This window comes from Gorilla gorilla, chromosome 22 (genome assembly GCF_029281585.2).
Source record: "Gorilla gorilla gorilla isolate KB3781 chromosome 22, NHGRI_mGorGor1-v2.1_pri, whole genome shotgun sequence".
In the NCBI taxonomy this organism is placed as follows: domain Eukaryota; kingdom Metazoa; phylum Chordata; class Mammalia; order Primates; family Hominidae; genus Gorilla; species Gorilla gorilla.
The window spans coordinates 44,219,789-44,334,938 of record NC_073246.2 but is presented as its reverse complement, the minus strand read 5'-3'; the positions used below and the strand labels follow the sequence as shown (position 1 = coordinate 44,334,938).

General features: G+C 49.6%; 4 protein-coding genes and 1 pseudogene across 6 annotated transcripts; 4 read left to right on the top strand and 1 right to left on the bottom strand.

Moving 5' to 3' along the window:
• Nucleotides 1-1,224: 1,224 nt before the first annotated feature.
• UBASH3A (ubiquitin associated and SH3 domain containing A) lies at nucleotides 1,225-46,529 on the bottom strand. Of its 3 annotated transcripts, XM_004062857.5 has the most exons (15): nucleotides 46,374-46,486; nucleotides 44,122-44,175; nucleotides 41,092-41,278; nucleotides 37,390-37,588; nucleotides 37,089-37,202; nucleotides 34,026-34,195; nucleotides 32,039-32,247; nucleotides 23,836-23,959; nucleotides 18,406-18,505; nucleotides 15,447-15,569; nucleotides 12,822-12,914; nucleotides 6,160-6,304; nucleotides 5,338-5,444; nucleotides 4,316-4,425; nucleotides 1,290-1,903 (listed from the first exon to the last, which is right to left on the bottom strand). In XM_004062857.5, exons 1-15 carry the CDS (start codon nucleotides 46,484-46,486, stop codon nucleotides 1,766-1,768), a joined length of 1,986 nt encoding a protein of 661 aa, XP_004062905.1. In that variant the 3' UTR covers nucleotides 1,290-1,765. The 3 variants fall into 3 exon arrangements, with proteins under 3 accessions (XP_004062904.1, XP_004062905.1, XP_063558845.1); XM_004062856.5 differs by lacking the exon at nucleotides 37,089-37,202 and having other exon boundaries at nucleotides 1,225-1,903; nucleotides 46,374-46,529; XM_063702775.1 differs by lacking the exons at nucleotides 4,316-4,425; nucleotides 5,338-5,444; nucleotides 37,089-37,202 and having other exon boundaries at nucleotides 1,368-1,903; nucleotides 46,374-46,492.
• On the top strand, nucleotides 33,049-33,147 carry LOC129529401 (uncharacterized; annotated as a pseudogene).
• A 7,807-nt stretch (nucleotides 46,530-54,336) lies between the features above and the next one.
• On the top strand, nucleotides 54,337-77,518 carry TMPRSS3 (transmembrane serine protease 3). Its single transcript, XM_019017916.4, has 13 exons — nucleotides 54,337-54,448; nucleotides 54,916-55,060; nucleotides 60,343-60,453; nucleotides 61,335-61,451; nucleotides 61,853-61,976; nucleotides 63,677-63,802; nucleotides 65,205-65,248; nucleotides 66,021-66,186; nucleotides 66,989-67,158; nucleotides 68,990-69,085; nucleotides 72,523-72,665; nucleotides 73,338-73,490; nucleotides 76,426-77,518. Exons 2-13 carry the CDS (start codon nucleotides 54,967-54,969, stop codon nucleotides 76,441-76,443), a joined length of 1,362 nt encoding a protein of 453 aa, XP_018873461.3. The 5' UTR covers nucleotides 54,337-54,448; nucleotides 54,916-54,966; the 3' UTR covers nucleotides 76,444-77,518.
• Nucleotides 77,519-82,724: 5,206 nt separating this feature from the next.
• TFF1 (trefoil factor 1) lies at nucleotides 82,725-86,904 on the top strand. The gene is made up of 3 exons (XM_063702529.1): nucleotides 82,725-82,849; nucleotides 85,789-85,941; nucleotides 86,695-86,904. Exons 1-3 carry the CDS (start codon nucleotides 82,765-82,767, stop codon nucleotides 86,709-86,711), a joined length of 255 nt encoding a protein of 84 aa, XP_063558599.1. The 5' UTR covers nucleotides 82,725-82,764; the 3' UTR covers nucleotides 86,712-86,904.
• An 11,863-nt stretch (nucleotides 86,905-98,767) lies between these two features.
• TFF2 (trefoil factor 2) lies at nucleotides 98,768-103,271 on the top strand. The gene is made up of 4 exons (XM_063702763.1): nucleotides 98,768-98,883; nucleotides 99,730-99,879; nucleotides 101,990-102,136; nucleotides 103,079-103,271. The coding sequence occupies exons 1-4, from the start codon at nucleotides 98,805-98,807 to the stop codon at nucleotides 103,090-103,092; spliced, it is 390 nt and encodes a 129-aa protein (XP_063558833.1). The 5' UTR covers nucleotides 98,768-98,804; the 3' UTR covers nucleotides 103,093-103,271.
• Nucleotides 103,272-115,150: the final 11,879 nt, after the last annotated feature.

Below are 115,150 nucleotides of genomic sequence, written 5' to 3'. Positions count from 1 at the left end.
CTCTGCATTCACACTATAAAAGGCACTCACAGAGCCACCACCACAGCCCCAAACTGCAATCATGAAATAACACCTGCACTGGATCAGGGGGCTAGAAAAGATGAAAGACCGATGGACTGTCACTACACCATGCTGGGATCTCTGCCTGCAGCATGAGGCACCACATGTGTGGGCTGTGGGAGCAGGTGTGACCTGTGGGCTGGGGCATGAGACTCCCCACTGGGGAGACCCCATCCCCTGCTGGACCAGCTTCCTCAGCATCACCATCATGGACAGACTCCACTTTGCTGGTGGCCCTTCTTTTGGGGCCCCATTAAATCAGGGGAGCCTACTTCTCCCACTGGCAAAGTCCTCTTCTCTCCTCTACGTGATCAGAAACAAGAATAGGAGAAGCCAAAAAAGGCCTGCAAGGGGAGTGTCTCAAATCCCTATGTCCGAGGCCCTGTACGGGCAGCTCCGCTGTGCTTGGAAGGATTGGGGTATGTTATGGCAGGCTACAGGATAACCCCCAAAGATGTTCATGTCCTAATCCCCGGGACCTGGGAATATGCAACTTTATGTGGCAAAAGGGACTTTGCATGTGTGGTTAAGGCTCTTGAGATGAGAATTGATCCTGGGTTATTGGGTGGGCCCAGTGTCAACACAAGGGCCCTTGTAGGAGGGAGGCAGGAGAGTCAGAAGCAGAAGGCGATGTGGCTGTGAAGGCAGAGACTGAGAGAGCTTGGAGGCTGCTACACTGCTGTACTTGAGGAGGGAGGATGCAGGTGGCCTCTAAAAGTGAGAAAAGGCAAGGATCCTCCCCTGGAGGCTCCAGAAGAAACATAGCCTGCTGAGAAAATGCCAACCTCCAGAACTGTAGGAGAGTCAGCGTGTGTGTGTGTGCATGTGAGCGTGTGTGTGCCTGTGTGTTTGTGTGTGTGCATTGCATGTGTATGCCTTTGTGTGCATGCGTCCATGTGTTTGTGTGTGCTCATGTGTGCATGTATGCATGCACGTGTTTATATGTGTATGTGTGTGTGCATGCTTGTGTACCTGCGTGCGTGTGCATGTGTGTGCACATGTGTATGTGCACGTGTTTGTGTGTCTGTGTGCATGCTCGTGTGTTCCTGTGTGTTTGTATGCATATGTGCATGTGTGTATGTGCCTGTGTGTGTGTGTGTGTGTGTGTGTAAAGTTTGTGTTCTTTCCATGACCCCCAGGTTTGTGGTCATTGGTTACAGCAACCACAGAGACATAGTAACATGAATGTTGACAGCACGGAGCAGCAACCCAGTTTTGATCTGGTAGATGGTTTTCTGGGATCATTTTATTGACTATTACACCTGTTTTAGCCCATGTGGATATGGCTAAAGAGTGATGGACGTAGAAAAAGAAAAAATGATTGGGAATTTAATGATTAGACCATGGAAAATGAAGTGGTTAGATCCTTCGTGTGTGGTGAGTCTTTAATTCCTGGAAGTTAGAGTCCCGGGCAGTTGTGTCCCCAGCTGCAGACACTCGGTGTACATGCTGCAGGGCGGCATCCTCACCCAGCCACCTGCCCCGTGCTCCCCGCAGCTGGGCTGGTGGACGATGGGTCCACAGATGGGAGTTACAAAGGCGAAAGCCGGAGGGAAATATTCCAGAATATAAAAGTGCGTCTTGTGCTTCTACAAATCACATTGGGTGAGAGACTAAGACGCCTCTGGAAACAGCAGCATCTCCCAGCCTCTGCACATGGTTTCTGCCTCTCCACTCTGAGGTTATGAGAACATCACCGTGGCTCTCAGTTGCCTGAGATCCAGTTCCTCCAGTTAAATGCTGCGTTCGCCCCGTGGGTCAGGGTCTTCACCGGTGGGTTCACCAACTCCCATTTTCCTTCCTCTTTATTTTCTTCACAGAAGCACATGCCCAGGGAAGGGATCTGGAACAGAGTTTTAAATCACTTGTTAATATCTTATAGCAAGTCCATCAATTTCAGACTAGCTCCAAAGCCAACTGTCAGGCACTCCTCTACTTTGGAGGGTCTGCAACTGCCCAGGCTGGCACTGCCACCATCGAATGGCACCAACATCTGCCCAGGCGGTGCCCCGTGGGGGATGTCCCCTAGCCAGGGGACACTGGGTAATTCTGGAGACATTTCTGATTGTCACAACTGAGGATGGAGGTGCTGCCGACACCTAGCAGGTAGAGGACCTACAAGGTGATACATCCTACAATGCGTAGAATGGCCCCCACCACAAAGGTCTGCAGGCTGAGGTGGAGATTGCCGTCCACCACTTAAGGAGTGACTCATATTCTCATATTCAGCATCACAAAAAGACACAGACATTGAGTTTTCAGACCCAAAAGAAAAGCACAAAGTGAACCTTTAGGCCTCCATCCCTTCCTCTGCGAAATGGATGTGCGGGAACAGAGCTTTGTGGTGAAGCCTTTTTTGTTTTTGTGTTTTCTTTTCTTTCTTTCCTTCCTCTTTCTAATGTCTAGAAATTCCTCAGGCAGATGAAATTTACAAAAATGCCAACTGGCAGGGGGGTCTGAGTGAGGCTGGTGTTGACTCTAGGGTGATTCTCTCCTCGTGCTTGTAGAGGCTGTGGGCGGGGGGTGGTGATGGGCTGGCCGGGGAGGGTCCTGAGTGCTCCCTTTCCAGCTGCCCTGATTTGGGGGCCCATCATTTGGTAGAGCCCCCTTTGTATTTTCTGATATGCATGAGCAAGTCCAGCTTATTTTGGGGTAGGGGCAGGGTGAACACCACGTGACCAGCATAAGAAAGTCCAGGAGTTTGGAAGTTCAAGATTGGCATCTATGGAAGGGGGTGAAGGGTCCAAGGAGCGGGTGGAGCTTTGGCCACAAAGGCTCATGGGTTTGAGGAACTGTCAGCAGCTGGTGTGTGCAGTGCTGCCACCCTTGGTTACGTGGACCCCCAGGAGTGCCTGGGGCTGGAGGCTTGGTATGTGTATATGGGACTGTGGGAAGGGGGGCAGGGACAGGAGGGATGCATCAGAGCACATGTGTGGGAGACCCATTTGCAGAAGCAAGAGCAACATTTTGGGAGCAGATGGTGCCGGGGCTGCCTTGGACAGTCCCCAGGAAAATCCATGCAGACCTCTACCAGTGTGGCCTAGGGGGGTTGAGCTGCCCTATTTGGACAACGCTCACCTGGTGGCTCAAGAATCCAGGGCGCTCGGAAATGTCTGGATCATAATTGGGACACACCACCCTGGATACATTTTGCAGGGGAAGCATGTTTCTACTCAGGTGCAGAGGAAAATGGAGCAAGAAAGGGAGATTCGGGTGTCTGATGCCTAATTGCTGAGTGACAATGACCCACGGCAGGCATGCTCTTCATGTGCGTAACCTCTCTTCCGGCTGCTGAGGCAGGCGTAGCTAGAGAGCTAAGCCCTCCTGCAGGCACCTGGCTGGTGTCACTGGGCTGGGCCTGGGAGTTGGGCTCCTCTGAAGCCCCCGACCTCTTGGGGGGACTCAGCAACCCCCACTCCTGCCCACAACTTATGGCAAACAAGCTGTGGCCAGTGTGATCCTGTGGCAGTGCTGTGTGAAGAAACCAGGTCAGGGCCTCAAGCACCTCCAATGACAGGCATTGTCTATGCTGCACGTGCTGCCTGGGCACTGACCAGTGGACTGATGAATTTCATAAAAAGGTCAGGACTGTGGCGAGTCTAGCCTTGAGTAGATCTGCAGGGAAGGGCTGGGACTGGGGTGGGATCTGCACTCCTGAGTTTGCCTGCCTCAATTCACCCATGGACTGGACATCACCCTCTGGCTTTGCTGAGTGATAATCAAGGTTGTCCAAGATGCCACGTGTGCGTTATCCTCTGTTTGTCATTCACAAGGCCCTTGCCAGCGCCTGAGCACTCTGGCAGCTACAACCAGCTCAAGCTTCTTCCATGCTGGGTGACTCCAAGGGCAAGAGGATCAAGGGGCTCCTTTTCATCCATCAGCCGCCCTGCCCCAGGTCCCCAGAAGAGGCCAGAATCGAGTCCCACAGTCGTTTCTTCCCTCCTCGTCTAAACTGCTTACTCCTTCCTGGACCGTCTGTTTTTCTACGAGAGCTGCAAGGGGTCATGGCATGAGCTGACTGGTAAAAAAGTTGGCAAGTGGCCAATGATGATGGGGTTGACTGACCTATCCACCAGCCCCAGCCGGAAGTCACCCTTCCCACAAGAGCAGGTGGGCACAGTCTCCGGGGGCACGTGGATCCTGGTGGCCCTGGGTCAGCCAGACGCTTGTTTTCATTCCGAGAATTGGATGTGATAAACCTGTGTCTTCGGGGTGCTTGATTTTGTGGCCCAAAGAGCCAAGAGTGGGCGCGTACCTTTCTCACGAGTTGGGCAAAATCCCCGCATTCCCGGGGCGGCAGCCCGAGCAGTGGCCGCGTGCAGGAGTCCAGAGTGGAGCCGTGACTCACAATTAGGATGACACCCGCTGTGGAAAACAAGAACACCTCCAGGTCAAAGCAGCCCCAGAGAGCACCTTTTATTAGACTGGGGTCCCCAAAGTGGTGGGGGCAGAGCTATCTCAGAGTGCCCCGAAGCCTGGCGAGACCCCCGGGCTAGAAGTAGTGTGGCTGGTAATGGCTTAGTGATGCCTGCGTCCCACCCTCGCTCGTGGATTCCTCTGCACGCAGCAGCTGCCCCCCAGCCTCAGGGAGGCCTAGGAAGTGAGCTGAGCCACCCCCCGTGCTCGCTGGCTGCCTGGGCCCTGTCAGCCACAGACTGGGATGTAGCGGTGGCTGACGCCCAAGCCAGACCTGATTCACTTTAGAAAGGTCAGCCGGTTGTTTCGTCACACGAGCCTGCTACGACTCCTGCTTTAGATACGAACACCTGGAGACCACAGGCCGAGTGGGTCTCCCTCAGGAGACACGCTTGTCCCTGCCAGCTCAGGGGAAGGTGTGGGAAGTGAGCGCTTCTGTGCATGCTTCATCCAGGACAAAGCAACATGGGAGGGTTAGGAGACCCGCGTGATGGGTCAGGGAAGGGGGCTCCACCTGGAAGTTGGTTGTTCTTTCTCTCTGTCTCTTTTGTTTCCCAGGAAGCTGACTCGAATCCCTTGGACATGGGTGGTTTGTGCTGACCCTGCTGGCCTGGGTCCCATCAGCACTCAGTCCCAGGATGGGGGGTCCCAGGGCCTGGGTGGCAGGGGAGTGTGTGTCTCTGCACCCAGAAACTGCAGCTGCAGCAGCAGTGATGAAAACTTTGTTGCTGGAGAATGGGGGCGGGAGCAGGCAGGGGAAGTAGGGGCATTCATAGGTTCAGAAAATTGGCCAATTTCCATCTCAGAGATAATTCCCCAAGCCCCAGGGGCTGTTCATACTGAGGATGGTGAGGCACTTACTGTCCTGCGGACAGGTGTTGACGATTTGCACCACGCTCGCCGTGCACCTGTCCACGTACTCCTGGTAGCTCTCGGCCGGCATGAGGGCGGACAGGGGAAACGCGGGCCTGGAAGGATGAGAAGGAGAGGCTGCTGCCCTGGCACTTTCGTAGGGATTAGGAAGGCTCAGCTGCAGTTAGCTGGGAAAGGAGAATGTTCTTCCAGGATGGCTCTGCCTCAAGGCAGGCTCATGGTCAACAGGGAGGCTCCAGTTTTGTGCTGAAAACTGGCAAAGCACTGACAGTCAATCTCCAGCACACATTCTTACTCAACACCAGGAGGGCTCTGTGATGGCAGAGTCAGACATGGGTGGAGAATGACAAAGACTCTCTCCTTGACTAAACTCCAGTCCAGCTCCTCTGAACCTTCTTCTCGATGAGGTCTTGACCCTTGGGCTTCTGTGTCTGTTCTTGCAGAGTGAGTTTAGCAAGAACCTCCTACCCTCGACATCTGATCAAGTTCCTTGTCGTCTACCACCCCCCAGGTGATGTCTGATCACCTTGGCCTGCCTTCAGCAAGAGTCCCCATTTAGGCCAGTTTAGCAAGAATGACCCACCTTCTCAGGAATTTTCCATCCACTGACCCCCACCCTGCTCTGTGGCTATAACTCCCCTCTTTTCCTTGTGTTAGGAGTTGAGCCCCACCTCTCTCCCCTGCTGCAAAACCCCACTGCAGTGGTCCCTCTTGAATAAAGTCTTTCTTACCATTTTAACAGTGTAATGAAATTTTTCTTTAACAATAACTGGAAAAGCCCCAGTGGCAGAGAACTTTAGAACAGCATACCTGTAATCAGTGTCAATGTTGAAATTTGCCTCTTTCAGCTCTTCCAGGCTCATGAGGGCTGGGGTGGTTTTGCCAGCTTCCCATTTTGTCCATTCAAAGATTCCAGGTTCCACTTGTATCTTGATTTTTTTCTCCAGTTTGAGTTCTGGATTCAACAGAATACAAGTGTTTATCATCCTCAACATCCACCCTGACTTTGCATAAATAAGTCTTCTTTTAGATCTCAGACCGTCACACACACGTCTAAATCATGCCTTTTAAACAGTGTGATTTTCTTCTTGGCAAATAACGTTCTGTGATTAGGCATAGCTGTGCTATTTCTGAAGTCAAAACTGATGAGCAGTGGGAAGGTATCAGAGGAGTGATGGCCCCCTGTGTGACAGGAAGGGCCAGAGTCTCCCAAGAGCTGGTGAGTGTCCCAGGCAGCAGGCTCATGCTGGGGCTCACCTGAGCACCCAGCACAGCTCCACCGTGAAACCAGCCCACCGGCTGCATCCTTCAACATGGCGGATCCAATGATCAATGGACAAGATGTGACCCATCACGAAGAATGTTGGCCTCATGAGGCACTTTCCTGATAAACACTTACACAGACGGGGCAAGAGGTAAAGAATGAAAGGAGCCATCTTCTGGAATATTCTGACTCCCTGCAACTCACATTTCCCAAGCATTTTATATTTTGATTAAAGGAAGAGCCATAAAGTAAGGCCATCTCTTTTTGAGTGGAAAAAAAGACCTGAATGTTTTCACTGGGAATGGAGAAGATGTCATTGAACTCAAATGCTGGACATAAAATCAGTTCCTCAAATGTGTTTTAGGTCCATGGAAGGAGCTCTTTCATCAGGCATGCTTAGAAAAGAGAGTTAAAGCAAGTTAATCAGGCCCCCAAGTCCTCCCCCATCAACCAGGCCCCCAAGTCCTCCTTCATCAACCAGACCTCCAAGTCCTCCCCCATCAACCAGGCTCCCGAGTCCTCCCCCATCAACCAGGCCCCCGAGTCCTCCCCCATCAACCAGGTCCCCGAGTCCTCCCCCATCAACCAGGCTCCCGAGTCCTCCCCCATCCAACCAGGCCCCTGAGTCCTCCTCCATCAACCAGGCCCCTGAGTCCTCCCCCATCAACCAGGCCCCCAAGTCCTCCTTCATCAACCAGGCCCCCGAGTCCTCCTTCATCAACCAGACCTCCAAGTCCTCCCCCATCAACCAGGCCCCCGAGTCCTCCCCCATCAACCAGGTCCCCGAGTCCTCCCCCATCAACCAGGCTCCCGAGTCCTCCCCCATCCAACCAGGCCCCTGAGTCCTCCTCCATCAACCAGGCCCCTGAGTCCTCCCCCATCAACCAGGCCCCCGAGTCCTCCCCCATCAACCAGGCCCCCGAGTCCTCCTTCATCAACCAGGCCCCCGAGTCCTCCCCCATCAACCAGGCCCCCGAGTCCTCCCCCATCAACCAGGCCCCCGAGTCCTCCCCCATCAACCAGGCTCCCGAGTCCTCCCCCATCAACCAGGCCCCCGAGTCCTCCTCCATCAACCAGGCCCCTGAGTCCTCCTCCATCAACCAGGCTCCCGAGTCCTCCCCCATCAACCAGGCCCCCGAGTCCTCCCCCATCAACCAGGCCCCCGAGTCCTCCTTCATCAACCAGGCCCCTGAGTCCTCCCCCATCAACCAGGTCCCCGAGTCCTCCCCCATCAACCAGGCCCCCGAGTCCTCCCCCATCCAACCAGGCCCCTGAGTCCTCCCCCATCCAACCAGGCCCCCGAGTCCTCTCCCATCAACCAGGTCCCCGAGTCCTCCCCCATCAACCAGGTCCCCGAGTCCTCCCCCATCAACCAGGCCCCCGAGTCCTCCCCCATCAACCAGGTCCCCGAGTCCTCCCCCATCAACCAGGCCCCCGAGTCCTCCTTCATCAACCAGGCCCCCGAGTCCTCCTCCATCAACCAGGTCCCCGAGTCCTCCCCCATCAACCAGGCTCCCGAGTCCTCCCCCATCAACCAGGCCCCCAAGTCCTCCTCCATCAACCAGGTCCCCGAGTCCTCCCCCATCAACCAGGCTCCCGAGTCCTCCCCCATCCAACCAGGCCCCTGAGTCCTCCTCCGTCAACCAGGCCCCTGAGTCCTCCCCCATCAACCAGGCTCCCGAGTCCTCCTTCATCAACCAGGCCCCCAAGTCCTCCATCAACCAGGCCCCCGAGTCCTCCCCCATCAACCAGGCCCCCGAGTCCTCCTTCATCAACCAGGCCCCCAAGTCCTCCATCAACCAGGCCCCCGAGTCCTCCCCCATCAACCGGGCCCCAAGTCCTCCCTGATTAACCAGGCCCCCGAAATCTCCCCCAAGCCTGTGAAGAGCTCATTTCCATTGTGAACAAATAAGATGAAGGAACAGTGTGAGAGCTTCCCAGACAGGTGTGGCCATGGGTCTCTTTCCTTTGAAGACCTCTTGCAGGCCAGTGTTTTGTGGACTTGGCTGTGAAATGGTTCATGTGGACATTCTCTGACATTGAATTTAAACAAAGTTGAGCACCTTAGCACCTCAGACACCATCTGATAAGCAGGTTGATCATGTCTGAGGCCTTGTAAAGAAGACTGGGTGTCCTTGTTTTTCTGAATTAACAGAGGATTTATAAACCCATGCCCTTGAAACAGGCATCATCATCATCACCATCATCATCTGCACTTAAAGGTCACTGAGAGATCACATTAAAGATTTTGACATTATTGCTGTCAAAAGACATTTTTGAAAGCTTTTTATATGCAAGTGACCCAAATAATAGAAGTCAAAAAATCCACCAAAAATGGGAATAAGTGTGTTAATGAGGAACCACGAACAATGACAAAAAAAAGATAAAATTATGAAAAGTGTTTTTAGTCAGTCGTATTCTTTTATTACAAAGGCTGGCCAAGAGATTCCTTTTTTATTCATTGTTGTTATCGTGGTGAGAGAGGTTGGGTAGGGAAAGAAAGACGAAGGTTTTCACTAGAAGGGAAACTTGCAGGCTGAGGCAGTAAAAGCCCCAGTGAGAGGAGACTGTTGTTGCTGGCCTGGCAGGCACAGGCGACCTGGGGACTCTCGCACGGCCTGCTAGTGGGCGGCCAGCCAGTGGCAGAAACCAAAGTAATTCTGAAACTTAGTGGAAGAACAGCAGCATCTTAGGTGGTTTCGAACAAAATGCGCTCATTGAGTGGTGGGGTGCAAAGACCAGGGACAGGGGAGAAGAGGGGAAACTGAGGCACAGGCCTGTCCCCTCTTGTCATATATTTGTGTGCATTTCTTGCTTGGTTCACATCTTATGATTATAGGTGTTTGGTTAATTATAAATACATTGATCCTAAACAACCCGGGATGAAATTGCTATATATCAATTTTGCTTTATTCCATCATAGTTGTTAAGAGCCACCCTCACACTGAAGGGTCCCCAGATACTCGGAGACCCTGCCCCTTCACATTTCTGATCTTGCCACCCTCGTCCCTCCCAAAGCGCAGAGCTGGAGAGGCCACGTCCTGTTTCTCAGGCCTTCCTGAAAACACGAAGGTGGGACCTGCTGCTGTGAGCATGGGAACAGGGAGAGGCGGACATCGCGGGACCCTGTCACCTGGGCTGGGGTCAAGGCTCTCAAAGATCACAGTCCCCTCCTCTGCGGTCTGTGACTCGGCCCCCAAGTGAAACCCCAAGGGGTGTATGTGGTGTGTGTGTTGTGTGTGTGGGTGTGTGTTGTGTGTGTGGTGTGTGGGTGTGTGTGGGTGTAGGTGGCATGTGGTGTGTAGTGTGTGGTGTGGTGTGTGGTATCTGTTGTGTGTGAGTGTGTGTGGGGTGTGGGGTGTGTGTGGCACGTGGTGTGTGTGTGGATGTGTGGTGTGTGTCATGTGTGTGGTGTGTGTATGTGTGTGGTGTGTGGTGTGTGTGGTGTGTGTGTTCAGTGTGTTGTATGTTATGTGTGTGGTGTGTGTGTTGTGTGTTGTGTGTGGGTGTAGGTGGTGTGTGTGTTGTGTGTTGTGTGTGAGGTGTGTGGTGTGTATTGTATGGTGTCTGGTGTGTATTTATGTGGTGTATGTGGTGTGTGTGTTGTGTGTGTGGGTGTGTGTTGTGTGTGTGGTGTGTGGGTGTGTGTGGGTGTAGGTGGTGTGTGGTGTGTAGTGTGTGGTGTGGTGTGTGTTTGTGGTGTGTGTGTGGTGTGTGGTATGTGTTGTGTGTGTTGTGTGTGGGTGTGTGTGCGGTGTGGGGTGTGTGTGGCATGTGGTGTGTGTGTGGATGTGTGGTGTGTGTATGTGTGTGGTGTGTGTGAGGTGTGTGGTGTGTGTGGTGTGTGTTCAGTGTGTTGTATGTTATGTGTGTGGTGTGTGTGTGTGTTGTGTGTGGGTGTAGGTGGTGTGTGTGGTGTGTGGTGTGTGTGGTGTGTGGTATGTATGTGTAGTGTGTGTGAGTGTGTGTGGTGTGTGTGGGTGTGTGTGGTGTGTGGGTGTGCACGGTGTGTGTGTGGGTGTGTGTGGTGTGTGTGGGTGTGTGTGGTGTGTGGGTGTGCACGGTGTGTGTGTGGGTGTGTGTAGTGTGTGTGTGGCGTGTGGTGTGTGTGTGGTGTGTGTGGATGTGTGTGCTGTGTGGTATGTGTATGTGCATGCCAGCGTTGTGAGGAGAGACAAGGATTGTGGAAGCCTTGCTTGCCCTCGGGTGGAGCTGCCTCTGGCCTCTGGCTACACTGCCGTCAGGCCTTGGGGATTTGCAAGTCCTTTGGTGGTTTGGTCAAAGAAGCTGATATTGTTCTTTGATCTTCATCTGGCTCATTGAGAGCCCAGAGGTGCCGTGATGCAATCAACATGGGAACCTCCAAGGCAAAGTGAAGTAAGTCTGCATTTCTGTCTTGTGACCTGAGATGCCGTGCAGAGGGGTGGGGTCCTGTACCACAGTTGGGTGGGAAATGAAAGGATGAAGCTGCAAGACTGAGGCGGGCAGAAAGTGTCTCGAAATTTTTACGTGTGTGGAAGGTGGATCATGGATGCTCCATGCTGATAAAATGGATTTCTGTGCCTCGTGAAACTAGGACTGGACTATGGGATGGAAAGTTCATGAGAGCACAGGACAGGAATGATGAGCCTGAGAGGCTCCAGGGTGAAGCCAGGTCCGCTCCTGGCTGGGGCTTCCTGGGCATCTGGATTTGAAGGTGCTCTGAGGGAGCGTCTCTGACGGGGTAGAGGGGATCTGAGGACATGGGAACCGGCAATGCACATGTGTACATTGAATCCACTGCTGTCCCAACAACTCCTCCTGTGAAGGGCCCGGCCCCTTGTGGCCCCAGCTCTGATGTGGCCCCATGTGCAAGTCCCGGCAAGACCACCATCTGCGGGATGGCTCCTCCATGGCCCCTCCATTCCTGCCCCACTCCTGCAGGACATGGCCTCCTCCCTGCCTTGAGCATCCATTCCTTCCACCTGGGACTTGTCATTCTAGCCACTGTAGCCCCGCCATGGTGCAGTGCCAAACTCTGCTGTCTCCAAGCAGCCCCCCTCGTGGACCTTGAGCCTCACTCAGATCACCTCCTTTCTCCTGCACTCACCTCCCCCGTGCTCGGCCTCCTAGCTGACCCAGCTGAAAGTCCATGGGCACGGTCACCCCCTCACTATGCCCTCAAGTCTTCCCGTCCCCTTTGGCTCCACCGTACTCACAGCTCAACCCTGCCCTTAGCTGCATCCCACTCTCCATCCACCTACTCCCGGTCTAAGCTGGAAGAGACCCCCTAGCCCGGCTGATGCATCTCCATTTAAACTCATACTGATGAAGTGTGGGTGGGCTCTGAGTGCTGCCCAGCGGTCACTCTGCATCTCCCAGCCCATGTCCTGGGCCCTTCTGCCTGACAGCCATTCATACCTTCGGCGCACCCCAAACTTCCCACAGTCCCTGCCCCCACTTTCCGCTGGTGGCCTGACTTCCTAGGTCTCTGAGAAAGTCGAGGCAAGCCCTGTCCCCCACATTTGCCCTCCTGCTGCATCTGCGTCTGGGTGCTCTGCCCTCTCCCTTATCACCATGGAGGCGACATGCCCTCTCGCATGTCACCCATGCTCCTGGCCACGGCCAGTCCCTGCCTGGGGACCGAGATCTTATCCCTCTTCCCAGACAAAGAGGAGCAGGACAGGGTTCAGGCTGAAGGCAGAGCCCAGGCCTCTGGGACAAGCTGCTCTCCTATGGGCAGGAACTTTCTTCTTCCCATAGATGGGAGCTGCAGAAGGGTCTGCCCAGGACTTCCTGACACACATCAGCCCTTGAGGACGCTGGACAGCTCCACTGGCCCAGTGCATTGCCCTGGGAAGGGTCATGCAATTCAGACTTACAAGGAAACGTAGCAGTTCCCAGCTCTCAAGGTTTTCGAATGCCGCTTTCCAGGTGTATTTTAAAAATGCCTAGCTGATGGAGGCCAAAGAGAAATGGTATGAGGACAGGCCCTGGCATTTAGCTACACCAGCCCCTACTGGTCTGACGGTCCTGGTATTCCAGACACACTCACGGACGCAGCATGCCTGCCAGCATCCTTGGAGGGCTGGCTCATACTTGCCTGACGACTTTGGTGTGGGCATTCATTGCCAGTCATCCAATTCCACCTCCACTCCCTTCCCACTCCCCTTGGAGAATAGCCCCAAGGTCAGGGCAGTAGGAGAGGCTCACCGAGGTTCTCACTGACCTTCCAGGATGAGTTTGGCCGTCTGCACACAGCGGAGGGCCGGGGAGGCAAACACAGAGCTGATTCTGATACCACTGTCCAGTAGCGCGTCCCCTGGAAAATAGTGAAAAAGGCAGAAAATGCCCCTTCATAATTCTAGCCTCTGATGGCAGATTAGCCATGTGCTCCCTGTGGTAGGCAGGATCCTCAAAGGGCCCCGGGTTTCCACCCCCTGGTGTGACACACCCTGCACAGCCTCCAAGTATGGGTGGAACCCATGAACAGAATGATCTGTTGCTCCTGGGACCATTACATCCTATGGCAGAAGGGAAGGGATCCAAGGTGGGGCTGACAAGTTGGTGAGCCCATTAAAAGCAGTGATTATCTCCAGCCAGTCATGGAAAAAAGTCAGAGAAGTGTGAAGTGAGAAGGATTCAGCAAAACATTCTCCATTGCTGGCTGCAAAGATGGAGGGGACCACATGGCAAGGAATGTGGGCAGCCTCTACTAGGGCTGGGAGTAGCCCCCAGCTAACAGCCAGCAAGGAATGGACCTCAGTCCTCCCACTGCGAGGATCTGAATTTGGCCAACAGCAGAATGCGCCTGGAAGGAGACTTGAGCTCCCAATGAAAACTCAGCCCAGCAGAGACCTTGACTTCAGGCTTTAAGACCTTCAGCAGAGAAGCAGCCTCGTGGGCCTTGGCTTTGGATCTGCACCACTGTGAGCTCAAAAATGGGCGGGGCTTCACATTTGTGGTCGTTTGAGAAAACTCAAGACCCACTGAAGCTCGTGGAAGGACAAGCCTGTACTCTGCCTTTCCCCCTGTGATATTGGAAGCCCTGCTCTCAGGGAAATATGGGAGTCCCTACAGCACAAAAATTGCACAGCCTGAAAGCTGATGAGCGAGGTTTCAGTGGAGGCTCTTCTAGGTTGAACTGTATCCCCACCCTTGAAAAACATGTTAGAGTCCTCACCCTTGGTGCCTTAGAATGTGACTCATTTGGAAACAGGATTTTTACAGAGTGATAAGTTAAAATAAGGGTGTGCACCTCAATCAATTAAATTAGGGTGGGCTCTAATCCAGTGTGATAGTGCCCTTCTAAAAGAGGAAATCTGTGCTCAGAGACATGCAGAGAAGAGGAAGACAGAAAACGTCACCTGCAAGCCAGGGACAGAGGCCTGGGATCACCATCTCCTCCCGACTCAGTGTCCTGGGAGCTCACACTGGGAGTCTGGAATCAGCTGTCGGGGAGTGCAGTATTCTCACCACTGCACTCAGCAAGTGCTATAACTCTGTGACTCTAACTCTATAACTCTATAATTAACTCTATAACTCTATGACTCTATGACTTTATAACTCTATAACTCTATGACTCTATAATTCTATAACTCTAATTCTATAACTCTATGACTCTATAGCTCTATAACTAACTCTATAACTCTATGACTCTATAGCTCTATAACTCTATAACTAACTCTATAACTCTATAACTCTATGACTCTATAACTCTATAACTCTATGACTCTAACTCTACAATTAACTCTATAAATCTATGACTCTATAACTCTATGACTCTGTAACTCTAACTCTATAATTTTATGACTCTATAACTCTGTAACTCTATGACTCTATAACTCTAACTCTATAACTCTATGACTCTATAACTCTATAACTAACTCTATAATTCTATGACTCTATAACTCTATAACTCTACAACTCTATGACTCTATAACTCTATAACTAACTCTATAACTCTATAAATGTATGACTCTATAACTCTATAACTAACTCTATAATTCTATAACTCTATAACAACTCTATAACTCTAACTCTGTAACTCCATAACTCTAACTCTATAACTCTATAACTCCATAACTCTAACTCTATAACTCTATTACTCTATAACTCCATAACTCTAACTCTATAACTCTATGACTCTATAACTCTATAACTCTATGACTCTATAACTCTATGATTCTAACTCTATAACTAACTCTATAACTCCATGACTCTATAACTCTATAACTAACTCTATAACTCGGACTTCCCACCCTGCCTGGAGCAGGTGGGTAAACATTTCTGAGCACACCTCTGAGTGGGGCCCTGGGCGAGTGGGCCGTGGGGGTCTCTGCAGTTAACCATTGGTGTAACTTGCTTCTCTGGATTCCATTTTCTGAATTTAGGAAATGAAGACTCGATGAACTCAATGGTCTCTTCTGTTTACATAAACTCAGTCACGTAGAAGCAGAACCACCAGACATGAAACAAAAGCCCAAAGTGACAGATTTTGAAATAAAACCAACGAATGAGAGGATGTGGTTTTCCATTTGTAAAGTGAGCTCCTTGGAGCTCCTTGGTTGTTGATTTTTCCTCCCCTCTCTTGTTCTTTCCATGCCTTTCTTTCATTCCTGCCAACTTCCTGAATCATCCATTCCTAGATCAAACCTCTACATTGCCACTTTCTTGCTGTGTGACCTTGGGAAAGTTGCTTAACCTCTCTTTGCCCCAGCCTCCTCTGCAGACTGGAGACAAAGCTAACACTGTATCAAAGGGTGTGTAGCTAGGGCTCAGGCTGGATGCCTGCTAGCCATAATCATTGTTGCTGTTATTGTTACCTTTCCTACTAGACAGCCCTCAAACATACCTGCAATTCTGGACTGGAAAATGCCACACGATGATAATGGGGGATCGTTTTCAAAGTCTTTGATCCCACGACTCCGTCTGGGCAGACTGCAGGGGAAATTCAGGTCTGGCCTGTAGTATTTCCCTGAAGTATAAATAAGCATCAGACGTTCAGTTTCATCAAGTTAGTACAGATTTGTTCCACAAAACTCCCAAGACCAAGACCCACGCTAACAGCAATGTTATTATGGAAATTATTGTCAACTGTGTTGTTTCTGAACATGCTCTGCAACGTGGCTTCAATTTGAGAAGAAAGTGCTGCTCGGCTGTGCACACAACATTTTCTCAAATGCAGAAAACTTAGGTTTCAGCCCCAGGAACTATGCAACCCTCTTTGTCCTCCCAAAATGCCCCATGAAGATTCACTCTTACATTTTCCTGATAAAGAACCTGATAAAGTGTCTCTATGACTAGTTTAGTGTAACTCGGTAAGAATCTGAAGTTGGCATCAATGATCCATCCCCCTAGCTTTAAACGTATCCTTCTTGCTCAGGGGACAGAGTGCTTGAGCTGGAGATGCCTGTATTGTGCATTCTTTAGTCAATTGCTTGAAGCCAGGCTGGAAGTCAGGTGGGCTCACTGGGACTGTCTCCCACCAGAGGCTGCCCGGTGCCAGGGTTCGCGTGGAGTTTGACCTTGAGTTCTAAGATCTGACAGTCTGGTAGCAAATCCTGGCATCACCATCTCCTCACTGTGCAGCCAGAAACAAATGACTTCCTCTCTCTTATCAGTAAAAAACAGGGAAAGAGTAGCGATTGCGAGGTGTCAGTGAGGTAACACCCATAGTCCAGCGTCTGACTCAAGAGGGAGTGGTCAACAAGTCGGGGCACTGGTCTCATGTCACCACGTCAGGATGACTGATTATCCTCACACAGGACACCACGACACACTGCTCCCTCCAGTGCACTCTGGTTTGCCTTCACATTCTCCAAAGGGATCCCAAGCCTCCTGGCTATTAGGAGGTTCCAGCAGCCACACTGACCTTCCTGAGACCTGCTCTGCCATACATAGCAGGCCCTGCCCTTTGCACCCTGGAATATGCCAGGCCCCTTCATCCTGGCCCACAGCCTTGCACAAACCTAGAGTCAGGGGGCAGTGGGGGGCAGCAGGGGTCAGCGGGGGACAATTTTTCATGCCTGTGTTTTAGTTTCCATATAGGAGTTTTCTGAAGACTCCCTGCCTGGGATTTCCATGGGCAGAGACTCTTGTCTGAACCCTGCATTTTAGAGGTGTTTATTCAATGCCAACATTAGCTCTTGGGAAAGGCAGTTTTAAAATCAGAGAGAAAGTCCATCAATTTCATTGTGTTCTCAAAGGCATCTGTGATCCCCCTCTAAAATGTCAAGACACTCCATTTAGGTATTTTGCTGTCATTGACACTTCAGCTGTGATCACTCTGGGGGCAGAGGGCAGAGCTCAGGAGAGGACAAGGATGTGGGGCAAGGTCAGGTCCTGATGGGAGCAGAGTCTGTGTGGAATATGGGGTGAGGTGAGGGGCCCTGTGAGGATGTGGGTGCCTGGGCCAAAAGTGAGCTGAGCTGGGGAGAGGCCAGTAGAGCCCCCCAAATCTCTCTTGTGTCCCCTGAGGTTGGTCACCTTGGGGGAGGACGTGGCTATACCTCCTTGTGATTTATTAAACCCTGCAATATACAAAATTCAGACAAACTAGATGTAATTCTTCACTTTATCAAGGGCCTCTCTATCTTGGGAAAAGATCCACCAGGAGTTTCCTTTCAGATGGGGATTTCCAGTGCCTTTAAAATATTTTCCCTTATAAGTGACTTGATCTTTTGTCCAGATGACCAAATATTTTTTCTTTTTCTATGAAGTTCAATAACTATTTTTGGTGTTGATTGTTTTGTATTGGTTCTCCCCACCATGGACAAGGTGTGTCAGTTCAATCTATAGCTTCAGTAATTCAATAGCTAAAAAAACTGTTTTATTGAAAAAAAGTTTCTTATATGTTTGTTAATGCATCCTGATAGCCACCTATTGTCTTATTGTTGCTTTAAGCTCTTGTATCTTTACTTGATCTTGTTTTATAGAGGTGACCATATTATTAGCTCTGTGAGTTCTTGGAAATACATTTGATCATGATGTTATCTGCTCAGAATCTTTTCTGGTGTGTGATTGTCATCTGCCAATGGTTTTCCCTACTCATTTCCCACTTTCTTGGGTCTGCTGGGCTTCTGGAGGGGGATCCAAAAAGGGTTCGGCTAACCTAGCAACTGTGAATTGATTTTGTTACTATGTTCAATGCCTTAATTTATGTAATGGGTCATGGCTTAGAAATTGTGACACTACAGGCTTCCTATTAGGAGATTAACATTGATGTGGACATTGATCATCAATACAGAGGTTGGCTTGTGGGTATGTGTATTTATAAGCACAATTCTTACTTCCTGGCATTCAGAGGAGAAAAGCTGGGGTGTGCAAGAGGCATGTCCAAGAATACGTCCATCTGTTAAGCAGCATAGCCAAAAATTACATCAGTTAAGATTAGGTTGGAGAGGTTCAGAGATGAGACTGAGAGGTACAGCATGTGCCAGAAGTGGCATGGTCAGAGACCACAGGTCGGGGTGCATGCACTAACAAAATGACATACCTATGCTGCTGGGATGAAAAGACCTGTCCAAGCATTCACACTAGCGGAACTGCTTCCTATGGAGAACCATTCCTCCATGATCCACAGAGAAGTTGATGGAAGATTCTTACAGACAACACAGACACTCAAATGCATACATGGAACACCCCTGGAGGAAGATGTAGCAGGCACGTTTTCCACATATACAGTCTACACATGGTCATTCTACGGAATGGTGCCTCAGGTGATCTGGTGCCATGTAAGGTTATTGAGAAGGAGATCTCATTGGTTAGATCTACAGTGTTTCTGTCCGTAGACCCACCTGAGTGTGACCTACCATCAGGAGTGGAGCACTGCTGCAGCCATGCCTTCCCGAAGATCTGATCCACTCTCTCCCCGTGGCGAACCACCAGCACGCTCTTCCTTGCAACGGTGGCCTGGGGGGTGGGGCAGGAAGCAAGGCACATGCAGTTTAACATCCAACTCACCGGACTTGCACCAACGGCAGCTCTCCCAGTCACCCAGCAACTGCGAGGGAATATTTTCCTTCGTTAGTCAATAGCTCAGCCCATTTTGCCCAAATCATTAGAATGAAAGAGTACATGAAATTGGCAATCTCTTCAATTTCTTCCAGTGTTTTATTTTCTGGGCATTCTAACATCAAGAAAATGAAAAGAGACAGGATTGGCCCTAGCATGACACATCTGTTTTTCTACTTTTCTGTCTTTTCTAAGTCCTTATCATTCCCATAGAGACGTCTTAGGACATTATCCCTATCTATATTATAATATGTATTGTTATAGTATAGATTACCTATCTATATATCTAGTCTCCTCTCTTGCTGGCACACTTCTTCTGAGAAGCCCTCCAGGACTGCCCTGGTGTTGACACATTGAGGGGCCATCCTTTTATGGCTCCCAGGTATGAATTCTGCTTCTGAGCACCAAGGGGAGAAGCCCTCATCCATCCCCTTGCTGTTTTCCCGTAGCTGGTCATTCTCTGTTTGGCTGAATGCTAAAGGAAAACAGTACTTTATAGTTTATTTACTTCTTCTTGGCATGAGACTGGCCTTGGCAGTGGCCAGCAGCTTCGAGCCAGGGACAGCAGCTCTCTGGCACCTTCCTCCCCGGCCTCAGGCAGCCGCAGGATGGCCTTGGAGCCTTGCAGTTACAGGGCTCACGCCCGCCCTGTTTCTGGGGAGCCTGTGCTTTGGGGAAGTAGCCCAAAGCTCATGCTTGGGGCAGTGAGGCTGGCTATCCTTTGGGAGGGGCCTCCTCTGTGTGGGATGGTGTTGTAGGGGGCTCTGTCCTCAGGGGCTAGGCCACCCTTCTCCCCATGCTGTGCAGGGCTGATCAAGAGGAGGGACTGGCCTTGAGAAGAACCCACTGCAAATGAGATGAAGAGAGTGAATGAGAGCTGAGGATGCTCCCCTGGGACCAGAGAGCAGAGTGCTAGGGGCCGAGCCAGCTAGAGGCCACCAGGACAGCTGCGTGGAGCATAAGCCCTGCACCAGGACCCTGGAGGGAGACACCAGGCTCGGCTGCTTCCCTGGAGGGCACTAATGTGCCAGCTGACACCGGCCCTTCACCTACATTCCCAGCCCCAGAGCCAGGCCCAGGCTATCCAGGGGCATCCATTTCAGAGCAAGAGGTGGGGAGCCCTGCAGCAACACAGGCCCAGTGGTGCTGCCCTCTGGCACCCAGGACTCATGCCTCAACCTCCCTGTGACATGGCACTGCAGGAGGGAGCATGTCACATGCTGGGCCATGAAGCTGCAGTCCACAGCATCCCTGCTTTAGGGAGCTGCAGGTCTCCCTGGGCCAAGGGATGAACATGGAAAGATGAGTCATTAACAGAGATGGTGGGGGCAGAGCGAACAGGGCCTGCCACGGGAGGTGGGCTGTGGGGCCTTCTGGGGACCAAATCCTGCCTGGAGCCTAGGCAACCAGGGATGGACGGGGTAGGGAGGACCCCTGGGCAGGAGGCAGCTCAGACAGGCACTATCCTTGCCCTGCTCCCTCTTGGCCACACAGCTGTCTCTGGGCTAAAATGAGAGGGCGGCTCTTGTGTGTGTTTTCCTACTGAGCAGGGAAAGGAAGAGAGGTGAGGAGAGGTGAGCCTTGTCTGCGTAAACCCTCATACACCAGCCCCAGCATCGCTGTGATTCCCTCCAAATCCTAGAGAGGAAAATGCAAATGTCTTTAACATCCAAACACCCTCGGGGAGGAAGGGACTCATTTTCCACCTGGCCAGTGCAGCTGATCATTCCTGTCTGGACTTTCTTCTGTGAACAGTGATCCAGTCTCAAGGGTCTGCACTAACTGGCCACTCGCTCTGGCAAGAGTGGTTCCCAGTGGTGTCCCTGTACCTAGGGAAGTGATTGGAAACTACTGGGAAGGAAGGGACACCAGAAAGTAGGGTGGGGGCCAATTTCACCTGCCTTGCAAGCATTCTTGGGGTCAGCACCAAGGGCAGCTCCTGCCAGATCCTGTGGATCCCTTGTGAAGTCCACGCTGCCCTGGACAATGCAGAATTTCCAGCTGCTGAAATTTATCAGGACCAGACAGTTCTCAGTGGCCCTGACTAAATTTGGTAGGTGCATAAACTATGGGATTGGTGAGCCAGTGAGAACATTTGCAGTCACCATGCAAACACTTTCTTAGGGTCACTGGGCTGAGTCTTCAAAACGGATATACGGTAAGGCCAAGTGAATAGTATTGCTTTCCCTTATTGGAGAACTTCAGTTGTTTGTTTCAGGATAGAAACATGCATCTCCTGGGGAAGAGCTTCAGGGGAAGGTTTGTCTTGCTATCTTGCTCTCTTGCATGTGAAGTGTGGTTATGCAGAGGTTGCCTACACTGACACCAAGAGGCAGCACCCACCACCCCTATCCCAGAATGAATATTAAAACATCCTAGAGAGCTGTAGAGAGCTGATCTGCAAGTAGATTGCAAAGCATGCATGCGCTTGGAAACTCATTCTGCCTAGTAACAAAGTCCCTGAAGTTTTCAACTTGCTGGCTGAAGTTTTGGATTTGGGGTATTTTCTTCCTGGAAGAGCTCAGAGCATTTTAAATGTTCTGTGGAGCTTTGCCACAGGAATATGATGATAAAGCAAAAGAAAGCCCTGTGGGGAGTGGAATGGACTGACCCCTGGGATCTGTGGAGTAAGGCAGGGCTGCACCAATTCTCTAGACAGAAGGTGCTGCATTGGTGTCCTGGGGCTGCCATAACAGGCTGGGTGGTGCAAAGCAAGAGACATTTATTCTCTCACAGCTCTGGAGGCTGGAAGTCCAAAGTCAAGGTGTTGGCAGGGCCATGCTCCCTCTGACGTTCTAGGGGAGAATTTATTCTTTGCTTCCTCCAGCTCCTGGTGGCCCCAGGTGTTCCTTGGCTTGTGGCCACATTGCTCCAGTCTCTGCCTCTGTGGCTGCATGGCCTCCTCTGCTGCTGTATCAGATCCCCTCTGCTTTTCTCTCATCAGCACACTCGTGATGGGGTTTAGGGCCCTCCTGGATGACCCAGGATCATTTCCCCATTTCAAGACCCTCCACTCAATCCCATCTGCAGAAACTCTCTTTCCTAATAAGGTCACATGCACAAGTTCCCGGGCTTAGGGCATCACCTCTGGGGCCATGATTCTACCAGACCTGTGGCCAGTTGTCTTTTCTTACTGTAGGGAAGGGGTGAAATCCCTACAGAGAAGACCGTGTGAGGGGGGCCAGTTCACAGGCAGATGCATGTTCTGTTTTCAGCCATTGAAACCACGGTTTAGACACAGGCTGAGCTACGAGCAGAGAATTCCATTCCAGGCTCTCCCCCTACCCAATACCTGGGTACTTCTCCACAGTACCCAGGTATTGGGTCAAATGTTATTTTAGATGTCACTGTGAAGGTATTTTTTTAAAATGAGATTAACATTTAAGTCACTAGGCTGAGTAAAACAGAATGGTCTCTGTTTTACTCCAGATGATAGGGTTGTTGGACTCAATCTTTTTAAATAGCTGAAAGTCCTTATTAAAAACATTTAAAGCTTTTTAAATCAGCTTTTTAAATCCCCAGGCCACAGCCCTGGGGAGTCTCGGCTCTCCCAAGTCTGGGCCTTTCTCACATGGTGAACGCTGATCGCCATTTCACATGGACCCAGCTTCAGAGACACATTCTTGATTTCTCAAGAAAAGGCCTCCTCACCCAGCCACCAAGGCTGCAAAGACCTGCCAAGGCCACTTAGCTTTGGGCTAATTTGCACCAGCTGCCAGGAGGCGCAAATGGCGACAGGGACGCTGCATGTGGGTTGACTGTTGAGCTTCCACAGCAGAAGTTTACTCTCCCACAGTCCTGGGGGCTGGAGGTCAGAGATGATGGTGTTGCCAGGGCTGGTTCCTTTTGAGACCTCTTTCTGGGGCTTGCCGGTGGTGTCCCCTCCCTGTGTTCTCACAGGGCCATCCCTCTTGTGTGTCTGTTTCCTCATCCCCTCTTCTTATAAGGGCAACAGTCAGATTGGATCAGATTGCATCACCTGTGTTGCCTCATTTAACCTTAAATACCTCTTTAAAGGCCTTGTCTACAAATACAATCACATTCAGTGAGACTGGGGGTTAGGACTTCGAGATAGGAATTTTGGAGGCACACAATTTAATCCGTAACAGAGGGTGAGCGTTGACCTTAGGGTGAGCCACTGACAAGTCCCGGCAGAGCCTTCCTTTGGTTGTTCTGGAGATTTATGGACCAGGCACCAGGCTGGGCCCTGGGGACTAGGGAATAAGCCAGGCTACTGTGACCCCACCCTCTGGGCACAATAGTTTCTCCGTACCAGGGGCCTGGCCGTGGTGGGCACTGGATGGCCCATCTCACGTAATCCTTGCAACAATCTGGTGGGAGGGTGGTTAGGAGTCTGTGTGCTCTCCGACAAGCTTCCTAGCCTCCATGAGCCCCAGTTTTCAGATCTGTAAAATGGGTAGGGGGCAGGAATAGCACCTCCGGTGTCGATCGGGGATAGCAGGGATGAGAGATCCTAAAGTAACGTGTGCGGCACATGGCAGGGCACAGGCGGACGAATTTGGGAAGAACAAGGACAGAGAGGCATTTCCACTACTGTGGCAACCAGACAAAGGCCAGCAGCAGGTACAGCCCCTTCCTGAGGGCTCCTCTGTAAGGAGTGTGAAGCTTCAGATCACAGGACAGGGATCTGGGATGTGATATCACTTGTTTGCCTTCAGGGAGGGGCTGCCTGCTCCTTGGTGTCCCTGCCTGGCAGCCTGCACTCCTGGATGTGCCCCATGAGGGTGGCCGGCTCGGGGTGCCCTGCTGTATACTGGACCCTGGCCTGAGTCTGCTGAACCCCAGGTTATGGAGAGTTTTGCCTCAAAAGATGAGGGGCCAAGGCACCGGGGCAGGTGACGTCTTGGGGGCCTCTTGGCTCATGAATGAGGGAATGGGATGAGAACTCGGGATTCAGGGCAGTGCTGTGTCCCTGCCTCTTCCTTGCCCCGTGTCCTGGTGCCATGACTGAAGCTGCCTTGAGGAGCTCAAGGTGGGGCACTCTGCCATGAAGGGGTGGCTCCCTGTCTGCCCAGAGCAGACAGACCAGGGCAGGACCCCCTGGCACCCTCAGACCTGGGAGGCCCCCTTGCTGACCACGCTCTAGGGCAGGGAGGATGTGTCTGTGGAACAAAAGCTACACCTACGAAGCTGCGTCCACCGTGAAGTTAATACAAAGTGTAGTTTTGCTTAGTTTACTTAAAAGAAAAAAGGGAATGTTCTATTACCTGCAAGGCCTGTAAGCTGCTAAGACTCCTCGCCGTTTGTGGAAGAAATTCCCCGCTGCATCTGCTGCTGGCTTCACCATCCCTTCTGGAGTTCAGGTCTGTGGCTAGACTGAAGGTGTACATCCTGCGGGGGAAGGAAAGCACGGCTTGAACAGAAATGAGACCATGTTGTTGCCATGGAGACCCAGCATCTGGTCATGTATGTACTTGAGAATGTCCGGGACAACCTCAGCAGAAAGGTTCCCATGAGCACAAAATGAAGTAGCGTGTGCAAAGTGCTCAGGACTCAGGAAGTGTGGATGATGTGTTTGTTTTATTACAATGATCACCGTCTATGATGGGTAATTTTACATGTCAACGTGGCTAGGCCACAGTACCCGGGTATTGGGTCAAATGTTATTTTGGATGTCACTGTGAAGGTATTTTTTTAGAATGAGATTAACATTTAAGTCACTAGGCTGAGTAAAGCAGAGACCACCCTTCAGATGATGGGGCTGTTGGACTCCATGGTGCTGGCTCAATCTTTTTAAATAGCTGAAAGTCCTTATTAAAAACATTTAAAGCTTTTTAAATCAGAAAATGGTCCTTGAATGTCTCGACACATCACTGTGAGTGGGTCTCATCCAACCAGTTGAAGGCCTTAAGAGAAAACAAACTGGGGTCCCATGAGGAAGGGGAAATCCTGCCTTCAGACCACCTTTGGACTTGAGCTGTAACCTCAACGCTTCCCAGGGTCTCCCATCTGCCGGCCTGCCCTGCAAATTGTGGACTTGCCAGGCTCACAGTCTTGAACCAATTCCTTCAACTAGATCTCTCTCTCTCTTTCTCTCTCGGTCACTCTCTGTCTCTCTGTCTTTGTCTCTGTCTCTGTCTGTGGGGAACCCTGACTAATACACCATCCCCTTTGATCCACTCTGGGAGGAACTGACACACCGCCACAGTTTACTGTTCTCAGCCATGCACAGGGCATGTTTCTACTTATCCAGCCCATTTGCAAATGTTTGCATTTCTCCCGTAGAGGTCTCAAGTCCCCACATTCTCATAAAACCAGCAGTAGCTCCCACGCCTCCACCGAGACCCATCCAGAGCCAGGAAGGGCATCTTTTCTTCTGCAGCTCAGTACCTGCGTTGCACCTGATCTTCTCACACTATTACCTGCCCTGTCTCCATCTGTAAACTATGGCAGGTCCAGGCCAATTTACTTTGCATCTTCTCAAGCTGTCAGATGCCAATAGATAGGAAATGCACACTTGAGTTGATCCTAAGTAGACCAAGAATATAGATAGTCTCATTGGAACAATCGACAGTTTCCTCTTCAAATTAACATGCTCAGAGCAGTGAGGCACAATTCATAGCCCCACATTAGCACAGGAAATATTGGTTGGTTTCCCCTTCCTGAGGGCAAGGCGAGGGCACCCACAGCCTCCCTGCGGCTCGCTCTGCAGACAGTAGGGCTTTGCTATCAACTGATGACATCTGTGAGGTTTACAGAGAGAAACGGAGTGCATTTTGCTAGTCTTTCAAATGAAATACGATCAAGATTATGCTGTGAACATGGGTGATGGAAGGAGAAAGAAGAGAGCTTAGCATTTTCACATTTCCATTTTTCTCTTTAACTTAAGAGAGCCTCTTGACGGTAGCTTACACCGTGAAACAGACGTGTTTGAATTCTCCCTGGTTCTTAAAAGGACACAGCTGCCATCTGGGGGTTGCATCACTACGTCCCTGTGTTCATTTCCTGGAGTGGCCATAACAAAGTCCCACAGCTGAGTGGCTTCAACGACAGCCACAGATGCCCTCATAGTCCTGGAGGCTGCGAGTCTGAGGTCAAGCCATCGCTGAGGCTGGTTTCTCTTGAGGCCTCTCTCCTTGGCTTGTAGACAGGTACCTTCTCCTCGTGTCCTCACAGGCTGTCCCTCTGTGTGTGTCTGTGTCCTCATTTCTTCTTATAAGGACACCAGACGTATTGGATCAGGGCCCATTCTAATGCCCTCATTTGAACTTAGTCACCTCTTTAAAGACCCTGTCTCCAAATAAGGTCACATTCTGAGGTGTTAGGGGTCAGGACCTCCACATATGAATGTTGGCAGGATGCAATTTAGCCCTTAATTGTACCTTTCTTATGTCTGAGATATTTGCTGTAAACTTGCTCTGAGGTTTTTGAAGTAATCTGCTGTGTCTGTCTTCAGTGTTGGGAAAGTCCTCATCTTGACTGGGGGATGGCACTTATCCTCCTGAGCCCTCACACTCAAGCCCCCCTGTTCTTTGTCCCACAGGGGTGCTCCCTCTGCTCTCCTGGACAGAGGATTGGAAGCTGCTGTGGTTTGTGAATACGGTCCTCCATCACCAGTCTCTCCAGGCCATCTCTGATCTTCAAAGCAATGGACAAACATCACAGTGTGATTTTGCGGTAGATAAGTCCAAAGAATCCCTGCACCGTCTGGCACGGAGGCTGAGGCTGGGGTCATTATAGTGGTGATGGGTGACTGATGTGTTAATTGACAAGTACTATGCATCAGAGCTGCAGACTCGTACCTGGAAAGGTGCCCTCTGTGGCGGGCAGGGGGATTCCTCCTGGTGCGCCTGCAGGTCTGTTTCCAGGCACTGTAACGCCAGTGGTTCTGCTGCCTGGATCGTGCAAGTGTGAGTCCTGACCAGGGCTCGTAGGAAGTAATTATTCAACATCTGCACAGCTATCTGTCAGTCCACGGGTCAGTTGGCCTCTGGACATTGCTGTCTGACCCCATTTTCCACTAATGAATATGTCAGTGATGTGGGGAGACATTCAAGGATCATTTTCCGATTTTGAAAGCTTTAGATGTTTAATAAGGACTTTCAGCAGTTTGAAAAGATTTAGCCAGCACAGTGGAGTCCAACAGCTCCCATCATCTGCCTCACTGGCCCATAAGCACAGATCACAGCTTGTCAGGGTGTCTTGCTGCTCTCCCAGCCACAATGAGGTTGCTTCCAAAGCAGGACCAATCAGACAACCCACAGCACCTAGCCCAGTGCTTATTTCTCTTTCCTTTCATTGCAATTTTCGTTAATGCTGATTAATTCTCAAGAGAAAGTTCCTCTGGAAAGAATAGTCCCAGAAATGTCAGGCATAAAAGCTGGAATGGTTATGTTGATGGCAGGTGTCTAATGTATTAATTGTGAAGTGAAAAGTATCATAGCCGCTGACTCATCTTCTGCAGAGTCTTTGTGGTTCCTCTGTGACCGTGAAACTCTCCCATCCCGGGCGGAGAGCGAAGGACATGCTAAATGATGCGGGGCCACAGGGGAGCCCCAACCCTCCTGAAATTGAGATGGTTAGTTAGGGCATAGCCAGCATCTCCTCTCTATTCCTTAAACTGTTGATTGGATCAGGTGATGAACTGAGCTTGCAAGAAAGCAAGAGCTTCCTTGATTGCACAACGTCACCTGGCCTCCTGGGCCTGAGTCTTCTCACCTCTCAAGCAGGGGAGCTGCCTTCGGTTATCTCTACAATCCCTTGTGGCACCCACATCCTGTGATTTTGATGTGGCCCCTGGACCCACGGACATGTCTATGTCAGCAAATTGTGTTTCTCCTGAACCGCTGGTCTGCACGCATCTGGGATGGCCATGACTGTTGGTTGAATGTGTGTCTGTTTTCTCATTGGATGTGGGAAAGCTTGGAGCTGGGAGCTCACAGTGCACGCCATGGTATGGACAAACCTCAGCCCTGGCTTTGTCTAGCTTTTCCACCTTTACTCTCCCTTTGACCCAGCTTTCTTACATTCTCTTCTTGAAATTTAAAATGGATTAATTTATGTTTTGAGTAAGTAATGCATTTATATGCTTCATACATTTAAACATTATGAAATGGTCGTGTTTGAAAAGACTCCCTCCCATTTCTGTTCCATTCTCCTGGCTCCCACTCCCAACACCCACCGGTAACCATGGTTTGAAGTTTCTAGACACTCTCCCTTCCAGGGAACCTTTAGGCATACACGTGTATAGAAATACATATTGTGCACATGTATTTACAGACAGTTATGTGTTTCTCTCCCCTTCCCCCACAAGTATATCATGCCATACACATCGTTCTGCAACTTATTTTTTTCATTTATCAATAAATCTTGCATATTTTTTCAAATCAATATATAAAATTCTCCCTTTTAATTATTTTAAAGCTGCAAATATTTTATTGTATGGATGTGTCATAATTTAATTTATGGACTTATTTTTAAATTTTAATGATCTCTTCTATAGGCAGTTGAGGTCATAGTTGAAAGCCCAAGCGTGGGATTAGGTATAAGACTGGAATCCGGCTTCCTCTGCTCACTTGCTGTGTGAACATAGGCAAGTGAGTTGATCTCTTTGTGTCTCATCAACTATAAAGTGGAGCAATAAAAGTGCCTATCCAGGGGGTATTGGAGAAGTAAATCAGTTAATAAGGGAAATGCATGGCACAGAGCCAGGCACAGGGGGTGATGTTAGTGTGCAAAGCTATTGGACATCTCTTAAGCTGCCTTAAAATAGATTTAAGTGGATTAGGAGTCAACACATCAATAAATAAAGACATGTGACTACGGCTGCATTTTTCATCCCACATTTGTATTTTGTGGTCCTAAGTTCTTATTCATTAGGGTAAGAAGTTAAATGGCCTCAAGAGAAGATGATATGGAATGTCATGTATGCACAGCTGTGGGGCTTTGGCTGGAATCTGCTCTCCTTGAATGTCAAGTGGCTATTATGTTTAGTGGGGGAGCCCAGGGACATAGATACTGTTCCTGGCTTGTTATACAAATCTCAGTGTATGAATAATTAGCAAAAAGAAATATAATACCTAAAGAAATCAGCCATAAAGTCGCCAAATCTCCTTTTATAAATATTTCAGACAATACTTCCATTATTTTTACTACTATTTCTTGCAAATTCTAATCATTTCACCAAGAGCTTCTATCAGGTACTATTAAACCATCTTTTCTTTTCTTTTTTGGGGGGTTTGGATAAAAATGACCAATATGCAATCATTTATTTCAGCTCTTCAAAATATGTTCTTTCTTAATTTACTTAAAATGCTAGTCTTATCCACACAGAGCCTTATCCATATAGCCTCTGACATTTTTTAAGTAGCTTTTAATGACTACTCAAATAAAATGTCACAATTTTCATAGTTTTGCCATGTGCATGAACCTCATTAGGAAGGGTACAGAAAATAATTCCCTGGATGTATAGATGCTGGAAATAGATGTCCACAGCAAATGTCCAGCACAGATCTGAAAATCTATAGATTGAGTAGATGCTGATACATCTGTGTTCAACTTAATGATTTATTTATTTGTCAGGGTGGTGGGGGGAACCCTAGAGAAGCTGTGGAGCATTTTAGGAGAGAATTAAACAAATGAGTGAAATATAAAATGGTTTTAAGACCTCCTGCCTGGAGACAGAGGGATGGCCACGATGGTGTTTTTCCAGGCTCTCTTCCCCAGCCACACAGCTCTGAAGGTTCCAGGAAGTCCAGAACCACAAAATAGGGTTTTTCTGTGTATTTCTGCCCTTCTCCTCCCACTCTCATCAGTCAGTTGTTCCAACCATCAGTCTTGACACCTGCAAGAGCTCCACCCCAACATGCACACCCATGAGGCTGAGCAGCTTTTCTCTTTTTTCACCATGTGTACTCTGACCTCTGCCTGCTCTCTCCACTCTCCTAACTGGAACCTGGGAGAAGAGAGTGAAAAAGCTCACAAGAGCCACCTTAACACTTTGCAATGGCTTTATGGTGTGGCAACTTGGCCAGACTGAATGACAGTTCCTAGACTTCCTTTTTAGCACATGTCTGATCAGGGTGGGCTACAAGAGGCATTCTCATGAGAGCTGGAGGATGGAAGGGAGGCAGTAGCCATCCTAAGCATCACACACAGCCTTCCTAGCCATCCCATCAAATGCTAGTCTAGGTGCTGCTGGAAGGAGATTTTACAAATGTGACTAGAACGCCTAATCAGTTGAACTTAAATTAATCAAAAGCAAGGTTATTCTGAGCAGGCCTGACTTATGCAGTTGGAAGACATTTTTAAAAAACTTAGGCTTTCCTCACACTCAGAGACTTCAATAGCAGCTGTGTCTGTGACTGCTCTCCCATCACCTGGGTGGTCCTTCCAACTGCCACATGTGGACAACAAGCTTCAGCTTGCCCATGGGTTTTCAGCTTGAGTAGGATCCTCCCTTCTTGCCTGTCTGCCCTTGCTTAGCTAGCCCCAGTAATTCCATAAGGCAATTCATTGTAGTAAATCAATATAGATGTGTGTATACATATATACCTTTCCATATATATATGTGTGTGATACATGTGTATATAATATAAAATACTATGTATGTAGAGTCAGCCCTTTGTATCTGGAGGTTCTGCATTTGTGGATTCAACCAACTGCAGGCCAAAAATATTCAAAAGATTAATCAATTAAAAAATAGCAATACAATTTAAAAAATACAAATAAAAAACAATACCGTATAACAACTATTTGCATAGTATTTATATTGTATTATATATCACAAGTAATCTAGAGATGATTTAAAGGATACAGGGTGATGTGCATAAGTTGCATGTAAATACTACAGCATTTTATATCGGGGACTTGAGAACATGAGGATTTGGGTATCTGTGGGGGTCCTGGAGCCAATCCCTTGCAGATAAAGGGACAACTGTACATATACTTATACGTATTATATATTGTATGAAAGTGACTGGTTCTGCATCTCTGGTTAAACCTTTACTAAATTTGGTATCAGGAATGGGGTGTTGTTCTAACAAACAGAGGATGTTCTTCAACTTCAGATGGGGTTTATGTTCCAACAAACCCATCATAAATTGAAAATGCATTTAATGCACCTAACCTACTGAACATCACAGCTTGGCCTAGCTTACCTTAAACACGCTCAGAACTCTTACAGTAGCCTATGATAGGGCAGAATAATCTAACACAAAGCCGATTTTATAATCAAGTGTTGAGTATCTCATGTAATTCGCTGAATGTTGGACTGAAAGTGTAGCACAGAATGACTGTATGGGCACTTGAAGTACAGTTTCTATTGAACCCATATCACTTTCGTACCATTATGAAATCCTAAGCCAAACCATTGTAAGTTGGAAACCTTCTGAACTTAAAATGTGGAAACCACTTTGGGACTTGGCAGTGAGTAGAGGCTAAGAGACTTTTGAGTAGCACGGCAGAGAAAGCCCAAATCACCATGAACAGACTGCTAGAGGAAATAGGGATGCTAAAGGTGAATCCTCCGGGGAGAACTCAGAAAGGAATGTGACAGGTGTTCCAGGAAATCGGAGCAAGGAGGATCCTTCCCATGTGTGCCAGAGAGTTTCATGAAATTGTCCATGGAGAGCAGGACTTGTAAGCGATGATGTTGGTCACATAGCTAAGGCTATTTCCAAACAAAGTGTTAAGTGTATCACCTGGTTTCTTCATGTCATTTATAGTGAAGCGGGAGAGGAAAGAGATAAATTGAGGGAAGAACATTGAACAAAAAAGAACCAGTATCTGATGATTCTGAAAATCCTTAGCCTCACCAGATGATGCTAAAGGTGCTAAAATTAAGAGATTCTTCAGCTGATGAAGAAGCAACTCACCAGGAGCCCTACAGCTTCAAGGAAATCACTTCCACCAACAACTGTGTATGCTCAGGCGAGGGTGTGAAGCCTCAGCGGGGAGCCCAGCCCTGGCAGGCACATTGATTACAGCCTTGAGACCCTGAGCTGAGGACCCAGTGAAGCTGGACTCTGATTCTCAACCCATAAATACAATAAGATAATAATTGCACTTTGTTTTAGTGGTAATTTATTATACAGTCATAGAAAACTAATAATACACCCTAGGACTTTACATTTCACACACGGAGCAGAAGAATAAATAAACCCAAGCTCAGGACCTCTGAGTATAATTTATTATGTGTGTGATAAAGAAGTAGTATTTTGCAGTAATTTGGGGATTACCATCTCAAATTACTCTAATGCAGAGTAATTCATTCTTTTTTGAATGTTATCATCAGAAAACCAGGGACGAACCAAGATGTTTACTATATACCTGCAGGAATAATTTTGCCAGCATAGAGAATGCAATTTTACCAATAATGGAATGGTCCAGAAGCACACTGTTGGCAGGTGGGCACTCTCACACAGTAACTCAGAGAGAGATGACGGGGCTGCAGCCAGAGGCAGCACTCACCTGTGCTTCACCCACGTGTCAGACTCGCTGGCTCGATCCGTGTAGTTTTCCGGCAGGAAGCCCCGGCAGCCCGTCCGCTGTGAGATCCCAATCACCCAGCCCTCGCTGGCTTCGTCCTGCTGCGTGGGGTCCACAAAGATGTAGTCACCAGGACTTAGCGTCAGCTCATCCACATTCTGGGGTTTGTACTGGAATAGGGCTCTCAGGGTCTAGAAAAGAGGCAAAGGGGTTTCACGTCTCGAGCAAAGATTTACATTGGAAAATGGCAGCAATAGGAGGCCTATCACCTGCCACCTCCTGCTTTCTGCCCCTCCAATGTGTTCTGTGTCTCCAAGACTCCATCCAAAGCTTTGTCTGGCAATATACAGCACAGAATGTAATGAAACGCAGCATAGAATTCTTTGCATAGATTTAGAAATACATTTTGGGGCCAGGCGCGGTGGCTCACGCCGGTAATCCCAGCACTTTGGAAGGCCGAGTTGGGTGGATCACAAGGTCAGGAGTTTGAGACCAGCCTGGCCAATATGGTGAAACCCCGTCTCTACTAAAAATACAAAAATTAGCCGGACATGGTGGCGGGTGACTGTAGTCCCAGCTACTTGGGAAGCTTGAGGCAGGAGAATCACTTGAACCTGGGAGGCGAAGGTTGCAGTGGGCGCAGATCGCTCCACTGCATTCTACCCTGGGTGACAGGGTGAGACTCCCTCTCAAAAAAAAAAAAAAAAAAAGAAAAAGAAAAAAAGAAATACATTTTGGGATCTATCCATCATCTTTCATCTAGGTACTTTTTTGTCTACAAAAGATCTGAAGGCATAAGCAGACTTTCACATCCGCCTTCCTCGGTGTGAGGTTATTGACACCTTCTCATACGATACAGAACATGGTGGATTCATTCACACGTGCTCTCTGGGTCTGAAAGGAGCATCACACACTTCGTTTCTAAACCCATCGATTCATGGGCAGGAAGTCCCAGAATGAGGTTTCACTCAAATCATTCTTTAAAGTGAATTGTGCTCACTTTGGCAGCACATATAACTAAAATTGGAATGCTGCAGAGAAGATTAGTACGGCCCCTACATTTAAAAAATAAAGAAATAAAAAAGAATTAATAAGCAAAACATGTATTCATAGATCTTTACAATAGTCCTTTCCTTTCTGTCTGTCTTTTTTTTTTTTTTTGCCAGTCTCGCTCTGTTGCCCAGGCTGGAGTGCAACGATATGATCTCTGCTCACTGCAACCTCCACCTCCCAGGTTAAAGTGATTCTTCTGCCTCAGCCTCCCGAGTAGCTGGGATTACAGGTTCGTGCCATCACGCCCGGCTAATTTTTTGTATTTTTAGTAGAGACAGCGTTTTGCCCTGTTGCCCAGGCTGGTCTCGAACACCTGACCTCAAGTGATCCACCTGCCTCAGCCTCCCAAAGTGCTGGGATTATAGGTGTGAGCCACCACACCCAGCTTCCTTTTCTAATATTGGAAATGCTTCTATTTTGTTGTCTGTGCATCTCTAACTCACATATAAAAGAATGCTGGTTGTAAATTGCACAAGAAAGAGAATGGCTTTAAAGAAGCAATAGAAATTTTCCTTGCTACTAACATATCTCCCTTGGAGGGCTCCAGGGGGTACGTGCTGTCAGGTGAGTGGCCGTTCACTCATCTGCTTCTTTTTTTGAGACGTCTCGCTCTGTAGCCCACACTGGAGTGCAATGATGCTATCTCCGCTCGCTGCAAGCTCCGCCTCCCGGGTTCACTCCATTCTCCTGCCTCAGCCTCCTGAGTAGCTGGGACTACAGGTGCCTGCCACCACGCCTGGCTAACTTTTTGTATTTTTAGTAGAGATGAGGTTTCACCATGTTAGCCAGGATGGTCTCCATCTCCTGACCTCATGATCCGCTGCCTCTGCCTCCCAAAGTGCTGGGATTACAGGCGTGAGCCACCGAGCCCAGCCCATTCATCTGCTTCTTATGAGCCCCTGCTCAGCTCTCTCACCTGGTAGTGCACAAAGCGCATGTCTCGGGAGTAGAGTGCTGCCGTCCACTGGCAGCTGTGGCCCAGGGGGATGGCTCTGGCCAGCTGCTCCAGCGTCCTCTGGTGGTGGGGGTAGAACTTGTGGGCCAAGGTCAGATGCAGCTGCTTGGTGCAAGGCTTCACGGAGCAGTCTGTGAAATCAGGGAAACACAGAGGGTGCCAGGGCACCGTTACCTAAATGCCTCCTTCCTCCGACCTCCATGCTTCCTCCACAAGGCAAGGGCTCTCAGAACTCAGAGCTCATTTGGCCCGCTGAGAACTCACATCATAAAGGAGATGGCTGGATCCCTGCAGATTTTTCCAGGAAGTAGGAAAGAGGAGGATATGGAGATGTGGGTTCAGGGTCTTGGGGGCCTATTGGTTTGCAGGCTAGCTGCCCGAACGCATGATTCAGATGCACAGAGTAAACGGCTACTCCATTCCCCGGGGTGTGCACGTTACCCAGTGGCCTGGACTTGCAGGCCCGAGCTCCAGTTCAACGGCTTTTTGTTTAATTGTAGAGTTTCAAGAAGAAAACTCTTTAGGCAACAAAACTATAAAACACACAGTGTCTTTAAGGTTCACCTTGTTTTGGTGAAGCAGGAAGTCCTGGGAGTGGCTGAGCCTCAGGTCTTTTTGGGTGTCCTCTGCCCCTGTGGCCCTAGCCCTCCCTGGTCCTGCAAGGGGCTCTCGGGTCAGTCTGAGCAGAGCATCTGGCATCACCGAAGCAGCCAGGATCTGATTTCAATTGAGCTACAAAGTATTTTATGTCCTAGGGAGGCGGTCTGTGTCTTGACGGGAACACCACAAACTTTGGTGTCGGACAGACCTAGTTTTAGGCTGCAATGTGCCCCCTTTTTGCAGGGTGACCTTGACCGAGCCTCTGGGCCTGGCCCAATTTCTGCTTCAGCAGCATTTGCTGGAGGGCGGCAGCGCCTGCTCGCCAAGTCTGCAGTGGGAAATCAGCCTCCTAACCTAAAGTTTCCTGCTAGAGACGCTGTGTCGGTGCACAGAGGTACCCTGCCCCCACTCCACGGCAGGGCACTTACAAACAGGATCTGCTCACCCCCTAAAAAAGGTCAAGGGTGATGCAAGCCTTTCCCTGGAGCCCCAAAGTTGGGGCTCACTGCTGTCTCCCACGTGACAGGTGAGCCTTTAGAGGCAAATGGGACGCTCCCACGGTCTCTAGGAAAGCTGGGGCACTGAGGCTGCGCAGCCCAGAGCAGCGTGAGTGTGTAGGTGGCGGGGAAATTCCTTTTCTGACTTTTGTTTTTAGCAGTCGGGGAGGACTGCCTTGCCATGTGAGTGAGTGTGGCCTGGGAAAGACCCACTGCAGGTTGCTGACGTCAGAGTGAGTCACACCGACTTCTGAACGGGCCCTTGCGTTTCCTTCTCTCTGCAGACCTGTGCCTATGGGTACGTTTCACTGGGGAGGGCCAACGCGGGCAAGGGGGCCTCATGCATTTGCCCCAAGAGGGACCTCGGCCACTTCAGAGCAGTGACTGGTCACTTATCACTGAGAGAGTTCCCTCCACCCTCTCGGTGTCAGGCTGAGAGCATGGGCCATGGAAGGGCAGGACACAGCCTGCTCAGGGTCGGCGCGTGGATGTGAGGTCAACGCTGGCTCCCACAGGAAGTGGGGCTGCCCAGCATGAACCCAGGCAGCACGGAGCAGGACAGAGGTGGGTTCAGGTCCCAGCTCCGCCAGCCTGGTTAGGGGACTAGATTGGTTTCAAACAACAGAAATGTATTGTCTCCCATTTCTGGAGACTAGAGGTTCAAAATCAAGGTGTTGGCAGGGCTGCGCTCTCCCTGAAAGCTCCCGGGAAGAGTCCTTCCTGGCTTCTTCCAGTTTCCGGTGGCCCCAGGCGTCCCTTGGCTTGTGGCTACATCACTCCAGTCTCTGCCTCAGTCGGCACATGGCTTCTCTGTGTCTCTGTGCGGCCTCTACACTTATGGGAACCCACCCTAATCCAGTGTGACCTCCTCCCAACCAATTGCATCTGCACAGGCCCTATTCCCAAGTGAGGTCACATTCCGAAGTTCCTGGTGGACATCCATTTTTAGGGGACACCGCTCTACACACCACAGGACCTTGGGCAAGCCCTTCACCCTTTGCAGCCTCAGTCTTCCTGTTTTTAAGATGCTGCCAATGAGGTTCACTGGGGGAGGGCCTGGGTGTGAAAGAGCCATCATTTGATAAAGGATATTAATCCACAAAGACCGGGGGTGACTTTCTAATTATTCAGCAGATTCGATCTCCAGACTCACAAGCTGCCATCCAAGTGGAAGCCCAGGATTCAGGGATGGATTTACAGGCCAGGATCTGTGCTTCATACATGTCTGAGCACAGACAGACACACTCCCAGAGAGAGAAAGTGGGGAGCCCTCCCACCAAGGCACTGCAGCCTCGTCAGATTTTAGAGTCGGCAAATCTCAGCAATACTGAGTGCCTTCTGTGTCCCGGGAACTATGGCGGGATGGGCCACAGACTCAGGCAACATTGTTCTTGAAGATTGAGAACCCTCATTGTTTTGTAGAGAAAGAAAAAGAGACAGAGAGAGTGGACATGACTTGATTAAGGTCATGCCACTCATCAAGGACACAGAAAAAAATCACATCTTCTGATGTCAAGTCCACAATCCTTTCCACTAAACCCCAGTGGTAGCCTTGGTCTCCAGGCCAGGGCTGGTGTTTGGAGAGAAGGGAATTTTGATGATTCTCAATATGAGTCTAAATAACCTTTCCCCGGAGAGGCCAAGGAGAGAGCACTAAGCTCATACTGAAAATACAGAAATAAGTCACGTAGGACTTGTGTGTCTCCCACTCAAGGCCGGGGTGGGGAGGCCCTGACTCCCGGTGTGCACCAGCCTCCAACCCCATCACAGTCACCCACTCAGGCTTGATGCTTGGCACACCCTTCTGGGGCACTTTCCCAGGCTGTTGGCATATAGCTAAGCATTTTAAAAACCACATAATGCGAACAAGGCTATTCCCGCCTAAAGAGAAGACCAAAGCTGGTCCGGAAGCTTTCTAATGGCTTACATTTTTGAAGGATGTAGTGGCTCACGAAGGAGGCTCTAGTTAAATTGCTCAGCCTCAGGTTAGGGCCATGTCCAGGCACCTGGCTGAAAATCCAGAAGCGGGAAACGGAAGTGCCTGGGTGAGGACAGGTGCAGCCACTGAGCCTGGAAGAAAGCCCACCCAGCCATCCCACCATTGCTGCTGGGCTCTGCTCCCCTGGAACCCACCCACTGCATCCATGTGCCGGGGGCTAGTCCCTGCCACAGAGGGCTCACTCACTGTGAATCCGGCCCTGTGTTTGCAACTGGCCAGGGCTGCCCACCTGCTAAGAGAGATGCTTCTGTGGCGAAGGTCATGGCGAATTCCCGGATGACATCTGCGGGGCTGCCATTGACAAAGAAGCCGAGGTAGCTGATGGAGGAGTGGAGAGCCAGAGGCACGGCCGTGGGGAAGGAGCCCAAGAGCCTGTCTCCAGCTCTCTTCAGCGCCTCGTACAGGCACTCCACCTTCTGGTCTTCACACTAAGGGGACAGAGACAGAGCCTGTGTTTCCACACCTCTCATCAGAAGTCATCTATTAATTTAATTAATAACAATCAGGCAGCAATTAAAGTGAGACTCTTTCCTGTTCAAAGCGCTGTAACATAATTTATCGCGTCCCTTTGTGTTCTGGGGTTATGGATTTGTTATATACCTGGACCTCGGTTTTTTCAAATGTTTCAGGTAAGTTTCTTTGCGGGTTGGAGTCTCCTTTAGGTGCCCAGGTTGGAAATCCCCTGGTCGTTGAACTGCATCCCCTCCCTCCATGGCACGTGCTCATCACCTGCCAGGCCCTTTCCTCAGTCCCATGGCCCACTGCTTTGCATGATATGGCTTCTGGAGGTTTCTAGCAGACTCCAAGCCTGCCCAGGCACTGCTCAGAGCCTGTAGTGAGGGGGACTCAGCTGCACTTCCAGCTGCGGGGCCGCCCTCTCGTCCGCGGCTGAGCACTGAGTCGGGTTCCACAGGGGACTCCTCTAAGGCACTGAGGCTCTGCCTGCCTCCAACCCTCTCCTCCTCTTTTGCCTTCACCAGCAGTCTCTCCCCTGTGCGTCTCCTGCACTGGGAATTCTGCCTTGGGGTCTGCTCCCTGGAGGACCTGAGACTGCACAGCCCCTAGCCTGGCCTCCCTGACGCCCCCTGAATGGCTGCAGGACCCTCTTTCCGATGCAGCTCCCACCCCTGAGGCCGCAGGCTCTCTGTCACCTGGAGAATCCCTCAGACCCACGGAGCCCGACAGGTGCTGGCCCGACAGCCTTGCCCATGGGGCTCCCACCCCCATCCTCCAGCCAGACTCAGCCCCTCCTGACATCTGGGCTTGGTGTTGCCTACCGCCCTGGGGAGGCTGCTTCCTGGGCTTGAAGACCTTCCCAGTGCCATTGGCCACATCGGACCACAGGGGAAACCCAGACACCACATCCTCCTGGCAGGAGTTGGCCTGATCCCTTCTCTTTCCAGCACCGGGCTGCCCTCGGAATTTCCCACAGTGCTTCTTACAAGCCCAAGTATGAGGCCAGATCACAGTGTTTAATGCAGCTTCCATCTTCCCGTGGACAGGCCGGCCTGACATTCCTCCCTGTCTGTTTCCTCTGCAGCCCTCAACAGCACTCAACACAAAACCACCCAGTGAACGCATGTCCACTCCTGAATCCGTCTCACATTGTGTATCTTGGCCTCAGATATGTAATTTTCAAGAATAGTCATGTTATAAGTGTAGCTGTGATCAATATCACACTTCGGAAGATTAGCGTTTTCATTTTACAGCATCAAGGTACACAGTGAGTCTCCGTTACACTCTTCTGCCTGTGAGGGGAACTCCACTAGCCACGGCCAGGCCAGACCTGGTGTGGGGGACTGGGAGGAGCTAACGACAGAGGGAGGTGTGTGAGTGTGTTTGTGTCTGCATATGTCTATATGTGTGTGTGTCTGTGTGTGTGTCTGCATATGCGTATGTCTATGTGTGTCTGTGTGTCTGTGTATGCCTATATGTGTGTCTGTGTGTATGCATGTGTGTATCTGTGTGCATATGTGTGTATGTGGTGCTTATGTGTGTGTCTGTATGTGTGCATGTGTCTATGTATGTGCATGTATGTGCATGTCTGTGTTTGTGCATGTGTGTGTATCTAATGTGTGTCTCTGTGTGTGTCTGTGTGTGTCTATGTGCATGTATCTGTGTATTCCTGTGTGTGTATATCTGTGTGCATGTGTACCTATGTACATGTAGTGTGTATGTGTGTCTATCTGTGTGTCTGTGTATGTCTGTATCCATGTATGCATGTATATATGTGTGTGTCTGTGTGTCTATATCTATGTATGTCTGTATGCAGGTATGTGTGTGTATCTGTGTGTGCTGTGTGTACGTCTCTGTGTCTATCTGTGTGTGTCTGTGTGTATCTGTGTGTCTCTGTGTGTGTCTGTATGCATGTATGTGTGTGTATCTGTGTGTGCCGTGTGTACGTCTCCATGTCTGTGTGTGTCTGTGTGTCTATATCTATGTATGTCTGTATGCATGTATGTGTGTGTATCTGTGTGTGCCATGTTATGTCTCTGTGTCTATCTGTATGTGTTTGTGTGTCTATATCTATGTATGTCTGTATGCAGGTATGTGTGTGTATCTGTGTGTGCCATGTGTACATATCCATGTCTATCTGTGTGCATCTGTGTGTCTATATCTATGTATGTCTGTATGCCTGTATGTGTGTGTATCTGTATGCATGTGTAAGTCTCTGTGTTAATCTGTGTGTGTCTATGTGTGTGAGCTATGTGTGTGTCTCTGTGTCTATCTGTGTGTGTGTGTGTGTGTGTGTGTGTGCTTGCGCCTCAGTGGGCTGGGGAAGGAGCAGGGGGCCAAGACCTGCTCTGATTTCTGAGCTGTGTCACATGGCTTGGGCTGCCTTGCCTTTCCCCGTTGGCTCCAGAGGGTGAGCCAGAAGGGAGTCAGCTTGTCACAAGTACCATTGATGTTGATGTAGAGTGAAAACTCTCTCGATTTTTCTGGCACTTTCCCAGGCTTAGTCCTGTGCTCTGGGGATCCCTGCAAGTCTCAGGCAATCCAGGGTGGTGGTTGGAGGCTTTGGAAGGTGCTGCTTCTCCTGGGACATCTTCCAGAAATCTTTTCGTTTCAGAGGTTTGCATTCCTCCTTTCCATCCAGCACCGAGGGGCCTGGTGTTGGAATGGAGGGTTCCTTGGGCCCTGATGGAATTCCTTGAAATGGGTGGAACAAATCTGTTTGCCAACAGCAGAGTTGGGCCCAGGCTGTGGTAGCGGAAGTGGGTGTGCCCTTCCTTAAGCCCCTCTGGCGGAGCTGAGGAGAGCAGTGGCTGTCTGTCCCTCCCTTCTCCTTCTTTTCTCCTGAGCAGCTCCCACATCCTTCTTGTCTTCCCGGTGCCCCTGTAGAGCTAGCTGCCCACTGGGCCATTGTGTTTTGCTGTGGAGCTACCCACTGGGCCATTTTTTTTCTGAATCAGACGGCTGGTTCCTGAGACAGGGAAAAGTTCTGCATTTGGGGGTAGCCAACAATCACCCGTCCTTGAGTTGACTTACCACACATTTTGGAAGCACAAACTCTGTTTTAGGGGCTGTGCTAGTTTCTGGGGGTGCAAAGATGAGTGAGGCATCTGCCTTCCCTTGAGGGACTCGGTCTGGTGAGGGATGCGGTGTTGCACCAGACACATGGCCCGTATGATACAAAAGTGCCACTAGACACATGAGCAAGAAAATGGGCAGCAACTCCTTTTGCCTGGGGAGCTGGAGAAGACTCAAAAAGGGGAGAGGATAAATGAGTTGGGTTCTGAAGGATGAACAGGAGTTGACCAGATGAAGGCAAAGAGGAAAATAAAGGACAGCTCATGCGAAGGTGCCAGCTAATGATGCAGTTCTGGACTATCCCATTTAAATAAGTCAACTTTGTCCCATCATGGCCTAGTTAGCACAGAAAAATGCCTCCAGCTGCCGTGAGCATTGAAGGCACACTGGGTTGACTCACCGTAAAGAAGTCACAGAGTGTCACGTGTGGGAAGACCTCATGAGCTCTGTTCTTTGCACACTGGCGCTTGCTCTCTCTCCAGAACTCTTGAAGTTTTTCCAGCAGGGGCCCCGTTGGACAGAGGAAAAGGGCATACTCCTGGGGGATGGGGTCGTCTAGGGAAGGGTCATTGCAATGATCATGCAGCCTGCAACAGAGAGCAAGCCGGCATCACCCACTGTCACAACAAAAAGAGTTTTCCCCTTTGAGGACACACAACAGAATGACAATGACAGCAATGCAGAATTATAGGGCACACTGAACACATCATATATGTTCATGACATAGACTAATCTCACAGCCATCCTACTGGTGGGAGGCACTGCTGCACAGCTGTGTGTGGCACAGACCTGGTCAGTGTAAGTCCTGCTCTCAGACCCATCTTAGTCCGATTCCAAAGTCAAAGGTAGAAAAAATGAAAGAAAGTTGACAGCAAGACCTAGAACCTGGTCTTCCAATGATCTGTGGGCCCAGCATCTCCTTGATGGTGTGGGAAAATTTTGTGGAAAAACCTCACATTTGTATTTTACCTCAAACTTCAAATTACATATAAAAACCAAAACCAAAAACCTAGACAAAATTTAGGTAGCTGCTGCGTTTCTTTAGATTCAGACAGTTACTTTATTTTATTTTATTTTATTTTTGAGATGGAGTCTTTCTCTGTCGCCCAGGCTGGAGTGCAGTGGCACAATCTCAGCTCACTGCAACCTCCACCTCTCCGGTTCAAGCAATTTTCCTGCCTCAGCCTCCTGAGTGGCTGGGATTTCAGGCAGACAGTTATTTTAAATTAAAGGAAAAATGACGGATGACCCAACATGGGAGTTCATTGTCACTAACAATAAAAATGGAAATAAAATAGCTCCGAGACGGCATTTTTCTCATCTGTCAAGTTCACAAAGATTTTTTCAATAAAAAGGATAAAAGTTCTGCTCAATGTGTAAAAGGTGCAGCAGGACTTAAGGACAGACCTTTCAACTTTTATGTGAAGCAATTTGCCAATAGGTATCGAGAGTCTTAAAATGCCCACACTCTTTGCATTAATAATTCTACTCCCAGAAATATCTCCCGAGGAAAGAGCACAAAGTACTGTATAGGCAAAACTTTGCACGTGAAACATCTATTTAGGGTTATTTAGAAGAAAGTTAGAAGGTTATTTAGGGTTATTTAGAAGAAAGAAGAAAAACTCCATAACTGATAGCAAATCTATTTACCATGCATTCATTAGAAATCATGGTTTGGAAGAATTTCTAATTACTCAGCAAAGTGCCTGTGATATAATTTTCAATTTAGAAAGTAGTATTCAATCACTAGAGGAAACAGAACTTATGCAAGACCATATTTTCTTCAATAAAAATCACAGAGGAAGTTACTTCTCCTCTCCATTGTGGTTTCCACCCTCCCCCTTTCCAGCATTCACCCAGAGGGTGAAGCTGCTTTGTCTTCTCCCAGAAATTTAAGTAACGGACTTATAGATAGCACTTGTTTTACATAAATCATAAGCTGTTATTCAAATTATTCTACAACTGGCATTTTTCCTCTACCATGTCTTTTCAATTAATCCCTGTTGATACACACGTGTCTAGTGAAGTTTGTCAGCGCGAACTTGTTAAAGGCTGTGTAATAGTTCATGTATACATATACAATGTTGCACTTCTTCATTCCCGCATTGATGAACATCTAAATTATTTTATTTTAAAACCATTTCATAACCCTGTAATCAAGATCTTTGTACATGTCTCTTTAGGCTCCTTGCGTTTCTCCAGGGAATCTGCTTAGACGCACGACAGAGGCTGGTGGGCTGTGCACGTTGCCAAGGTTGGCAGATACCCAGCACTGCCTTTCTCAGTGACACCAGTGACGTGTGAGGCCCCGCTTCCCTCACCCTCATCAACACTTGGAGTTACCTTGTTTGCTCTAATGATATCTTAATTTGCACCACCTCCCTGGTTACTAGTGAGAGGTTGGGGTGCTCTTGACAGTCTAGGGGACCCCATTGCCTCCCTGTTTTTTGGTGGGGTTCCTAGTCTTATTGACTGGGTTGCAGTGGGCAGGTGCTGGCCATGCCCCTCGCAGCAGTGGGCTTGTTTCTGATCCAAAATTGGCAACTGGCTTTAGTGGACTCTGTGAAGGGGTTGCCCATTTTGCCTGTGGCCTACACTTTCTGGAGGAGGAGGGGGCATCCCATTGGGAACACTGCACGTTCAGAGACCCAGGATCAGTATCTGCCCTCCTGCTTTGGGGAGGACACTCCAGCCTCCCGGGACCTGGTTTTTATTGTTTGATTTTCCCCGTGGCTATCTCCGGGCAGAGGATGAAGGACTCCTCACAACACATCCAGGTGGGAGAGGGTTTTAGAGAAACGGTGGCCCTCCTCTCCATCCCCAGAGCAGAGAACAGGCCCGTGGCAGTGGGTGGCTTGCAGAATCACTCACGCAGCTGGCACCTGATGAGGTCACCTCGAATCAGAGCCCTCACCCGACCCACACACCTGGCTTCATGACCACCAGTAAACTCCCTTCCCTTCAGAGGCAGCCCGAGAGCATGGTGGCCGCTAGTTTCTATCAGCAAAGATGTCAATTATGTCTCAAATCTTTCCATCAATAAACACAAACATCCTCCTATCTATCTCAATCTTATCCATCGTAGTAGGCAGTTGAGGAGGACATGATCAAACACAAGTATGCAAAATCCCAGCCTGCTCTTCAATTACTCAAATAGGTTCAATTCAAATTGGATTGAATCAGGTTTGTAAGTGAAGAAAGCCTTGTTCAGAGTTCTCTCTTTCTCTTTCCATGGTTAACCAAAGCCCTGTGCCCCTCCCTCAGTGCACTATGGGTAGGCAGGGAGGTTATTTTGTTTCACTTCCGCAGTGGCCCCATCCCACCCAGAGGCGCCCGGCTCTTCCTGGCGTCAGCCCTGGTGGGAGGGAGTCGTTAGGCACAGGGCATTCAGCCCAAACGCCCCTGGGTCTACAGGAGCAGCTGCACTCACCAGGCCAAGGCCTCCTCCGCCGTCTTCCTCCCCGTGGCTGCCAACGCTTTCAGCCTGCAGAAGAGCAGACACAGACACAGAGTCACATCGCCCATTCTTGGGAAAAGGGTCAGAGAGGCAGGGTGTAGCCTTGCACACCCAGGATCTTTGGGGGGTGCTCTGAAGAGGGCCTGATGCTGAACTTCCAGCTGGAAGTTCCAGCGCCTGTCCCCTGAGTGCTGCCATCGTGGTTCTGGACAATGCTGACCAGCTCACACCTCCCCCTCACTGTCCTTCCCTGGCTACCCGCTTCAGCCCTTGGCACGGGGTCTCAGTGCTGAGGACCTGACCTCCGCCCGCTCCTGCAATCCCTCTCCCTGGCCTGCCCCTCCCCACTGCCTAGAGCAAATGGACCCACCCTGTGGAACGTGCCCCTGGCTCGGACACATGCTTTCCTCACCCCAGCATCAGCAACCCTGATCCCCAGGCTCGCCTCCCACACCTCTGTGCTGGGAAACAGCCCTTTCCAAAGCACCCAGGCAGACACTTGTCACGGCTTACACAGTCCCCTTGCACCCACGGCTCTCCCCTGCTAGACCAAGAGCTCCCTGAACACAGGACTGAGTCTTATTCATCACAGTAACCCGGGACGTAAGTACATTGCATTGAATTGGGCAGAACTGGACCAAATGAAACAGAATGGAATATAGCAAAGGTAATTTATCAGGAATGCAGACTGGAAACAGCGGGCATCCATGAGGAACCCACCACATGATGCCGAATGCTGCTATTTGGGTGGGCACCGATGGGGCTGTGGCCACCTGGAGAGGTTTGAACAAGGCAGCCTTGGTGCAGGGCCCTTACTATGAGGTGCTCTGGTGTGGGGAAATTAACACACATTTCTCTTCCTCCAACATGTGCTTAATGTTTAAACTGGAAGGAATTTTGAGTAGAAGTCCATGCTGTAGGTTTAGTAGTAAAATCCAGCGTGGACTCCTTCAAAGGCATGGAGAGCTGGTTCGGGTCCCACCTCCGCCACTAATGCACTCTGTGGGCCCAGTGTCCTGCCTGCACTGGGTGGCGAGCAGTGGACAAAAGCTGCCTTGTCTGTAATGCCTGGACGGTGCCCGGTGGCCGCCCTGCACGTGCCTGACCCCACTCCCCATTCAAAGGCCCCTGGCTTAGCTTGAACGTAACAGTGACGACAAAGCCCTGATTTGGGGAGAAGAAATGGGTTTATCTAGCTTCAGAGTTACTTCACCCAATTTGGCCAAGCTTTTGTTATAGTGTGGAAGGAAAGTTTAGCTCCTTCCCCAACCCAAAGTTACCTAAAGTGTGTTTCTGATACATTTTTCCACGTGAAAAAATGAATGGGTCAGATATAAGGCACTGGTTTGCCATGAAAGCTGTAACCCAATGTTGGTGTCGTGTCCTCCCTCTCCGAGAGGGGTAACTCTGAAGGCTAAGCTCTTCCACATGCAGGCCTTTCCCTTGGGTAAGCAGGGTCGCGCTCACACTGTGTCTGAAGTTTCCTACCCATTTGTTTCGTTTTCAGACACTCAAGGGATTCTCTCTGAGGACAAGTGACTTCCCCCGGGCAGCGTGGAAGCACAGCCCTGCTGACAGTTGGTCCCAGCGTTAGAGACTCAGCGGGCTTTGAGGCCTTTCACGTTAGAGTTTGAATATCTTGAAATGCCACCTTCAGAGTCACTGAGCTGCACACAAAGAGATTACAACCAGGCCCCAATCTCCTCCGAACCCCCAAAATGGGGCATCCGGAGTAATACATGGCTTCTGATTTTCACAAATTTCAGGGTCCCCCAGTCAGCCAGCAGAGCTGGTCTTTAAAAGGTCAAGAATATCAGGGGTATTCTTGTGCCTCCCTGGGCCACACATAGAATACGCTAACATTAATAATAGCTAATGAGCTAAAAAAAAAATCTCATAATATTTTAAGAAAGTTTAGCAATTTGTGTTGGGCAGCCAACACAAATTGAACAGGGCAGCCTTAGGAGGCTGAGGTGGGATGATGGCTTAAGCCCAAAGCTGTCCTGGGCCTCACGTGGGTTGGACAAGCTTGGTCAAGATCACCTCATTTACGGAAAGCAGAAGAGGGCCCTGTGAAGAGGCAGTGTCTTATCCTGCAAGGTGCACTGCTTTGACATGAAGCCGTACCCTACACCCCTGCAGCTCCATGCCGGGGGCCGCAGCAGGGTCTGGCTCACTGGCTGGGCCTCACTGGCTGGGCCCCGGGGTCTCTGGGCAGTACTCACGCGGTGTGCACCGGGAAGCCCATGGCCAGGAGGGGCTCCAGGAGCGAGGGGCTGCTGCGGCCCTTGAGCTTGTTGGAGACCTTGGCGTAGAGCTGCGTCTCCCCCGCTGCCATCTCTTCCTGCCCGTAGGCCAAGAAGCTCGCCTGCACACAGAAACGAGGAGATAAAGCAAGAGGGGGAGAGGCAAGGCTGAGGCTGTGAAGAAAAACCTCAAGCTCTTTTTGATCTTTCTGACAAAAGTTGATATCCTGTTTGCATGAGATATCAGTTTTCAGAATTCTGTTTGCAGGATGCTGGGTGCAGCGTCCACCAGTCCTAACTGTTTCCACCATGGGGGTTTGAGGCTAAAGGTCCAACCGAGCCCTTGCATGGGATCAGCCTCTATAGGGACTTGGCTAGTATTTGGGAGCAAGAATGCGTGAGAGCATGGGGGAAGGAAGTGGAGGAGAAGTCAGGGAATGAGTTCCCTCCTGGATCCTGCTGGCCCCCTGCCCTGACCCACCCTGGATCCCAGTCTCCTTGTCTGTGAACAAGACATTAAACCCCACTCCATCTATTGTCTCGGATTGCTGGAAAACTTACTGGTTCTTTCAGTCATTCATTGACTTGTTTTTTTATTTTAAAAAATTTAAAAGCTTTATATGTGTACAGAGAAGTTGATGAATCATATGTGTATAGCTCAAGGAATTTCCATAAATGAGCCCACACCCCTAATTCCCCAACGACCCAAAATCAAACAGGGCAACCAGGGGAATTTTGTACCTCCTCCACCCAAGGGGACATTTGGCAATGTCTGGAGACATTTTTGTTTCCAAAATGAGGCGGGGGTGGTGGTGGGTGGGGCGGACATCGTGGTACCGGCACTAGTGGGTAGAGGCCGGGAATGTCACAGTGCCCAGGACAGTCTCCCCAACAAAATTTCACTAGTGCCAAGGTGGAGATAGCCTGCTCTGGAACATTCTCAGAACCTCAGATGCACCTCTGCCCCCAGCTCAGCCTCCTCCAGTTATCTCCTCCCTCCTCCAGAAAGTAAACTGCTGTATCACTTGTATATGAATTGTGCCTGTGGTTGAGCCTCATGTAAATAGAACCATGTAGCATATTCTCTATCATATCTAGTTTCTTTTTCCTCAAATTATGCCTGTAAAATTTATCCACATTATTGCTTGTAGCCACAGTTAGTTCACTGTTATTGCTGTGTAGTATTTGATTAATAAATATACCAGCCAGGCGTGGTGGCTCATGCCTGTAATCCCAGCACTTTGGGACTTTGGGAGGCCAAGGGGGCAGGGATGGATCACCTGAGGTCAGGAGTTCGAGACCAGCCTGGCCAACATGTTGAAACCCTGTCTCTACTAAAAAATACAAAAATTAGTCGGGCATGGTGGTGCATACTGGTAATCCCAGCTACTCAGGAGGGTGAGGCAGGAGAATCATTTGAACCCAGGAGGTGGAGGTTGCAGTGAGCAAAGATTGCATCACTGCACTCCAGCCTGGGACATAGTGAGGCTCCAGCTCAAAAATAAATAAATAAAATAAATATAACATAATTCATTTATCCATTTCTCTGTTGATATGCATTCAGGAAGTTTTCGTTGTTTTGCTATTGTAACTAATGTTGCTGAGGGCGTTCTTGTATGTGTCTTTGAGTGCCTTGTGCATGCATTTCTGTTAGGTGTGCATTTAGGAGTGGGGTTGTTGGATCACAGAGCACGTGAAACTCCATTAGGAACTGCCAAGCAGTTGTACAAAGCTCTATATCCTCATTCACACTTAATATTATCAGTCCCTAATTTTAGCCACTCTGTGGTGGGGGTGGTGTGTAGTTGTATCTCCCTGTGGTTCCCATTTGTATTTCCCTGAGGGATAATGATATTGGGCACCATTTCACAGGCTTATTGCCCATTTGAATATCCTCTCTGGGGATGTTCTTGTTCAGATATTCTGCTTTTTTTTTTTTTTTCACTAGGTTGTTTGCTTTTTCTTATCAATTTGTGGGAACTCTGGTTAGAGTTTTCTGCATCCTGTTCAAGAGATTGTTGTTAATCCAACACTGATGAAGATCATCTATGTTTTGTTCTAGAAGTTTTGCTGCTTTTGCTGTTCATATTTAGCTCTATGATCCATTTGAATTCATTCTGTGTATGGCGTGAGGTAGGGGTAAACTTTCATCTACTTCCACATTGAAAGGGCCATCCTTTGCCCAGTGAATTGCAGTAGGAGGCTTACTGTAAATCAAGTGACTGTATATGGATTAGTTTTTTCTAACTTGTGTGCTCTCTTGTTTGATTTGTCCCTCTTTGTGCCCATTCTACACTGTTTTAATCACTATAGTGCTAAACCCTCTGGTTTTGTCCTTTGCTTTTTCATAAACATTTACAAATCAGGTTGCCATGGTGTGTCATAGTGTGTCATTGGGTAGTGCAAAAAGATTCACACCTACAATCAATTGATTTTCAACAAGGATGCCAATGAAATTCAATGGGGGAAGGATAATGCTTTTGATAAATGGTGCTAGAGGCTCATGCCCATAATCTCAGCAGTTTGGGGGGCCAAAGTGGGAGGATCACTTGGGCCCAGGAGTTTGAGATCAGCCAGGGCAGCAGAGTGAGACTCTGTCTCTTAAAATAAAAAAAAAAAAAAGACATGGTGGCATTAGTTCCAGCTACTCAGGAGGCTGAAGTGGGATGATGGCTTAAGCCCAAGAAATCGAGGCTGCAATGAGCTGTGATTGCATCACTGCATTCCAGCCTGGGTGACAGAATGAGACCCTGTCTGAAAAAAAAAAAAAAAAAAATTAGTGCTAGGAAAACTGCATATTGGTATGAGGAAAAATGAACCTCAACCCTTACCTCACATTATATACAAAAATTAACTCAAAATGTAAATGCTAAAACTATAAAACTCCTTAAGAAAACCTAGAAAAAAAATGTTTGCTATGTTGGAGTTTGCAAAACTTTCTTAGGACATAAAGCGAATAAACCAACAAAAGAAAAAGTTGATGAACTGGACTTCACCAAAGTTGAAAACTTCTGCTCTTTGAAAGACATCATAAAGAGTATAATAAGGTCAACCACAGACTGGGAGAAAGTATCACTATACATATAGCTGACAAAGGACTTGTATCTAGAATATACAGAATATTTTATATATACTTATAACAAATAGTAAGAAAACAAGCATCTATTTTAAGAATGGGCAAAGTATCAAAAAAGATACTTTTAAAAAGAAGATATATACATAGACATGAAAAGATGCTCAACATCATTAGTCACCAGGGAAATGCAAATTAAAACCGCAATGTGATTCCACAGCACACCCACCAGAAGAGCTAAAATGGAAAATACCAGGTTTACACAAGGCTGGGGAGTAACAGGAGCTCTCACACTGTGCTGGTGGGAATGCGTAACTGTCCAACCACTTTGGGGAACATTTGGAGGGTTTCTTATAAAGGTAAATATACATGAAAGTGTGTGTCCACACAAAGATTGGTCTATGAATGTTCATGGCAGCTCTACGCATAATAGTTCCTTCTATTTTTTTTGCCTTTATTGCACTGACTTGGAACCCAAGTCAAATGTTGAACAGATGTGGTACTAGTGCACCTTCTTGTATAACTCTCCATTTCAGAGGACAAGGTCTCAATATTTCACCATTAAATGTGAGCATATTATGATATTTATTTGTGTAGTTTTATTTTCACTTTTTTGAGGCAGAATCTCACTCTGTCACCCAGGCTGGAGTGCAGTGGCATGATCTAGGCTCACTGCAACCTCTGCCTCCTGGGTTCAAGTGATTCTCCTGCCTCAGCCTCCCGAGTAGCTGGGACTACAGGCGTGCACCACCATGCCTGGCTAATTTTTATATATTTAGTAGAGATGGGGTTTCACTATGTTGGCCAGGCTGGAACTCCAGACCTCAGGTGATCCACCTGCCTCAGCCTCCCAAAGTGCTGGGATTACAGGTGTGAGCCACTGTGCCCCGCCTGATTTTTAAATAATATTCTTTTGGGGCCGGGCACGGTGGCTCATGCCTGTAATCCCAGCAATTTGGGAGGCTGAGGTGGGCAGATCATAAGGTCAGGAGATCGAGACCATCCTGGCTAACACAGTGAAACCCTATCTCTACTAAAAATACAAAAAAATTAGCCGGGCATGGTGGTAGCCTGTAGTCCCAGCTACTCGGGAGGCTGAGGCAGGAGAATGGCGTGAACCTGGGAGACAGAGCTTGCAGTGAGCTGAGATCACGCCACTGCACTCCAGCCGGAGTGACAGAGTGAGACAGTCTCAAAATAATAGTAATATATATATATATATAATAATAATAATAATAGTAAATAAATATAATAAAATATAATATAATAATAATATTCTTTTTACTGTACGTATTTAAGGTGTACAATGGGATGTTTTGCTATATTCATACATATATTCATATATTTTCAGTATTCAGTAAGATACTATACCTCTGGCTGTCAGCTGTATCTTCCGTCTCTGGACTTCTTCATCCTACACATCTGCAACTTTGCACCCTTTGATCCACACCTCTCCATTTCCTGCCCCCACACCCTCCCCTGAGAACCCCACTTTATTCTCTATGTATTCAACTTTTTTTTTTTTTTAAGATTCCACATATAAGTGCGATCCTGCAGTATTTGTCTTTCTCCGTCTGGCTTATTTCATTTAGCATAATGTCCACACACTTCACTATCCTTTTTCTTTGAGGAATTCAAAAGATGAAATAATTCCACAATCAAATGATTTATCTTGAATTTGAAAGTCTGCAAATAGAGAAAGCTTGTGACCCAGAGGGAAAAAAGTAGATTTGGGTATGAAACATAGTCTCTACTCAAGTATATTTTTCTCTTCTAAATAATAAACCCTGTTTTGAGCAATTGTGTTATGTTTATAACATATTAAAATGAAAAATGCTTCTATGCATTTCTCTTAAAAAAATCTTATTTGTGTAAGCCAGAAGATGCCCTATCTAGCTTCATCCTGCCTTCCTAACTTGAAAAGTTCTCTTCCAAGCCCATCAGGGAAGAGTCTACCAGTTTCCTCCCTCACTTACTGAAGAGAATGTGCCTGTAACTCAAGCTGTTTGCAAATCGTTACTAAAGCTTCGTGGGGCTCCCAGGAGACATCAGGATAGGATAAGGCGCTCATGCCCTGAAACCAAGTCTGCTCATGGCACTGGCTGCGTAACTGTCACGTGCTGGGCCCCAGATAAGCTTATTTGTTTGGTTCCTCAAAATTTTAGTTTGAGCTCAATGGAATTGATTTGTCGGTAAACTTTCTGAGAGGATATTTTACAGCAAGGAAGACCAGCTACCCTTGTAGGGCCTCTCCCTGCTACCCCGTGGGGAGCTGGCTTGACCTTTGACCTACATCTGACATACGTGGGGAGCTGGCTTGACCTTTGACCTACATCTGACACACGTGTTAACATGCCCTCGTAGTTGGTTATTGCATGTCGATTTGGTGTTATTTGTCCCCCCAGGGTTTATGATCAGCTCTTCTATGCATACAGAGCCCCTGTCACACACACATGGCTGTGCTGGGCACAGGGGGGGCCTTAGGAGTGAAAGTGCATTCCAGACTCTGTCCCCCCAGAGCTGTACTCCAGCGGGGAGCATCTCCTATAACACACAGGTAAAAGCAAAGAAAGAATGACATGTTAAATTTCCTGTCATTGCCTTTGAGGGCAAACATTCGTTGAGGGACCAGAAAGAGTAGTCAGGAAATAGGTGAAGGAGAGATGTGTGAGCTTGAAGGAGACCGTAGATCACAGCCAAAGGCACTGACAGGTGTGTGGGCAGGTACCTACTGGGATGGAGAAAGTAAGACTGTCTTAATCAAGGACTGCCTGGACGCATCTCTCAGGCGTTTGCCGTCAGCACATCCTGCCAATTCTGCCTTCAAAATCAACCTCAGGCAGCCAGTCCTCACCGTCATCACCACTCATGCCGAGTCATGGCCCTTGTGGCCCATGAGGTGCAGCCTCCTTGTGGCTGTCCTTGTGTCCCCCCATCCTTACCCCACTCTATGCCCTGCCTGTCAACCCAAATTTGCCCCATCCAGATCGCCCAAGGCTTTCCACACATCAAAGGCAAACCAGAGCCTTTCCCATGCCCCTGGGCAGTGGGATCTGCCATCGGCTATTCCCTGTTCCCTGCTTTCTAGCCTCACGGCCCCTCTTGGGGTTCCTCAAACACTCCAGCATGGCCCCTTTTCCAGGCTTTGGAGCTGGTGGTCGCCCTCCTTGGAGGAATTTCACAAGAGTCACTTCACTGGTCACCAAGGTCTCTACTAAAACATCATCAAGGTCCCTGCTGAAACATCACTCTCCCTAGAGGCCGTCCTGTATCACTCTGCCCTCATCTCTCTCAGACCCTCCCTGGCCTAATCTCTTCCCAGTGCTTAACATCTGGGGCCCCATGGGAGCACTTTGTTTTTCTTGCTGGCTGCACTGTGTCTAGAGTCTGGCTCGTGGCAGATGCTTGCTAAATATTTGCTGAATAAATGCATGGATTCGAGAGTTGCCATCCACAATGGTAAATTCAGCCCTTCAAAGATGCTCAGCGCTCTGGTCCCCACAGCAGCGGTTAAACCCCTTTAAGCAGTGCTGTGTGCAGAAGCCTCTTGGGATGCAGAGGCCCCCGAGGAAGGAAACATGACGTGTCTTTTGTGGAGCGCAGGCTGTGATGAGCATCTTCAGGCTCCCTATCTTTTGTCTGCAGGAGCAGCTGCAGAATTGAACTTGGGGGCTCAGTTACAGGGAGGGACAGAAACCCCCACCAGAGAGTATGTCTGCCCTCTTGACGGCCACATGCTCAGCACTGGGCAGAGCCTACCCCTTCTTTCAAGTAAAAGGAGCGGCTGTGTTCCGATCACTTTCTGATGCAAAGCTTCTGAAAAGGTTTGCTCACCTTACTGACTAATTAAAGGGAAGCCACATTTTTCCCTCCCTGGTCTCTGCAGCCATACCACCAAGGGCTACTTGATAGGCACACGGCAGCTTGGGTTACACAGATGCCCGCGATAATGCCATTTGCTGTGATGATTGAGTCGACAAGGCTGAGTGACTTGGGGAAAATATTCCCCTATTGGACTAACCTGTTGGCGGCCTGCTTACCATCACACTTGTTTTTATAATGAAAAAGGAAATTATTTCTGCTTTTAATGATGGCAGCTCCAGAAATGGTGAGTAAAATGGGTGTGAGGAGAGAAGATGCTTCTCAACATTTCTCAATGTTGTACAGCCTGCCAACCACAGCCTGTTTGGGAGGGGATGTTCTCACCCAGGTTCCATCTTTCAGAAGCCATTTGCCCACTTATTCTTTTTATATGGATAAACTATGTAATTTGCTACATGCTGATAGTAAACAGAGGTATCAGCAAGAATGAAAGCCAGAAAATGGCCCAACATGAACTTCTTGCTTTTCTAAGTTGCTCTTTCAAGCTCTTCTTGCAATAGAAATGAAATGAACATTTTTGGCACAAAACTCTTGTTTAGATTTTACTATGATCTTGGGAAACATGGTTTGCTTCAAATGGCTTACGAGATCCCTTTGGAATTTCAAATGTTACAACAGGTAGTCACAAAGGGAATGAAAGCGGATGATCTGAGTATCTGTGTTGATGTGCCTGCTGGAGTCCCTGTGGATTTTAGCCCTTGGAGGAAGCAGGTTCCCAGAGCAGCCATGCCTGATATCTGGGAGAGGGAACTAGAATTTAATTGGGAACCTTCTGCTATTTCCCTGCTTCCTCCGCCCTCTCAGAGTTACAGGGAATGACTTAGAAAGGTCTCTGGTCTCCTCGGCATTGTGATAGGTGGAATTCTTTCGTAGGAAACACAGCCCCGGGGTTATTTTGATGCAAGCCGTTGGTCCAAAGCCACTCCCCACTTTGCTATGTGGGGGAAGGACCGGGCACCGGACGGCTTGGGTACTTTCGTTCTTAATTAGGTCATGCCCGTGTGAGCCAGGAAAGGGCTGTGTTTATGGCAAGCCAGTAATACTGTGGCCTACTATCTCTTCCGTGGTGCCATCTACATTTTTGGGACTCGGGAATTATGTGAGTACCGAAACTACTTATGCTTATGGTAGGTGTACCACACGCACAGGGAAAGAATTGCGTTTATGTGGGACAGGTGAAAACAATCGCAAAAAAGCAATGGAAAGGGCTTTGAGAGTAATTTATCTTCTGAACAATAGCAATATGGCAACTTCTAAATGGTGAGAGGGAATCTCTCTAAAGAAATCGATTTGAAGATTGGTTGGACAAACAATGGGAAAGTCATCGTCTTAGCAGAATTAAGTTCATACTTTTTTTTTTTTTTTGCTAATTCTAGAAGCTTTTCTGTTATCTGCTGTAGCTCAGACAAAAATGCATTCTCACCAGATGACTGTTTTTGGTTAATCGATACTGAATGCACTTTGTGTGGACTGTCGAATTTCAAAGATTTACCGTATGACCAAGATGCACCTGATGCTACAAGTATAAATAGGGGAACAAATGCTTTCTGTTCTTCCTCGGCTAAGGAGGTAGAGGTGGAGGCGGAGCCGGATGTCAGAGGTCCTGAAATAGTCACCATGGGGGAAAATGATCCGCCTGCCGCTGAAGCCCCCTTCTCATTCCGATCGCTTTTTGGCCTTGACGATTTGAAAATAAGTCCTGTTGCACCAGGTAAGTGGACCCAGGTGAGGACTCTGTGATTTCTGCCCATACCCTCATGTAGGTGACCAATGTGACGGACTGTCCCTGTGGGGGAAATATCTCCCCAGCCATTCTGACACCCACAGGCTGGACACCTGCACTTCCCTAGATCTGCAGAATCTCGGGGAGAAGGGGCATTGGAGAGGGGATCATTTCGTTAATCCCCTTGCTCTCTCCCTGGAGACCGGTGTTTTCTTCTCTTGTTGGAGGTTTTCAGAGACTGGGGCTCCACAATTGCCCTGTCAATCCTGAAGGAGTTCAGATCCTGGCCAGGAAATCTCTGAGTCCTCCAGGAAGTCCTGAGAAGCAGTGGCCACCAGTCCCTCCGAAAACTCAGGATAAACTGGATGTCGCCAAAGATATTAGAGGCCTAGATTAAAATCCAGCAGCAGATGACGGAGTGGCTCCTAACAACCGAAGGAAAAAAGTTGGTTTTGTAAATAAGTCACAAATGCCTGATAAAACAGTGGACTCTCTAACAACCTATATGGCTAGGATCTTTTTGACCAGAGATAGTCAGGACTGGTCAAAGGGAGCCGTGGGGTTGCCGGTTCTGGAAGTCAGGGCTTGGACGCAGGCAGATTCCTGACACATTGGTGCTAGGGAGGAACCACAGGAGCTCTGCCTGAGGTTCCAGAAAGTGGGAGTGGGGGTCACCCTAATGATTTCTTTTAAACCAACTGGAAAATTGGCTTGGAGGAGGTTTGGAAAGGATGGGAGGTGGGAGAAGAGGTTTCAAGTAACTGAAAAGACACACATTTAAAAATATGGCTCAAAATTAGCTAAGTGTCAATGAAAGAAAAAAAAATCTTGCAATCACCTGACCCCCAAAACTTACCTGGTTTTTATGGCTGCAAAGTCTCTTCCTGCTTTTGCCTGTATGTGTGGTTTCATGCACAGTACAGATATAGGCAGGTGGGTTTTTTTCCATAAAAGGTTTTTATAAATTTTTTCTTATGGAATCACAGTATTCCATCAAGTAGATATGCAGTTTACATAGCCATTTGATCATAGTTTGACCTATAGTTGTTCCTAATATTTTATAATATAAATAATATGAATATTAATAGCACTATAATATTCCTTTCTCTTATTTTTTGATTATTTTGCTATGACTAAGTAGTGGGGAGGAACAAAAACTTTTCCTCATAAATAGAGTAATGTATTGTTCATTAGAAGAACAATTTAGAAAATACAGTTCATTGAAAAGATTTTTAAAAATTACCCACGATGGCGTCATTACTCAGAGATAATCCTATTAGCAATTTATGATTGAATTTCTTGCCTTTTTCTATCTATATATCTATATTTCCTTTGGAAGTAACATGGACTATTTGTATTATTTTGAAGCTTTTAAAAAATTTTAGTAATATCGCCTTCACCTTTCTATGGCATTAAATAATTAAATATTTTCTAGATGTTGACAAACTGTGGCTGATGGGTCAAATCTGGCCCACCCCCTGCTTTTGTAAATAAAGTTTTATTGGAACACAGACATGCTCATTTGTTCACATACTGTCTGTGGCTGCTTTCACACCGTAACAGCAGAGTGGGGTCGTTAGGACAGACCGCATGGCCCATAAAGTTTAAGTGCTGTATTTACTGTCTGGTCCTTTACAGAAAATCTCGCCAACCCCTTTTCTATATCATCTTGTCCTCCTATAGGTATTCCATTATATATGTACCTCATTTGTTATTTCACATGTTCTTTTTTGTGGGTAATTTGGTCCATTTCCTGTGCATCAATATTATAAGTGCCATTCTTCTAAGTGTCCTTGGGGGTCGATATTTGCGTATATCTATGGTGACATTTTAGGATAAATTCCTAGAAGTGGAACTGCTAGGTCAAAACTTTCATCTGTTTTTGAGCTTTCCGGTGTCTTAAGTTTACACAGCTGGGAAGTTTACACAGTTTCTACCCCTGTGACTGTAGGTGGGGGGCCATTTCCTTTCGCTTCATGTGAATCATTGTGAAGTTGGTATGTAGTTATGCCTCATTTGCATTGTTTTCATTTCTCAAGAAGTTGAAAGCTTTTTTTTTTTCTTTTTCTTGAGACGAGGTCTCGCTCTGTCGCCCAGGCTGGAGTGCAATGGCGTGATCTCGGCTCACTGCAACCTCCACCGCCTGGGTTCAAGCAATTCTCTTGCCTCGGCCTCCTGAGTTGCTGGAATTACAGGCACGTGCCCCCACACCCAGCTAATTTTTGTATTTTTAGTAGAGGCGGGTTTCACCGTGTTGGGCAGGCTGGTCAAGAAGTTGAAAGCTTTTTCACACTTGTGTGCCATTTGCATTCCTTCTTTGGAGAAATGCTGTACATTTCATTGTTTATTCCAGGCAATGTCCTCAAGGACCAAGCACAGAGGAGGCGTGGGGCCCCTGCAGTGCCCTCAGGGCAGCCTGGCAGAGAAGCAGGGCAAACGGGAACTGACACAGCCTTTCGATTAAATGTCAATCTTTGATTTGACAATTTGGGGTCATTTTCTAAATCCAACTTAAATACAGAGCAGCTGGAATGTGAAGATGTCGTTCCTGGGGTTCCTGCAGATTTCTAAGCATAAGACGGAGGGTGGGCATCCTCATAGAGGAGAATTGTTAGTGTGCGGGGGATCGAGGTGTGAGGGTGGAGAGAGGATCCTTTCTGCCAGCTCACCACCGCAGATGGGCTGTCCTGGAAGGACTTGGTCTCAGACCCTGAGTTAAAACGGCCTTCATTATCATGATATCATTCACTCATTCATCTAGCACATTTTTATCAAGGACTACTGTGTGTCCCCTGCTGTTCTAGGTATGGATAATGCAGCTTCAACAAACCACTGAGCTTGTCCAGGCCTAAAACACAGAACTTGCCACGGTCTCTCGTCCTCCCTCACTCTGCGTTCCTCACAGCCTCCACATCTGCGAAGTGCAGCTTCTATTTCCCTGCTCTTCCTCCATCTCCTGCTCACCCTCTCCTCTGCACACTCTTTTCTCCTCGCATTCCATGTCTTTTCATCATTTTTGTCTTCAAATTCTCTTCTTTCTTAGGCAGCCTCAGCTGATATTGATCATTTCATAATCACACTCCTTATTGCCAGAGGGTGAAGTTGTGAGTCTCCACGGTCAGGCAGGGAAAGATCTTTTTAGCTCTTCTATGACAGAGCTCTCGGCTCAACATGTCCGAGAAGAGACGCAGGTGCTAGTCTCATCCTGGGCAATTGTGTGACCCTGGGCAGGCTTCTCTCCCCTTTCTGGATTCCAATCTTCCTTATTTTTAACAAAGACAACTTGGGCATTCATGTATTTTTAGGATTGATGAGGTAATTTAGGTGAAATGGCCTGCTCTCCCCAGGAGGGAAGAGTGCTGGTGGGAATTCTCCTGCTGCCCAGAGAGGATTATACTTCTGGCCAGGCATCTGGACACTCCTTACATATTGTTTCCACCAGATTTGCCTGGTTCTAGGGGCAAGAACTGTAAAGGGCCTGAGATGTCACCCTACTTGCAAGCCAAAATTTAGCCTGCCACAGTTTCATGGGTGCTTTGGAAGACATGAGAGTCCTGGGTCAGAGACAAAGGACTCTATTCCTCACAGTGCAGCAAGGGGCACAAATATCCTGTTTGTGCTGGCTGCCTTTGCCTTCTCAGTCCCACAGAGGCATGTGGAGCAGCCTACATGTTTGCTGCACGTGCAGGCAGTTTGCATTGCTGCTGCATATCCCAGAGTTAAGGGAACCCTCATCTTTATAGTGGTCTGCAAGCAGACCTTGCAAACTTTGCTCTGGAGGAAGGCATTATATTTGTTAAACTGGACAGCAAACAAACCTGCCTCTTGCTCTGGAGGGAGACGCTATCTGTATCTTCCAAGGCTGTTTGCTCTACACACATTCTTGAAGAGATGATCTGGAATGAAAGCTGTCAGTGTCTGTGCACAGCAATTGTAGAGAATGGTGTATCAACATCCTGTCCTCGGCTGGACATGGTGGCTCACGCCTGTAATCCCAGTACTTTGGAAGGCCAAGTGGGGAGAATCACTTGAGCCCAGGAGTTTGCCATCAGCCTGGGCAACATAGTGAGATCCCCATCTCTATAACAAAAAATTTAAACAAGCAAACAAAAATCAACATCTTGTCCTTGCATCTCCTCTGGGAGATCTCAGCACTACCTCTGCCTGCAAGCTCCCCGTGTGGGTTTCACCCCCTCCTCTGCAGGGGAACAGCCTTGGAAGTTGGGATGCTACTTCCCCTCCATCTTAGTGTCATAGGGCTGCTGAAACAAAGTCCCCAAAACTGGGTGACTTAAAACAACAGGAATTTATTGTCTCAGTTCTGGAGGCCAGAGGTCTGAATTCCAAGGTGTCATCAAGGCCATACTCCCTCTTAAACCCATAGGGCACCTTGCCCTGCCTCTTCCTAGCTCCTGGTGGTTTGCCAATAATCTTTGGCATTTCTTGGCGTGTAGATGCATTGTTCCCATCTCTGCCTTCATCTTCGTGAGGCTGGCTTCTGCCTGTGTCTCCTCCCATCCTCTTCCCTTCATGCTTGTTTGTCCCTGTGTCCTGATTTCTCCTTTTTGTTTTTGTTTTTTGGAGACGGAGTTTTGCTCTTGTTGCCCAGGCTGGAGTGTAGTGGTGCGATCTCAACCCTGCAAACTCTGCCTCCCAGGTTCAAGCGATTCTCATGCCTCAGCCTCCTGAGTAGTTGGGATTACAGGTGCCTGCCATCATGCCCAGCTAATTTTTGTATTTTTAGTAGAGATGGGGTTTCACCATGTTGGCCAGGCTTGTCTTGAACTCCTGACTTCAGGTGATCCACCCGCTTTGGCTTCCCAAAGTGTTGGGATTACAGGAGTGAGCCACTGCACCCGGCTGTTTTCCCCTTTTTATAAGGACAACAGCCACGTTGGATTAGGGCCCACCCTAATGACCTCATTTTAACTAGATGACTCTGTAAAGACTCTCCAGGCCATCTCCAAATAAGACGCCATTCTGAGGTACTAAGAGTTAAGATCTCAACGTGTCTTTCTGGGGGATACTATTCAACCCATAGCACATCCCCTCATCCCCCATGGAATAACCGGGTCAGAGGTGGAGCAGGTAGGACTGAACTAGAGAATGTGCCCCTTGGTGGGTGGCCCTTTCCCTAATTAAGGCACCTTTCTTTGGGCTGAGACTTCTCTGCAAAGAGGGGAGGGGGAAAAGATAGTTAAATTTGTAAGTTTCATGGCACTCCAAGTCAGGTTCTGTGGCTTTCTGCTCTTCCTTTTTCTGGTTTTCAGATGCAGATGCCGTTGCTGCACAGATCCTGTCACTGCTGCCATTGAAGTTTTTTCCAATCATCGTCATTGGGATCATTGCATTGATATTAGCACTGGCCATTGGTCTGGGCAGTGAGTACAATTCATTATTTAGTAGGATCTCAAATACCTAGCCAAGTAGTTAAACTTTCATGAGCGTGCCCTCTCATCCCAGCATTTTGCTGCTGCCCAGCCTTAATTACTGGAGGCAAACATCCTTTTGGTTTGCTGACTTGAAGTTTTATTTGCCCACATGAATGTAAAGTCAGTCTGGGGTGCAGCAAGGGCTGCTGGCCATGCTCATGGCTTTGTCACCAAGGAACCTGCCCGGTTAGGAGTGGCCAGAGGCAGCTGATGAAATAGAATCCTGCAGGTGGGAAGGAGGCACTGACCGGGGCAGCGGGGAGAAGACAAAGAGACCTATTCATGCAATGCAGGCGCACCAGCTGTTTTTACAATAAGGTGCATGTGGCTTTTGAGAAAGTGGGTCATTTGGATGGAGGGTCTCTAATAGGGAACAATTTTTCTTTCAAATACCTGAATCACAGGTCAGTTCAATTCGCCACCTGCCCCACTGTGTGGTCCACACTTTGTTCACTTTCTGCCCTCGGTAAGAGAAACCAGGAAGGCCGAGCAGTTCTCAGTCAGGACTCCTTGCTCGGCTGGCTCAGCAGGTTGGCCCCCCGCCATGCAGTTTCTCTCTTGACCTTGAGACCTCCAGAGTCTAAATTCACCTTGCACTGTGGTTCCTGGGCCAGGCCACATAGCGAGATAAAGTGGGGCACAGCAGCCCCACCCCTTGGAATTCAAAACAGAAACTGGGCTGCAGGAAACAGGCTGCTGACAGGGACGCAATTTCAATACAGGTTTCATTATTCACGGGCCAGCTCCGCACTGTGTGGCAGGGGGACAGTTGTTAGTGTTGCACTCTGAAAGAGCTGTTGGTTAATTCCTGCCTTCCTCCCTTTTCCCAGTCCACTTCGACTGCTCGGGGAAGTACAGATGTCGCTCATCCTTTAAGTGTATTGAGCTGACAGCTCGATGTGACGGAGTCTCGGATTGCAAAGACGGGGAGGACGAGTACCGCTGTGGTAAGGTCATGGCTCTTCCCCCGGGGAAACAGAAGGAAGCAGCAGAAGCCAACCCTGACCCTTCCCATCTGTAAAATGGGTCCAAGTCATTGCCATTTTTAGGTCATGTCCTCAGCTGGGATTGAACTGGCATTTGCCCAAAGACATGTTGGGCTGGGGATCAGGGAGGGCCTTCCATGGAGCTCTGACTCTCTTGGGGAGACAACATAAGCAATAAGATGAGACCACCGAGAAGTCTCAGGGATCCAGAGTCACTGCTCTGTGATGGGGAGGCTGCTGTGGACAAGAAGTGGGTCAGATTTGGCAGAGGAGGGGTTTGAGCTGGCTGTGGAGAAACCCCTGCCTATGGTCTCAGGGTTCCACCGGCCACTAATGAGCCTTTCTTTCTGCCCATCGGCCAGTCCGGGTGAGTGGTCAGAATGCCGTGCTCCAGGTGTTCACAGCTGCTTCGTGGAAGACCATGTGCTCCGATGACTGGAAGGGTCACTACGCAAATGTTGCCTGTGCCCAGCTGGGTTTCCCAAGGTAAGTTAAAGAGCATTTCCAACCCGTGGGCAAAACACAGAGAGGATAACAATGAAGAAAGACAACTACCATTTAGTTGGGCACTATTGGGTGCTTTAACGCTCTCAGATTCCATCCTCACATCCACCTTAGGATGCCCGATATCATCCTCACTTCACAGGCAAGCAAACCAAGGCCAGACAGGCTAAGTGACTTGCTCAAGGCACATGGGAAGTGGCATGTTTGGGGGTTCTCAGGGCCAGGCCAGGATCGGAGATACGAACATGCAATAAAAAGTTTCAAAGTATAAAACAAAAACAAAACCAAAAACCCCTCCAGCTCCTCAGCTTGCGGCTCCTAGAGTAGCTTCCTGGACACTTTCCTGCTTGGTCCTGGTGGTCACATCAATGTCCATGCACGCTTCCCCAAGAACCCCACAGAACCAATTGTTGAAAGTCAGAAATTTAGTGAAGACACAATCATCCAAAACAGTTGTTTAGCAACATGTAGAACAAAGAACTATAACAGTTGACTATTCACTTTTTAGTGTTTGTGTTGCCTACGTGATTTTTTGCATTGGAGTGACACAGTTTTGGCCTAGGCATGGGCCTCCTTCTCTCCCCTGGCCTCTTCCTTCTGACTTCCTGCGGCTGCTGTACTTCCACGGGTTCCCCTAGCAGCCTCCTTACTCCCCTTTGCTCTCAAGTCTCAGCACTCAAAGCAGGCAGGCTGCATTCTGCTTTGCACTCAAGTAGATGGGGTCGTTAAAGCCACACTGCCCTGAGTCCTCCACAGAGTCTCAGTTTTCAAATTCCATGAATCATATTCTCGGCTGTCTTTCCCCAAAGCCGGTGGAAGCCAAAATGCCCTCCAGCCTCCAGCCCTGATTACATTTTCCTCAAAACTCAAAGTTGACTGAACTTTGTATTCCACATACACATCCCCATAACATTTACAGTAAGCTGAAGAAATCCTGTTGATAAGCTGGTGTGTTCACCATGAAAACAAGCCTACTGTACTGTGTTTTGTTCATTTCACAAGGGAAGGAGAACACGGCTCTTTATTCACCATCTTCCATCTTGTGACTCTCCAACCATGTGATTCTTTTTTAAAAACTTGCATCACTTTCACCACTGTTCTCCAGAAGACCTGTGTCCTGGCACTGTAAACATGAGCTGGGCTCTGGTGTTCGTGGAATCGCTTTCTTGTATGTGTTCATCTCTTTCCAGTGGGGCCCTGTGCTGGTCCTGGGCAGGTGAGGGACATCTCTCCTGTTCCTCCAACTCATTGTTCTTGGGGAGCTTGGTGTCCCTGGTTGGGTGCCCCCCGATAATACTGCACCTAGTTTTGTGCTCACCTCCCCTCTGGACTTGCTTCAAGCCAAGCAAAAGCCATTTCATTGGAATGCGCAAAGAGTGACTCAACCAAGGACATCAGGAGGTGGTCACTCACTGTGTGGCTGCAGCCCAGGGTGGGTGGACGGGGCCGTCAGGTGCAGGCCGGAAGCGGGGGTCATCCCAGAACACAGCAGGCCTGGACTGAATGCCTTGCCAGGGTGAGTGAACTTCATTCTCTTGGCAAAAGGAAGCCTTTGATGGGTTTGGGGGGACAAAATGACATCCCCCATGTACAATCCCTGTAATACTGTGACTCACACATCGGTTGAATGCTTCAAAGTGTAAAGTTACCACGTCGGGTCTGTGTTTCCAATGTGCTTGCAGCTATGTAAGTTCAGATAACCTCAGAGTGAGCTTGCTGGAGGGGCAGTTCCGGGAGGAGTTTGTGTCCATCAATCACCTCTTGCCAGATGACAAGGTGACTGCGTTACACCACTCAGTATATGTGAGGTAGGTGGTCAGGCGATGCTGTTGTCTGCACAGGTATTGAGTCACCTGCTGGATTTGTGATGCTATGCTCAACTCCACAAGGACTTAAGAGGCATACATGTGTTATCTCAGATGGAAGGTGGGAGTTGGTCACCTTGATGAGACTGGTGGATGCGCCAGGCTGGGGGTGCGAGAACCTGGTCCCAACTGGGCAAGTATGGCCCAACAAAGAAAGGGAAGGAAATAGAGTAGAAGGGTAACAATGCTGTGCGTGTGACCAATGTACTGTCATGTGACAGGCACTCTGGGTGTGTCTGGGGAATGAAAGCAGGCAAGCAAGAAGGGGGGTGGGGAGGAAAAGAGGAAGGGAGGGAGGGAGGAAGGAAGGAAGGGAGGGAGGAAGAGAGGGAGGGTAAAAGGAAGAAAAACAGAAATTAAGATAGAAATTTATCCTTCTTTGTTTATGAAGTATTTTAGCATTCATTATTTATTTTACATGTTTTCCCCAACAACTCATGGGGAAGGTAAAACCAGGTGTTCTTAAATAACCACCAGGTAACTGAAACTTACAGGGACCACCTGCCTTGCCCCAGGTTATATGGTGTGTAGCAGATACAGCCAAGAGTTCTGAATCCAATTCCATATTCTCTCCCTGACATCTAGGCCCAAACCCTAAGATGTGCATTTTCTGCTCTGGGAACAGTAGGCTTGTTGGTCTGTCCATCGGGGATGAATAAGCACCCCGGGACCCACATGCAGTCTGGAGGGACAGCTCATGTCTTGGGTGCTAAATCTCAGTCTGGTGACACTAGCTTTCTCTTGCATGATGAGCTGGGGCTCAAAAGGTAGAAAACGTTACAAAGATTTTGGGATCCCTTTCCCTTCACTATGAGAAAAGCACACACCCTGGTCTCCACCTGTGTGTGGGGGTGGGGGTAGGAGTGTCAATTTTGGGACAATCACACTTTGTTGCTCTGGGGAAGGAGTCCTCTGCCAGGTGTGTGAACCCAGGCTACAAGGAGTCCTAGAGAGCTTGCCACGCTGTCCCTTGGGCACTCTTGTGTCCCTAGTGGCCAGGAGGTGGAGAACATTGGGCTGAATCGCCATGCAATGACAGCGTGATATGTTGATAGAATATATCTCCTTACACATCCTTTATCACTAGCTATCTAAAGCTTAGAAATACAGAACGGCCTGTTGTATACACAATACTTCACTGTTAGTCGAGTGTTTTACAATGAATTGTGTGACCTCATCCTCATGGTTTTTTTTTCTTTTTTGAACATAGACTAAAATTGTAATCTATATTCAAAGAGGGGGAAATAGAATTTATTTTTCTGTTACCCTAAGATTGAGTTTTTAAGAGTGTTCCTTTCACAGATCTGGGGCATTTTTCACGAAGCCTACTTTTTCTCTGCTTTAGGGAGGGATGTGCCTCTGGCCACGTGGTTACCCTGCAGTGCACAGGTAAGAGTTCCAGAAAGGCAGGGGTCCAGGGGGAGCAAGCACATGCTGAGTCCTATCTCCTTGCCCTCAGAGTCCTCTCTCCCCATGGGGCTCTGTATCCCTTCCTCCTGGGTGCCAGGCGGGAACTCTGTGTACCCCTACCTGCTGGAGGAGGGGAGTAGTGTCATCCTCACCCTGTCGGCCTCACCTGTCAGGTGGGGGAGACAGCCAGAGCAACTCATTAGCAGCGGACAGGACCAAGGCCCATGATGTCCCATCACTCTGAAGAGCCTTGAGTCCCTGACTCAGTTCCCACTTCCTCCTTACACGTGCACAGTGCCCACTCCAGGCCACGGGCAGTGCCCCTCGTTCCTGGCAGAGGGGAGTGTTCACACCACAAGGGTGGGGTCTGGAGCAGTCAGGGAGGTGCATGCACCAGCAGCAGTGAGGAGGGGGCTGCAGAAGGTTCCTGCCTGCTCCTGACATCCCAGGGTGTTGTCATCACTGGGGGAATAGGATGGGGAGTGGCGCTGCCAATGCTGGGCACTGACCAAGCAGGGCAGGTGCTTTTCCCACCGCATCCCCCACAGCACCCACCATCCTCAGGTCTCCCCAAAAGCCTGACCACCTCCCTTGCTGAGCTCCCCCTTGCAGCACTTGTCTTAGAGCTGCTGTGAGCTCTGGGAGTGGGGGCAGTGAGGGTGGGGAGAGAGGAGCAGGTGTATGGTGGTGACAGCTTGTCCCCCAAAGAAGTCTGCAGGGTGGACCCACAAGCCTTTGTTCCCCTCCATAGCCTGTGGTCATAGAAGGGGCTACAGCTCACGCATCGTGGGTGGAAACATGTCCTTGCTCTCGCAGTGGCCCTGGCAGGCCAGCCTTCAGTTCCAGGGCTACCACCTGTGCGGGGGCTCTGTCATCACGCCCCTGTGGATCGTCACCGCTGCACACTGTGTTTACGAGTGAGTGCTGCTGACCATCTTCCCAGACTCCTGTTCACTCCTGGGTCATGTCAGGGTGGGGCTGCTTTGGGTGGTGAGAAGCGGGTCCAGAGGGAAGACAGAGAGACCAACCTCCAAGTAATGTACAGTTGGAGAGGAGTCTCCAGCCTCACTGTGGACCCATCATCATCGGCTGGGGGTAACTCGTGACCTTGAGCTTGTTTTAAGGATTGTAGCTCCTAGCGAAAGGGCAGACAGAAGAGGAAGGAAGCTCCTGTGCTGGAGGAAACCCACAAAAATGAAAGGACCTAGACCTTCCTATAGCTAATTCCAGTGGACCATGTTATGGCAGAGACAGGGTGAGATGGTGGTGTGGGAGGCTAGAGGGAATATGTTGGGGGCCAGGTACTGGGTCTCTTCTTAAAATCTCAGGAGCTTAGAGTGCAAGAAAACTACAGAAAAGACTTCCAAACACAATGGTTCTCCCTGATATTTTTACCCCCTATTTTGTTGCTGTTTGATGAAGAATGGTCCCTGATAGACTCCTTGCAGTGACCAATGTTGAGTTCAGCCCTCAAATGCCAAGACGACTTCAGAGGTGCTGAGAGTGAGGCCTGTCTGGGAAACACATGGGGTGTGGGTCTGTGTTTCTGTAGGGCGTGGCAGTGCAGTTGCATATACAGCATAAACAAGAAGGGTGATGGGACCACATCTTGCCTGATAACCTCTCCCACCATCTTCCTAGGTTTTCAGGATACCTGAGGTCAATGAGTTCAGTGGTTGGACTTTTCCTGTGCTTCACCTCTTGCTCTTCTCATTTCAGCTTGTACCTCCCCAAGTCATGGACCATCCAGGTGGGTCTAGTTTCCCTGTTGGACAATCCAGCCCCATCCCACTTGGTGGAGAAGATTGTCTACCACAGCAAGTACAAGCCAAAGAGGCTGGGCAATGACATCGCCCTCATGAAGCTGGCCGGGCCGCTCGCGTTCAATGGTACATCTGGGTCTCTATGTGGTTCTGCAGCTCTTCCTTTGTTTCAAGAGGATTTGCAATTGCTCATTGAAGCATTCTTATGATGGCTGCTTTATAATCCTTGTCAGATATTAATAATTCCAACTCCTGATTCATGTTGGTGTTGGCATCAGTTGATTATCTTTTCTCATTAAAGTTGTGATGCTCCTAGCTCTTGCTATGACAAGAGATTTTCAATTGTATCCTGGACAATGTGGCTCTCATGTTTGCAGACTTGAGTCCTACCTACATTTTCAATGTTACCCTGTTTAAATGTAGTTTGTAGATCCTGGCCTACAGAATGAATGCACTGATGACTCTGCCAGGTAGATTGGTGGGCTGTAGTTCCAACGATAATTTTAGAGCCTTCATGGGCTGTGTGCTTTGTCTGGTGCCACCTTCTCCGTGTTGGTGCCACCTGGAGGCAGGAAGAGCTTCTTGAGGCCAGACCACCTGGGGCCTCTAGGTGGTGGAAGAGAGTCATCCATCTGTAGGGACAAAGAGCACTTTCCTGTCCAGGAGCCTATTGTGGAGGGGTCACTCAGCCAGTGCCTCCCACCTGCCTGGTTTCTCCAGGTAGAGGGGCCATCTTGGTTGAGAAACAGAACCTCCCAGGCTGGCCAGGTGGTGTGGTGGAGTCCTCTCATTTCTTTACAAGCTGAAAGATGCTGGGCACCCTCAGCTCCCTGGAAGTACAGAAAAGTTCTCTCCCAACCAGCAGCTCCTAAAGACCCTGTTTCTTGAAAAAGTCAAGCCCTGCCCTCTGGACATTACAAAAATGCCAGAAGAGCCACACCTGATAAAACTTTCAAACATCTGGTAGATGCAAACAAAGTACTAGGAGACTACTCCCAATTAAATTAAAGCCCTCTTTCCTTCTTAAGAAAGCAGGGAAAGCATAATAAATAGGTGAATTCCCTCTTATTGAAGCAGAATCCTGACCTGAGACCAGCTGCAGGCTCTACCTGGCAGAGTCATTACTGCATCCATCACATGGACGCGTAATGCCCAGAAACAAATATTTCCAGAGAAGCAGGAAAATGATTATGGTGGTGCCAGTTTGCCAACTATTATTAATGATATTGTTTATAGGAAATGAGGTGCCAGCACTTGTACTTTGCCAAAGTTTCAAGTGAGTTCTTCTATTTCTTCTCTACCTCTCCATTACTGTTCTGCACAGAAAAGCTCAGGGAACCTCAGGGTGTGTTCACACGAAAGCCCGAGGTATGTGCAGGGCACTCTGGCTTTGGGGAGGCCCACAGGACCCAGCCCTACACACAGGCAAACTTGTCACCTCCAGATATCCCAGGAACCATAGCAATATTCATGGAGCCGTGTTCTATAAGCAACACCCGCACTGTGACCTAGCCGGGAGTGGGCACGCGCTGGCCTGAGAGCCTGGTCTGCCCCATCGTGTTTTGGTAAATAGACATTTTACTGGACACAGCCACACCTATGTGGGTACCTATTACCTGGGGCTGTCTTCATGCTCCAATGGCAGCCAGAGACCGCACAGCCCACGAAGCCTACAACATCGACTATTCAGCCCTTTCCACAAGAGGTGTGCTGACCCTGGTCTAGGTTCCCTCACGCTGCCACGGTGGAGGGCCCTTTTACAGTTTTAAGTGCTCTGGGTGTGGTGGATGGGGTAAGGGGCTCCTGCTGTGAGCTGATCATTTTCAAGTAACCAAGGGCTTGACCTTCCTTCCCTTGGGAGATAGTTTGGGCTCCTCAGAGGCAGAAGCACAGATGAGATTGTTTTCTCGGACTCCTGCTTCGATTGAGTTGTGAACTATTGTTTCCTTTCAAGCAGAAATGATCCAGCCTGTGTGCCTGCCCAACTCTGAAGAGAACTTCCCCGATGGAAAAGTGTGCTGGACGTCAGGATGGGGGGCCACAGAGGATGGAGGTCAGTGGGCTGAAGCCAAGATTCGGAGTCCAGGAGCTCAGAACCCAGAGGGCTGCGGAGGGGGCTCCCCCAATGTCCCAGTGTGATGTTCCCATGGGCCGCCCAGATACCCCGGCCAGGGAGTGCATGTCAGCTGCTCGGGACACACAGTCAGCCAAGGAACTGTGGGTCAGGAGTCACGGTTCCATTGTTATGGGGACAACATGACCCTGCAGACCTTCTCAGGAGAGAGTTAGACCTTCTCGAACACAGCAGGTGTTTCCCTTTCCCTGCCCGGACCCCCGGCCTTGTTAACTGAGGACATACAGAGCCCACCTAGACAACCCTCCCAGGCTTCATTCAGAACTCAAAGATTCGTATTTGTGACGACTCTTTTTCTTGTGGGACTTTGGAAGATGTGTTCTTTCATCCTACAAAGAGCAAGTGGAAGCAGCAGCAGATGAGATCACTGTAATAATAAAGGAAGTAGGAATGGCAGTAACCATAGTCCATGCAAATGAAGCCCGGGCCACCCTTTCCTTAGTGTGGGTACAGAGCTGGTCATGAGTCTTAGGTTTTTCCATCAATCACTTTCTTTGTTAGTAGGAAGAGGATTCATTTTCCGTGGCTGCTGTAACAAATTATCACAGTCTGCGTGGCTTAAAATGATGGAAATTGGCCAGGTGTGTTCGCTCACACCTGTAGTCCCAGCACTTTGGGAGGCCGAGTCTATGGGATCCCTTGAGGCCATTAGTTTGAGACCAGCCTGGGCAACATAGAGAGACACCGTCTCTACAAAAAATACAAAAATTAGCCAGGCATGGTGGCATGCACCTGTAATCCCAGCACTTTGGGAGGCCAAGGCAGGAGGATTGTTTGAGCCCAGGAGTTTGAGACCAGCCTGGGCAACATGGCAAGACCCTGTCTCTACAAAAAATTAAAAAAATTAGCCTGGGCCGGGTGCGGTGGTTCATGCCTGTAATCCCAGCACTTTGGGAGGCCAAGGCAAGTGGGCCATTTGAGGTTCAGGAGTTTGAGACCAGCCTGGCCAACGTGGTGAGACCCTGTCTCTACTAAAAATACAAAAATTAGCCAGGCATGGTGGTGCACACCTGTAATCCCAGCTGTTCAGGAGACTGAGGCTGTAGAATCACTTGAACCTAGGAGGCGGAGGTTGCAGTGAGCCGAGATCATGCCACTCCACTCCAGCTTGGGTGACAGAGCAAGACTCCATCTCAAAACAAACAAACAAACAAACAAACAAAGATTAGCATGACATGGTGGTCCCAGCTACTCAGGAGGCTGGGGTGGGATTGCTTGAGCCCAGGAATTCTAAGCTGCAGTGAGCCGTGATCATGCCATCATACTCCATCCTGGGTGACAGAGTGAGACTTTGCATTTAAAAAACCAAAAAAAAAAAAAAAAAGAAAAAAGTGGAGATTTATTTCCACACCCAGTTGAGGTGTCTGTAGGGTGGTTTTCCTGGAGGCTCTGACCCCTTTCCTTTGGGTTCTGGTGGCGGCGGCTGCAGCTGCATTGGCATTCCTGGACTTGTAGCTGGATCTCCAGCCTCAGCCTCCTTCCTCCCATGGCTTTGCCCCCTGTGTCTCTGTATCTCGAACTTGCCTCTCCTGTGTCTTATAAGGACAGCAAGTCGTTGGATTTAGGGTCCACCCTAAACGCTGGGAGATCTTATGTTGAGATTCTTACCTTAATTACATCTGCAAAGACCCTATTCCAAATAAGGTTGGGCTCCATAGTGGCAGGTAGGCATATTTTGGAGGGGCCCACAGTTCAACCTAACACAGGAATTTCAGTGTTTTCCTCTCAACACCGATTACTTGAGCCCACCCCCGGCTGAAGGCACCCAGGAGCTGACCTGGATGCTTTGAGTCTGTGGGGCCTACTTACCCTGCCCCCCACTGGCAGTGCTGCCCACCTGGCTGAGGGCACTCACAGCTCTCTGTAGTTTCCAACCCACCCACATGGCCCAGGCCCAGTTCTGTGCCAGTGTGGCTGGTCCAGGGCCTTTCCAGCTTCATCAGAACCAGCAACCCTGGTGTGTGGTGGGAGCTGGGACACCAATCTATGCTCCCCTTCCTCTCATGGTGGGCTCTCATGCCGGACCACCCAGCCCACCAGAGTCATTCTGATGACACTGGGCTCTGAAGAGGAGGCTGTGCAACAGCTTCATCCTCCCAGGAGATTCTCCATCCCGCTGCCGATTTGCTTCTCGCTGTCAATCTGCTCTGTCCAGTGCAAAAGGTCCGACGAGCCCCTATCCTGATGTAGCTTCAGCTCCAGCCTGTCCTGGAATCTTCTCCCATAATGCATTGAGCTGTTTCGCCACGTTCCGGGCAGGAAGCTGAGTGTCTTGTGATACCATGTGCTCCTCAGAGCAGCCCCTCAGGGTCCTGTCATTGTGTGATTTTGTTGTCTCCATGGAATCTATGGAGTCTTTAAAACACCAAGATGCCTGGGTCACAAACCAGCTGAGTTGGAGGGGTCCATCCCTCGGTGTCGGGGGCGTGCTTGGCCCACTGCACGTGGATTAAGTCTCCTGTGACTGTTGCAACAAATGACCCCAAATTCGTGGCTTAAAATGACAGAAAGGTATCATCTCATAGTTAGGAAGGTCACAGGTCCAAACTCAGTCTCAGGGCACTGGCGTCAAGTGTGGGCTGGGCTGGCTGCTCCCGGAGGCCCTTGGGGAATCTTCTCCTGCCTTTCCCAGCATCTGCACTCTGCCCACACTGCTTGGCTCTGCCCCTCCTTGGTCTTCCGGGGCAGCAATGCCGCATCTTCAAATCTCTCTCTGACTCTCTGACTCTGGTCCCTGCTCTGTTGTCACAGCTTCTCCTCCGGCTCCTCCAAAGACCCCTGTGACTTCGTCGGGTCCACCCTCTTACTCGGGATCATCTCCCCACTCAAGGCCTGTCCCTCAATGCACCTGCAATGTCCCATTTGCCCTGTAAGATGACACAGTCACAGGTTCTGGGGATTGGGGTGAGAATGTCTTTGGGGTCATTTTTCTGCTGACCATCCCAGAGTTCACAAAGATGCTGAGTGAGTGACCCTCCTGGGCCTCAGTTTCCCTCCCATAACCTGAGGTGTTCTGATGGCTGATTGGGCTGGTGCCCTGGGGAGGTGTCTTGGCCACTGTTGCCCCCACTCTTCCTCCTCTTTGGACACCTTAGGAGAGTCGGTGGCCCTGCCTTGAAGCAGAGTGGCCCCTTGCAGCCACTCGTAGGAGGGCAAGCTCTGGGCTTGATGTGCTTCGAGACAGTGGGAGTCTGCTCGTCTCACCCGCAGGGCCCTGTCCTTTTCCGCTGTTGCGTCACACCAGAGAGCATCCCCCTCGTCCCTCGTTCCCTCACGCCCCTGGTCTCAGCACGCGCCTTCTGTGTTTTGAGCCGGGCTTCCTTCTCACACACATCCCCTCACTCACTTTGAAGCAGGTGACGCCTCCCCTGTCCTGAACCACGCGGCCGTCCCTTTGATTTCCAACAAGATCTGCAACCACAGGGACGTGTACGGTGGCATCATCTCCCCCTCCATGCTCTGCGCGGGCTACCTGAAGGGTGGCGTGGACAGCTGCCAGGTACGGGGCCACGGCGGTGGGCGAGGCCGTGGCAGGGTGACCCAGCCCTTGGGACAGGCCGTTGCCAGCGTTTCCCTGTGACGGAACAAAAAGTAAATTTACAGGGCGTGGAGAAGAAATTTGCTCAAGATATCACTCCTTTTCCTGGCTGCCAGGCCTGTGTTTACCCAGTGATCTGGCTCTGCGTGGGTGCTGGGTGGTGGGAGGAGTCTCATGCTGCTCCTCTCCAATTCTGACTTTGTGGGGGACCACAGGGGAGGCAGGTGGTGGGGAGGCAGGTGGCGGGGAACCAGTGAATCTGGCCCTCCGAAAGCTGCAGTGGATGGGACTCCAGTTCTACTAGTTGGATCACAGGTCACCTGAGGGCCCTGGCCAGGTGGACCCTCCCTCTCACCAGCTGCCCTTGAGCTTCAGAGGGTCAGGGTCTGCATTCTGGAAGGGACACACAGCTGGAGGCAGCACCCCAAAGGGGCCGAGGGACATCCTCCCTTGGGGATGCTGTGTCTGGAAGGGCTGGTGGGTTCCCTTCTGTAACCTGGGTCATCCATTGTGACGTCTTGAAGGGGGGTTCCAACTCCACAGCAAGCAGCCTCACATGGCAGACTGTCCACAGAAAGCAATCTCGCATGGTGGTGACTGTCCCCCAATCTTTGCGTCTTTCCTGTCACCCAGGGGGACAGCGGGGGGCCCCTGGTGTGTCAAGAGAGGAGGCTGTGGAAGTTAGTGGGAGCGACCAGCTTTGGCATCGGCTGCGCAGAGGTGAACAAGCCTGGGGTGTACACCCGTGTCACCTCCTTCCTGGACTGGATCCACGAGCAGATGGAGGTGGGTGCGGCGCCCTCCCCAGCTCACGTTGTCCCTGGCTTTTGACCCTAAGGTCCCTTAAATGTAACCCTGGTCTTGCTATAAAAACCAGGGCGTGACCCAGTGGTTGTCAATTCAGCAGCAGTGATTTGGTGGCTCCAGGGTGTCAGACGCTTGTGCTGAAAACAGAGATCACAGCTAGTCCTGGGCAGCTCTGGGTGGGTGCAGCCTGGCAGGCAGAGGAGCTGGGGCCGGGAGGAAGAAGGAGCCTCACGACATGGGAAAGGAGGAGGCAGCGAGGAGGAGCCCCTGCTGGGATGGGGATGGGTCGGGCGTGCCCCGTGTGCCAGGAGCAGGGAGAAAGTGGGAGGGGGCAGGGGGCTGAGACAGTGCGGGAGAGGACCTTGCCTGCCTGCTGAGGGGCTGGAACCTCGCTGGGAGCCAGGGATGAGAGGCAGCAGTCAGGAGAGGCTTGGGGAGCTCTGCATTGGTGGTGTGGGGGTGGGGGGTCCTGGAGGGGGAGGCATGGAAGTGGGAGGGGCCTGCAGGGGGGCACCCAACAGCCAGGCTGGCTTGGCAGGACCCGGGCATGGAGGGGAAAGCTGAGACGGTGGAGGAGGAAGAAGGAGGCTTAGGGCTTCGCTGGGACCCTGGCAGCTGCGCGCTGGCAGGTGAACGCGGCGCCTTTCTCATGTGGGCGCTGGGGAAACATTTGCTGGCTTGATCTCAGATGAAGTCTCTCACCCCACTCCTTGGGATGGTTTCAAACACAGGAGGTCCTCACTTAATACGGTTGATGGGATCTTAGAAACTGCAGCTTTAGGAGAAACAGTGCTCACAGGCCCTCCAGCAACGTCCTTGCTTGCAGTGTAATTTTGTTATAAAGTCGATGAGAAAAAAAATTGGTTTCATTATATATCATTTTGCTTAAAGTCGTAGTTTCCAAGAAGTAACAATGACGTCAAAGTAAGTACTTTTTTTTCCTAATTCAAGTGAAATTTATATAACATACAATTCACCATTTTAAAGTGAACAACCCTGTAGCATCAGCACATTCCCAGGGCTGTGCAGACACCACCTTTGTCAGTTCCCAGCATTCTCATCTCCCAAAAGACACGCGGCACCCTAGAAGTACGCAGTTACTCCCCACTCCACTTTTCTCCCCAGCCTCTGGCACCCACCAGTCAGCTTTCTGTCTCCAAGGCTCAAAGACCTTTTTAAAAAGCTCATTTAATTTGAAACATTTGACCAAGAAAGGACATCAAATGCTGAATGTGCCTCAGGCGTTAATTCCCGTTTTGCTCTCATTGATTTTGTGCTTTAAATGAGAAACTAAAGAATGGTGCCCACGGGCACAGGGTGAGGCCTGGGACTGAGACCTGGGCTAGCTTCACCTCCAGCACTGCCGCCCTGCAGCCCTGAGCACACCCTTGGGGCGTGGTGAGGGCGGTGCTCGGGCTTGGTGGAAAGTGCTTGCTCCTGCTCACCTTGCTGGGAGATGCAGCCTGGCCCCATACTAGGCACCGAGTGGCCTGCAGTGCTCTTCAGTATAAAGCTCAGCCCAGCCCGCCCGCACTGTAGAAAGGACCAGGATGGACAACTGAATGGGAGACCTCCTCACTGTTCAGGGTGCTGTGGGAGCCTGGAGCACAGAAGGGTCGCGTGGGCACAGAGGGCAAAGGGCAGGAAAGGAGAAGCCGGTCCTCCACACGGGTCTGCAATACATGGAGGCCTTCACGGGACACAGATCCCCAGGGGCTGAGCACTGAGCTGGTGACCCTAAAAGTCCCCCCTTAAGACACTGAAGGCACAAGGCAGAGAAGCCCACGGCCATGTCTTCCAGCTGTCGTGGGTGAGCTGGAGACAAACGTTCAAAATCAGTCTGGGGAGCCCGCTCACAACGGTTCCACCACGGGGCCGCCTCAGCCCCTCCCATGTCAGCACCGTCCTGGGCCACAGAGCCTGTGACCCTCCCTGTACTACAGCAGAGGGGACCTGCATGAGGCCCCCCAGCTAACAAGGGCAGAGTGTGCCTCACATCAGATCCCCGACGTGGCCCCAGTGTGACTGCACAGCAGAATCAACAGATCTCAAACTTAGGGGTGCAGAAGCCTCTCTCAGGCTGTTTGTTAAATGTGAAGATTGCAGGGCGTTTATCTGGAGTCTGATTGGGAGGTCTGGGGTGAAGACCCTGGTGAACGTGTTGCATGGGGGCTTCAGGGCACACTGAGAAACCCTGGGAGGGTCTTGGAGGCAGTTTCCCCTGTTGTGGTGAAGCTGCAATGGAGGAGCTCGTCTGTGACACTGGCTCCGGCAACGCCTGGAGCCCCTGCTCCCTGCACAACACCTTAGTCATCCGCTGCCTCCAACCCACCAGTGCATGCGAGAGATGCGCAGCCTCAGACACGCCCTTTCCCAAGTCCCTCTTCAGACGTCCTAGGGGAGACCCAGAAGAGACTTCCTTTCCTGGGAGGCTTTCCAGCCGGCCCGCTGTGTGTTTCAGTTGTCCATTGTGAGGAATGTCAACGTGAGGGCCTTCCGAAGACTCACTGTCTCGCGGGGAAGTGTCCCGTGTGCTAGTTGGTGGCATGCCGTGGCCTCATCTTCATTTTCATCCAGCACTTTTCTCTATCTAGTTGGGGGTTTAAAACAAAATTCTTCTGACTCAAACCAGAACTCAGGAACACAGTGCCCAGACCTGGAAGGTTCCTATGGAAGTGACGGAACTGTCACAGGGCGGAGATGGGACCTGCGGATGCATTGCTGGTTGGAGCTTTTCATGCCTGCCTGGGATCCGCTCAGAGCTGGCAGCCCCAGGGGGAGGCCAACCTTGTCTTCATTGTGGAGAACAGCCCCACAATTCCCACAGGGCAAAATGCAGGTGCCCACTCCGTCATCATGTTGGACGGACGGCTGGAAGTGCTAAAAACAATAACACCTTTGTTTTCATTTATAGAGAGACCTGAAAACCTGAAGAGGAAGGGGACAAGTAGCCACCTGAGTTCCTGAGGTGATGAAGACAGCCCGATCCTCCCCTGGACTCCCGTGTAGGAACCTGCACACGAGCAGACACCCTTGGAGCTCTGCGTTCCGGCACCAGCAGCAGGCCTGAAAGAGGCACCCTTCCGTCTGATTCCAGCACAACCTTCAAGCAGCTTTTTGTTTTTTGTTTTTTTGAGATGGAGTCTCGCTCTGTTGCCCAGGCTGGAGTGCAGTGGCGAAATCCCTGCTCACTGCAGCCTCCGCCTCCCTGGTTCAAGCGATTCTCCTGCCTCAGCTTCCCCAGTAGCTGGGACCACAGGCGCCCGCCACCACGCCCGACTAATTTTTGTATTTTTAGTAGAGACAGGGTTTCACTCTGTTGGCCAGGCTGCTCTCAAACTCCTGACCTCAAATGATGTGCCTGCTTCAGCCTCCCACAGTGCTGGGATTACAGGCATGGGCCACCACGCCTAGCCTCACGCTCCTTTCTGATCTTCACTAAGAACAAAAGAAGCAGCAACTTGCAAGGGCGGCCTTTCCCACCGGTCCATCTGGTTTTCTCTCCAGGGGTCTTGTAAAATTCCTGACAAGATAAACAGTTATGTAACCTCACGTGCAAAGCCACCAACAGCCACTCAGAAAAGACGCACCAGCCCAGAAGTGCAGAACTGCAGTCACTGCACGTTTTTATCTCTAGGGACCAGAACCAAACCCACCCTTTCTACTTCCAAGACTTATTTTCACATGTGGGGAGGTTAATCGAGGAATGACTCGTTTAAGGCCTATTTTCATGATTTCTTTGTAGCATTTGGTGCTTGACGTACTATTGTCCTTTGATTCCAAATAATATGTTTTCGTCCCTCATTGTCTGGCGTGTCTGCGTGGACTGCTCATGTGAATCAAAATCATCCACTGAATTCCAGGGGCTCCGTTACTGTCATCTCTCCTGTGTGCATTGCGGACTTGGCATTCTTCTGTCGGAACAGGTTGCTCAGCAGATCAGCATCAGCTCGTGTCATACACAGAACTCAAAAGTAGAGCAAGGCCAGGCAAAGTAGTGGGTGTGAGCGGTGGCTGGAGTGAGAGGTGGCCGGAGGGTGTGAGCGGTGGCTGGAGTGAGAGGTGGCCGGAGGGTGTGAGCGGTGGCCGGAGGGAGTGAGCGGTGGCCGGAGGGAGTGAGCGGTGGCCAGAGGGAGTGAGTGGTGGCCAGAGGGAGTGAGTGGTGGCCGGAGGGAGTGAGTGGTGGCCGGAGGGAGTGAGCGGTGGCCAGAGGGAGTGAGTGGTGGCCGGAGGGAGTGAGCCCTGTACAGAGGGAGTTAGCAGTGGCCGGAGGGTCTGAGTGGTGGCCATAGTGTGTGAGCGGTGGCCGGAGGGTGTGAGCGGTGGCCGGAGGGTGTTAGCGGTGGCCGGAGGGTGTGAGCGGTGGCCGGAGGGTGTTAGCGGTGGCCGGAGGGTGTGAGCGGTGGCCGGAGGGTGTGAGCGGTGGCCGGAGGGAGTGAGCGGTGGCCGGAGGGAGTGAGTGGTGGCCGGAGGGAGTGAGCCCTGTACAGAGGGAGTTAGCAGTGGCCGGAGGGTCTGAGTGGTGGCCATAGTGTGTGAGTGGTGTCCGGAGGGAGTGAGTGGTGGCCAAAGGGTGTTAGCGGTGGCCGGAGGGAGTGAGTAGTGGCTGAAGGGTGTGGGCTGTGGCCAGAGGAAGTGAGCAGTGATCAGATATGGGACCTGGATGGAGGGTTTGAGCGGTGGCTGGAGGGTGTGGGCAGTGGCCAGAGGGTGTGGGTGGTGACTGGAGGGAATGAGCAGTGGCCACAGGATGTGAGACCTGAACGGAGGGTTGGAGTGGTGGCTGTAGTGTGTGAGCAGTGGCTGGAGGGTGTGAGTGGTCGTTGGAGGGAGTGATCCCTGACTGGAGGGACTGAGCAGTAACCGGAGGGTGTGATTGGTGGCCAGAAGGAGTTGGCGGTGGCTGGAGGGTGTGAGCGGCGTCTGGAGGGAGTGGATGGTGTCTGGAGGGTGTGCCACCAAGGACGCCTTTCTGATCGTCCTGCGTCCATGCTCAGTCCTGGATCTCCTCTTTCCTTTCTGGGTGTGTGTGGCTCTGGAAGAAGCTGGCTAACCTGACAAGGTTACCGCCCTACTGTCACCATGGAAGCATAGCACCTCAGCCACTTTCCCTGGAGGAGCCTGGCCTCACACTCCACTCATTCCCCTCTCCTTCTGGGTTAATTTGAGGAATGTGGTCCCGCTCCACGCTGTGGGTCTGTGCCTCAAGTTCCCTGGCCAGGAAAGTACCTGCCTCCTCCAATACCTGAGGACCCCAACCCCAGGGCCTCATGCTGGGTGTCCTTGTAAAGGGTCCCTGGGGTGGCAGTTGCTTTTTTGACCAGAGGCCTGGCAGGAAACGGGCTTTGCCACAGCAGATCTGGGCAATGCGAGGAGAGTGAAGACAGTGTAAAAGTCTCCTTGCGGCTGGTAAACCCCCCAGGCTGGGGCAGGGGGGTGAGGGGTCTGCTCTGGGGCCTGGGGAAGATGGTGTGTGGAGAGGACGCCCACCTGGGCTGTGGCTGAGAGGGGGACGTGGCCTGTCCCAGGTGATCCCAGGAGGGATCCTGGAGGAGAGCCCCGGATCCACTTCCTCCCAAACTCCTCCCTCCCTCCAGGGCCACCTACAGAACCCCCTCCTGCCAAGGCACAGGTCAGGGGAAGCGGGCAGGTAGGCAGCGTCAGGAGGAGACTGACTCCCCAACTGCGCGTCCCCCTTGTGGGGAATCTGGGCGGCTGCGGGGCCCCGCACTGAAAATGAGTGGCTCTCGCCAGACCGCAGGGAGGTCGGCTGGGCGCAGGAAACAAGCAATGCCTGCACAGCCACAGACGCCCCCATGGCCATAGATGCCTGCCGGAGAGGGTCTGAGGTGCGGAGTCTTCAGATGTCCTGTGGCCCAGCCACTGCGTCTTTCAGATAAGAAAACTAAGACCCAGAGCTGTGAAAATGCTGGCACAGGGTCCCCCACTGATGATGGACTGGCGCTCGCCTCTGCATTCTCTCCCTCGCCACACTGGAATTGTCTTCAACAGGTTTTTATGGATAAGGTTATGTATGGTGTGGTCTTGGGTTCCCCCGACTCTCACAGGGATAAAGCTCTTGTCCCGAGAAACGGAGAGTCCCGGGGGCAGCTCCAGCCGCTCCAGCCCTAATGTGGGAGGCCAAACTCCGGCACTTGGTAGTTATCTCACAGCTCTCCCAAGGAGATAGGAGCTGGGCTTTCCAAGAAAGCAAGTGCTAACACGTACAGAATGCTAGAACAACATCCGTGAATCTACGCTGCCCCTCATTAATGGATGCTAACCTTTTTACCTTATTTGCCTCAGATTTTCTTCAACAAAAGAAAACATTACAGAGACATCGAAGGCCCCTTTGTGCCCTACCCCGCCGCCTTTTCCTGCTTCCTCCTTCCTAGACAGACCCATCATGCTGAAGTCAGTGTCTCCTTCCTGTCTACACTGTCATCATTTTGTTCATCTGGATGCAGTTCCAACAGTATATCACATTGTTTCACATAGTTTGGAAATCTACATTATAAATGATATCCTACTTTACAAACCATTTTAACGGATTTTTTCACTTCGCTTTGTTTTCAATATTTCTCATTATTTATTCATTTTCATCTTCTGAAAGATACTCACATACATACATATATAATATATGTAAAGTATAATACATGTATGCAATTAGTTCTCTATATTCATGGGTTCTACATCCATGGATTCCAGTAACGTCAGATCAAAACTGTTTTAAAATCCAGCTGGGCACAGTGGCTCACACTTGTAATCCCAGCACTTTGGGAGGCTGAGGCGGGCGCATCACCTGAGGTCAGGAGTTCGAGACCAGCCTGGCCAACATGGTGAAGCCCTGTCTCTACTAAAAACACAAAAATTAGCTAGGCGTGGTGGCACATGCCTGTAATCCCAGCTACTCAGGAGGCTGAGGCAGGAGAATCACTTAAACCTGGGAGGTGGAGGTTGCAGTGAGCTGAGATCATGCCACTGCACTCCAGCCTGGGCAACAGAGCAAGACTCCGTCTCAAAAAAAAAAGTATTCTAAAATCTTATTTACAACATCTTAAAGATCAAAACTTGGGTGTGCCACAAGTCAAGTACCATGTAGAATCTGCAGAATGAAATGAGGTGTAGGTATTGCATCAGGTGTTATAACTAACCTAGGAGATGGTTAAAGTGTATGAGAGGATGCACATGGTTTCTGCACACTATGCCATTTTATACCAGGGACTTGAGCATTTGTGGATTTTGACATCCCTGGGGGGTCCTGAAACCAGTCCCCCAGGGGTACTAAGGGATGACTGCATTGTATTTTAAGTTCATTTTCCCTTTCCCTGGTTAATGAATATTTATTTCGCTTTTCTTTCCCTCCTTTCCTTCCTTCCTTCTTTCCCTGTTTCCAGCTGTTACAAACAATGCTAAAAAGAATATCTTTGCCTGTGTTTTCTTCTGCCCAAGTATGAACATGTTTCTGGGATTAAGAGACCAGGCCTGGAAACAGAAGAATTTGCTGAGCTGTAAAATCTGTATGGCTTAAACCTCACCAAACACTGCCCACCTTTTCTCCAAATGATTGTGCAATTTACATCCCATTTCCAAGAGCCCCCATTTTGATCCGCGAAATTAGAGCAGGGAAAATCACCGTCACTATGAGCACCACCCTGGGCCTGGTGCCCCCGTCCTGTTTTCAATAAACTTAAGCTGACCACAGAGGACACCAGGCCTTGGCCCCTCCCTGGGTCCTGCAGTCAGGCCCCTCCTGGAGACCCTGGCCCAGGAGTGGAGACCCCGGCGCAGGAGTGGCAGCCCTGGAGGAGGGGCTGGGTCCTGGGATGGAGCGAAGAGGAACATGGCCGCCCCCATTCTGGCCCAGGCTCCCCTCCCAGAGGGGCTGCAGAAATGTACTGACTAGGTCACCCAAGAAAAGAAAGTACCTTTGTTAGGCTAGCATGCATTTTCCTCAGGGCCTAATTTCTCACTGAAGAAGAAAAGATTTCTCCTGTTGTCCATTTCTTCATGCAGCTCTTCAACAGCTGTTTCTCGAATGCCAATCAAAGCCACTGTTCTAGGGTCTGGGGCCACCTCGAGGCACTAGGAGACAAGGACCCCTGCTCCCGTGCGCCCTCCCGTCTGCTGCAGGGAGGAGTGCAATGAATAAATAACCAGCATAATGTGTCAGTCACTTGTTTTATCCACCAGGAGGTAATAAGAGCTATGAAAGAGAAAGCTCCGAGCAGGGGAGGGGAGTGAGGCATGGTGCAGGAGAGCGGGAGGCTGTCCTCGAAAATACAGGAGTCCAGGTGACTAACTGGGAAGGCGTGGGAGGGGGAGGGAGGGAGCCCCATAGACCAGGGGAGTGAACCACGTTCACTTTGTTAGTTTTTGATGGCAGCTCGTATATACTATTTTTTTCTCCCCCCTGCCCCCAGCGCCTCCCAGAAGGAGACTTAATCTGTCGCTCAGGCTGGAGTGCAGTAGGGTGATCTCGACTCACTGCAACCTCCGCCTCCCACGTTCAAGTGATTCTCCTGACTTAACCTCCAGAGTAGCTAGGATTACAGGCACCCGCCACCATGTCTGGCTAATTTTTGTATTTTTTTTTGTAGAGATGGGGTTTCGCCATGTTGGCCAGGCTAGTCTCAAACTCCTGACTTTAAGTGATCCGCCTGCTTTGGCCTCCCAAAGTGTTGGGATTACAGGCGTGAGCCACTGCGCCAGGCCTGCAATTTCATTATTAAAACAATTCCACTGTAAAAGAATTAGCTTCGGCCTAGACGGAATGGGCTTCGTGAGCTCCTTCCCTTCCCCCTGCAAGGTCACGGTGGCCACCCCGTGAGCCACTGTTGTCACGGCCAAGCCTTTTTCTGGCCATCTCTCACTATGAATCACTTCTGCAGTGAGTACAGTATTTACCCTGGCGGGAGGGCCTCTCAGATATGAGTAGGACCTGGATTAAGGTCAGGTTGGAGGAGACTCCCATGGGAAAGAGGGACTTTCTGAATCTCAGATCCCTCAGCCAAGATGACCTCACCACATGTCGTCTCTGTCTATCAGCAAATCCTTCCATGTAGCTTGACCATGTCTAGGAAACACCTTTGATAAAAATCAGTGGAGATTATTGTCTCAGAGGATCCCCGGGCCTCCTTAGGCAAATGTTATCTAACGCTCTTTAAGCAAACAGAGCCTGCCCTATAAAATCCGGGGCTCGGGCGGCCTCTCATCCCTGACTCGGGGTCACCTTTGGAGCAGAGAGGAGCCAATGGCCGCCATGGAGAACAAGGTGATCTGCGCCCTGGTCCTGGTGTCCATGCTGGCCCTCGGCACCCTGGCTGAGGCCCAGACAGGTAAGGCGTGCTTCTTCCTGCTCTGTGGGGCCACAGCCAGCTCAGGCAGCCTCTGCCAGGAGCCACTGTTTTACATACATATTTTTGAGCACCTGTTTTGTGCCAGGTGCTGTTCTAGGCCCTTAAAAGTATATCCAATTTACAGGATTGGCAAAAGCAGGTGGAGAGTAACGCAGGGTGGCAGGGCCCCCGGAGACCTTCGAGAAGTGCGACAAGGAGGGGGCTGCCTTCAGTCGGGGCTGTTTTCCTGTGTTAGGAAGACTATACAATCCTCCCAAGTGTCTTGTTTCAAAGAGGAAGTGTTGGCGTGGGGTCTCAGAATAGTGCTTTTGAGTGTTCATGCCAACATCTCCCCCAGGGGCAGACCCTCCCAAAGCCCATCCAGATAGGCCCAAATGCCCGTCCCAGTGGTGGCCAACTGGGAGACCCTCTCCTACAGGTTCCTGGGCTCCCCTGGGATCCACGCTCTGGGAGTCAAAGCCACCTCTCTCATGAGTGCTTGGCTGGCAACCCATATTCCCTGGTGTTGTCAAGTGGATCGGTTGCCCTGGGTCCTTCTAGGGAGTGGAGGAGGAGGCCATTCTTGCTTCCTTGGGAAGTGTTTGCATCTCAACTCCTTTACCTGCAGAATGGATCAACGGTCTGCCCTAGGGCTGTCAGGAAATGCTGTGTGGCAGCATCTGCGACTTGCACTTTGCCAGCTGCGGGGAGCTGAATAACTTATTTGCCGTTGTTAGGTACAGTTTCAAGGTGGGGGCAGGAGAAAGGGCTTTCCACGTTTCCAAAGCAAGGGTTTCCAGAGAGGCCTGAAGAGGGAGCGCCCAGTGGTGCTGTCCGTGCCCCCACTGCCCTCCAGCCACCTCGTGATTGCTGCTGTGGGGTACCGGGCCTGAGGGGTGGGCTTGGGCAGCATAGAAGAGCAGCCAGCATTGGGCTGCAGTGGGAAGACCCACAAGCCCATGGCAGGGAGCGGGGGAGCTTTGGAACCCGAGAGAGGAAGTGGCCTCGGTGTACAGAACGAACTGGGTGGGTCCCCGTGCTGGCCACCCCCAGGCCCATCTGCCTGCGCCCTTGCCCCCACCCCAGCCCCCAGCTCTGCCCCCTGTGCTGTGGGATCACAGAGGCCATGGCAAACTCCCCTCCCCACCCAACACATCCTCTGGCTCAAGGCTCAGAGCGTCTTTGCGGGTCACTCAGGTCCATGATCCTGTTACAACTGAAATCTAGAAAATTGTGATTACAGTTTAGTGCATTCGTGTGTGGAAACCATTTCCATTTATTTCCATCATGCGACAAAGCGGGTGGGCAAGAGAGTCTGCTGGAGGCAGAGCGCCGGGGCTGGAAATCTTCCTCCCTGCGGAGGAAACCCCCCCGACCCCCAGGATGATGATCCTCCCTCACCACGGGGCCTCTCTTGACCCCCACAGTGCCCTGGGGGTGGGCGATGATCACCTTCACTTCGCGATGGATCCAGACCCCAGGAGGGCAAGGTTCCCATGGAAGCTGCTGGGCAGCGGGAGGTGAACACGGATCCTTCCCAGCAAGCCAGGAACGCTTTCTCCAAAGACAGCTCGAGGCAGTCCCTGATAGCAAAGCAGACAAGAGAACAGCCCCTCTCGGCCTCCCCTGGGGCGCCCTCACCTGAGCCAGTGTGGCCAGACTGAGTTCCTCCCCTCCTATGCCCCAAGACAGGGACAGGGACCGGAGGGTGCTCTGGGCTCCTCTTTCACCCCCTGCTGCAGGCTGTCAACCAGATCCTAATAGGTTGCTTTCTGAGACCTTGGATTCCGCAGAGCTCAGAGCCTGAAGCTCTGGTGTTAGAACCTCTTGCATAAGATCCTGCGGCAGCCCCCAGCCAGCCCCATCTGTCCACGTGTCTTCCTCCTCTAGATCCCTTTCCTCACTGCCCTGCTTCAAGCTGTTTCACAGCTTCTACCCTCTGTCGGCTCCTCCTAGACCACACCATCTGGTCCTCTCACCTCACCTGCAATGGGTTTCCACCTCCTGAACACAACTGGGTCTCTGGAATGGCCTTTGCCCATGCGGCTCCATCTTCACCTGGTGAACCTCCTCCTGCGGGGAGCCCCCCTGCTTTGTTCAGCCTGCTTGTCATTGGCCTCTCCGGGGAGTGCCCTACCCCCATGGTTACCCTGGGCACCCTGGGACGATGGCCTTGCGTTGTCTCGCACATGTTCTTGCCTTTCTCTTCCATCAGATCCTTAGACTCTTTTTTTTTTTTTGAGACGGAGTCTTGCTCTGTCACTCAGGCTGGAGTGCAATGGTGTGATCTTGGCTCACTACAACCTCTGCCTCCTGGGTTCAAGTGATTCTCCTGCCTCAGCCTCCCAAGTAGCTGGGATTACAGACGTGTGCCACGATGCCCGCCTAATTTTTTGTATTTTTAGTAAAGATGGGGCTTCACCATGTTGGTCAGGCTGGTCTTGAACTCCTGACCTCAAGTGATTCACCTCCTTTGGCCTCCCAAAGTGCTGGGATTACAGGCGTGAGCCTGGGCCCAGATATTTAGACTCTTATTCATGACTTCTCTGGTTTTAATTGCTGGGTCTCTCTCACCTGGCACAGCGCCTGGCTTTTGCCATGCTAGCTCCCGCTTCTCATGCACACAAATGGTGCTCAGTAAATATTTATGTATTGAGTAAAATTTAATAATCATTTGTTGAAATTAAAAAGTGAATAAATAAGTTACCTAGAAAGACGCAAAGTCCACAAACCCGGGGCACCTTGCATTTTCCCTGAGCGTAATGTTTGCACATCAGGATGTGAGGACCACATCTCCCTCTCATGTCCTGAGGGTTTTATATCCGCCTCACTGGACGGTTGCTGATGTCATTGGAGAAGGAAGCTGGATGGGTGTGTGCATGATAACATCAAGGAATTCAGCCCACAACTTACTTTGCTTCTTACCTGTGCACTTTCAGAGACGTGTACAGTGGCCCCCCGTGAAAGACAGAATTGTGGTTTTCCTGGTGTCACGCCCTCCCAGTGTGCAAATAAGGGCTGCTGTTTCGACAACACCGTTCGTGGGGTCCCCTGGTGCTTCTATCCTAATACCATCGACGTCCCTCCAGAAGGTATGGCCTTTTTATACCATGGGTTCTGAAGATTTAGAATTAGTTAGAAAAGTCATTTAAGACTACAGAGGCTCTGATCAGCATCACCAGCTATGCCTTTACTCAGAGTCACGGCCGCCAGTGGTGGTGCAATGGGGTAGCCTGAGTCAGGCTGCATTCAGGTCCAGGAATAGAAAGGCAGGGCTAAGGGACTTGGGAAGAAACCCGATTTCCCCTCGGCTTCTCTTCACATCTCTAACCAAAAGCCTGTGAAGAGCCACTGTTGGTAACGCTTTCTAGCTTGCCTAGGATAGAGGGGGAAGGCATGACAAAATCTGAAGACAGTTCATGTATTCTTTTTTTTTTTTTTTGAAATGGAGTCTCGCCCTGTTGCCCCTGAGCTGGAGTGCAATGGCGCGATCTTGGCTCACTGCAATCTCTGCCTCCTGAGTTCAACCTCAGCTTCCTAGTACTGAGATTACAGGCGTGTGCCACTACGCCCAGCTAATTTTTTTTGTATTTTTAGTAGAGACGGGGTTTCACCATGTTGGCCAGGCTGGTCTTGAACTCTTGACCTCAGGTGATCTGCCCGCCTCAGCCTCCCAGAGAGCTGGGATTACAGGCGTGAGCCACCGTGCCCGGCTGACAGTTCATGTTTTCTAAAGAATGTGCCTATTGATACTTTAAAGTAAAAACTCTGTAATTGTTTAAATGTGAAAGAAAATATTTATCCTCACTAAAGCATCTCTTCCTCCCTACCCCTCACCCCTGTAGAGGAGTGTGAATTTTAGACACTTCTGCAGGGATCTGCCTGCATCCTGACGCGGTGCCGTCCCCAGCACGGTGATTAGTCCCAGAGCTCGGCTGCCACCTCCACCGGACACCTCAGACACGCTTCTGCAGCTGTGCCTCGGCTCACAACACAGATTGACTGCTCTTTGACTACTCAAAATTGGCCTAAAAATTAAAAGAGATCGATATTAATCTGTGCTGTTCATTCTTTTAAAGAATATGAATGATTTTCCTTTCTTTGAAAGTGAAGCGCAGCGTTTCGCCCTGTGCTCTCGCAGAAGTTCTGCATCTTCTGGGCTTCCTGAGCTGGGATTCAAGTGGGCAGCTGAGTGCAGAAAGCAGGGATGGTGGGGTGTACAGTAGGACAGTGGGGTGTGCAGTAGGACAGTGGGGTGTACAGTAGGATAGTGGGGTGTGCAGTAGGATGATGGGGTGTACAGTAGGACGGTGGGGTGTACAGTAGGGGGGTGGGATGTGCAGTAGGATGGTGGGGTGTGCAGCAGGACGGTGGGGTGTGCAGCAGGATGGTGGGGTGTGCAGTAGGATGATGGGGTGTGCAGTAGGACGGTGGGGTGTGCAGCAGGATGGTGGGGTGTGCAGCAGGACGCAAGTCCAAGCCGCACTCTTGTCCAGGCATGAAAATGGACACCGACTCCCCTGGCATTTCTTAACTACTCACCGCGGATGCCCCAGCGACCAAGTGATACAAGTTACCTTTCCGTTTATTTGCTTTCCCAAATAGAAATTGGCATAGGAGATGAAACCTGTAGCAGAATGTCTGAAAGCATGTGTAATAAAAATTGCAGAGGGTGGCATGGACTGACCCCTCCAGGAAAACCCCTCCCCAACCTCAGATCTGAACGAACTAGAAAATAGAACAGCAGGGGAGGCATACAGAAGCCAAAATGTCACTTTATTCCCACTGGCCCCTCTGTAGCTTGGCAAGGATTGGGAGAGGGTGTCCCCCCAACCTAGTCGTCCTTGCTCTGGGGACCTCAGCTCAGCAAGCCCCAAGCCAACTGCACCCTGGGTTCCTCCTCCTCCCACCTGTCCCTCCATCTGGTGCTCTTGTGCTGGGCACACGTTGCACAGTTATACTGGAGATGGGGTCCCCCGGGAGCTCTGGAAAGCTCCTGCTCTCTGCAGCCAGACGGTTCCAGGGAGGAAGAGGGAGGTGCAGAACTGAGCGGGGCCAGCTCTTTCCACATTAACCAGTCTGGCAAATCGTTCCCAAACCCTTGGCTACCACGTTAAGCAGGTAAAGAGGCCTGAGAGGCCGGGAGACACCCACCAAGAAGAACCATCAGGAACGGGAAGCCCCCTGCCCCCTGCACACAGCAGCACACACATGAGCCGTAATAATACATATGTCACGTATGTGTCAGGGGGGCCACAGACACCTCCTCTTACGTCTCAGATGTGCAAGGAAGTTTTAGCTTTTCTTCTCCATCTATGGTATGTCTGATCTTACACCCTCTGTCTGCTAATTACAGGTAAAAACGAGCTAACTTTATTTAGTCCAATTCCTCTTAAAATTCAGTTTCTCATAACAATTTGCACAGCTTCTGTCGGTCACAGTCTTTGGGAACGTATTGCTCAGTCTCTTACCTCGCTCTACCCCATCTTGCCCTCTCTACCCCTGGGTGGGGTGAAGGAGCCCCTGGGGTCTGCCCATGCCCTTTGGATTCCTGCTGGCCCACTGTGGAGCAGAAGCTGGGGGTTCTCAGAGCCCAGCTGGTGTGTGGCCTGTCCGTTCTTCCCACGGTTCTCCAGTGTCAGAAAGGTGGGCTTTCCACACGACATCTCGTAGCTGACTGTTTCCTGGCTGTCCACCATCCATTCTTTCTTACCTAACTTGCACTGTACGAAGGAAGGCGGAAAAAGAATTCACTTTCCCAGCCCCTCTTTTAGCCAGAAGTGACTGTGCAATTCTATGTGGCCCATGAGACCTAGGGGGCATCTCCTTGAAGGTGGGGCAGGCTTCTCCCTTGATGAATGAAGAGCGCCCTCTGGCTTCCTAGGCCAGCCCTTGCAGCCTGCCTTTGGGTGTTGTGGAAGGTGGGTGTGATGTGGTGTTGCAGGCAGCCATTATGTAATAATGAGGTAAGCCCAAGAGCTAGAGCCTTAATAACCCTGAGCTACTGATTTGAGCCCCCCACCCACCTTGAGACATCATGTTAAATAAACCTAAGTGTGCTTATGGGTTAAATCACTGCTGGTTTGGTTTCCTGTTGCATTTCAGTATATTACCAAGGCCCATATCTTCCATCTACCATAGAACAGTGAGCCTATGGCCCAGCCACGATGGCCAGGAACAACCACTCTCACCAAGGACTGCAGGCAGAGCCAGTTAACAAGGTGGGTCACTGCCTTCCTGTGGTTTCCCTGGGCCTCCACTCAGTGGAGCCTGGGCAACAGGGCAAAACTCTGTTTCTACTAAAAATACAAAAACTCGCTAAGTGTATGGTACATGCCTGTAGTCCCAGTTACTAGGGAGGCTGAAGTGGAAGGATTTCTTGAGCCCAGGAGGTGGAGTCTGCAGTGAGTCGAGACTGTGCTACTGCACTCCAGCCTGGGCGACACAGTGAGACACTGTCTTAAAAAAAAAAATAAATAAAAAGCGCCCTTCCACTTCAGATCTGCTCAATGGAGTTACATGTCAGTTTACACTTTTCTTGTAAGCTGCTCCTTGGCTTGCAAGCAGCACCCTTGTGCTGCCTCTTCCCATGCTTGTCTGTCTGTGTGTCTGGGGTCTGTGTGTCCAAATGTCCTCTTCTCATAAGGACACCAGTCAGGTTGGATTAGGGCCCATCCTAACAACCCCATTTTAACTTGATAAAATAAAAACTTGGCCAGACGTGGTGGCTCATGCCTGTAATCCCAGCACTTTGGGAGGCTGAAGCGGGCAGATCACCTGAGGTCAGGAGTTCGAGACCAGCCTGACCAACATGGAGAAACCCCATCTACTAAAAATACAAAATTTCCCGCATGTGGTGGCACAGTCCCATAATCCCAGCTACTCGGAGACTGAGGCAGGAGAATTGCTTGAACCCGGGAGGCAGAGGTTGTCGTGAGCTGAGATTGTGCCACTGCACTCCAGCCTGGGCAACAAGAGTGAAACTCCCTCTCAAAAAAAAAAAAAAGAAAAGAAAAGAAAAGAAAAACTTCAGCTGAATTACATTTAAAGAAGTTTAATTGAGCAAAGAACCATTCACGAATCGGGCAGCCTGCTGAGTCAGAGTAGGCTTAGACTCCAGCACAGTCACGGGGTGGAAGCAGATTTATGGACACAGACAGGAAAGTGAGGCACAGAAAATGGATATGAGGCACAGAAACAGCGGGACTGGTTACAGCTCTGCCTTTGCCTCACTTGAACTCAGTTCGGACAGTTGGCTGCATTTGATTGGTCAGAACTCGGTGACTGGCACCTCAGTTCGGACAGTTGGCTGCATTTGATTGGTCAGAACTTGGTGATTGGCACAAGTGTAGGCTACGGTCGGTTTACGCCTCCACCTGTTATAGTTCACGATGTACAGAGAAACCTTTAGTCCAAATTTAAAATATGTAAGGGGGAAGCTTTAGGCTAAACTTGATTTCACAATTTTAATCACCTCTTTAAAGGCGCCTTCTCCAGATGTGATCCCATTCTGAGGCGCTGGGGTTTCCGGCTTCAACATAGAAGAACAGAGTTGGGCCGTAACAGTGGTATCTGTTACCTGCAACCAAGGAGCCCTGGCCCATGCAGATTATTACAGAGTGCTGTCACCACTGTGTGAGACAAGGCAATTCTGCTGTGGGAAGCAAGAAAACAAAGTGGATTTTGGGCAACTGGAGGTATGTCAGGTGCATATGGGGGCACACATTCATAAGGAGTATTCAAGGTGGACGGTGAAGGCGTGGTCCTCTGTGAGATATGCTGTGTGATGAGAAGGATGGAACCAACAAGAACGTCATTAGGGAGAGAAAAGGATGAGAAGGCCGCGTCACAGGGAACCAATGGTGTGCTCTAGGCTGACAACTCCTTTAGCCCTGAACCAGCAGCTCACGGTGACCACCCACCCTGCGCTTGGCCCCGGAAATGCGCAGTAAACATGGGCTGCTCTGTGGATCCTGCGGGGCTGCAGCTGAGCTCAGAAGCCCTCCCCCAGAATCTCTTAGACAAAGCAAGAGCATGTGTTAGCCCCAGGCTCCCTCCACCTCCTGGTCCCCAGCTGAGATCTCCATTACTATGACCCTGGTGGAGAAGGTGGAGAGACGGAGAGGATGTGTGAGTTCCTCGTGGCCAGAATTCAGGCGTGTGGTCCTTCTACCCTCCCACACCTCTATGAGGTGTTCACCTTCTCTTTCCCTTCATTTTTCACTACGTGCTGTCAATCGATTTAATAAACAGCAGGTTTCACACCTTAATTTGGTCTATGCACACCTCTGTTCTGCCACTGGCTATGTACTCGGAGGCCACAGTTGCTTCTAGATAATTTCCTACACAACAGGGTTCTGTTCAGGGCATTTATTGAACTAAAGGTCAGACCAGGAACTAATTCTCGAAGGCAAGCTGTGGCTTAAGTTCATATTTGTAGGGTCACTGGGAAAGATATTGTTAACTTAAGAAAACTCCCTCACCTTTCTTTGCAAGTAGAGGGAGGGGTGGTTTGTTGCAATATTTAATTTTTATGAGTCTGATAGGAAACATCAGCTCGTAAGAAAGAGACACACACCTGGTAAATCCCAGTCCTTGTAACTTACCAGAAGGAAGGGATGGCCATTAGGAAGAAGGGGCTCCCTGACTTAAAGGTCCAAGTAGACAGAAGACACCAGTTGGTAACACAAGAATAAATAGTATTATTTTTAAAGGATTTCTGACTTGTTCTTTTCAGCTCTTAACAGTGCCCTGAGCTGGACATTTTTGAGGTAGCAAACAGACTAAATTAGACCAAACCATACATGCCCACACATGCACGTGCTACAAGGGGACTCAGTGAAGCTAAAGGCAAGTATTGGAAGGATTTTCTACATTTCATCTGATCTAGTCTATCAGTGTCGAGAAGTGGGAAGGGCTGAGCTTATTTTATCCTACGTGCAAGCCAGCAGGTGAGTCTGCCAGTTTCCTGTTTGCTGGCAGAAGACAGGAGATTCCTGGTTCAAAGATAAATGACTTTATTACTCATGCTACAGCAAGCAGCATGAAGAAAGGTTACTTGTGTTGGTTCTCTTTGCCTCCAAGACCCCCAAGGGACTGGGACCGGGAATGGGCTCAGATGGGTGCCTGCACACACAGTGGGTTGCCTTATAGGAGAGAAGCCCTGGACTTAGGGATCCACGTGTTTTATAAGGACAGTGAGCTTGCCTGCTCTTTGCTTCAGAGGGAGACACTTTATCCACTTTCCAAGATTGTTTGTGACCCAAACATCCTTGGGGAGATAGTCTGGAAGAAAGAACTGTTTTAACTGCCTCCTATGCATTTCGTTGGTGAGGGGGGGATTTCACCCTAGGATGATGGACCCAAACATCCTTGGAGAGATAGTCTGGAAGAAAGAACTGTTTTAACTGCCTCCTATGCATTTCGTTGGTGAGGGGGGGATTTCACCCTAGGATGATGGACCCAAACATCCTTGGAGAGATAGTCTGGAAGAAAGAACTATTTTAACTGCCTCCTATGCATTTCGTTGGTGAGGGGGGGATTTCACCCTAGGATGATGGACCCAAACATCCTTGGGGAGATAGTCTGGAAGAAAGAACTGTTTTAACTGCCTCCTATGCATTTCGTTGGTGAGGGGGGGATTTCACCCTAGGATGATGGGATGACTGAACATGCCACCCCCAACACAACATAGGTGAGAACAATAGCAGTTTGTGAGTCCCATATCCTTATAGCTCAGGGGCTGAGGACACTGTGCCATGTGGAGCCACACAGAGGTGGCATTCAGGAGCAGAGTGAATAAGCAAAGGCTGCGGAAAGCAGGCTTTGTAGTATCAAGAGGGCGTAGTGGCTAGTGGTTCTCCCAGGAGGATGCAATTGGCTTGTTTAAATAATTCTGTGGGCTGGCAGAAAACTGAAATCTGCTACTCACGGATAAGCAAGCACGGTGCCTGATCCCTTGATAGGGAGGGTTGTTTGGCTAGGGGACCTTATCCATGAGTAGAGATGGGAGGGGAACTTTCGGTAAGGCTGCTTGAGGCCCTCTCTGTTTCACCAGATGTCAAGGCAGTACTTAATATTGTGCCTTAAGTTTAGGTCTTATGCCATATGGATAGTTAGTTTCTTATTCACAGGATGTGCAGAAATGTGAGAAATTTATGGAGAACTGTCTCCCAACAACCAGTATACTAAATATCTTATTTTCAGGACAAGATTATAGAGGGAGGAAAAAGGATTAAGGCTCATTTCTGTAACATTTTCTTAAGAAAAATAGAATACAAATATTTCCCTCCATTGTTATTTTTAAATTTTATTTTTAGACAGCTTAAGACTACAATATAGGGGTATGTGCAACCTCTCCTGAGTTCAAGCGATTCTTCTGCTTCAGCCTCCTAAGTAGTGGGGATTGCAAGCATGAGCTACCATGCCTGACTAATTATTGTATTTTTAGTAGAGATGGAATTTCACCATGTTGGCCAGGCTGTTCCTGACCTCAGGTGATCTGCCCACCTAGGCCTCCCTAAGTGCTGGGATTGTAGCGTGAGCCACTGCACCCAGCCTGAATTTTTTTAAACGGCTAGATAGTAAATATTGTAGGTTTTGGAGGCCTTACAGTCTTTGTCACAATGAATCAACTCTGCAATTGTTTTGAAAGCATATTTTCAGAGTGTTGAACTTTTCCCTAGCACTTACACATGTTATCCCATTGTCTTCTGGTGTGCATTATCAGATAAAAAGAAATACTTGATCAAGAATGAGTGTTGAGTAAATAATACTGTGTTATCAGTCATTATTGTTATTATGTTCCCCTCCATGCTGTATGTCTTTGTCTTAGCCTATTTTCTGTTGCTAAGTTGAAACTGGTCATTTATAAGAAACGAACTTCATCTCTTACAGTTCTGGAGACTGGGATGTCCAAGGTTGAGGGGTTGTATCTCTTGAGCACCTGCTTGCTGGTGGGGACTCTCAGATGTGTCCCAAGGCAGCCCAGGGTATTCCATGGTGAGGGCGCTGAGTGTGTTAATGTCCTAGCACAGGTCTCTCTTCTTATAAAGCCACCAGGTCCCCTTCCACAATAACCCATGAATCCATCATCCCATGAATCCATTAATTCATGAGTGGATTAATTCATTCATGAGAGCAGAGCTCTCACGATCCAATCACCTGTTAAAGGCCCCACCTCTCAATACGGCCACGTTGGGGATTACGTTTCGACATCAGTTTGGAGGGACGTTCAAATTATAGAAGTCTTTTCCTCCAGCTGCTTTAAGAATTTTTTAAATCACCGGATTTTCAACAGACAAATCATGCTGTGCCTTGATGTGATATTTTTGGTATTTATCTTCCTTGAAGTTCTTTGAGCCTCTAAGATTTGTAGGTTTATACTTTTCACCAACTTCAGAAAAATCTAATGAATATTTACTCAATACTCATTCTTGATCAAGTATTTCTTTAAAAGATTTTTTTCTCTCCTCTCCTACTGGTACATCAATTACATGTATGTTAGATTGCTTGACATTGTCTCACCGGTCATTGGAATCTTGTTTATTTGTTTAGCCCTTTTTCACTTTATGCTCTAGTTCGCATAGTTTATCTTGCACTGGCTTCACTTCAAGTAAACTGACCATTCCTCTGCAGCATCTAATAGTATCTAATAGAAAACCCATACAGTGTATTTTTCATTTCAGATGTTGTATTTTTTATTTCTAAAATTTGTACCTGGTTAATTTTTAGTTTCCATTTATCTACTGAGATTCCTTTTTGTTCCTTTATTATATTATGTTTTTCTTTCAATCTTTGAACATTTTATGCCATGTCTAAGTCTGTTTTTGTTCACTGATTTTTCTAATGATTATGGGCCATATTTCCTAGTTCTCTCCACACATCTAGTAACTTCTGATTTTCTGTTAGACGTTAGGGATGTTATGTTGTGTATTTAGGTTTTACTGTCTTCATTAGTAAAGTGTTGAATGCTTTGCTCTCTCAGGTAGTGTTATCGGTTGAATTATTTCCCCCAAATTCATATATGAAGCCTTAAATTCCATTACTTAAGAATGTGACTTCATTTGGACAGTGTCTTAAAAGGGGTAATCAGGTTAAAATGAGGCTCTTAGGGTGGGCCCTGGTTCAATTTGACTGGTGTCCTTATAAGAAAAGAGTCACCAGGGATGTGCGTGCACAGAGGAAAGACCATGTGAGATATGGGGGAAAAAAAAGCCATCTGCAAGCAGAAAGAGGCCTCAGTAGAAACCAGATGTGCTGACACCCTATCTTGGACTTCTGGGCACCAGAATTGTGAGAAAGTACACTTCTGTTGGTTAAGTTACACAATGTGTAGTATTTTGTTACAGCAACCTGAGTGAACTAATACAAGCAGTTAATTTACTTGCAGGTTAACTTGATTCCTGCAAGACTTGTTTTAAAGTTTTGTTCGAATGGATTTTGAGTAGCTTTCCTCTAGAAAGATCAGCCTTCTTTTTACGGCATGGCCTTTATTGAATGCTTGAAGCGGTCAACACCTCTGGCTGCTCTGAGCTCAAATGCTTTCCAGCCCCACGAACCCTACACTAGTTGTTCAGTTCAGCCTCCCCAGTGATTGTTCTGTCCCCAGGGGCTATTTAGCCTGGCCTTGTGGGCATGAACAGCATAGTATTTGACGAAAAGCTCAAAGGACACACTTTTATATTTCTGGAGCTTCCTTCTCTTACCTTGATAACCCGCCTGCCTCAGAAGCTTCCAATTCTGGCCTCTGTCTCCTCAGCCCGATGGGACTTCAGTGCTATTTGGGTTCCCCTCCCTGTGCTGTAGTCTGAAGAGCATCTCCAGGAAACCAAGGCAGCCATGGGACTCCCCCTATTGTTTCCCTTCTCTCAGGGATTGCTGTCTGGCACTGCCTGCTGCTCAGCATCTGCAGACAGTTACTCATGTAGTTTTAGAGTTACTCACGGTGGGAGGCTAGCCTGGTACCAGTGACTCCATAGTCAAAAGCAGAAGTCCACATGGGTGATAGCTGAGGTGGTTCCTATTTGTTGACTTTCTATGTGAACTGATGGAAAGTATCATCCCCAAAGTGTGCAAAATGGAGGTGAGCAGGGGTGGAGAAGCATAGACAGAAAGAAGGAGGGTGCCAGCCCTGAGTGCCTGGATGGCGCTGAGATCATGCGTTGAGAGTGGCAACAATTCAAGGTAGGTGTCGGCCACGCTGGGCAGGTGGCATAGGCACAGAGACAGTGCGAAACAGCAGTGAGGAAGACGGTGGGTGAAGTGAGCACCGTGGAAATCAGGCTGGAGAAGCAGGAAGGAAGGATAGACAGGAGGTGGCTCAAAGGGGAATAGGGGATTGGAGGGCTTTAGGATTCAGACAAAGGGAGAATGTTAGGAGCTTAGGACATCCTGGGCAGAAAGGACATTTGCATACCCTCTTTCAGAGGTGGAGCTCAAGTTCTGAGTGGTCGTGGGAGGGTGGCAGAAGTGGCAGAAGTGGAGTGGAGATGGAAGTTCCTAGAGATGAGGAAAAATAAAATCTGAGCGACTGTGAATTTGGATGAAACATCCACCACCATGTTGAAGACGCCTGGGATGTGGCCAAGTCTTAGCATGACAAGGAACACAGTGAACTCAGTGCTGAAATTCTTAACGAAAGGGACAGGCTGCACAAAGGTCGGCAGATGACAGCAGGGCAGGGACTCCGGACATGGCGCCCTTCCCAGCCTGCATCTCCAAGGAGGATGGTTTTTGCATGAGGGTGAAGACTTGGGGCTCAAAGTCAATGTCCAGCCCCCCAGTCTGAGCCCACGTGATGGGGATGTGGCCACCAAGTACAGCTGTGGAGGTTTGAACAGCTCCACTTTCAACCAGCGATGCCACTCTATTGCAGACGTCCCACCTCGTGTAATGGTTTCCCAACTCTGTGGGCACTCAGTGTCCCTGCGTGCGGGCCTGAGCAGGATTCCAGGGAAGCATGCCTATGACAACACAGGCTTCCGCCAGGGCCAGGAGAGTGTGAGAGGCCGAGAAGTGGTCTCTTTTGCATGGGTCAGGTGGTCGCAGCAGGAATCCTGAAGGGGCTGCAGTGAGCGGTGGGAAGTCGAGTTGATGGAGAGGAAGCAGAGAGGAGAGGTGGGTGGGAATATGAGAGAAAACAATGACTTAGGCACTTATATCATGATGGTGACTAAAGTGACAGGGATGTAGAACAAGGAAACTGACCTTGCCAGAGTTTTCATGGATCGAGTCCCTGTGGTTGCCCAGTGGTGAACAGTCAACAGCAAGCCTGGAGGTACTAGATCCAGACCCAGAGGAGCCCTGGAGGATGGAGCCTGGAGGATGGGGGCCTGGAGAATGAGGGTCTGGAGGACGAGGGTCTGGAGGAACAGGGGCCTAGAGGATGAGGGCCTGGAGGACGAGGGCCTGGAGGACAGGGGCCTGAAAGATGGGGGCCTGGAGGATGAGGGTCTGGAGGACGAGGGTCTGGAGGAACAGGGGCCTGGAGGATGAGGGCCTGGAGGACAGGAGCCTGGAGGACACGGGCCTGAAAGATGGGGGCCTGGAGGATGGGGGCCTGGAGGATGGGGGCCTGGAGGACGGGGGCCTGGAGGATGATGGCCTGAAGGATGAAACCTGGAGGATGGAGCCTGGAGGACAAGAGCCTGGAGGACAGGGGCCTGAAAGATGGGGGCCTGGAGGATGGGGCCTGGAGGATGGGGGCCTGGAGGATGGGGGCCTGGAGGATGGGGGCCTGGAGGACGGGGGCCTGGAGGATGATGGCCTGAAGGGTGAAACCTGGAGGATGGAGCCTGGAGGATGCAGCCTGGAGGATGAAGCCTGGAGGATGGAGCCTGGAGGATGAGGGCCTAGAGGATGGGGGCCTGGAGGACAGGGGCCTAGAGGATGGAGCCCTGGAGAATGGGGCCTGGAGGACAGAGCCTGGGGGACGAGGGCCTGGAGGATGGAGCCTGGAGGATGGGGGCCTGGAGTATGGGGCCTGCTCTCCAGACCCTGAGGACAGCCCTGTGGTGGACCAAGGATTTTGGGTTTCCTGCATCTCTGGGCCCCTGACTGCTCAACCATCAGAAACAGACTGGCAACCCCCTGTCATTTCCCTGGCGTGGGGAACTTCGGGTCTCCTCTGTCCTTCCCACCACACTTTCCCCTCTTTCTTTCCGGGTGTCTACTCTCTGGCTTCTGTCTTCTCTGTCCGGTCCGCAGACTCCTTCTCCAGCACATCCTACCCCAGGGAGGCCATGGGCTGGGTCCCAGGTGCCATCTTTCAGAAGATGTAGAGCATTCCCATGGAACAAAAATAACCCATTTCCGGGGTTGGCTGAAAATGAACTTATTAAAACCTGCCTGCCACAGGCTGCTCCGCTGACCCTGTCAGCCTCATCTCCATGGTGAGCAGCCCCTCCTGCTGAAGATGGGACAAAGAGCATCGTGCTGTGGTTGGGGAGGCTCTAACCACAGCCCTGGGAGCAGTCTCTTACCTCCTCTGAGATGCTTCCCTTCCTCAGGGAGGGGACTTTTCCATGCTATCTGCTGGCCTGCACATTTTCCCCAGTAAACTTGGCCCTAATATTTTCTGTGGTCCCTGCCCACTCTATCAATAGAAATGCACAGCTTATCCCTTCCTGGGTGTGACCCTGTGTATGCCCAGCCCCAGACCTGCACGTGGCCGGTTTTCCACGCTGGCAGCCTGGCATGACCCAACTCCCTGGCCAGGGCAGGAAGAGGTCTCACCGAGCAGGGAGAGAGTCACCCTGGCCCGGAAGCCTCGCCTGCACAGGGCACAGCTGCCTCTTGCCTCCTCTTCGCCTCCACGGTGGAAGGGCTGGGGCCACGGGGCAGAGAAGAAAGGTTATCTCTGTTTGTTGGACAAACAGAGAGGAGATTATAAAACATACCCGGCAGTGGGCAGCATGCATTCTGCAAGCCACCCTGGGGTGCAGCTGAGCTAGACATGGGACGGCGAGACGCCCAGCTCCTGGCAGCGCTCCTCGTCCTGGGGCTATGTGCCCTGGCGGGGAGTGAGAAACCCTGTAAGTGAAGGAGAGGGTCTTTTTATATGCTTTCTTTATTTCTCTTAAAGAAAAAAAAAAGCACAACCGTAAATTAACTTGAGAGGGGGAATAGCTATAAAGGCATCTGGCAATGTGTGTTGTTCACATGAGATTTGCCACTGCTCAGGAGGGTGGCTGCAAGAAGGGCCTCCCTCCTAGGGAAAGGCTGAGTGACCGCAGGTGTCAGCGGGCCCCGTGTCGGGCCAGGAGGGCATTCCCACCAAGGGTCCTTGGAGTCCCAGAGCACTCACCTCTCACCTGGATCTTGGCCTTGGGTCCATCTGTTCACCCTCCTCTAGAAGGGTTTTGTTTTTGTTTTTTTCTGAGACAAGATCTGGCTTTGCCACCCAGGCAGGAGTGCAGTGGTGTGATCTCGGCTCACTGCAACCTCTGCCTCCCGGGCTCAAGTGATCCTCCCACCTCAGCCTCCTGAGTAGCTGAAACCACAGTTGTGGACCATCATGCCCGGCCAATTTTTTTTTTGTATTGTTTGTAGAGATGGGGTTTCGACATGTTGCCCAGGATGGTCTTGAACTCCTGAGCTCAAGCAATCTGCCCGCCTCGGCTTCCTAAAGTGCTGGGATTATAGGTATGAGCCATCATGCCTGGCTTTTTTTTTTTTTTCCTTTTAAACTAATATAACAATTTCAGCAAAGCCCTATCAGCTTCTCAGGAGGAAACTGCATTGCTTAAATATGGGCAAGATAAGACTTTGTGTTTCTCTATGTGGCAACAAGACAGTAGAGGCAACCCCTAGAACCTCTGAGAGAAGGAGCAGTGTGGTCTGGGGTACCAGGGTGGGGCCGACTGAGGGTCTTTCCACAGCCCCCTGCCAGTGCTCCAGGCTGAGCCCCCATAACAGGACGAACTGCGGCTTCCCTGGAATCACCAGTGACCAGTGTTTTGACAATGGATGCTGTTTCAACTCCAGTGTCACTGGGGTCCCCTGGTGTTTCCACCCCCTCCCAAAGCAAGGTAATCTTCCAGGGAATCTTCCTGGGCCAGCAGCTGGCAACCCAGGACCCAGCTTCACAGGCGGAGCCCAGAGCAGGGGCTGGAGGAGGCCCAGTTGCTAGTCTAGGGTTAGCCTGGGTGGGTTAGTCTTGAGCTAGCCCCGGTTGGTTAGTCTGGGGCTAGCCCCGGTTGGTTAGTCTGGGGCTAGCCCAGGTTGGTTAGTCTAGAGCTAGCCCAGGTTGGTTAGTCTGGGGCTAGCCCAGGTTGGTTAGTCTAGGGCTAGTGTAGGCTAGTTAGTCTAAGGCTAGCCCAGGTTGGTTAGTTTGGAGCTAGCGCAGGTTGATTAGTCTGGGGCTAGTAGCCCAGGTTGGTTAGCCTGGAGCTAGCCCAGGTTGGTTAGTCTAGGGCTAGCGTAGGCTGGTTAGTCTGGGGCTAGCCCAGGTTGGTTAGTCTGGAGCTAGCCCAGGTTGGTTAGTCTGGGGCTAGTAGCCCAGGTTGGTTAGTCTGGGGCTAGCCCAGGTTGGTTAGTCTAGGGCTAGTGCAGGCTAATTAGTCTAGGACTAGCCCAGGTTAGTTAGTTTGGAGCTAGCACAGGTTGATTAGTCTGGGGCTAGTAGCCCAGGTTGGTTAGTCTGGAGCTAGCCCAGGTTGGTTAGTCTAGGGCTAGCGTAGGCTGGTTAGTCTAGGGCTAGCCCAGGTTGGTTAATCTGGAGCTAGCCCAGGTTGGTTAGTCTGGAGCTAGCCCAGGTTGGTTAGTCTGGAGCTAGCCCAGGTTGGTTAGTCTGAGGCTAGTAGCCCAGGTTGTTTAGTCTGGAGCTAGCCCAGGTTCATTAGTCTGGGACTAGCCTGGACTGCTAGTCTAGAGGTAGCCTAGAGGACTGCTAGTCTAGAGGTAGTCTAGGGCTAGCCCAGGTTGGTTAGTCTGGGGCTAGCCCAGGTTGGTTAGTCTTAGACTAGCCTGGACTGCTAGTCTAGAGGTAGCCCAGGTTGTTTAGTCTGGTACTAGCCTGGACTGTTAGTCTAGAGGTAGCCCAGGTTGGTTACGTTGGTTAGTCTGGGACTAGTCTGGACTGTTAGTCTAGAGGTAGCCCAGGTTGGTTAGTCTGGGACTAGCCTGGACTGTTAGTCTAGAGGTAGCCCAGATTGGTTAGTCTGGGACTAGTCTGGACTGTTAGTCTAGAGGTAGCCCAGGTTGGTTAGCCTGGGGCCAGCCTGGACTGTTAGTCTAGAGGTAACCCAGGTCAGCCAACAGTGAGATGAAAATTTCCCACCTACCCTGTTTCTACACTGTTAGTTCTTTCAACAGACTTGTGTGTGTGGAGCCATCGGTTTTACTTTAGTTGAGAAAAAAAAATATATATATATAGTAGGTCTCCTCTAGTTTTTGAAGTGTGACTTCTGAAGAAGCTTCCATGGGGAAATGAAGGTATTTAATAGGACAGTAGTAACATAAGGGCTGACAGACCTCAAATGTTAGGGAAGGAAGTGAAGCCTTCTAGGGTTCTTTGGGAGTGAGTTTTATGTTAGTGCACGGGATCAGGACCCAAGTCGTAACGCCGACGAGTGCTCAAAGGAAGGTTGTGTGTGTGTCGTGCACCTGTGTGCGTGGAACCAGGCACGTCCTCTGGAGAAGGGGGATTCATCCCCAGGATTGTTGCTGGGAGGCTTGCTGGGCCCCGCAGGGAAACCAGGCAGATGGTGGATTGTTCATGAGCGCCCACTGAATGGCAGTGTCTTTGGGAATCAATACCATGTCCAAACGCTTTCCATCTTACCAAGGTGCCCACAAACCTTTTCTCATCTTGGCCCGGGGGACCACCCCATTTACTGAGAACACTGAGTCCCGAGAGGCAAAATGATTTTCCCAAGGCGGGGGACTCCAGAGCTTCTGACTGTGACCACCCCACATGGGCCCCACCTTCGCGGAGGACAGGCCAGCCAAGCGTCGCTGGGGCCGACACTTCCACAGTCCCCGGGGGAGGCGGTCCCGGGGGATGCTGCCCCAGGCAGCAAGCACCTCATGATCCACCGAGGCTGCAAATCAGCGCTGCTCTCAGAGGAGGAAGGGGTGGAGCTTTCCAGCGCACAGCAGGCCTGACTGGGTCTCGGCGCTGTGCCTGTCCCATGGCAGAGTCGGATCAGTGCGTCATGGAGGTCTCAGACCGAAGAAACTGTGGCTACCCGGGCATCAGCCCCGAGGAATGTGCCTCTCGGAAGTGCTGCTTCTCCAACTTCATCTTTGAAGTGCCCTGGTGCTTCTTCCCGAAGTCTGTGGAAGGTAACGTCGCTGTGGGACTCGCTGTCTGGTTCCCGGACACCATGATTCCTCCTCCGTCCGTAGAGGTGGGGTGCAGGGAGGGGAGCTGCCTCGCAGCCTCAATGCCATCGAGGCCAGGGCCCCTGCCTCCTATAGGATTCTGAAGGCAATTCCAGAATGTTCTTGGCAAAGACAGCGTCTTTTCAATAAGTTTATAGCCTCCAGCATTGCCACTGCGTCATCTGTGATGGTTCTAGAAACAGCAGCTCATCCCTGTTGCCTCCCCAGGTGTTGCAACGTTCAGAGGCGTTGCCTATTTTATTGCAAACCGATCTGCATTTGGAGGCTACTGAGTGTCTTGCACTGTGCTGGGTACCAGAGAGGGCCCAACTCAAGCAGACCTGGCCCCTTCTCCCGTGGCTTCCCCGTTCTCCCCCACATGACCCCGAATGACAAACGTCATCCACAACGTCCTGCTCCGGGCAGTCCCGGGAGGGTCCCGCCGGCAGAGGTGAACGGGTCCACTTCTCCCACCCGCTTAGTGATATTGTGTTCCTGACTCGGAGTGTGGCGAGGTAAAAAAAGACCAAGCAGATCCAGGAAAATGGGGAAAGAGCTACTGGTCCTTGAAGGATGCCTTTTCTTTTCCTTTTGTTAGGATATCGAAGCACTCCAAAGAGCGAAATATTTCATGTTCAGGATTTTCCGAGTGATTTTTTTATGTGACCTAAAGGTCCACCTAGAAAATGTTCACTTGTCTGGGGAGAATGCGCCCCACAGAGGAAACTCTGGCCTGGGGTGGGAGGATTTGGTCCATCTACACCCACCCCCTCCCCGGGAAAGGAGCTCCTTCTTCAGTAGGAAGCTCCTGGGCAAAGTGATGCGCGCCCACCCCAGCTTCGTAGCCTAGGCACTCCCATTTCTGGGGTTCCCTTACCAACCATCTTGCATTTAAACTTCTAGACTGCCATTACTAAGAGAGGCTGGTTCCAGAGGATGCATCTGGCTCATGGGGTGTTCCGAAACCAAAGAAGAAACTTCGCCTTCTTATCAGCTTCATATTTCATGAAATCCTGGGTTTTCTTAACCATCTTTTCATCATTTTCAATGGTTTAACATATAATTTCTTTAAATAAAACCCTTAAAATCTGCTAAATTTCTTTTTGGTTTCATTAACACTGAGGTGGTAATGGTGGTGTGCGTGTGTACACATGTATGGGTGTGCGTACCCATGTATGGGTGGGTGTATACGTGCGAATGTGCATATGTGTGAGTGTATATGCAGGGGTTTTTTTTGTTTGTTTTGAGACAGAGTCTTGCTCTGTCACCCAGGCTAGAGTGCAATGGTGCAATCTTGGCTCACTGCAACCTCCTCCTCCCAGGTTCAAGCTATCCTCCTGCCTCAGCCTCCCGAGTAGCTGGGATTACAGGTGCCCACCATCAAACTGGCTAATTTTTGTGTTTTTAGTAGAGATGGGGTTTCACCACGTTGGCCAGGCTGGTCTCAAACTCCTGACATCAAGTGGTCCACCCGAAGTGGATGACTTTGGCATCCCAAAGTGCTGGGATTACAGGCGTGAGCCACCATGCCTGGCAGTTTTAATGTCCCTTCCATTTTTCTAAGAGAAAAAATTCATCAAATACATTCAGGTTTCTCTAAAAGCAATAAAAAAGTATTGCATGTAAAAACATTTCAGAATTCACAATCACTTTGTAACTCTCATTCTCAGTCCTTTTTATAAAAACTCAAATGACTAGCCCTAAAAACCTCTTGGAGTGATACGTGACTTCAGATTGCAAGGGCAAAATCCTTTCTCTTTGACCGAATGCATCGCAGACCCCTCGATTTTGAGACGAGTGTGCGGCAGCCGGTCGTCTCCTATTTCTAAGGCAAGCAGGGAGGGGCCTTGACCAGGTAGGCCAAAAATTCTCTCCCAACTCTTTGCTTCTGTATTTTCTGGCCTCTGCCTGAGGGTAGCTTTGGTAACCTGCTAACAGTTGAGGATATTCAAGGGAGGAAGTTGACAGCATTTCATTAAGGCAATGCCAGCCGTGGAGAGATCACTGTGTGAAATATTCTTATTTATTCATTATTATTATTATTATCGTACCAATTGACAGGGTACATGTGCAATTTTGTTACATGTGTAGTTTGCATAGTAGTCAAGTCAGAGCTTTTAGGGTGTCCACCACCTGAATCACGTACACTGTACCCATTAACTAACTTCTCATCATCCACCCCCTACCCCCGTCAGCCATCCACATGTCCATTGCCCACCATTCCTCTCTATGTGCACGTGGACACATTTTTAGCGTCCACTTACGAGTGAGAACAGGTGATATTTGACTTTCTGTGTCTAGTTCATTTCACTTAAGATAATGACCTCCAGTTCCATCCATGTTGCTGCAAAAGACATGATTTAATTCTTTTTATGGCTGAATATTATTTCATTGTGTATACATACCACTTTTTAAATCCATTTGCCTGTTGATGGACACTTAGGTTGATTCCATATCTTTGCTATTGTGAATAGTGCTGCGATAAATGTACAAGTACAGGTATCTTTTTGATAGAATGATTTCATTTCCTTTGGATAGATACTCAGTGGGGATTGCTGCATTGAATAGTAGCTCTGTGTTTAGTTGAAAGATTCTTTTGGGTCTCCTTTAAGAAGTCCTGGTGTCATTCAGCTCAGTGGTGGGAGTGCAGAGTGGATGACGCTAGGCCAGTCTTTCTGTTGCTTCCCCCAACATCCCTCTCCTACCCCAAGCCAATTGGCTTAGCAAATGTGTCACCCAATAGCCCACTCCTGTCATCCCAGAAAAATCCAAGGCCTCTGCTCTCCAGGGTGGGGTGGGGCCAGTGCCACTAGCTTCCTATTGGAAGATGGGAGTATTAGGAAGTGCTTCTTCAAGGAACGGATGTGGCCTTACATCAACTCTCTGGATGCCTGCTTTGCGAGGAGGCCACATGCTGCCTTGGGTCTCAGCTGTGTCTCAGTCTTACCTACAACATATCATCAGCTCAATGAACAGTGGCCCTTGTTAGCAACACGGGGTCTCAGAAACACTCAAGATAATCAGGTGGCGGAGATGGATGCTTGTGTTTGTGAATTTATTCTTCCCAGACTGCCGTGTCCTCTCTCGTTTGTCCCCCCCAGTACACTTAGTTTATGGGTTCCAGGGTCAGCCAGCCCTGGCCACACTGGTGGAAAGGCCAAAGCAGGCCAGTGGATTCCTGGAAAGGGTGGTTGGCATGCTCTCCAGGGGCATGTGAATTATCTGTGCCTCCCGGGTGAAGAGTGTGGAGGTTCTGCTCCCGGAGTTGGCACTGGGGCCTTCTTGGGTGCCGGATGAGGTGAAAGCTTCTGGTTTTATGCCTCTTCGGGCAGTTTCTGGTCTGCAGACTTTTGTTCTCAGGCAGTTGTCTGCAGGCCACTTGGCATGAGGCTCTGGGTGCAGGAATGTCTTTAATATGTGGGCACTTGTGTTTCCCATGGTGTCTTTCTGGGAACTTTCTTCTCATGCTGGCACTCCAATCCCATTTCCTCCTTCAGAAATTCTCTGATGCATGAAGGCCCCATTTTCTGAGCCAGTTCCTACATTGCCCTTTGGATCCTTGAGCAGGGATTCTGAAGCAACTTCCGTTGTGTTTGCCATGGGCCTGGGCTTGGGGGTCCGTGGGCCATTCTGATCTGTTACCAATAGTACAGCTGGCTCCAGCACCATGAGTGAGTTAATTAACCACGTGACACCACAAGATAGTTCAGAGTGGGCCACCCCCTTCCTCCTCCTTTGGGGGGTCCCCCCAGGGGCCCTGGAGCAACAGCTGGTGACATTTGAACCCACCCCTTGAGTAAAACAAGGCTTTCTTTTCCCTTCACCCTCTTTTCCATTTTCTCCCCCAATCATTGCCTCCCTTCCCCTTCCTCCTGGGGCCTCCGGCTGCTTCTCGTCTCCTCTGCTTGCCCCTGGTTCCCTTCCCTTCCGTTCCCTCTCCCTGCAGAGGCTCCAATAATCCTTATCCAGTGCAGGCAGGGACCTCATGGATGGCAGAGCCGGTGAGGCTTGGCGGGAGGGCCCAGTGGCTATCGACCTAACCAGGACAGCCGCTGCGGCCCTCGAGTCAACTGCCTGCCCTCCCCGCTCCCTGCGCTCCTCCAGGTCCCTGCCTGGCTGGTCCAGGTAACAGAGATGGCTTGAGAAGCAATTATAGGAGACGGCGTCGGTCAGCTCGCTGGGGATGGGAACAGCAGGAGCCGTCACCATGTGTGCAGGTTGACGGCCCAGGTGGGTCACCGTGGGGAGGTTTTTAAAAATCTCTCAGATTCTCAGGCTTTCTGTTTGTAAAATATGAGTAATGATTACTTCCCTAGCAGGGTTCTGGTGAGAATTAAAAATAATATTTGTGGCTGGGCATGGTGGCTCAGTCCTGTAATCCCAGCACTTTGGGAAGCCAAGAGAGGAGGACTGCTTGAGCCCAGGAGTTCAAGACCAGCCTAGGCAACATGCTGAGACCCCATCTCTACAAAAAATACAAAAAGTAGCTGGGCACACCTTTAGTCCCAGCTACTCAGGAGGCTGAGGTGGGAGGATTGCTTGAACCTGGGGAAGTGAAGGCTGCAGTGAGCCGTGATCACACCACTGCACTCCAGCCTGGGTGACAGAGTGAGATCCTGTCTCAAATAATAATAATAATAACCAGAGGCCGCCGGTGGCCTTGTGGTCTTGTCCTGTGGCCTCCTATAAAGAAGCCTCTTCCAAGGAGAATGGCTTGAACCTGGGAAGCGGAGGTTGCAGTGAGCTAAGATCACACCACTGCGCTCCAGCCTGGTGACAGAGCGAGACTCCGTATCAAAAAAAAAAAAAAAAAAAAAAAACTTCTTCCAAGTACCATGTAGGACAGCCAGCTCTGCCTCCAGAATGTGGTAATCCTGGATAACACACACTTATTCTTTATATATTCACTATACCTAGCGCTCGCCGCATACACAGTCATGCACCACGCGTGACAATGTTTTGGTCAACAGTGGGCCTCGTATATGACTGTGATCCCGTAAGGTTATAATGAAGCTGAAAAATTTCCATCACCTGGTGACATCAGAGCCATTGTAACGTCACAGCATGACGCGTTACTAAGCTGTTTGTGGGAAGGCTGGACTCAACACACCTACTGCACTGCCAGTTGTATGAAAGTACAGCACATAAAATCATGTACACCACCTAATACTCGCTATGATTATAAATGGCAGTGTGACTGGCTTATGTACATACTACACTTTTTATTGTTATTTTAGAGTGTAGTCCTTCTACTTATATAAAAACAGTTAACTGTGAACAGCCTCAGGTGGGCCCTTCAGGAGGTTCCAGAGTCAGGCATTGTTATCATAGGAGATGACAGCTTCCTGCGTGTTACTGGCCCTGAAGACCTTCCAGTGGGACAAGATGTGGAGGTGGAAGACAGTGGCAGTGAGAATCCTAACCCTGCAAGGGCCTCGGCTAATGTGTGTGTGTTTTAGCTTTTAACAAAAAGTCTAAAAAAGTTAAAAAATATTAAAATTACTAAAAAGTTTATAGAATAAGGATATAAAGAAAGAAAATATTTTTGTACAGTTGCACAATGCATTTGTGTTTTAAGCAAGTATTACTAAAAAGAGTCAGAATTTTGGCCACGTGTGGTGGCTCACGCCTGTAATCCCAGCACTATGGGAGGCCAAGGCAGGCAGATCAGGAGGTCAGGAGTTCAAGACCAGCCTGACCAAAATGGTAAAACCCCATCTCTACTAAAAGTACAAAAATTAGCCAGGTGAGTTGGCAGGTGCCTGTAATTCCAGATATTCAGGAGGCTGAGGCAGGAGAATTAATTGAACCCGGGAGAAAGAGGTTGCAGTGAGCTGAGATCACACCGTTGCACTCCAGCCTGGGCCACAGAATGAAACTCCATCTCAAAAAAAAAAAAAAAAAAAAGAAAACAAAAGAGTTTTTAAAAATTAAAAAAATATATAAAGTAAAAATGTTACAGTAAGTTGAGGTTAATTTTATTATTGAAGAAAGCATAGTATTTTTGATAAATGTCGTGTATTTATGAAGTCTACGGTAGGACAGTCATGTCCTGGGCCTTCGAATTCACTCCTCACTCCCTCCCTGTCTTGTCCGGTCCTGCAAGCTCTGTTCATGGTAAGTGCCTACATACCGTCCCATTCTTTATCTTTCACACCATGTTTTGACTGTATCTTTTCTTTTTTCTTTTTTTTTGAAAAGGAGTCTCGCCGTCTTGCCCAGGCCAGAGTGCAATGGCACCATCTCGGCTCACTGCAACCTTCGCCTCCTGGGTTCAAGTGATTCTCCTGCCTCATCTTCCCAAGTAGCTGGGATTACAGGCACTCGCCACCACACCCAGCTAATTTTTGTACTTTTAGTTGAGACGCGGTTTCACCGTGTTGGTCAGACTGGTCTCGAACTCCTGACCTCAGGATCTGCCCACCTCGGCCTCCCAAAGTGCTGGGGATACAGGCATAAGTCACCATGCCCGGCCTTGGCTGTACCTTTTCTGTGTTTAGATACACAAATGCTTACCACTGCGTTACGGTTGCTTCCAGTGTTCAGTCCAGTCACTCGCTGCACAGGTTTGCAGTCTGGGAGCCAACCGTGCAGCCTGGGTGTGCAGCAGGCGCTGCCCTCTAGCCGTGCATTAAGCACATTCTACGGTGTTCACACAATGACAAAACCCCTCATGACGCGTTTCTCATAACATTTCCATCGTTAAGTGCTGCACAGCTGTATGTGCACAGGCACTTTAGTGCTGATTTATAGTGGGTATCTATACAGTACGTTCTGGCATTCATGTAGTTAAGCTCTATGAAGTCGCTGCCAGCACTGACTTAGTGAATCTGGAACCCTCGCTCCTGGGGAAGTACAGGGTCAGGTTTCTGCAAGCTTCTGAGAGCATTTCATCAACCAGCCATATGTAGCCAGGCTCGAGGGTGTTTCGTGTAGACACTTTGTGGAGTGCACACGGTGGTTACATTAATGCTGAACTCCAGGCCGGCACAGTCTCCCAGCACCAGTGAGGCTGCCCTGCCCCTGGCGTTTTCCCCAGAGGCATATCACCTCACACTCAGGACACCAGACAGCTCCTCACTATGGCACATGGGGGCATTTTAAATGGGAAATCACCAACACCAGGCATAAAAACATGGCACTACATAGACCAAGAAAAGGACACTTGTTCACAGCATGGGTTGAGGCAAGAAGGCCTTGTGTGGCTGGGCATGGCGGCTCACGCCAGTAATCCCAGTACTTTGGGAGGCTGAGGCGGGCAGATCACAAGGCCAGGAGATCGAGACCATCCTGGCTAACACGGTGAAACCCTGTCTCTACTAAAAATACAAAAGTTAGCCAGGTGTGGTGGCAGGCACCTGTAATCCCAGCTACTCTGGAGGCCGAGGCAGGAGAATTGCTTGAACCTGGGTGGTGGAAGTAGAGGTTGTGGTGAGCTGCGAGCGCACATTTGCACTCCAGCCTGGGCGAAAAGAGCGAGACTCCATCTCAAAAATAGAAAAGGCCTTGTGTGGCTTCAGTTGGGAATATGCATGTCTGTGACTCAAATTTGTCGCCTCTTTGTAAGTTTCTGCAAACGACCTTGAAAGCACCCCAAGTATAGATTTAGGGTCACAAATAAATTTTAGTGAGTAGGCGAATTTGCAGATAGAGAATATGTAATGAGAATAGACTGCATATTCATTGCATGCATTTTATATTCATTATCTATAGTTTGGAGTTGTGGTACACGCATAAATATCTCTAGCTATTGCTTCAGGGGGCCAGCCCCACTATGATGCCCCCCTCAACCCACCCTGCCTCAGAAGCCCAATCTGACCCCCACCATGGGATGCCGGGCAGTTAACTGGAGTCAGGGGGCTGCAATGAGGGCGTGTGAATCAGATCTCAAAAATATCGATCGCACTTCGGCTCTACAGCGATTTCTCTCTCAGGGTCACTGTGTGACCTTGGACAAGTTACGTAGACTTTTTGACCCTAGTTTTACTCATATGCTAAGTACAGATATTCATAACATCTTCCCTTCTGGGTTTGTGGTGAGGCTTCATGAGTTGAATTAGGATGTGCTTAGAACTGTTCTTGCTATGATTGTTCATACATGCACATCCCGATACCCTAGGCCCATTCTTCCGGGAAGACTCACGTGGTCCTGGTTGTCTCACAGTGACTGTCCCAGTGGCGGGCACCCGGCTATCAGACCCTCAGCATTCCACCTGCTCACACAGGAGGGCCAATGCCTACCAAGCCCCTCCATAAGCACATCGGGGTTCCTCTCCCAGGGGCTCTTCCATGGTTGCCTACCTCTGCCTCACCTGCCTGTGGCCCTGGCTAATGCTGTGGTCCTGACACATAGCTATCCCCACCCCAAGCTGGAACTCTGCTATTGTACCTCTCCCAGAAACCCCTGGGGGCCTGCCCTTGCCAGTGAAATAGGCAGGGGTGGTGCCTTCCCTCTTGCTGCACTTCGCTGGGTGGGCCACGGCAAGGATGCCTGAGCCTTGGGGCCCCCAGGCGTGGAGCAAGCAGCCGTTTCTTCCTTGTGGAAGCAGCGTGCACACTGCAACCCATGAGGCCACCATTTCAGGGCCATGCATGCAGGAATATATACAGCGTGTGTCTTCTGGGTCTGTAGCCACTCGGCACTGGCTGGGAGGGAGCAGCCCCACCTTCCTCCAGCTAGTGGAGGGACCAGGCCACAGGGAGGTGCAGCCTGGCCACTGCGCCTTCTCAGTAACTAGCAGCAGCCCAGGGGCCTCCAGACAGGCTGGGCAAGGACTGGTTCCCATGTGCAGGACCACAGCTCCCTGACAGCCTCTGTCTCCTCTGACGCCCCATCTGTCCCTCCAGCATCTGTCCCGCCCCACTGGCCTATTCCCCGAGTCAGCCCATCTCTGCAGCAGAGCTTCCCCCACCTCAGCCCCCTCTCAGGTCTGTGTAAAGAGTGGTCGGAGGTTTTCAGCACTTTCCTAGGAACTTTCTCAGCTTCCAGGGAAACCAGGGGAGGGAGGAGTAGCCCCACTCCCGCTGAAGGCCTCTGATCTCAGCTCCTGCCAGGCCTCCAGCAGCGCGGACACGGATGAGCTGACACCATCGCAGGACGGCCGCCAGTTTTCCACAGGGCCCAGTGGCTGCAGCCTCTGTGTTTGTTTTCTGTGATCCAAAGACTGCTCAGCACTTAATAATTGTTTGACTTAATGTGGCGCAACCAGAAATGCGGCTTAGAGGAAGGAAGGGCCCTCTATTCAACCTTCTGAGCGCACAGGGCTCATTAAGGTGTTTTCCGGTAGAGAACCCTACAGGTTAATGATGCTCCACAGCGCCCTCTGCTGTCCATGCTGGGGACAGACTCTCAGCCTTCCTGCAGCCCAATGGGCAAGTGGGTTCAGCTTCGGCATCTGACAACACGCAGCTTCCTGATGTCCAGAGAGAGATCTCAGTGCCTATCACACGTTGCAAATTGCCCCGTCATTTCATCAGTTCACTGTGTTCACATTAGTAACGCTGATGATGGCAATGCTCATGCCTTGAGATTTTTTAAAAATTAGTTTCCCGGAGGTATAATTCACATACAATAAAACTCACCCATTTTAAATGAATCAGTTCATTGAGTTTTGACAAATGTATACAACTGTGTAAACACTACCACAATCAAGATGTAGAACATTCATTCCCTCCAAGAAAATCCCGTCGTGCCCTTTGCTGTCAATAGCCTCTCCCTAGCGCCAGAAAACCAAGAATCTGTGTTTTTTCGCTTTAGTTTATTTCTTCTAGAATTTCAAGTAAGTTTAATCACACAGTGCAGACAGTGCACAGTCTTTGGAGTCTGTTTTCTTTCACACAGCACACAGCTTTCTTTGAGATTCTTCCAGGTTGTTGCACAGAAGGGTGGTTCATTCCTTTTCATTGCTGAGTAGTATTCCACAGCAGGATACACTGCAATATGCTTACCTATTTGCCAGGTGATGACATCTGGATTATTCCCAGCTTTTTACTATTACGGGTAAAGTTACTATGAACAATTATGCACATGTATGTGAAGGGATTTGGGTAAATGCCTGAGGAAATGCCTTTTTTCTTGGAAGTGTAGCTATGAGTGGATTTCTGGATAGTACGGTGTTATGTTTAACTTCATAAGAATCTGAAAAAATTGTTTTCCAAGGATTGAACCATTTTGCCTCCCCAGCCACAATGGAGGAGATTTCCAAATGCTTACTACATCCTTGGTTTACTAGTCTTTTACATTTTAGCCATTGTGGTGTGTGGAACGTGATATCCTGTTTTCATTTTAATTTACATTTCACTAGTAACTAAGGATGTTGAACATCTTTTCATGAGCTTATTTTTCACACATCTTCTCAGGTAAAGTATCTGTCTAAATCTTCAACACTTTTTAACTCAGATGTCTTTTTCTTCTTTGTAATGAGTCGTAAAATTCTTTATATATTCTGCATACAAGTCCTTTACTAGATATATTTTGTGCAAATATTTTCTCCTAGCCTGTGACTTACCTTTTCGTTCATTTCCTTAAGAATATTTTTCAAAGAGAAAATATCTTTAATTTTGATGAAATCTAGTTTTTCTCATTTTTCTTTTATGATTCAAACTTTATGTTTCCTACCTAGAAATCTTTGCCTAATTCAAGGCCACGGACGTGTTCTATTATATTCTCTTCTAGGAGTTTTATAACTTTAGTGCTTATACTTTTGTCTATGACACATTTTCAGTTCACATTTTTGTATAAATTTGTGCATTTTCCTTTGTTTTTAAGTGAAACAATTTTTGCAGCATTGGGACTGTTAGGTACTTGAAGCTTGGCTAGAATTTCCCTGTGAGATTATCTGGACGTGGAGATTCTTACGGCTTTTTTTTCTGGGAATCCTGAAAGAACCAGCCCTTCAAGGTGGATCCCGGGGAGCCAACTGGGGCTAAATTCAAAATAGAGCCATGTGGCCATTTGCTGACTAGACCTCACACACGTACTCTGCATTCCTGGAAACCCACATGTTTGCTTCGCTCTGGGACATTCATAGCTGTTCCTATTCACTCCTGTATCAACGGCTACTGGAAAGCCTCCCCTCAGCTCCTGGAGCTCACCAGGAGAATGTGGCCCACATCTACCAATCAGAACTAAACAAGCGTCAACTAACCACAGCTAAGCAAGTTTGCATCCCCTATTTGCATAGCAGACGAGAGTGGGAACCCAGAGGGAGCTTTCTCTTTAAAAGACAACCCCTCTCTTTGTTGTCTCAGATTGCACCTTTGTTTTGTACCGAAGGGGGTGTCTTCCTGGTTTGCAAAATGTTTACTGGAATAAAGTCTCTTTCTTTTTTAAAAAAATAAGCAAAATCCTGTTTAATGATTTTGTTGACAGCTCCTTGATAACGTTTTCCATTTCTTCTATGGTTTATTTCAGCCTTATGTCTCTATTGGACCCATTTTGTTAAACTGTTATTTTCCTAGGAACTTACGTGTTTCATCTAGATATTAAAAATTAGTTGCATAAAGTTATTCAGGGTAGCCTCTTACCATTTTTAAAGTCTCTTCTGTTTCAATAGTTATTTCCTTCATTGTCAATTCTTATTTTGGATATTTGCGGATCCTTTTTTCATTTTTTTTATTGGGTTAGCTAGTGGTTTGCATATTTTGTTTAATTTTTAAAAATAATTGGGATTGAATTTGTGACTTAATTCCACTCTTTTTCTCTTCTGTACTTCATTGATTTCTTTCCCTTTGCTTTCTTTCAGCCTTTTTTCAACAAGCTATTCTTTTCCTAGTTTTCTGGTTTGGGAATTCAATTTATGGATTAATGGCGTGTGCTTAAATCTATACACTTTCCTCTAATTACCATTTTAAATATTGCCCATAGATTCAGAAATGTGGTGTTTTTATTATCACGATTTCTAAAATATTCTACAATTTTGGTTAGTAATTTATCTTTTAGCCACAAGTATTTAATAGAAGATATTTCCATTTCCATGTGCAATAATGTTGTTAATATTTTTTGGTTTTGTTGCACTTGATCATAGAGTGATTATAACATTTTTACTTTTCTTTTTTTGAGACAGAGTCTCTCTCTGTTACCCAGGCTGGAGTGCAGTGGCATGATCATGGCTCACTGCAACCTCTGTCTTCCAGGTTCAAACGATTCTCATGCCTCAGTCTCCCAAGTAGCTGGGATTAAAGGTGTGCACCACCACACCTGGCTAATTTTTTTTGTGTGTATTTTTAGTAGAGACAGGGTTTTGCCATGTAGCCCCAGGCTAGACTTGAACTCCTGGCCTTAAGTTATTATCCCTCCTTGGCCTCCCAAAGTGCTGGAATTACAGGCCTGAGCCACTGCACCCAGCCAAAACTTTTACTTTATGGAACTTATTGCTTTTTTGTGTGCAAATGTACCATTAAATTTTGTGAATATTTCATGTGTGCTTGAGAAGAAGTTGTATTAATATTGGGAATTAAACTTTGACATATCCATATGTATACATACATACACAGTGTATATGTCTATTCATCAGATCTGCCTTATTAATTATATTCCTTGAGTTCTATTTTTTTACTTACCTTTTTCTTTGTTCACTTGACTTGTCTTATCTTCAGAATGATGTTCTCATGACCAGTTATGGGTTTTGTCTATTTCTGCTTGCATCTCACTGTTTCTGGCTTATAAAATAAATATACTTTTCCTATCCCTTTCTTCGTGCAAAAATATTTATAACTGTTATTGCTCCATTGTGAATTGTGACCTGCCAAGCGTCTGTCTTCATCATGTTTGATGCCTGCTGGCCTGAATTCTATTTTGTCTGAGGTTGAGATTGCAGCCCCTGCTCAGCTCAAAGTCCTAGTAGTTACATCAGTTTTGGTCATCAAGTGCTTCAAAGCTCTATGGTTTTAGCAATATATTGATTAATTTTTCATCAGAATAGCTGTTGGTTAACAGCAGAAAGGAAAAGAAATACCAGTCAAGAAATGTAGGGG

Bases quoted from the DNA above. Each gene is read 5' to 3' on its own strand.
- UBASH3A (XM_004062857.5), bottom strand. From the start codon at position 46,486: ATGGCAGCGGGGGAGACGCAGCTCTACGCCAAGGTCTCCAACAAGCTC. The intron at 37,203-37,389 runs GTGGGCAGCCCT...GTCCTCACCCAG, and splicing joins AGAAGCATCTCTCTTAGCAG to GCACTTCCGTTTCCCGCTTC. The intron at 4,426-5,337 runs GTAAGTGCCTCA...TGTTTTCCACAG, and splicing joins CAACACCTGTCCGCAGGACA to CGGGTGTCATCCTAATTGTG.
- TMPRSS3 (XM_019017916.4), top strand. From the start codon at position 54,967: ATGGGGGAAAATGATCCGCCTGCCGCTGAAGCCCCCTTCTCATTCCGA. The intron at 66,187-66,988 runs GTGAGTGCTGCT...TTCTCATTTCAG, and splicing joins GCTGCACACTGTGTTTACGA to CTTGTACCTCCCCAAGTCAT. The intron at 72,666-73,337 runs GTACGGGGCCAC...CCTGTCACCCAG, and splicing joins GTGGCGTGGACAGCTGCCAG to GGGGACAGCGGGGGGCCCCT.
- TFF1 (XM_063702529.1), top strand. From the start codon at position 82,765: ATGGCCGCCATGGAGAACAAGGTGATCTGCGCCCTGGTCCTGGTGTCC. The intron at 82,850-85,788 runs GTAAGGCGTGCT...GTGCACTTTCAG, and splicing joins CCTGGCTGAGGCCCAGACAG to AGACGTGTACAGTGGCCCCC.
- TFF2 (XM_063702763.1), top strand. From the start codon at position 98,805: ATGGGACGGCGAGACGCCCAGCTCCTGGCAGCGCTCCTCGTCCTGGGG. The intron at 98,884-99,729 runs GTAAGTGAAGGA...GTCTTTCCACAG, and splicing joins GGCGGGGAGTGAGAAACCCT to CCCCCTGCCAGTGCTCCAGG. The intron at 99,880-101,989 runs GTAATCTTCCAG...GTCCCATGGCAG, and splicing joins CCACCCCCTCCCAAAGCAAG to AGTCGGATCAGTGCGTCATG.